The 142223-nt window shown below is 37.1% G+C and overlaps 16 protein-coding genes and 2 long non-coding RNA genes across 38 annotated transcripts; 7 read left to right on the top strand and 11 right to left on the bottom strand.

Annotated features, from left to right (window-relative positions):
* Positions 1–13945: 13945 nt before the first annotated feature.
* LOC110927228 (YTH domain-containing protein ECT4) lies at positions 13946–18605 on the top strand. The gene is made up of 9 exons (XM_022170879.2): positions 13946–14121; positions 14615–14691; positions 14805–14946; positions 15034–15107; positions 15191–15700; positions 16426–17004; positions 17081–17293; positions 17386–17529; positions 18101–18605. The coding sequence occupies exons 1-9, from the start codon at positions 14094–14096 to the stop codon at positions 18230–18232; spliced, it is 1899 nt and encodes a 632-aa protein (XP_022026571.1). The 5' UTR covers positions 13946–14093; the 3' UTR covers positions 18233–18605.
* Positions 18606–19987: 1382 nt separating this feature from the next.
* On the bottom strand, positions 19988–21271 carry LOC110927227 (E3 ubiquitin-protein ligase SIRP1). The gene has a single exon (XM_022170878.2). The coding sequence runs from the start codon at positions 21269–21271 to the stop codon at positions 20120–20122; it is 1152 nt and encodes a 383-aa protein (XP_022026570.1). The 3' UTR covers positions 19988–20119.
* A 4613-nt stretch (positions 21272–25884) lies between these two features.
* Positions 25885–32032, top strand: LOC110927226 (RGS1-HXK1-interacting protein 1-like). Its single transcript, XM_022170876.2, has 5 exons — positions 25885–26129; positions 28584–28650; positions 28811–28888; positions 29354–29406; positions 30298–32032. Exons 1-5 carry the CDS (start codon positions 25929–25931, stop codon positions 30487–30489), a joined length of 591 nt encoding a protein of 196 aa, XP_022026568.1. The 5' UTR covers positions 25885–25928; the 3' UTR covers positions 30490–32032.
* Positions 32033–33048: 1016 nt separating this feature from the next.
* On the top strand, positions 33049–49035 carry LOC110927224 (pentatricopeptide repeat-containing protein At5g56310). The gene is made up of 2 exons (XM_022170874.2): positions 33049–34461; positions 47955–49035. The coding sequence occupies exons 1-2, from the start codon at positions 33928–33930 to the stop codon at positions 49032–49034; spliced, it is 1614 nt and encodes a 537-aa protein (XP_022026566.1). The 5' UTR covers positions 33049–33927; the 3' UTR covers position 49035.
* Positions 36707–44821, bottom strand: LOC110927225 (RGS1-HXK1-interacting protein 1). The gene is made up of 8 exons (XM_022170875.2): positions 44576–44821; positions 42055–42121; positions 41817–41894; positions 41299–41351; positions 40273–40409; positions 38665–38729; positions 38046–38104; positions 36707–37059 (listed from the first exon to the last, which is right to left on the bottom strand). The coding sequence occupies exons 1-8, from the start codon at positions 44774–44776 to the stop codon at positions 36970–36972; spliced, it is 750 nt and encodes a 249-aa protein (XP_022026567.1). The 5' UTR covers positions 44777–44821; the 3' UTR covers positions 36707–36969.
* Positions 49036–50199: 1164 nt separating the features above from the next.
* On the bottom strand, positions 50200–52278 carry LOC118488375. Its single transcript, XR_004884431.1, has 3 exons — positions 52159–52278; positions 51539–51597; positions 50200–50552 (listed from the first exon to the last, which is right to left on the bottom strand). It is a non-coding gene; the product is annotated as an uncharacterized LOC118488375 (long non-coding RNA).
* Positions 52279–54111: 1833 nt separating this feature from the next.
* LOC110927223 (NAC domain-containing protein 67) lies at positions 54112–56894 on the top strand. The gene is made up of 3 exons (XM_022170873.2): positions 54112–54364; positions 55689–55963; positions 56415–56894. The coding sequence occupies exons 1-3, from the start codon at positions 54145–54147 to the stop codon at positions 56799–56801; spliced, it is 882 nt and encodes a 293-aa protein (XP_022026565.1). The 5' UTR covers positions 54112–54144; the 3' UTR covers positions 56802–56894.
* Positions 56895–59240: 2346 nt separating this feature from the next.
* Positions 59241–60791, bottom strand: LOC110900811 (receptor-like protein EIX2). Its single transcript, XM_022147675.1, has one exon. It carries the CDS (start codon positions 60789–60791, stop codon positions 59241–59243), a length of 1551 nt encoding a protein of 516 aa, XP_022003367.1.
* Positions 60792–60968: 177 nt separating this feature from the next.
* Positions 60969–62417, bottom strand: LOC110900804 (probable LRR receptor-like serine/threonine-protein kinase At3g47570). The gene has a single exon (XM_022147669.1). The coding sequence runs from the start codon at positions 62415–62417 to the stop codon at positions 60969–60971; it is 1449 nt and encodes a 482-aa protein (XP_022003361.1).
* Positions 62418–63669: 1252 nt separating this feature from the next.
* Positions 63670–73561, bottom strand: LOC110927222 (clathrin interactor EPSIN 2). Of its 6 annotated transcripts, none has more exons than XM_022170872.2 (11): positions 73317–73561; positions 71630–71706; positions 70686–70817; positions 70499–70577; positions 69436–69519; positions 69206–69351; positions 68284–68511; positions 67745–68037; positions 67475–67632; positions 65631–67395; positions 63670–64332 (listed from the first exon to the last, which is right to left on the bottom strand). In XM_022170872.2, the coding sequence occupies exons 2-11, from the start codon at positions 71650–71652 to the stop codon at positions 63833–63835; spliced, it is 3408 nt and encodes a 1135-aa protein (XP_022026564.1). In that variant the 5' UTR covers positions 71653–71706; positions 73317–73561; the 3' UTR covers positions 63670–63832. The 6 variants fall into 6 exon arrangements, with proteins under 6 accessions (XP_022026564.1, XP_022026560.1, XP_022026561.1 ...); XM_022170868.1 differs by having other exon boundaries at positions 67475–67638; positions 73317–73560; XM_022170869.1 differs by having other exon boundaries at positions 65631–67392; positions 67475–67638; positions 73317–73560.
* A 12780-nt stretch (positions 73562–86341) lies between these two features.
* LOC110927221 (mitochondrial import inner membrane translocase subunit PAM16 like 1) lies at positions 86342–91804 on the bottom strand. Its single transcript, XM_022170867.2, has 4 exons — positions 91607–91804; positions 89240–89327; positions 88904–89034; positions 86342–86674 (listed from the first exon to the last, which is right to left on the bottom strand). The coding sequence occupies exons 1-4, from the start codon at positions 91607–91609 to the stop codon at positions 86543–86545; spliced, it is 354 nt and encodes a 117-aa protein (XP_022026559.1). The 5' UTR covers positions 91610–91804; the 3' UTR covers positions 86342–86542.
* Positions 91805–92625: 821 nt separating this feature from the next.
* On the bottom strand, positions 92626–95846 carry LOC110900794 (NAC domain-containing protein 2). The gene is made up of 3 exons (XM_022147661.2): positions 95516–95846; positions 93156–93430; positions 92626–92703 (listed from the first exon to the last, which is right to left on the bottom strand). The coding sequence occupies exons 1-3, from the start codon at positions 95724–95726 to the stop codon at positions 92626–92628; spliced, it is 564 nt and encodes a 187-aa protein (XP_022003353.1). The 5' UTR covers positions 95727–95846.
* A 7949-nt stretch (positions 95847–103795) lies between these two features.
* Positions 103796–107509, bottom strand: LOC110900788. Of its 11 annotated transcripts, none has more exons than XR_004884365.1 (11): positions 107061–107509; positions 106729–106912; positions 106604–106661; positions 106479–106483; positions 106295–106372; positions 106084–106196; positions 105719–105841; positions 105485–105648; positions 104727–105348; positions 104112–104651; positions 103796–104035 (listed from the first exon to the last, which is right to left on the bottom strand). XR_004884365.1 is itself a non-coding variant. In XM_035985819.1 (6 exons), exons 4-6 carry the CDS (start codon positions 105331–105333, stop codon positions 104394–104396), a joined length of 804 nt encoding a protein of 267 aa, XP_035841712.1. In that variant the 5' UTR covers positions 105334–105348; positions 105485–105648; positions 105719–105841; positions 106084–106288; the 3' UTR covers positions 103796–104393. The 11 variants fall into 11 exon arrangements, 1 of the variants encoding a protein (XP_035841712.1); XR_004884366.1 differs by having other exon boundaries at positions 103796–104258; positions 104535–104651; positions 107061–107485; XR_004884382.1 differs by having other exon boundaries at positions 103796–104651; positions 106599–106661; positions 107061–107485.
* A 380-nt stretch (positions 107510–107889) lies between these two features.
* LOC110927219 (arginine--tRNA ligase, cytoplasmic) lies at positions 107890–111964 on the bottom strand. Of its 6 annotated transcripts, XM_022170866.2 has the most exons (15): positions 111661–111963; positions 111540–111570; positions 111205–111272; positions 110968–111122; positions 110799–110886; positions 110201–110723; positions 110041–110118; positions 109865–109948; positions 109635–109742; positions 109382–109566; positions 109236–109287; positions 108993–109090; positions 108832–108920; positions 108515–108611; positions 107890–108436 (listed from the first exon to the last, which is right to left on the bottom strand). In XM_022170866.2, the coding sequence occupies exons 6-13, from the start codon at positions 110261–110263 to the stop codon at positions 108863–108865; spliced, it is 726 nt and encodes a 241-aa protein (XP_022026558.1). In that variant the 5' UTR covers positions 110264–110723; positions 110799–110886; positions 110968–111122; positions 111205–111272; positions 111540–111570; positions 111661–111963; the 3' UTR covers positions 107890–108436; positions 108515–108611; positions 108832–108862. The 6 variants fall into 6 exon arrangements, with proteins under 6 accessions (XP_022026558.1, XP_022026551.1, XP_022026552.1 ...); XM_022170859.2 differs by lacking the exon at positions 108832–108920 and having other exon boundaries at positions 111661–111964; XM_022170860.2 differs by lacking the exon at positions 108832–108920 and having other exon boundaries at positions 111205–111268; positions 111661–111964.
* A 4046-nt stretch (positions 111965–116010) lies between these two features.
* On the bottom strand, positions 116011–117939 carry LOC110907843. Its single transcript, XR_002573992.2, has 3 exons — positions 117569–117939; positions 116484–116602; positions 116011–116267 (listed from the first exon to the last, which is right to left on the bottom strand). It is a non-coding gene; the product is annotated as an uncharacterized LOC110907843 (long non-coding RNA).
* Positions 117940–124168: 6229 nt separating this feature from the next.
* Positions 124169–129657, top strand: LOC110927217 (receptor-like protein EIX2). The gene is made up of 2 exons (XM_022170856.2): positions 124169–126027; positions 129383–129657. The coding sequence occupies exons 1-2, from the start codon at positions 124198–124200 to the stop codon at positions 129620–129622; spliced, it is 2070 nt and encodes a 689-aa protein (XP_022026548.1). The 5' UTR covers positions 124169–124197; the 3' UTR covers positions 129623–129657.
* Positions 129633–130370, top strand: LOC110927218 (receptor-like protein EIX2). Its single transcript, XM_022170858.2, has one exon. It carries the CDS (start codon positions 129633–129635, stop codon positions 130368–130370), a length of 738 nt encoding a protein of 245 aa, XP_022026550.1.
* A 2694-nt stretch (positions 130371–133064) lies between these two features.
* Positions 133065–133454, top strand: LOC118486522. The gene has a single exon (XM_035983019.1). The coding sequence runs from the start codon at positions 133065–133067 to the stop codon at positions 133452–133454; it is 390 nt and encodes a 129-aa protein (XP_035838912.1).
* The last annotated feature ends 8769 nt before the right edge of the window (positions 133455–142223 follow it).

Here is a 142223-nt window from a genome sequence, read left to right as displayed (position 1 = left end):
TAATCTGTAATGTACATATTAAGAAATCTGTTTTGACACTCATAAAATATGATATTAAGTATATAAACTTGTTTGCGCTCGTTTGAATCGACCATTTGCTATATTGAACCGGTTCGGAGCCGAATGTCGCAAAAGTTTGACTTTTGCTTTGACTTCAGTTCTGACCCGTTTTAGTGAGGTATAGATATACCTTAGGACCCTCTTAGGACCAGGTTACATGATGGTATAAACCTCTGTGATCGGTTCATGAGTTATCCGAGTCTTTTACGCATTTCCGTTAATCGCCTAAAAGTTGACCGTAACGCCATTTTGAAAATAAAACGAGTATTTCGGACACGTGAACGGACCAGAACCTTGCTTACTAAATTATAAGCATGTCCTTAAAGTTTCACGTCAATCCGAGGTCTAGAATGAGAGTTATGCTAAATGGCGCATTTAAAGTAAACTTTAGTAATTAACGGCGCAATTAGCATAACACCTATCTAAACCAAGATTTCGTCACCAAAACTTTTACCCACTGTATTGAAATAATATTTTGGGAATTTTAAAGATTTTTAAAAATTTTTACCTTGCTCATAACCTGCGGTTATGGCTACGGTTCGGTAAAATACCGAATATGCCCTTTTTGGCCAAAACATGAGTTCTACAAGGTCTTTTGACCCGATTCCAGTTGCTACTAATTTTAAATAATAAATAAAGTATTTTAAGTATTATAAGCTGTTCGGGAAACTCAGATTTCCTGTAGAACTCGAAAAGCTCTTTAAAAGTCTTTAAAATGACCGAAAAGCCCCTACGGGGCATAATATTAACTAAAACTCGTTACGGGCATCACGGAAGGTATCCTACTGATACCACAACCTCTTTAAGGCATATTGACTTAGGAAATAAGCGTACGACTCTCATGGTTAACCGTTTCGCCTATTGCGCGCACGGTTCGGCTTATGAAACTAGTTTTCATAAATTAGCCGATACGGGTCAAATAATATTATTTGAACCCCAAATTCCAGAGTGTGAACCATAAACCTATTTAAAACAAGTCTCTGAACTTGTTGGGTCAGAATCACACTCCATTCTCGGTTTTCGCCTTTTCGCGCGATTAAACCGTATCTACATACATATATATATATATATCGGAACCAACCGGTCTAGGCTACGGCCATTATAAAGACTCGTTAGGATTCTAAGAGGTTAATTAAAACCTTCGTTCCAGATTAGGAGCCCCAGTAAAAGCTATCGGTGATTTAAATCCAAATTAAGGAAATATACTTGCAAAGGTAAATACTTTTAACTTATTTCCCCTATATGGGCTTGGGTTACGGTATGTTAATACCGCTTGATTGAGCATTATATTTTTTCCATCGCTTAGGTGGTTAATTAAATAATATGATCGGCTCATTTAAACAGTTTTGTTTCTTAAAAGCCTTTGGGGGGTTTAATGACCGTTGTCCCGGATATCCTTGGCATCATTTTACGAAATGGCCACGACCATCGACATCCCGGTGTAGGCGTACACCCGGTATATATTGTCGACATTAAATTAAAAGACGTAGCCGTTGGTTTTTATACTGCGGTTTTACGCAATGTGGTGTGTCTATAAATCTTTAACCCGGCACGACCCGGGCTACTGAACGCATAAAAGAACATGTAAAACGTTCACAAGATTTTAATAATTTTCCCAAGTTATAAAAGAGTTTGTGCCTTGTGCATTCAAATCAATTTTAATAAACATTTTCAAATGTGTCAGTTGAATGTATTTACCAGTGTAAACTGACGTATTTTCCCCAAAAAGATTAAGTGCAGGTACTATACGAAATGGGCTGGTATAGGCGTCCTAAGCATCGTACATAGTCTCGCAAACTCGATGCTGCATCTGAATGAATAATATTTATTACTTTTTGATCCGCTGTGGATATATTCAACTTCTGTAATACATTTGATATTACAACCAGAGGTTGAAGTTTATATATTTATCTTAAGCTTCCGCTGTGCATTATATAATTGTGTGGTTTGACTATATTGTTGCCAACATCGTCACGGTAATCCCCCACCGGGCCCACCGGTGAGACACGTGGAAATCGGGGTGTGACACTCCGTTTGGCCCCTTTCCCCTTATCAGCGTATACCATATTTAGCTCTCGCAACCTCTTTCCCGCTGCTTTGTCGTTTTTTTCTTTGACAGGAGGCGGGCCCTGCTTGATGTCTCGCACCAGATGGGCTAATTAACCTACCTTTACGAAATACTCGATCTGTTTCTTTAATTGAAAACAGTCATTAGTATCATGGCCGCTCCCTTTGTGGTACTCACAGTATTTGTTTGTGTCTTTGTTGGGGTTGTCCTTCAGTGGCTTTGGAGGGTTGAACTTGAGGTTTTCAGAAGCTAAGATTTCTGTTGGCGTCTTACTCAAGTTGGGATAATCGGACCGCAACTTAGAGGAGGAGTCATTCCTTGAGTAGGTGTTTCTAGACCTATCATACCGCAAGTCCGTTCTGTCGCTTTTCTTGTAGCGGTCTCCTCTACCTTTACCTTTAGAGCTTCGTTGTTCTCTGTCCTCCTGGTTTTTCTGAGCCTCTTTCTTTCTGTTGGCCGCGTGACTAGCATCAACAGCTTTCTCTTGTGTGACGTATACCTTGGCTATCCTCAAGATTTCGTCTATAGCGGGAGGTACACCTAGGGCTGGCATATCGTGTATACCCGTACACAATAAGACACGATACATGAAATCCCATACACGAACACGACACGATATACACGAAAATTACCTGTTAATATCTGTTAACACGACTGTTCGACTGTTATACACGAAAATTACCTGTTAACACGAATAAAAACACGAACACGACATGCTATCTGGGAGTTACAGAGGGAGTTTAGGGTTTTTTTTTTTAATTGAATGAGGAATGAAAATAGAAAGGAATTAAGGAACCCACACGCACATGGTTGATGAGTTTTATTTAATTAAATTTCTCATCGTGTACTAACGGGTATTAACAGGTAAACAAGTATTTAACCTGTTTATACACGAAAATTAACAGGTAATCTCGTGTCTACCTGTTTGGTACACGATACCTGTTAAGGCCATACATGATACCTGTTAACTTCGTGTAGGATCGTGTCGTGTATTCGTGTAAAATTGCCAGCCCTAGGTACACCATCCCTCCTGTGGAGTGTTCTTAGTAACTCATCATCGTTTACCCCTTGCAGGAAGGCACCACATGCTAGGTCGTTCATGACACCCGGGATTGCCAGCCTTTCTTTATTAAACCTCACGATGAAACTTTCCACTGTCTCATTGTCTCGCCGACGAATGTGGAGGAGTTCGTTTCGATCCTTTATGTACCTTCTCTGTTGGCTGAAAATATGAACTTGGCCTCTAGGTCTTCAAAACTGTCAATTTCCCCGATGGGTAAACTATCCCACCAGAACCGGGCTGCGCCTACCAGTGTTTGGACAAACATCTTGCACCATAGGGGCATGGGCCAACAGGCTACTTCCCCAGTGCTTTTAAATAAGTTAAGATGGTCATCAAGGTCGCCTAGACCGTCGTACTTGCCCATAGTTTGAGGCATCTTGGGCCTCTCCTTAATAGGAGCTTCCGTTATCCTTCTGGTGAACTTGGACTTAAATGTTACGTCCACCGGTTTGTACGGTCTGGTAAGATCGTCTTCTTCTACATTGATGGGTTGTATTGGAGGAGTTGTTCCGCCCTGGCTAGTACCCTGGGTAACAGGGGGTTGAGCCGGGGTGATGTTCAGTGTAGGGCTAGGGCCTCCGCCTGGAGAGAAACGAGGTCTGGATGCGTTTCCTCTATCATATGCGGGTTCCGCTGTCGGCGGGGTCTGGCTGTAAACCGGCTGGGATGTTGGAAAAGTCCACCAAGGCGGCATATAAGCCGCGTATGGCGACTGCTAAACATAGCCTTGCGCCGCCCCCTGAGGAGTGTAAGTTGGAGTGTTGTATGGGGGTAAATACCTGTATGGGGGTGTATAATAGTACCCTGGGAAGTAAGCTTGATTCCCTGGCGTAATCGGGGCATTCATGACTCCTGCAGGCATAACTATTGGTTGATGTGGTGGGGTAGATAACGCCGCTGTTAGTGCTGTCGAGTATAGAGGTGGCATGGTGTATGTTACCGCTGGCTGGTAGTATTGAGGCATGCTCACTTGTGGTATGACAGTGCTTGGACTTGCGGATGTGATAACCGGCGCAGTGCTATGACGTATAGTTTGTGCACTCGTGGTTGACGCTGGAGTGGAGACATTGGCGTGTGTCACAGTTGGTTTCACCGACCGGAACTGTAATGAAGTATATGAGAAAAGGTCTGTGCCCGTCGTTCCAGAAGAGACGGCAGAAGTGCCTGTAAAACCTGGTGGTGGTCTTTCAGCTTCGAATTCCAAGTCAAGAGACCTAGTCACAGCAGGCGAAACTGGCATGGTGGTAACAGGGTACGTCTCCAGTTGCTAGTTATCATCGCCTGACTCGGTGTTACTGTTGTGTTCTGATCGCTTGCCGTCGGGTTCAGTCTTGTTGTTGTTACCAAAAGGTCCCACGGATGGCGCCAATGAAGAAACACTAACCTTTGTTGTAGTATCCGACTAAGACTTCAACTCTTGGCGATCCGAACTGCTAGCTGCAAAACAGAACACTGTTAGGACTCGTTACAGGAATGAGGTTATTCCTGTAACCACCTTCCGGCGTGAGAATAAGTCTCGATTTGGGAGAAAGTATAAGTGTATAGGGAAAGAGAGTAAACGAGAGCAAGACGGATCATACCTTAGATGTTTACCTCTATTTATAGTTTACCATTAGGGTTTCCCTTAACTTAGGATGGGCTCCGATAAGTTAGGGATTTGCATGATCTTCCCCAAAGAATGGGGATTCGGTTACGTGATTTATCCATGCAGAATAGAACATTCTAGAATAAATGTTTATAATTAATTATTTATAATAAAATAATAGGTAATGACCGGGTCGGGTTAGCCGATCCGGGTCATACCTCGTCAGGTTTATTATTGTTTTGGTTTTTAAGTCTAAGCTTCTAGTTCCTTCCACTAATAACACTACAAGAAAAGGCTACCTTTAGCGGCGACAACAATAGCGGCGACAAGCCAAACGTCGCCGCTATTGGTCGATCCGCGTCCCACCACCTAACATCAATCCCCAGCCATTGATCCTTAACCTGATCCAACGGTTGGGGACTTAAGAACAAATGGCGGCGACTAGAATTAGGGTATTAGCGGCGACCCTTTGTGTCCGCTAAAGATCTGTGGACCCTCATCAAACCCCAGCCACTGATATCTTATCTCGATCCAAACCACTGATATCTTGCCTTTACCGACCAACGCTAATTCCGACGACCCTTTAGCGACGTTTTGTCGTCTCTAAAAGTCTAAGACCAATTGCGGCGACAATGACTTTTAGCGACGACAACAGACCAATAGCGACCTATCAATACCGTCGATGCTTTAGCGGCGATATGTCGCCGCTAAAAGTCAATAGCGACGACATTTGATATCAATAGCGGCGACAGTTGTCGCCGCTAAAGGTAGCCTTTTCTTGTAGTGTAAGACTGCGGGAGAGTATTAGACTATGAGCCCACGGGCTTAGTTAGGTTTCTAAGGTTACTCGTAATCCCTATATATTGTAACCTATTCATTCAATAATAAGCATTCAGTCTTTCATAATAATTTTTTTTCCGAATTACAAACTGACGTATTAGGGCTTTTGATCAGGCCAAGGATATAATTTCTTTTTAAACCGAGTTGTAACTAGTAATGCACAAGTAATCCAAGCACAAACATACATATTCACGAAACAACCTTGCATTTCGTTATTACAATAATATAATGTATTAATCTATAAAATTCAAATATCCTATTGTAGAGTGTTTATTTTTATCTACGTTGAAATAAAAAAAGTATATTTTTCAAAATTGAAAGGGTCATATAATTGATTTTTCTGTTCTTTATGGTGACGAACGGGTACCGTTTAAACAACTTTGGTACCAAAACGAAATTGTATTCGTAATAGAGTTTTAAATTTTGTATGGTAAACTACAGTGAATGACGTCACAATATTGGTACTCTGACGGCAAAAACCTAAACCGTCTCAACAATATCGACACTAATACCGGTATTCATTTTTTACCTCTTTCGGTTACCATACTAAGTGTCGGTATCGTACTGATATTATAATATATTGAATCGATACTAGCCAATATTCCACCACAAAGCGCACGAAAATTCCACTAGTTTACGATAAACTAACAAAGTAATGGAAAAAAATACTTGTTAAATAAAGGCTAGTAATTTTGTTTTTAGCTCGGCTAATTAATCTAACGTGATTTGAAAATAAAGCATGTTGTTTAGAAAGTCAAACCATTAGAACAGTTTTGGTTTATCATTGTACCGTTTTATAATACCAAATAAATACTTTATTTTGAGTATAACTTAGTTTTTAACAAAACCTATAACGGAATATCGAGGGAAAAATTAAGAACAGCTACGTACTTAAGTTTTTAGAATAAAATATAAACGTAAATTATTAAAGAAATATCAAATTATTTGATAAAATAATATATATTCTAAAAAAGGAAAAGGAATTATTAAAAAATGGTGAAGGAAATATTTGGTTTTAAAAAAAGGAAAAAAGAAAAAAATATGTTATTAAAAATAAATATAATAATAAAATATTATAATATATTAAATAATAATAATAATAATAAACTATATATTATTTTAAAAATAAAGTTACTATTCATCATACTTCGAAAACTATATATACATATATATATATATATATAATATAATTGCACCTAAATACACTAGAAACTAATTATCTAGTACTTGTAAACATAATTATAGAGAAACGCTTTCAAAACGCATTGCCAAACACCCCTATAAGTAGAAGTAGGGATACTTTGATAACTTGAATAGTGGGGATACTTGTTATAAGAAAGTAGTTGTGGTGATATACCATAGAGAAGGTTGTTGCAACAATCTCTACACTTCAAAGAGAAAATCATTGAAGAACAACTCCACATGAAGTGAGCTATTAACATCCATCCAACTAGTATAAATCCATGCTTAAGTGGTAATATCTATCAATCCTTAAACTCTACATATTGTTGTTTAACTTACGGTGTAAACAAAATGTAGGCCGAGGGTTGAGCTTCTATTAGGGTTGTAAACGAACCGAACGAGAGCATGATAGTGTTTGTTCATTAAAGAAACGCAGATGTTTGTGAACTGTTCGCGAACACATGTCGAACAAAAGTTTATGTAAGTGTTCGTTTGTTATGGAATTTTAGTTGTTCGTGAAGACTAGTCACGGACGCAAACGAATGCATACCAACATTAAACTTGAAATTAATAAAAAAACACTATTAACCTTAAACATCCAACACAAGTAGTCAAATACAACTATTAATGATAAATCAAGAATTCAAGAGACAAGAAGTCAACCGCAAGCACCATACAATAAATCAAATTTAGCTATCTTAAGACATAATTATCTTAAGTTACTTAGAGTCGTAGAGATATCCCAAAAAAATGGATTTAGTCTCCAACTTCTTCATATATTTACTTATTTAGATTAGATAAGGGTTTACATTTTACTATTATGCTTAGACCATGCGTAGTGGTAAGGGAGAATAATGCCCCTACCCTTCGGCGTTTTCCGCCATGTGCCAGTACAATCAGCAAGGGGCATTATTGGACGTTTTTCTAAAATGGGTGTAGTGGGGTTGTGGGTATTATGTTAAAAGGGTGTAAACAATTAAATAACATAAAAAAACTAACAAAAAAAGGTATTGGTCAAACCCTAAAGAAGATAGCTCTGATTGGCCCAAACATTGCCCCCATAGCGTGATTTAAACAACGCCAAAACAACAAATTCATCCAAACACGCCCTGGGGGTGGTGGGGCGGCGTGTTTAGGCGTTTTCCGGCGAAAAAAAGCCCCCTTGGGCACGACTACGTGTGGCCTTTTGGGGGAAGTAAAACTTAAGAGGGGAAGTGAAATATTAAAAGCATTAAAAACTTTAACAAATTAACATAAACAAACGAATACGAACGGACGTAAACGAACGAATACGAATGAACGTAAACAAACTTATTGCCGAACGTTCATGAACGTAGTCTAACGAATGGGACCTCTGTTCGTGTTCGTTCATTTAGTTAATCGACCGGAATATCTTATTAATGTTCGTTCATTAACTAAACGGACGAACATAAACAAACTTCCTGTCAAACGGTTCATGAACTGTTCGATGGACGTTCGGTTCATTTACAGTCCTAGCTTCTATTACTTATTTGCCTTTAAGAATTGATTTCATTTTTTCTAACTACAAACTCACCTACGCCTAAATACTCTTATGTCATCACCTTATGAGAGATGAGAGACACCATACCACCACCCCATTTCATTTTCAACAAAAAATGATTTCATATAAATTCAACATTAGCGTAAATTATTCATTTTTCCAAATATAGTTGAATTCTTTTTCATTGGTTTTTCAAAACTAGAGTCAGGTTCAAAAGCAATAGGAACAACTCTAGGAAGATTTGTTATCTAATGATCCATTTTTATGTGTATGCTAGTTGTTTTAACTTTTAACATCTTACCAAGGCGTTTGGTGGTGGTGTTCTAATCAGAAAACATTGGTTTCTCTATGTTAGATTTTGTATACTTTTCAGGCTTTTAGTATTTTTCAAAAGTGATTCTGAATAGGTCTTGTTGGGCTCCTTTTAGCTTTTGAGCCAACTTTCTACTTGTTTTTCTTTAAAGTTTAACTTGTTTTTCTTTAAAGTTTAAGCTTTTGAGTAACTTATGTCATCTTTCAGTTGGCTATTCTTAATGTGGTCCAAAATATCAAATCTTTAATGCACCAGAAGGGATCTATTGGTTAAACATGTGTTCAACTTTAAAGCCTTTTAATAGTGGTTATTGCCTTTTGAATGGGATGAAACCACAAACCCAACCAACCAAAGTGAATTCGGGTAGTGAGGTAAATCAAACTCATTGAACGGTCGGATTAAATGATTAGATTTCGCTTGAGAGTGTTAAGGAAGAAATGGACAATGCCGCACATCAAGATCGCTCATCACTCAAGTTTATATGTTGATATTCAAGTGATTTTATCGTTAAATTAGTAACTCGTGTCATGTCATCTGAGCACAAGCTATGTGTTACGGTCCGTGAGGAAGGCGAGTGAGCGGTGACTGTGTCACGTCAGTCTTGGGAGCACACCGAGCTATAGACTAATTGATACTTACAATAAAAAGGATAAATAAACAACATATTGAAATAAAATTTCTAAGGAAAAACGTTACGAGTTATTATGTAGATGGAGATGCTATAGCCTCAACAAAAAACAAATAAAAAAAATACAAGTGTAAAAAAGATTTAGATTTGTTTCATTGAATTGTTAGTAAAAAAAGATTTAGATTTGTTTCATCGAGTTAAAAACAGATAAACAAAAAAAATACAACTGTAAAATTTAGATTTGTTTCATTGAGTTGTTGAAGTGCCCATAACTTTGTCAAATATCCGGGTGAATATGAGTTTTGATTTTTTTTTAATGACAGAACTATATAGAAAGGGTCAGTAAAAAGCTGTAAAACCTGAAAACAATCACACGATTATAATACGTACATTGAAATCACACCACTTTTCCAATCTAAGCTATGTAACTTCGACCTAGCCTTAATCCAAAGGAACGAGTTCATCTTTATATTTTCCACCATTTTGTTTGTTGGGACGAAAAAAAATTATTAAAAACTTTGTCGTTTCTAGCTTTTCAGATATGCCAAAAGTATGGATAAAAATATTGCCCCGATAGTCTATTTCCACATCTTTGAGCCCGGTAGTGAGGATGTTTCTCAATTCATATTGGTCGCACTAGCCTTGTTACCTTGTATTCAATAGATGAGATTAATACGAGCAAATGGTTTGAGCAAATGGTTTGAATAGTCTTTTTGGAGCCACATACCATTAATAAACGTTATGATTCTCACAAAAAAAAAAAAAAAAAAAAAGTCTAAAAGAAATAGCAATCCAAAACAAAGTGATTGCAACTATTTTAACTATTTTCCTCAAAACTATGGGACACTCATTTTAGAACAAAAATATATGTTAAAAATTACGAGAAATGCATAATACACTGTACATCTTACTTTAAATGTGATACATAAGACGGTTATGTGTACCCAGTACTCACCTATCCTATTATCTTATTAAATCATGAATGTACTATGTACAACCATACAAGTGCTTTACATTGAGAACTATGAAAGTGTTTATTTACTTGAATCCATGATTTTTATTGAAATTTTACTTTTTAAAATACTTGTTGACAACGTTCATCTTTATCCTTAGTCGAGCGATGTTGATACGATTTGGAATATCTTTATACAAATACCATTATATATATCTATATCTATATCTATATGATTTCTCAAGGCTAATTATCTATATGATTTCTCAAGGCTAATGACTAGTGTAGGTGACCAGGGGAAACTGACAAGCATTCACTCTCTTCTTTACTAAATCACTAGGTTATAACCTCGTGTATTACACGGGTTGAGTAAATAAATTTATATACTAAATAATAAAACATTATATCTTTAAAAACTTTAAAACCACATGTATTACACCGGTTGAATAAATGTAATATTGTTTACCAAATAATAAAATAATACATCTTTAAAAAACCTCATTTAATACACGAGTTAAATAAATGTAATTTTATATACCAAATAATAAAAAAGTTAGTAAATGTAATTTTGTATAGTGAAAATAAAAATATTAAAAATATTAATACAAAGTTTGGTTTTCGTGATAAATAATTTGCTTTATTTAAAATGTTTTAAATTAAGAATTTACAATTTCAGATAATAATTATTAGAAAAATAGAAGAATGGTATTCGAAATTTAAAGTAGGATAGAATTTAATATTAATTCATTTATTTATTTAATTAATATAAGATAAGTTTGGAACTGAGGCGATAAAATCATAAAATAAATACCTACAATGAACGACATGTGTCACATATTAATGTTTTATTATAATAGATTATTTTGTTGTAGCAAAATTTGTTAACGAAGTCTCAATAAATTTAACCTATTATTTAAAACTCTGTAAATGTATAAATGATAAATAATATTAGTTAGAGTAAATTATGATTTTGGCCCCTGTGATTATATCACTTTTACCCTTTTAGCCCAAAAAAGAATTTTTTAACATCTGAGCCCACCAACATCTTTTTTTTAACCCCATAACACTAACCCCATCCATTAAATGTTAGGGGCCAAAAAGCTTTAAAAAAAAGACGTTAGGGGCCAAAAAAATTAGAAAAAAAGACGGTGGCTCAGATGTTAAAATTTCTTTTTGGGCTAAAAGAGTAAAAGTGATATAACCACAAGGGCCAAAATCGTAGTTTACTCTATTAGTTAAATAAATAATATTAAATGAGAAGGAGATTAAACTAAATAATAGTTATCTATAAGAAATTATACTAAATAATATTTAGTAGGAGGATTATCTATAATTAATTAGAAAAGATTAAACTAAAATAATACTTATCTACATGACCTAATATGATGACAAGTGTCACCAAAATGGTTTCTTTTATTATATAGTATAGATTAATCGACTTAACGCAACAGTCGATCCTTATAAGCCCTTGTTTTTTAGACCACCCGTAGTGGGGCGGTTTTTTTTTTAAATTAAAAAAAAACGCTCAAAAACGCCCCCCCCCCCCCCACCCCCCCAATTACACTAGGCGTTGTTTGGCTTTTTTTTGAAAAAAAAATCAAGTTGGCGTTTTAAATAAAACGCTGGATTGTGCATGGGGGCGAGAGATATGACCGTTGCCAACAGTCAATTCTTTAATATTTTTATTTTTTTTTAATTCCAAATTTACCCACTATATAAATAATACCCACTTCTTCCTATTTCTTATAAAAAAATCACACTTTCTCTCCTACTTCTTCTATATTTTATACAAATATGCATCCATTCCGACCCCCCTTTGGTGTCCCCGCAAGACCCATGAACCCGAACACAACCCAACCGCAACACCCGTATAACCTTCAAGACATGAACCCGAGCGTGTTAACGTACGCGGCTTACTTGAGTAGCGCTACTCCGTTCGTGCCTCCCACCTTCGGCTATGGTCAAGCCGGCGGGTCGCAACCTTCACAACAACAACAACAAGCCGAACCCGATGTAGATGTCGTGCCGGTGACACAACCCGAACCGGTGCCAGACAAATCGAAACGCGGCAGAAGGTCGTATAAGAAGAAGGAAAAGGACGAACCTCGAGGTAAAAATACTCACCTTAAATGGACGAAGGACGAGGAATTCACGTTGACTCGGGCGTGGCTCGACGTTTCGGAGGACCACGAAATTGGTAACTTTTATATTTTTTTTTTACTTATTTTTTACTTATATTTTTACTTTTATTTTTAACATACAACTTATATTTTTACTTTTATTTTTTTCAATTTGTAGCAAACTTTCAAACGGGTCCCGTTTTTTGGGATAGGGTTCGTGCACTCTTTTATAGCACGTGGGGTCAAGGCGAACATCGGGACAAAGCTTCCATTTCTAGCAAATGGACCGACATCAACAACAAGTGTCATGCCACCCAAGAAGTGTACCAACGTAACTACGATAATCGCCCGAGCGGTGAAGGTGACGTCGGGGTTTTAACGAAGACTTTGGACAAGTTCGAGAAAACGAAATGCCCTTTTCCGTACTATAAGTGTTGGGATCTACTACGAAAAAGTCCAAAGTGGGCGCTAGTAGGTACCATGACGTCTAGTAGTAGACGTCGAGCTAAACGGACAAAAACATCATCCTCCGTTGACCCTGAAACACCGACATCGGATGCCCGCAATGTCGATCTAAATGAGGTGGTGGACGTTGACGAGGAACTTGAAGAAGAGTTGACCCGACCGCCCGGTAGAAAAAAGGATAAGCGAACCGGGAAAAAAACGGTGGAATCGTCTTCCAATCTCGATTGAAGGAAGATTTCGAGGAGATGAACCGTCGTCTCCAAGACATTCACGACCTCGGCCACCAACGTTATGAGATTATGAAAGAACGAGTGGCTGAAACCAAAAAGTTTAACGAGATGCAAGAGGCGAGACAAATGGAAAAGAACATTGAGCTTTTGTCCAAACCGATCGACCACCTCCAAGGCGACGCGTTGATCCTTGCGCAAATGCATCGCCAAAAAATTCGAGAAAAATATGGACTCTAGATCATCTTTTTTTTAACTTTATTTTTTTTCGGTTTTTTTATTTTCTGTTTTATTTTCTTTTTTTTATTTCAAGTAGTGTAATTTTTATTTTAAATTAATGAAGATTTTTATGTTTTAAATTAAAAAAAATTAATTGTGAAATGATTGCATGAGCGTTATTGGGCATTATTCCCACTACGCCACTTTTGCAATAATGCCCCATGCTGACTGGACTGCCACATGTCGTAAATCACTAAAACGCCCCGTTGTGAGGGCATTATTTGGCTTAACCACTACACATGGTCTTATCGTTAGAAACAAAAAGAGTAAATTACTTTTCTAGTCCCAGTGTTATAACCATCTTAGTCCAATATTGAAATGTTTCACTCTTAGTATCTAGTTGTTAATTCTTTAACCGTTTGAGTCCAAGTTTTTAACCCAGTTAAATTTTCTCAACAAAGTTAAAAAAAAAAACTTGGACTCAAACACTTATAGAATTACCAACTAGGTACTCAGGAGTCAGGACGTTAAACTTTTTAATATTAGACTCAAGTAGTTAAAACACTAAGTTTGAAAAGTAATTTACCTCTTTCAATCTTTCAAAATCTTAAGGAGACAAACCATACTTTTTTACTATTAAAAGGGTCAAAAGTGTACAAAAGTAGGCGTGGTGGTATTTGAATCACCAAAAACCCTTTGCTTAAAAACCCCAAACTTATTATAGCCGCCGAAACTCTCTCTATCTCTTTCACAACATTAGGGTTTCTCTTTACCCCTTTCAAAACCCCCTTATTTCTAGGGTTTATATCCATTCTTCTTCAAGATCCAATCATTCCACCGCCTCAGATCATGGCCGCCGTTGCTCCTCCTGCAGATCGTATCCTCTGTTCACTAATTTCATCTTATTATTGCTCTGTTTTTATCCAAATCTGCTGTTTTTGATCAGTTTTAATGTGATTTGTGTGTTATGTTTGATTCAGTTTGTGATTAGTGATCGTTGTGGCGTGGTTTTAGATTGATCTATGTTAGCGAGTGTTTGCTTTGTTGTTAATTTGTTTGTGTGTGTGTGTGTGTTGTTTGGTGTTTTGCGTTTTGAGATTTGAGATTTGATTTGATTGATATGGTTGATTGTTAGAGAATTAGTTAGTTGAATTTGAAAGTTTATTGTTGTGTTTGATCTTGATCTGGATAACTCTGCACTTGTTATGGATTTCTAGGGTTTATCACATGTGTATATATATGTGTGTGTATGTATATGTGTATGTGTGTATAGTTATTTATATATATATATGTATGTATATACTCAGATGTTTTTAGTGAACAATTATTTGAGAAAAAAACTGGAATTCCTTTACTTGTTTTTTCTACAGAAGCTACTGATTTGTTGAAAAATTTATCATTGGATTCTCAGTCCAAGACTTTGGAAGTTTCAGAGCCTGTTAAGAAGGTGAGAGGAGTGTGTTTTATTTGGTTTAATTTGCTAATTTTTCTTTTTAATCACTAATTAATTAATTATTAACTTTAAAGTATAATAATCATGTGGTTAATGTACTTTTGCAGCCATCTGTTGAGTCAGCTGACAATGGGAATGGTCAAAGTCAACCTGTTAATCGGTCACTTACTCCTGTGATTCCGGATGTTATGGATCCAACTGTCGCTTATTTTCCTAATGGTTATGCTTCTTCTGCGTATTACTACGGAGGTAATTGATGGAAATTGTTTCACTCAGTGTTTGAAATAATCAAAATAAAAGTTGTTACTAAAGTTCTTGATGAAAATTGTATGCTAGGTTATGATGGGGCTGCTAATGGCTGGGAGGATTACTCGAGATACGTAACCCCTGATGGAGTTGATGCGTCTCATGTAAGAACTTTTTTTATTTTGTATTATTATATTTTTTCATAATTTTATGATGTTTATACTGATTGTTATATGTAAATGACCAGGGTGTTTATGGAGACAACGGGTCAATTATGTATCCCGGTTACGGTTACGCTCCATACGGCCCATATTCTCCTGCCGGTTCACCTGTACCGACATCCACCCATGATGGTCAACTCTACGGAGCCCAACAGTACCAATACCCGAGCCCGTACTTCCAACCCATGACCCAACTCACAGTTCCTCCTAAAAGTGATATCGCGAAAGCCACACCCACTGGTCAACCACCACTGACTGTGGACAATGCCAAGAACGGGATTCCCAGTTCCACTGTAAAGGGAAATACCGGTCCCACTTCAGTCAGACCTGCAGCATATCAGAATCCGGTTTTTAACCCCAGCAGGGGTACACAAACCGGGTTTCAGGATCCAAGAGTCTACTCCTCGGTTCCGTGGTTAGACAGCCCCGATTATGCTAATGGACAACTTAGAAACAATAATAGTTCTGTTCCGTTGACAAATGTAAACGGTTTTTCGTCAAAGAATCAAAATGTTCGTCCTCATTCTCATCTTGCGGTATGTTTTTATAATTTTTGTTCATTTATATTGTCAAACTGCAGAAATTAAAAACATATTACTAGTTTTATTTGTAGTATAAGCACTCAAAACTTTCATTTAGGTAGGCCTGTAATGAACCGAACGAACACGAACAGAGGCATGTTTGTGCTCTTTCATTTAACTTTAATCGTTTTTGTTTGTGTTCATGTTTTTGATCTTTCATTTAACTTTAACCGAGCACTAACATATAATCAAACACTTTTTTTGTTTGTGTTCGTTTATTAAGAAAATGGGCATGAGTTCATGAGCGTAAACGAACATAAACAAACAAACAAATTTAAAAGATAAAACAAGACAAATGAACATAAATGACCAAACACTAGCAGATATAAATTAGTTTTTCATATAAATTATTGATTAATTCGGATTAGTTATAATGGAAAGCTTAGTTATCAATTAGTTATATGTATATAAATCCTAGCGAACATAAACGAGCATAAACAACAAACATAAACGAACATAAATGAACGAACAACACATGTGTTCATATTTGTTCGTTTATTTAATAAACGAACTTCTCGCCGAACAAGTTCACGAACAGTTCATGAACGTTCGGTTCGTTTACAGGGATACATTTAGGAGCAAAATAGAAACCAACTCAGGTTCTTTGATTTTGGTTTCCTTTTTTTGTTCTTATGCTCTATTTAATCGTTTGTTTAATGATTTTTTTCTTAATTTTCTAGAGTTCAAAACCGATGTCCGGCACAAATACAGCAAGCGGATATATGAACAGAATGTATCCAAACAAGTTATACGGGCAATACGGGGGTGCGTACGGGTCGGGTTTGGGTTTTGGAGCTAGTCCGTACTGGTCACCAAACGGGAACAGTTGGTTATCATTTAACAACAGTTACAAACCTCGGGGAAGAGGCAACGGTTTTTTCAATTACGGCAATGAAAACAGTGATGGACTGAACGAGCTAAACCGGGGCCCACGAGCCCGAGTCGTCAAAAACCAAAAAGACCCAATTCGAGTCACCGTGACCATCAAAGGGCAAGATGGTAATTTGTTAAATACCGATGTTGAGAAAGATAAGACGTGTATGGCTCCAGACAGAGACCAATACAATCTACAAGAGTTTCCCGAAACCTATACAGATGCTAAGTTTTTTATTATTAAATCGTATAGTGAAGATGATGTTCATAAAAGTATAAAGTATAACGTTTGGTCTAGTACACAAAACGGAAATAAGAAACTCGATGCTGCATACCAAGAGGCCCAACAGAAGCCTGAAAAATGCCCTGTCTTTCTTTTCTTTTCTGTAAGTTCGGCTTTTAACATCAAGAAAACACTTTTATGTTTCTTAGTTTTTGTTATGTAATGGCTTTTTTTAACAGGTCAATACAAGCGGTCAATTTGTTGGTGTTGCGGAAATGGTGGGCCCAGTTGATTTTAACAAAAGCCTGGAGTATTGGCAACAAGACAAGTGGGTCGGTTATTTTCCCGTTAAGTGGCATATCGTTAAAGATGTGCCGAACAGTTTGTTGAAGCATATTATACTTGAATACAATGAGAATAAGCCTGTAACCAATAGCAGGGACACCCAAGAGGTATATATATACATACATACATATACACACACCACTTTATTTTTTATATTCTGAAGTTTAATTAAATCATTTTTGTGTATTTTTGCTTATAGGTGAAACTAGAGCAGGGGCTGCAGGTGATCAAAATATTCAAAGATCATTCTAGCAAGCAATGCATATTGGATGATTTTGAGTTTTACGAAGAACGACAAAAGAGAATTCAAGAGAAGAAGGCAAAACAACAGTTTCAGAAACAAGTAAGTGACACTAAGACCGTGTGTAGGGGTGTAAACGAGCCGGGCCGAGCCCGAGCTCGACCAGGCTCGAGCTCGGCTCGTTAGGTTTATATGAAGCTCAAGCTCGAGCTCGGCTCGCCAATAAAACCCAAAGCTCGAGCTCGGCTCGACTCGGCTCGAACTATTTTAAGAACAACCTTAAACGAGCTAAACCCCCGGCTCGAGCTCACTTCAACATCACTTAAACGAGCCAAAGCTCGGCTCATCAATGTTATCATCATTATTAATATATTATATATAAAAAAATTAAAATTTTATATGGGCTCTTTTAGGCTCGCGAGCCTAAACAAGCTTTGTATTTCAGGCTCGAGCTCGGGCTCGATAACAAAACGAGCTCTATTTCAGGCTCGAGCTCGGACTCGGGCTCGTTAAGGCTTGGTTCGTTCGAGCTATTAACCGAGCCGATCACGAGTAGCTCTCGAGTCTCTGGGCTTGTTTACACCCCTAACCGTGTGACTGCTTCTATTTACAAAATTGTTATTTTATGTTATTTGCATAGTTAGTTACTAACAATAATCTTGCGTTTTTCAAGGCATGGGAAGAAAAGGCGAGCATGGTCGAGAAGAACAAAGCAGAGATAATCGCCACAGATTTGGTCAAAGAAGAGGTCAAACCTACTGAGAATGGGTCGGTCGTTGAAAACGGAGGGACAGTTGGCTGTTAAATGTGCGAAATACGGGTGGATCTATGATATTTTAGAAGTTTGGGTGGAGAAGGGGGTGTAAAATAGGAGGGCTCGCAATCCGGAGCTTCTCAGTATGTAGTCTTTTAGCTATTCTAAAGGGTTTTTCATACCTTTTCTGTTTTTGGTTTGATGTTCTTTTCGTTGCGTTTGTCGCGTTTTTGTCTTTTTGATGTTTAGTTATTTTTGCTTGTTTGATTAAGGATAAGGAGTAGGTTTAGTTTAATCCTGCCTTGTAAATCTGGTATGATAGGACAGTTAAGATTTTGTGGTTTGTTCTCTGGGACAATTAGCTAGAAGTGCAGGGTGGGATGTTGGACATTGCAATACAAATTTTCAGTTGAAGTTTTGCACTTTTTTCTCATATTAGTAATTGATTGAGTTAATTACTGTTTTCGTCCCTGTGGTTTGTCAAAAATCACTATTTCAGTCCACTAGTTTAAAAATTGCGATTTCAGTCCCTGTGGTTTCACTTTCGTAACCATTTCAGTCCCTTTGGTTTCACTTTCGTAACAATTTCAATCCATTTATTCTGTTAGTACAGGGACTGAAATGGTTACGAGGTGGACTGAAATGGTTACGAAAGTGAAACCACAGGGACTGAAATCGCAATTTTTAAATTAATGGACTGAAATAGTGATTTTTGACAAACCACAGGGACGAAAACAGTAATTAACTCTAATTGATTAGTGTTAAAGTTAATTACTGTTTTCGTCCCTGTGGTTTGTCAAAAATCACTACTTCAGTCCATTAGTTTAAAAATTACGATTTCAGTCCCTGTGGTTTTACTTTCGTAACCATTTTAGTCCACTTTGTAACCATTTCAGTCTCTGTACTTACAGAATAAATGGATTAAAATGGTTACGAAAGTGAACCACAAGGACTGAGATGGTTACGAAAGTGAAACCACCAGGACTGAATTCACACAATTTTTAAACTAACGAACTGAAATAGTGATTTTTAACAACCCACATGGACGAAAACGGTAATTAACTCTTAGTGTTATTTGCAACAAACTAATAGGACCATAAAAGAGTTAATTACTGTTTTCGTCCATGTGGTTTGTCAAAAATCACTATTTCAGTCCATTGGTTTAAAATTTGCGATTTCAGTCCTTGTAGTTTCACTTTCGTAACCATTTCAGTCCTTATGGTTTCACTTTCGTAACCATTTCAATCCATTTATTCTGTTAGTACAGGGACTGAAATGGTTATGAAAGTGAAACCACAGGGACTGAAATCGCAATTTTTAAACTAATGGACTGAAATAGTGGTTTTTGACAAACCACATGGACAAAAACAGTAATTAACTTGACCATAAAACTATTTACACAACTATTTTTTATTTTATATTTTTCTAGCTTTTATGCTTCCATTTCATGTTTTATACTTTCATTTTATGTATTTATACCTCTTTCATGTATTTTTAAGCAAAAATTTTAACACTTGTTTGATTTGGTTAATAGCTGAAATTAACCGAACCGAACCATGCACATCCTTAGTCTTGTGGTACATGTTCGAACTTACAAAACCAGTCTTACTAATTAGTAAGAAGCTACAGTTACTGTTTTATAAGAAAATATAGTTATAACTACATGGATTTTGACTCAACAAATCATATTGTAAATAAGTAATTGGGTTTAAACTATCACCTCTATTTTCTATCATCTTACAACAAGCAAAAACAAGAACAAAATGTATAAATCAGCCTCATAACATTAAGAAGCTCCAACAGGAATCTACAAGTATATTGGATATATGCAATCCTTCGTAATTAGGTACACACAAGCATCGATATCGTGGTTAACCGATCTATATACATGTTATCGTAACGGCGTATAAACACATGGAGAAAACTTACAACAGGAGTTCACTGATCATCTTCCCTCCCACCACCACCTTCTTGACCCGTTGGCCCGGACCCAGACCCCGAAGCGGGTGAAACCGACGGGTTTATGAACAAGCTGTTAAATGGCCAAGGAAATGTGACCGAAATCCGCCTTTCGTTCCGGCCCACCATGTCCCCATCTTGGCCCAATTCACCATTTTCACTCTCGGGCCCGGTGAGCCTGTTGACCGCGGTACCACGAGAAGATTCTTGTTCTCGTTCGCGTGCGCGTTCGCGATTAAGTTTTGTTTCATCAAAAGGCAATTGGTACCTACAAACAGGACATGTACTATGAAGGTCTAACCATGTGATAATACATTCACCATGAAACCTATGTTTACATGGCATCTCTTTAGCTTCATTCCCACCCTCAAAATCTTCCAAACAAACCGAACACCGAACCGAATTGTTCAAATCCACTTTGATTTTCACCGTCGGCATGGTCTCCACCGCCTTCTTTTGGGCCGGTGGTGTCCCGTATCGGGCCGGATTGTTCTCTGCTAAATGTTGCAAGAGTAACTCCATGTCCGGCCCAACAAAATAATCGCCAATAGACCCTATCGGTTGGTTCTGTGGTTGGCCACCCGAACTAAATGGATTGCGGCCCCCACCAGCGCCCTGAACGATAAGCCTTTGATTAAAAGGATTAATGACAATAACACGTTCATGCTCCCTTTCCCTCTCATTATTATTATTATTATCGTTATCACTATCATTGTTATTATCGGATTCTCTTATGAGTCCAGCGCGGGCCCCTTGAAGAAGTTGGAGGATGGTGGTGTTGCTCCGTCGTCTTCTTCTCATAACCGATTGCAATTCCCTGTTTAATTCAGAACCATTGGTATTTTCGGACTCAATTTGTCTAAATCTTCGAGCGCGATTGGTTCTACGAGGGTTACTCATCATTCCGAGCAAAATAGGGGCCCACAACGAGAGAGCATGGTCAGATTCAGCATCGTCGGCTTGATGGTGGTGGTGGTTGTTGTGGTGGTTATCACTCCTTGATATATCCAATTCCTCCACGAATCCGCCGTGACATAACGAACACTTAACCGTTTCAACCTCCATGATCGTTTCGACTGCCCTAGAGCATTCATAACACCAGTATCCTGTTGATTGACTCCCTTCTTCCATCTATAATCATATCAATATATTATTACACCATCAAATTTTACTTTTAAAACAAACTCTTTACAAAATAGATTTTTTTACCATTGATACGTGTCACATCCTTCTCGTCTGGTCCACTTCCATGTTACCATCCCATACAACTATGCAACGTGGATGTAGACCAAAAGGATGTGACATGTATCAGTTCCATCTATAATCATATCAATATATTATTACACCATCGAGTTTTACTTTTAAAACAAAATCTTTACAAAATACATTTTTTTACCATTGATACGTGTCACATCCTTCTGGTCTGGTCCACATCCACGTTGCCATCCCATACAACTATGCAACATGGATGTGGACCAAAAGGATGTGAAATGTATCGGTTCCATCTATAATCATATCAATATTATTACACCATCAAATTTATTTTTTTTAAAACAAACTCTTTACAAAATACATTTTTTACCGCTGATACATGTCGCATCCTTATGGTCTGGTAAACATCAACATTGCCATGTTGCATCCCATGCAACCATGCAACGTGGATGTGGACCAAAAGGGTGTGACACGTATCATTTCGTTAAGAACCGATTTAATGATGAAAAAAGTAACAAGGAATCATGAGAATCAACAAACAAACAAACCTTGTATGGTCCCAAGATTGATTTTGGTGAATGATTTTTTTTTTATTATTTGGGGGTTGTTCTTGGGATGTGTGTAGAATTCCCCCTCTTTTGGTTTATGAAATTGAGGGGTTTGTTTCTGGTTGAAGGTGGAAACAGGAATTTTGTAGCTCTCAGGGTTGATTACAAAATGTGTGGGGGAGAAATCTCACAATCAAATTTCAATTTTTAGCATCAAATGTGGGCCACGTGGCACCTAATTATAATTTAAACAATATCATTTAGTGAACTTTAATCGTTTATAAACTCGGAAATTCCTAAAATTGTGTAACACGAACACGATTTGTGTAACACATTTATCTAAACAGATTAACATGTCAAAAAAGGTTGCCGGGTATTTTGTAATAAAGGTTTTATCAAGTTGAAGGATTGTCGGATTAAAATTAGGAATTATATATATATAGATATTCGGTTGATCTGTTTAGTTTTTATTACGACATGAAACGACATGTTTACTAAACGAGTTTGACCGATCATATCAAAACCTGATCATTTTAATGTCGGGTACATGTTATATCTCAGATCGTGTCATCACATCTTTGTCAATTACATATAACTTAAGGGTGTTTATGATTCAATCACACTTGAATAAAATGAAATCATTCGAATAAATAAGTTGAATTCGAATTTCTGCTTATTCCAATTGAATAAGTATTCGATTAAAATAAATAAGTTGAATTCGAGTTATGAGTTTATGTTATTCATACCTATTGTATTATAAAACATTTGCCTATTTGAGCTTGTATAGATGTATATTTTTGTGCTTAACTAAATTTTTGTTGATTTAACGGCCCAAATTAGACTTAACTTATTAATATCAGTAAATCTTTTTTGTATGGTATTGGGGTAGATAAACAAGAGGTTATGGAGATGGCCAATGTTCTGGGATGCAGGACCGGTGAGTTTCCCTTTGTTTACCTGGGGGTTAAAGTGGGAGCTAATATGAATAAATGTTGTCACTGGGATTCGGTTATTGACACGGTTAATAGGCGTTTGGCTTCGTGGAAAGCCAAGACTTTATCAATGGGAGGGAGGTTAACTTTAGTTAAATCTGTCCTGACTAGCTTACCGGTATACTATTTGTCTCTTTTCAAAGCTCCTGTTAAAGTGTTGGATCAGATTGAGAGGTTGATGAGAAAGTTTTTATGGGCCGGATCTAGCGAAAGCAAGAAAATGAGTTGGGTTGCCTGGAAGTCGGTTACAAAGGCGAAGAAAAATGGCGGGTTGGGTATAACGAAGTTACGAGATGTTAATTTTGCTCTTTTGGCCAAATGGGCGTGGCGTTTTAAAATGCAACAGAAGAGTTTATGGCGCAAAGTGGTGGAGGTGGTTCATGGGGGGAGGGGTCGGTGGACGTTTTTACCAACTAATCGTAGGTTCAAAGGTTGTTGGATCTCGATGGTTAAGGAGGTGGAGGGTCGTATGATTAACGGAAAAAAAATTTTTGGGTTATTATCGGCTAAGGTGGGGAATGGGGAGACGGTGAAATTCTGGTCCGATCGGTGGGTGCCACCCACCGATCGGACCAGAATTTCACCGTCTCCCCATTCCCCACCTTAGCCGATAATAACCCAAAAATTTTTTTTCCGTTAATCATACGACCCTCCATGCCATGCTTTTGTAGGCCCTTCACAATTTTTTGTAGGCCCTTCACAATTTTTAGTGGAAAACTCTCCTATTTTCTCCTGCAGGTAAGGTAACGGGTTCAAGTCTGTTCCATGCCATGCTTTTGTAGGCCCTTCACAATTTTTAGTCTGGTTTGTTCATGGAAGTTTAATGAACTTTCTGCTTTAATTCTAGTTTGTTTTTGGAAGTTCATTGAACTTCCTATATATTTATTGAAATTGTGAATTGCAGGTTAGTGTGGGAAGTATCAAAACATTATATGTCAGTTTTAATTCTAACCACTTAATTTAACATAAGCTTACAAATTATACCTTTAAAATTAGTTGGAGTTTTAAACAACCCTACACTTTTGCATTTCATGTTACGAATTAATTGTAACTAATAAAATTAATTAAATAAATAATATGTTATGTTGTTGGATTAGTCGATTGATTTATCAATCCGTCACTGTATCTAACTAAAAAAGGCTATGTTGGCACCAACCATAGCTCAGCCGGTTGCTGACTCGCCTTCTAAAGTTCAGGTGTCGGGTCGAGTGTACATGCTTGGTTTTTTTTTTTTTTTTTAGCCGGCTTACTCTGTTTCTCGCTATGTCCTTATTTACCGTAAAAAGCTAGGCAGGGCCCGGTTTTTTTATCTCGCTCAGGGCCTAAATTTTTTTTAACATTTTCGGAGACGGCCCTGGTGGGTGGGGTTGTCTATTCTGAAGGAAAGGTGGCCGAAGCTTTATGCTTTGGATAGGAATAAGCAATGTTTAGTGGCGGATAGATTGGTCTTTATCGATGGTCAATGGCGTTTCAGTCCGGACTGGAAACAGCGATTGTCTTCGGTTGAGGAGCTCTCGGAGATGCAGGATGTTGATTATTTACTTAACAATTGTCAGTTATCAGGTGACATTGACAAATGGTTTTGGGGTGTAGAGGTAGCTTCGGTGAAGGATTGGATTAGAGAGGGTTCCGAAAGCAGGAGCGATCAGTCGATGAAATGGGAAACTTGGATTCCGATTAAAGTGAACCTGTTTATGTGGAGAGCGGAAAAGGATCGCATTCCGACTAGAGAGGCGTTGATCCGAAGGCAGGTGGATATTCAGGACGACTCGTGCCCGTTGTGTGGTACCGGAAGAGAAAATGTTATGCACTTGTTCACAGGATGTTATTTTGCGTGTGGTGTGTGGTTGGCGGTGGAGGATTGGTGCAGATCTGGCCCGATTATAGCTTTCAATTTCAAGGACCTCCTGGATATGCAACATCAGGTGCAGGGAAGTAAATGGAAGAACAAAATCATTAGAGGTATTATGTATATTTCCTGTTGGGTGATTTGGAACTTGAGGAATGAAAAAGTGTTTAAAAACTCTAATCCGACGGTAATAGAGGCGATAGCGCGGGTTAAATCTTGGTCCTTTATCTGGTTAAAATATAGGTCTAAGTTTGTTAGTATAGAGTGGAAAGATTGGGCTCGTAATCCTTTGTATATGTTGTAAGTGGTTTTTGTGGCGGTCCTCGCTTTGAGGGCTTGCCGGTGTTTTAATGAAATTTTCTGTTAAAAAAAAAGACTTAACTTATTAACCTAGTTTGTGTTACCATTTTAGATTCTTAAAGTTAATAAAAATTGTAATTTATCATCATTATTATTGTTAGTTTTAATTTTTCTGTATTTTTCCTAATTTGAATAAGTAATAATCCGGAATTCAGATAAGCTTATTCTAATCGAATCATTTTTACTTAAATTCAAATACATATTTTATAGGTTCAAATTTAAATAACCCAAAATTCAACACCCCTAATACAACTTGATGCATAAAAGCAATAATTTATATTACTTTGTTATGAAAAAAGAACACATATGGTGTATGTGATTAACCAAAATTTTAGATTTAGTCCATAGCTTTCCAAAACTACATAGATGGTCTCTATGGTTTGCATTTTATAACGTATTTAATCCTCAACTTTTGCCAAAAGTACACTGATGGTCCTTGTAGTTTGCACTTTGTAACGCATTTAGTCCCTAACTTTTTAGTGACTAAATACATTACAAAGTGCAAACATAGGGACCATCAATGTATTTTTGGCAAAAGTTGGGGACTAAATGCGTTATAAACTACAAACCATTTGACGATTCGTGTACTTTTGGAATGCTAATGACTATATTCAAAATTTTGGTTAACCACATGGACTATTTGTTTACTTTACTCCTTTGTTATTAATCAACAAATTTGGGCTAGATTAGCTCACTAGTGAAACCTTAGGGGCCTCTTGAGATACAAGCAAGCATTTGCTCCTCATCTAAAAATAATAAAAAAATAAAATAAAAATATAAAAGGCGAACTAAAAGTGCAAAAACCCGAAGACCTCGAAACGAAGAAGATGACCGGCGACGTTGCCGCTAATCCACCGCCTATCGCCGCCGATACGACACCGGAGAACCACCAGCAGCAGGTGGAAAAGCCATGGCTGGCCTACATTTCAGAAGATCTGCCTCGTACGGTCCAGGAATCCGCCGATTCCGCCCTTCGCTCCGCCCGATCGCTGCAGCACAACTCCTCCACGCAAGTTCGAACTCTTAAGGTACTCTATTCTTCCTGTATATGTATTATTATACGTTCATACGCATCAGTTTCATTGTCCGTACAGCTTTCGTTATATATGTGTTTTGAATCAGTAAAGAACTCAAGTGTGTTAATCAACAAATACCTAGGGTTAGGGTTAGGGGAACATAGAACTAATAACATGAAATTCAGATGTTTGATGAAATGATTTGAATTTGAATTTTTAGAAGAAAACACCACTAGGAGAACATTTTTATGCACACAGATTTGACCTAATGACAAATTACTGAGGCTTGATTTAGATTTTTGAAGGAACCGTTACGAGTCGGATATGACTGCTAGTAGAGGCTTATTGTACTGTCATTAAGGTTGATTCTGGTGTGGATACTATCTTTATCCTCTCTGCAGATGAAGGCTCATTATATACATATATTGAATCAGCAAAGGACTGTATTTAGTAAATAAGTAAGAATTCCATGGTTAAGGAGAATATGTACTCTATGCTGTTAATATCGGTGATATATCGGGTCATATCGGTCCCTTAGTAAAATATCGGTGTCAAATATCGGTCAAAATACCGGTACCGATATTATCGGCGATATTGACCGATATAACCGATATATCACTGATATATCACTGAATTATTGGTGTTAAATTGCTATATATATAAATTCTGCATTATATTAAAATGACCGATATCTCACCGAGATAACCTATGTTTCAAATATTGGTCCTTGACCGATATCCGATATTTTACCGCATTAACTGCATAGTATGTACTAGGGCTAGGGGAAAATGGCATTCAATTCACTGTTTCTGATCAAAATTTTATTGCACGAGCTATGTATTCAATGAAATGGCTTGAAGTTGAATCTAACGAAACACCTAGGTTAGAAGGAACATACGCAATACGTTAGGAGAACACCTTTATCTACAAAGTTTTGACCTAATGACGAACAACTGAGGCTTGATTCAGATTTTTGCCATAACCTTCATAAGTCGGATATAACAGCTAGTAGAGGTTTATAGCTCTTTTATGAAGATTGATTTCGGTGGAGGATACGATCTTTACCACCTCTCCAGATGAAGAATGTCACTTACATATGGACAAGTGAGTAATGGGTTCCATTTCGTTTTAAGAAATGATGACGGAAGGATTTTATCTTCAATTTCAGTTCCTGTTGACAGCATTATAAATTTATAGCACCATTTATCTTGCGGCTAACACGATTTGTTCAACTCGAGTTCATAAAGCCTGTGAAGTTTATCAGCAAATCTAATAAACAATTGTAAAATAAGATACAAAAATGACATCTCCAGTTTTCTACATCATATATCCGACCAGCTATCAATGAGCTACTGACTTGCACACCTTTTTTAAACATGCCTTTTGATCTTGCTTCAACCATAGCTACCTTTTAAGCTCAACGATCATTGTAAAAAGGAAGGGGGATAGATGAATCCCCTGCTGAAGCTTGACTTCATTAGTTGGAGGACCATTGATTAGAATTGTTGGTGTGGCTGAGTGTAGAATGTAGCCGCCATTTAATTCTTTTTCTTCCCATGACTCTGAATCCCATTTGCTCAAGTAAATTATCCCAAAAGTCATGTTTAAGAGAATCAAAGGCTTTTGTGATATCTGTTTTGAATATTAGCAGTTGTTTGTTCAATCTTTTAACATATACAATTAACTCATTCATTATAAGGGGATTAAGGGCCACTCATAGTTTGCCTATTTTTAACATATGTTGAGTCATGGGTGTGTGCAGCTAATTGTAGGATGTATAAATATGTAACTTTTCATCAAGTAAAATACTAAAATGTGAAGAAAAAGCTTTACAGGTGTATGCATCTATAACTTCCTTTATGTACAAGCCGAGTGTAATCACTTTTCATTTTAGCTTTTGTAGGTATTATGTTTTTTCAGCTTCTACATTCTTTTACATGCATGTTGTGCATTATTGTTGTAATTTCTTCTCTTTTTTAAAATGAGTTAATTGCCCGGATGGTCCCTGTGGTTTCACGTTTTTTCACGTCTAGTCCCCACCTTCTAAAAGTAGCAGGTATGCTCCCTATGGTTTGTTATTTTGTTACTCGGATAGTCCCCTGTGTAGATGTCAGTTAGTTTGGAAATAGCAGGTATGCTCCCTATGGTTTGTCATTTTGTTACTCGGATAGTCCCCTAATTAATGTCAGGGGACTATCCGAGTAACAAAATGACAAACCATAGGGAGCATATCTGCTATTTCCAAAAGGTGGGGACTAAACGTGAAAAAACGTGAAATCACGGGGACCATCCAGGCAATTAACTCTTTTAAAATTTTAAACATGCTGCTAAGTAAAATATGGTAACGATCAAGATATGTGTTAGTAGTTTACTTACACGTACAGCGATCCAACATGTGGGTTTTCTTTTATTCTTCTACTAGTACTAACATTTTTTATGTTTAATTATTCATGTTTATCTTTCCAGGATCATGTACTACAATACACATCACAGTATAAGAGTTATGAAGATTTGGTCTTCAGTAGAATCAAAGGTAGTAGACTCTGTTTTACCTAAGTTGTTTTTCATCATTAAAAACCAGTCACAGTCCTCTTACTTTCCATTATTTACCGTTGCAAATGTTTCTTGAACGTTCTTTCACTTGGCTTGTTTTGATCATCCATCATCCTTCTCTCATACTTTTGTGTTAACAGATCAAGTCAAAGTTGCAAGAGAGCACTCGGCATTGTCTGCTGGAGTTGCAATTACAGCCGCTCTTCTTCTAATGCGAGGCAAGCAAAAAGATCCTTTTTCCATGTTTTAATCTTTAACTTGTTACGCTATGCAGTTAATGCAGTAAAAAACTGTAGCAAGTAGGAACTGATTAAGACTTAAAACACTAACATTTAACACTAACAATTATTAATTAAGACTTAAAACACTAACATTTAACACTAACAATTAATAACTAAGACTTAAAACACTAATAGCAGCAATAAGAAGAAAGACGAATGGTATAACTAGAAGAAAGGTACTGATATCGGGACCATCGGTGATATATCGGTCAATATCACCGATAATATCGGTACCGATATTTGACACCGATAATATCGCTCAAAAAGATCGTTTTCCAGCTTTTAATCTTTAACTTGTTACGTAAGGGTAGCACTACCTTTTAAGGTGTTTGTTGAACGTGTCAGTTCAAATGTAAATGTCATTATTTTGTGTATTTATATCCCTTGATTTCTGGTATGCAGGCCCTAGAAGGTTCTTGTTTCGTCGTACATTGGGTCGATTTCAGACTGAGGAGGTACTTTGCCTAGGTTCATATACTTGCGTATTATTAAAGGTTGCATGATGGGTCAAATGGGTAGTTTTTTTTTTTTTTTTTTTTTTTCATAAAATGGTTTGGGCAGGTTGACCCACAAAGACTTTTGAAATTACGTGGAACGGATCATGTAACCTATAGGTTAGTGTTTAAATACGTTCAAGACAGAAGTTTAGATGTATAAAACTAATTCGGTAGAAATTTCGGAAGCATAACAATGTCATCACAGATTTCGTAAATACCGAAAGAGTTTACATCGTTTAGCACAGGGAGAGAACACGCAGTTCGATCTCCTCTCAAATCTAAAACTTATCTAGACTAACGCATGTCTCACTATATATAGACATACTCATGCGTTGGGAGCTACAAAGCATAACACATGCGTTTTTCATCTCTCAACGCATGTCACGTTCCATAACCATCAATGTCTGTGTACAAGTCAAGCGCAACACTTATGCGTTGACTAAACTCATGCGTTACATCTATTAAACATATACATATTCAATACACATCCTATCTAGCCTATTCGTACAGTAACGGACACACAATATGCATTAACAATTTTTTTTCTGCTTCTGATTTTTTCTTCAAAGTATTAATACTTTAGTTATGATTACAAAAACAATACTAATACACTAATAATCCAAATATTTGAATAAAAGGGTTCAGGAGGTTGTATGTGTTAGATATAGACATGTGTCGACTTTTAACCCATTCGACCCGTTTATCTTTCAAGTATTTTTTTTTTGTTTCACCCGTATGATCGAAATTGGTGCCACCACGTAAGATCTTTCAGCTTTTCAATCATGGGCATTTTAATGTTCTATCCTTCTTCTAAAGCATTTTTTTATTATTGTTATAATGTATATCCAGGCACGGATTGTGAAAGCTACAAACAGCGTACATGATCTAACCCTTTCGGTTCAGTTAATGAAGAAAGAGAGCGAAAAGCTACTTGAAATAGCTGCTTTTGCTGAGAAAGGGATGACTTATGGCTATGGTGAACTAAGGTACACTACTACACTCAATTTTGTCATGAAAAGGGTATTCATGACATTTGACTAATAGTCAAACACTTCACCGGTGTGTGTAGGATCAACTGTTGTAGCTTTCGTCAGACATAAGAACATTGTAAATAGAGGGGGCAATCTTGACCCAAAGCCTTCCAACTGGGTCAATTTGGGTTACTTTTAAAATTATATGGGTTGGTTTGGGTAAGATATTTTAACTAAATGGGTCACAATGGGTCACTTGAAATTCCATCTTGTTATTTTCGGGTCAAAGCGGGTCGACAACATTAAAGAAACGGGTCGATGTGGGTTAATGTCTTACAGAAACGGGGCAGGTTTCGGGTCGGGACGAGTTTCGTACCGTTTCGACCCGTACCGTTTCGACGCGTACCGTTTCGACGCGAACCGTTTCGAATTGAACCATTTCGACCTGTACCGTTTTGACGCGAATCGTTTCGAATCGAACCGTTTCGACGCGAACCGTTTCGACCCATACCGTTTCGACCAGTACCGTTTCGAATCCCGTTTCGACCAGTACCATTTCGACCAGTACCGTTTCGAATCGAACCGTTTCGACGCGAACCGTTTCGACCAGTCCCGTTTCGAATCGAACCATTTCGACCCGTACCGTTTCGAATCAACCGTTTCGAAATGTACCGTTTCGAATCGAACCGTTTCGTCGCGAACCGTTTCGACGCGAACCGCTTCGACCCGTACCATTTCGACCAGTACCGTTTCGACCCGTACCGTTTCGACGTGTACCGTTTCGACGCGAAGCGTTTCGAGCGTACCGCTTCGACGCGAATCGTTTCGACCAGTACCGTTTCGAATTGAACCGTTTCGACGCGAACCGTTTCGACGTGTACCGTTTCGACGTGTACTGTTTCGACGCGAAGCGTTTCGAGCGTACCGTTTCGACGCGAATCGTTTCGACCCGTACCGTTTCGACCAGTAGTTTCGAATTGAACCGTTTCGACGCGTACCGTTTCGACACGAACCGTTTCGACTCGAACAATTATGTTTTGCATATACATACATACACACACAGGATGCAATGCAACTGTACGCTTTCGTTTTCACCTTCTCTCAATTCATAATACAGAAACAAACACACTTAAGACATATGTCTGTATCTATAAAGAATCATATGTAATAATAAATGCAAAACTTGGTATTGTAATTGTAAAACGAGAACTATCAGATGACTGTAACATTTGGTATTTTGCACTTGAATAAATGCAAAACATAATTGTTGTGTTGTAAAAAAATAACATTTTTTTAACCGACCCGACCCGAAACCCGTTCTGACCCGAACCCGTTCCGACCCAAACCCGTTTCAACCCGAACCCGTTCCGACCCGAACCCGTTTTGACCCGAACCAAAACAACCCTTTTTTTAATTGACCCGTTTCGACCCGAACCCGTTTTGACCCGAACCCGTTTTGACCCATGACCCGACCCGACCCAACCCGACCCGTTTGCCAGGTCTAATTCCAATCATTTTTTCGGTGTTATACTTTAACTTTTAACATTAACACTTATAGTTCCTTCACTTTTCAAAAACTTTATAAAATATCATTTGTACTCCCTAGAGTTTAACGTACTTTCCTTTTTGTACGTGCCGGTTTGAATACAAATTGGTTCGCGTTTCGACGTAGATTTTTTCCAGATTCCGTCGGGTCAAATATACTATGTTTTCGTTCTTATTTTTATGTATGTTTTTAGTTGATTACTTGGTGTTATAAATTCGTGTATCTGTTGTATGTTTTCTCCGGTTTCGGTCATCGTTCAGCTAGCATGGTTTTACGTTCCCGACCCGCAATCCGGGGTCTTAAGACTAGTTTATCATAAGTTTCAAATAAAGTCTGCGTACACAAATCTATAAGTTTGTGATGCATAAAACGACAATTATAGTTGTCAAAGTGGTGTGATAAAATTTTTTGAAGTCGGTCACGCCCCACATTAGCAAATCTGCCTTCTAGTTCATTGTATATTATTCTAAGAATCTTTGACTTTAACTTTTTCAAGATCCCTTTCTAGTTACCATTTAATACTCCAATTTAGTGGTATGCAATCAACTACGTAAATGGGTTGAATAGTCATTAAATTAATTAAAAATTAAAATAATTTCATAATGGGTTGAATAGTCATTAAAATAAATTTATATTATAATATGAGATTTGTATAAGAGCATGCGTAATGATTAACGCCTCATAAGGAACATTTTCGACACATCAGGATGATAACACCCCTTAAGAAATGTGTAACGGTTAATGTCTTTTAATGCCTATTTCATTCAATATTTTCCATTTTTTCTCCCCTTTGGGCATTATTCTAGAAATATCATTACATCTTCATGTCCCTATAACGCCTAGAAGGATGGTAATGGAGCGTTATCAAACCCTTTCATACCCCTATAATGCCCATTACCCAAGGCTTAAGAATCAAAATGATTACCATTATAGTGTTAGGGGAGTAACAAAAATGAGCCCCTAAAAGCGCGCGCGCACACACACACATATATATAGAGAGAGAAACGGGAATAGGAGAAAACGATTTGAAGTGTGAAAACGGTGAGAACGGATCCTAGCCTAACACGTGGCAAGGGGGCGCTAAATGATATACGGGGTACGATTGTCATTCTACAGTTTCCGTCCAATAAAAGGCGTTTTCAATTCGTTTCAAACAAAATTCCAAAAAATTGTTGTTAGCTGTTACCTCCTCCCCAAGCTTTCGAGATATATATGGCGTTTAACATGGATTCTAATCTACAGAGTAGTATTTGAAAATGAGGTCTTATTTTTTTAATGTTGTTCCTCATAGCGTTTGTATTATTAATTTTGTAAACAATAGCTATTACTATTAATTTGGCGTTTTTATTAATATGTGTTTAGGATTACTGTATTTTCTGTACAATTTCATATTCAACTAATGACGTTTTCATTATTAATCTCAATTGTCGTTTGGGATCTAATATATGTTAATTTATTTCTACGATCATTATTAATCTATGTTCGGTCATGATGTTTTCAATCGAGTAGGTCTCCAGCTCCTCGTTGTTCCATACAACACTCACTAAGTCGGTGTTTTCATCACAACGCCAAGATTAAATGACTGGATTCATAATAGGATTTGCAGGGTACGGTCCGAATTTTCTTGTTAATTTTCTTATAGCCGTCTGTGTTTTCTCACAGAGGTTATCAAGAGGAATGACAAGTGCTAGGATCCCCCTTTGACATTTTGCTAAGGAAACTCACCGTTCAAAGGTTCATTATACATTATAGTAAAACTCTTGACCACGTATGACATTTATTGTCACGAACAAGACTTCAACCAGCAACTTCTCTAGAGAAAGTCACTAGAATACTGCTACACCTCCGCCCATTAACAACTTTGCGTATTTTAAAAACACAATAAGAAGTTCCTCATGCACCAAAAATCCAAAATGACATAAAAACATTTTACATTTACAAAATCTTCCCTCCATTCCTCAAATGCTCTCTAAAATCACACCCCTTTTAATCTCACAACCCATGAAGCACAACCACCTATACACAACACACATCATCTCTTCACTCTTACACCAATGCACCAACACAACTCACATACACCAAACACATGCCTTCATGTTAACTCGAGCTCTCGATCAAGACAATCTTCATCTCTCCCGCTTCATCGAAGCATGCTCCAACACTAACCTTATAAACCATGCACTTTCCGTCTTTTCCCACAAATCTTTCAAGAACATACACCTTTACAACACCATGATCAAGACCCTTTTGACCCATTCACGTGTTAAAGATGCAATCTTTGTGTATAAAGAAGCTAGATTGGTTGGATTGAGCCCTGATTGTTATACGATTCCGGTTTTGTTAAAGGGTGTGGTTCGGGCGGGTGATCGGGGTTTGATTATGGGAAGAATGGTTCATTGTGAAGCGATTTGTTATGGGTTTCGGTGGAATGTTTATGTAAGAGTGGAGTTGGTGAGGATGTATGTGAATTGTGGGTGTGTTTATGATGCACGTAAGGTGTTCGATGAAATGTTTGTGAGAGATGTCGTGGTTTGGAACGCGATGGTTTCTGGGTATTGTAAGGTTGGTGAGGTGGAGCGAGCTCGCGCGTTGTTTGATGTTATGCCTGAGCGAAATGTGGTTTCTTGGACGGCTTTGATCGCGGGTTATGCTCAAGCGAATCGACCGTCTGAAGCCGTTGATGTTTTTAGTAGAATGGAAATGGATGGTGTGATCCCCGATGAGGTTACGATGGTGGCTGTGTTATCGGCTTGTGCGCAGTTGGGTGCGTTAGAGCTCGGTGAACGAATTCATTCGTACATAAATAAGTATAGATTACACAAAAGTGTATCTCTGTATAACACACTTATTGACATGTATGCAAAATCAGGGAACATTAAGAAAGCGGTTGAGGTTTTCGAAACCATGGAAGATAGATGCGTTATAACATGGACAACTGTCATCGCCGGATTAGCGTTACACGGGTTGGGAAAACAAGCTCTTGATATGTTTACACGAATGGAAAAGGCGTGTGTGAAACCAAACGATGTAACGCTTATTGCGGTCCTGTCTGCTTGTAGTCACAGTGGGTTGGTTGAACCGGGGCGTTGGTATTTCTATAACTTGTTTAAAAAATACGGGATTGAACCGAGAATCGAACATTACGGTTGCATGATTGACCTGTTAGGTCGAGCGGGATGCTTATTAGAGGCGCAAGAGTTACTAAACCGAATGCCTTTTGAGCCAAATGCAGCGATTTGGGGTTCGCTTCTTGCAGCATCTAGACTTTATGGAAACGTCGAACTTGGTCAACTAGCGGTTCAACATTTGGTCAAACTCGAGCCGAACAACAGTGGGAACTTTTTGCTTCTTTCGAATATGTATGCTTCTGGGGGGCATTGGAACGAGTCTAGATTAACGAGGAAAGTGATGAGGGATAGTGGTGTGAAGAAGATTTCGGGTTCGAGTTGTGTTGAGTTAAATAGTAGAGTTCATGAGTTTGTTTCTGGTGATAGTTCACATCCTCAATTTGAGAGGATATATGAAGTTTTGTCCATGTTAAATAGACAAATGGAGGTGATAAACATTAATATCTAAACACTTCAGTGTACATTCTACCATTTATTTTCATAGACGTCGTCTCTAATCTTGAAGTTTCGGGAGGAAGGTTATGGTACAAACTGTAAAAACCAACTGAACCGTTAATGCAAAGCAAATCAACCTGTTTGAGATTCATACGGTTTTGTTTGCGCTTTGGAATTTGTGTAAACCGAACTTACAAGTCACCGGTATTATTTGATACTCTGGGACAATACAGTTGGTCATATGTTTGTTTTGACGGATGCAGGACCTAACCAACCTAGCTGGTTTTGTTTGTTATTTTTCCGATTTGACCCAAATTTTCAATAAAACTAGGGGTGCAAACGAGCCGAGCCCTATCAAGCCCTTGGTTTAAAAAAGCGCGCTTAAGCGCAAAGCGACCCTAGGCGCAAAGAGCTGCGCATTGTGTGACATAAGGCGAGCTCTGCACAAAAAGCGAGCTTTTTTTCGAAAAAATTCCCACTGAGGCACGCACTTTTTGTACAGAAGGTGTTTTTCTGCTACATGTAGCTAAAATGGTTGTACATTAAGTGATTTATACATTAAATCATATATAAACCTTATTTATCACTATATTTTGGGTAAAGGATGCTAAAAGCCTATAGAATATATATATATATATATATATATAAAAGCACCTTGCGCCTCACGTACGAAAAGCCCGCCGCTTTTGCGATTTGCGCTTTGATTTTGCCCGCCGCTTTTTTAAACCAAGATCAAGCCCGAGCCTGACATGTGAAGCACGTCAGGCTCGTTGAGCCTTATCGAGCCTCAATGTAATATTAGTTTCTATTAATATTTAATAGCATTTACGCCTTATTTAAAGTTGTTTAGTAAGCGAGCCGAGCCAAGCTTGTTTAAACTTGTTTACGAGTCGATCCCGAACCTAAAAATAAGCTAGTTTAGTAAACGAGCCTGAGCCTCGGCTTCACCTATTGAACTTGCGAGCCTAAATGAGCCAACTATATTAACTAAAATGTAATAAAGGAGTCGAGCCCGAGTAACTACCAACGAACCGAACTCGAGCTTTAATGACCAAGCTCGGAACGAGCCCTCTTATAAGTTAATTAAGCTCGAGCCTGATCAAGCTTGGGCTCGACTTGTTTGCACCCCTAATTAAAACCGGCCAGACCGAAGTGACTGAACCATCAACACCTCTAGAAGTAGTAAAGTTTTTAACTCTATAACAATAATAGCAAAAAGTAGCATCATATAATTGTTTTGGATTTGGCCATTAAGAAAGACTGATTGTATAATCAGCATGCCATTATTAACAGCACTAAATATCAATCAAAACAAACTCAAACCTTGCAAGCTATGAAGCATCATTTTCATTCTCCAAAACAGAGTGATGCAGAGTAACCATGAGAGAATCTCGGTGGGTCCAAACGTTGAGGTAATTTAGCAACACAGTGGCGATACGATTCATAGGCGAATACCTAATTCGGATATTTTCATTATCCTTTTGTTCATAGCAAACCTCTCGTCTTTTAGAGTTGACGCCATATTGGCAACCTGAACGTCAAAAGTGGAACGCAAGACTTAGAAGCAATTTCATACATATCCCTTCATAAAACATCCTTCTAAATTTCATAATATCGTATTTACCTTTTTAAAATAGTAAAACTATCATATTTACCAACTTTATAGTAATAAAATAAAGGCAAATTGGAAAATAATAATCCCATCTTTCTTAAATTGGCCGATAATAATCCCAAGTCAGTTATTAGCCAATAATAATCCGACCTCGTCCATTTTTTTTGTAAATAGTCCGCCGTTAAAATAGCTTAACGGAGTTAAGTTTTTTTCCGAATTACAAACCGATGTTTTAGGGATTTTGATCAGAACGAGGATACGAGTCGATTGATGTAAAACTTACCTCGAAATACTGCCCCCAACCCACGAAAACGGTGCTTCAATTCGGGTGTTTAACTTCCAATTAACAAAATTCAAGCCATTTCGAACACAATTTCGAGGTAAGTTTTACATCAATCGACTCGTATCCTCGTTCTGATCAAAAGCCCTAAAACATTGGTTTGTAACTCGGAAAAAAACTTAACTCCGTTAAGCTTATTTTAACGGCAGTCTATTTTACAAAAAAATTGGATGAGGTCGGATCATTATTGGCTAATAACTGACTTGGGATTATTATCGGCCAATTTCAGAAAGATGGGATTATTATTTTCCAATTTGCCTAAAATAAAACAAGCTACTTTTAAAATTGTACTGAGCAAAAAAAGTAAACATTGTGAACTGACATGCTTCGATCATAACGCTGTTTTCCTATTCGTCTGTATGGTTAAACAAATGTTACAAGTAACTGAATTTAAATATTTTTGTTATGAAATGGATACACATGATATATTTAGTGTTTTGAGATTAATCCTTTATTCAATATGTAAGAATATAATCATGAGAAAATATTTTTCAGATCGTTTTTTAACACACTAAAATTTCATTATAAATAAGAAATTCCGAAAAAAGTGTTTCTGACAAGTTACCTCTCCTCTCAGTCGCAAAGCTTCTCGACCGGGAATTTCTCGCAAATCCTCCACAAGATCTGTTTAAAGTGCAAAACATATCAAGTAAACTCATTTATTCTTGCAAGAAAACAATTTTATTCTACGGGGTGTTTGGATGTGCATTATAAAGTTGATTATTGCGGCTTTGATTCACAAAAAAAAAAAAAAAAAAAAAAAAAAAAAAAAAAACACACACACACACACAGTTTTCTGGATTTGGATACAGTGATTTTAATAATGATTATCTCACCAAATAATATCACTATCGAATAATGACATTCACATCCAAAAGTATCAGTGGCGGATCTAGGATTCACGCCAAGCCGTAACGTTTTATAAATAAGCCGTAACGAAATCAAAAAAACATCAAATTTTTCCAAAATTTACACTAAAAACGTCAAATTTTTCCGAGCCAAGCCGTAGCGGAGGTTACCCCCCGGTAACCTCTAGGTCCGCCCCTGAAAAGTATCATGTATCCTTTGCGGCATGTTTTGTTACAGACGGTTATTTGATTAGTAAATTAGCACCCACCGCTCTTTTCTTGAGGGTTTTTATTCCTTTTCTATGGGTGTGCGGGGGTGAGGATTGATAAGCTTACCGTTAGCTTGACATTCAACTTTGTGAGCCGATTTAGCAAGACTTTTAATCTGACCTCCAGTACTCCTACATAGTAAAATAGTTTACAAGATTATTGCTTAAGATAAACATATTTACAATTAGACCTGGCAAACGGGTCGGGTTGGGTCGGGTCGGGTCATGGGTCAAAACGGGTTCGGGTCAAAACGGGTTCGGGTCGAAACGGGTCAATTAAAAAAAGGGTTGTTTTGGTTCGGGTCAAAACGGGTTCGGGTCGGAACGGGTTCGGGTTGAAACGGGTTTGGGTCGGAACGGGTTCGGGTCAGAACGGGTTTCGGGTCGGGTCGGTTAAAAAAATGTTATTTTTTTACAACACAACAATTATGTTTTGCATTTATTCAAGTGCAAAATACCAAATGTTACAGTCATCTGATAGTTCTCGTTTTACAATTACAATACCAAGTTTTGCATTTATTATTACATATGATTCTTTATAGATACAGACATATGTCTTAAGTGTGTTTGTTTCTGTATTATGAATTGAGAGAAGGTGAAAACGAAAGCGTACAGTTGCATTGCATCCTGTGTGTGTATGTATGTATATGCAAAACATAATTGTTCGAGTCGAAACGGTTCGTGTCGAAACGGTACGCGTCGAAACGGTTCAATTCGAAACTACTGGTCGAAACGGTACGGGTCGAAACAATTCGCGTCGAAACGGTACGCTCGAAACGCTTCGCGTCGAAACAGTACACGTCGAAACGGTACACGTCGAAACGGTTCGCGTCGAAACGGTTCAATTCGAAACGGTACTGGTCGAAACGATTCGCGTCGAAGCGGTACGCTCGAAACGCTTCGCGTCGAAACGGTACACGTCGAAACGGTACGGGTCGAAACGGTACTGGTCGAAATGGTACGGGTCGAAGCGGTTCGCGTCGAAACGGTTCGCGACGAAACGGTTCGATTCGAAACGGTACATTTCGAAACGGTTGATTCGAAACGGTACGGGTCGAAATGGTTCGATTCGAAACGGGACTGGTCGAAACGGTTCGCGTCGAAACGGTTCGATTCGAAACGGTACTGGTCGAAATGGTACTGGTCGAAACGGGATTCGAAACGGTACTGGTCGAAACGGTATGGGTCGAAACGGTTCGCGTCGAAACGGTTCGATTCGAAACGATTCGCGTCAAAACGGTACAGGTCGAAATGGTTCAATTCGAAACGGTTCGCGTCGAAACGGTACGCGTCGAAACGGTACGGGTCGAAACGGTACGAAACTCGTCCCGACCCGAAACCTGCCCCGTTTCTGTAAGACATTAACCCACATCGACCCGTTTCTTTAATGTTGTCGACCCGCTTTGACCCGAAAATAACAAGATGGAATTTCAAGTGACCCATTGTGACCCATTTAGTTAAAATATCTTACCCAAACCAACCCATATAATTTTAAAAGTAACCCAAATTGACCCAGTTGGAAGGCTTTGGGTCAAGATTGCCCCCTCTATTTACAATGTTCTTATGTCTGACGAAAGCTACAACAGTTGATCCTACACACACCGGTGAAGTGTTTGACTATTAGTCAAATGTCATGAATACCCTTTTCATGACAAAATTGAGTGTAGTAGTGTACCTTAGTTCACCATAGCCATAAGTCATCCCTTTCTCAGCAAAAGCAGCTCTTTCAAGTAGCTTTTCGCTCTCTTTCTTCATTAACTGAACCGAAAGGGTTAGATCATGTACGCTGTTTGTAGCTTTCACAATCCGTGCCTGGATATACATTATAACAATAATAAAAAAATGCTTTAGAAGAAGGATAGAACATTAAAATGCCCATGATTGAAAAGCTGAAAGATCTTACGTGGTGGCACCAATTTCGATCATACGGGTGAAACAAAAAAAAAATACTTGAAAGATAAACGGGTCGAATGGGTTAAAAGTCGACACATGTCTATATCTAACACATACAACCTCCTGAACCCTTTTATTCAAATATTTGGATTATTAGTGTATTAGTATTGTTTTTGTAATCATAACTAAAGTATTAATACTTTGAAGAAAAAATCAGAAGCAGAAAAAAAATTGTTAATGCATATTGTGTGTCCGTTACTGTACGAATAGGCTAGATAGGATGTGTATTGAATATGTATATGTTTAATAGATGTAACGCATGAGTTTAGTCAACGCATAAGTGTTGCGCTTGACTTGTACACAGACATTGATGGTTATGGAACGTGACATGCGTTGAGAGATGAAAAACGCATGTGTTATGCTTTGTAGCTCCCAACGCATGAGTATGTCTATATATAGTGAGACATGCGTTAGTCTAGATAAGTTTTAGATTTGAGAGGAGATCGAACTGCGTGTTCTCTCCCTGTGCTAAACGATGTAAACTCTTTCGGTATTTACGAAATCTGTGATGACATTGTTATGCTTCCGAAATTTCTACCGAATTAGTTTTATACATCTAAACTTCTGTCTTGAACGTATTTAAACACTAACCTATAGGTTACATGATCCGTTCCACGTAATTTCAAAAGTCTTTGTGGGTCAACCTGCCCAAACCATTTTATGAAAAAAAAAAAAAAAAAAAAACTACCCATTTGACCCATCATGCAACCTTTAATAATACGCAAGTATATGAACCTAGGCAAAGTACCTCCTCAGTCTGAAATCGACCCAATGTACGACGAAACAAGAACCTTCTAGGGCCTGCATACCAGAAATCAAGGGATATAAATACACAAAATAATGACATTTACATTTGAACTGACACGTTCAACAAACACCTTAAAAGGTAGTGCTACCCTTACGTAACAAGTTAAAGATTAAAAGCTGGAAAACGATCTTTTTGAGCGATATTATCGGTGTCAAATATCGGTACCGATATTATCGGTGATATTGACCGATATATCACCGATGGTCCCGATATCAGTACCTTTCTTCTAGTTATACCATTCGTCTTTCTTCTTATTGCTGCTATTAGTGTTTTAAGTCTTAGTTATTAATTGTTAGTGTTAAATGTTAGTGTTTTAAGTCTTAATTAATAATTGTTAGTGTTAAATGTTAGTGTTTTAAGTCTTAATCAGTTCCTACTTGCTACAGTTTTTTACTGCATTAACTGCATAGCGTAACAAGTTAAAGATTAAAACATGGAAAAAGGATCTTTTTGCTTGCCTCGCATTAGAAGAAGAGCGGCTGTAATTGCAACTCCAGCAGACAATGCCGAGTGCTCTCTTGCAACTTTGACTTGATCTGTTAACACAAAAGTATGAGAGAAGGATGATGGATGATCAAAACAAGCCAAGTGAAAGAACGTTCAAGAAACATTTGCAACGGTAAATAATGGAAAGTAAGAGGACTGTGACTGGTTTTTAATGATGAAAAACAACTTAGGTAAAACAGAGTCTACTACCTTTGATTCTACTGAAGACCAAATCTTCATAACTCTTATACTGTGATGTGTATTGTAGTACATGATCCTGGAAAGATAAACATGAATAATTAAACATAAAAAATGTTAGTACTAGTAGAAGAATAAAAGAAAACCCACATGTTGGATCGCTGTACGTGTAAGTAAACTACTAACACATATCTTGATCGTTACCATATTTTACTTAGCAGCATGTTTAAAATTTTAAAAGAGTTAATTGCCTGGATGGTCCCCGTGATTTCACGTTTTTTCACGTTTAGTCCCCACCTTTTGGAAATAGCAGATATGCTCCCTATGGTTTGTCATTTTGTTACTCGGATAGTCCCCTGACATTAATTAGGGGACTATCCGAGTAACAAAATGACAAACCATAGGGAGCATACCTGCTATTTCCAAACTAACTGACATCTACACAGGGGACTATCCGAGTAACAAAATAACAAACCATAGGGAGCATACCTGCTACTTTTAGAAGGTGGGGACTAGACGTGAAAAAACGTGAAACCACAGGGACCATCCGGGCAATTAACTCATTTTAAAAAAGAGAAGAAATTACAACAATAATGCACAACATGCATGTAAAAGAATGTAGAAGCTGAAAAAACATAATACCTACAAAAGCTAAAATGAAAAGTGATTACACTCGGCTTGTACATAAAGGAAGTTATAGATGCATACACCTGTAAAGCTTTTTCTTCACATTTTAGTATTTTACTTGATGAAAAGTTACATATTTATACATCCTACAATTAGCTGCACACACCCATGACTCAACATATGTTAAAAATAGGCAAACTATGAGTGGCCCTTAATCCCCTTATAATGAATGAGTTAATTGTATATGTTAAAAGATTGAACAAACAACTGCTAATATTCAAAACAGATATCACAAAAGCCTTTGATTCTCTTAAACATGACTTTTGGGATAATTTACTTGAGCAAATGGGATTCAGAGTCATGGGAAGAAAAAGAATTAAATGGCGGCTACATTCTACACTCAGCCACACCAACAATTCTAATCAATGGTCCTCCAACTAATGAAGTCAAGCTTCAGCAGGGGATTCATCTATCCCCCTTCCTTTTTACAATGATCGTTGAGCTTAAAAGGTAGCTATGGTTGAAGCAAGATCAAAAGGCATGTTTAAAAAAGGTGTGCAAGTCAGTAGCTCATTGATAGCTGGTCGGATATATGATGTAGAAAACTGGAGATGTCATTTTTGTATCTTATTTTACAATTGTTTATTAGATTTGCTGATAAACTTCACAGGCTTTATGAACTCGAGTTGAACAAATCGTGTTAGCCGCAAGATAAATGGTGCTATAAATTTATAATGCTGTCAACAGGAACTGAAATTGAAGATAAAATCCTTCCGTCATCATTTCTTAAAACGAAATGGAACCCATTACTCACTTGTCCATATGTAAGTGACATTCTTCATCTGGAGAGGTGGTAAAGATCGTATCCTCCACCGAAATCAATCTTCATAAAAGAGCTATAAACCTCTACTAGCTGTTATATCCGACTTATGAAGGTTATGGCAAAAATCTGAATCAAGCCTCAGTTGTTCGTCATTAGGTCAAAACTTTGTAGATAAAGGTGTTCTCCTAACGTATTGCGTATGTTCCTTCTAACCTAGGTGTTTCGTTAGATTCAACTTCAAGCCATTTCATTGAATACATAGCTCGTGCAATAAAATTTTGATCAGAAACAGTGAATTGAATGCCATTTTCCCCTAGCCCTAGTACATACTATGCAGTTAATGCGGTAAAATATCGGATATCGGTCAAGGACCAATATTTGAAACATAGGTTATCTCGGTGAGATATCGGTCATTTTAATATAATGCAGAATTTATATATATAGCAATTTAACACCAATAATTCAGTGATATATCAGTGATATATCGGTTATATCGGTCAATATCGCCGATAATATCGGTACCGGTATTTTGACCGATATTTGACACCGATATTTTACTAAGGGACCGATATGACCCGATATATCACCGATATTAACAGCATAGAGTACATATTCTCCTTAACCATGGAATTCTTACTTATTTACTAAATACAGTCCTTTGCTGATTCAATATATGTATATAATGAGCCTTCATCTGCAGAGAGGATAAAGATAGTATCCACACCAGAATCAACCTTAATGACAGTACAATAAGCCTCTACTAGCAGTCATATCCGACTCGTAACGGTTCCTTCAAAAATCTAAATCAAGCCTCAGTAATTTGTCATTAGGTCAAATCTGTGTGCATAAAAATGTTCTCCTAGTGGTGTTTTCTTCTAAAAATTCAAATTCAAATCATTTCATCAAACATCTGAATTTCATGTTATTAGTTCTATGTTCCCCTAACCCTAACCCTAGGTATTTGTTGATTAACACACTTGAGTTCTTTACTGATTCAAAACACATATATAACGAAAGCTGTACGGACAATGAAACTGATGCGTATGAACGTATAATAATACATATACAGGAAGAATAGAGTACCTTAAGAGTTCGAACTTGCGTGGAGGAGTTGTGCTGCAGCGATCGGGCGGAGCGAAGGGCGGAATCGGCGGATTCCTGGACCGTACGAGGCAGATCTTCTGAAATGTAGGCCAGCCATGGCTTTTCCACCTGCTGCTGGTGGTTCTCCGGTGTCGTATCGGCGGCGATAGGCGGTGGATTAGCGGCAACGTCGCCGGTCATCTTCTTCGTTTCGAGGTCTTCGGGTTTTTGCACTTTTAGTTCGCCTTTTATATTTTTATTTTATTTTTTTATTATTTTTAGATGAGGAGCAAATGCTTGCTTGTATCTCAAGAGGCCCCTAAGGTTTCACTAGTGAGCTAATCTAGCCCAAATTTGTTGATTAATAACAAAGGAGTAAAGTAAACAAATAGTCCATGTGGTTAACCAAAATTTTGAATATAGTCATTAGCATTCCAAAAGTACACGAATCGTCAAATGGTTTGTAGTTTATAACGCATTTAGTCCCCAACTTTTGCCAAAAATACATTGATGGTCCCTATGTTTGCACTTTGTAATGTATTTAGTCACTAAAAAGTTAGGGACTAAATGCGTTACAAAGTGCAAACTACAAGGACCATCAGTGTACTTTTGGCAAAAGTTGAGGATTAAATACGTTATAAAATGCAAACCATAGAGACCATCTATGTAGTTTTGGAAAGCTATGGACTAAATCTAAAATTTTGGTTAATCACATACACCATATGTGTTCTTTTTTCATAACAAAGTAATATAAATTATTGCTTTTATGCATCAAGTTGTATTAGGGGTGTTGAATTTTGGGTTATTTAAATTTGAACCTATAAAATATGTATTTGAATTTAAGTAAAAATGATTCGATTAGAATAAGCTTATCTGAATTCCGGATTATTACTTATTCAAATTAGGAAAAATACAGAAAAATTAAAACTAACAATAATAATGATGATAAATTACAATTTTTATTAACTTTAAGAATCTAAAATGGTAACACAAACTAGGTTAATAAGTTAAGTCTTTTTTTTTAACAGAAAATTTCATTAAAACACCGGCAAGCCCTCAAAGCGAGGACCGCCACAAAAACCACTTACAACATATACAAAGGATTACGAGCCCAATCTTTCCACTCTATACTAACAAACTTAGACCTATATTTTAACCAGATAAAGGACCAAGATTTAACCCGCGCTATCGCCTCTATTACCGTCGGATTAGAGTTTTTAAACACTTTTTCATTCCTCAAGTTCCAAATCACCCAACAGGAAATATACATAATACCTCTAATGATTTTGTTCTTCCATTTACTTCCCTGCACCTGATGTTGCATATCCAGGAGGTCCTTGAAATTGAAAGCTATAATCGGGCCAGATCTGCACCAATCCTCCACCGCCAACCACACACCACACGCAAAATAACATCCTGTGAACAAGTGCATAACATTTTCTCTTCCGGTACCACACAACGGGCACGAGTCGTCCTGAATATCCACCTGCCTTCGGATCAACGCCTCTCTAGTCGGAATGCGATCCTTTTCCGCTCTCCACATAAACAGGTTCACTTTAATCGGAATCCAAGTTTCCCATTTCATCGACTGATCGCTCCTGCTTTCGGAACCCTCTCTAATCCAATCCTTCACCGAAGCTACCTCTACACCCCAAAACCATTTGTCAATGTCACCTGATAACTGACAATTGTTAAGTAAATAATCAACATCCTGCATCTCCGAGAGCTCCTCAACCGAAGACAATCGCTGTTTCCAGTCCGGACTGAAACGCCATTGACCATCGATAAAGACCAATCTATCCGCCACTAAACATTGCTTATTCCTATCCAAAGCATAAAGCTTCGGCCACCTTTCCTTCAGAATAGACAACCCCACCCACCAGGGCCGTCTCCGAAAATGTTAAAAAAAATTTAGGCCCTGAGCGAGATAAAAAAACCGGGCCCTGCCTAGCTTTTTACGGTAAATAAGGACATAGCGAGAAACAGAGTAAGCCGGCTAAAAAAAAAAAAAAAACCAAGCATGTACACTCGACCCGACACCTGAACTTTAGAAGGCGAGTCAGCAACCGGCTGAGCTATGGTTGGTGCCAACATAGCCTTTTTTAGTTAGATACAGTGACGGATTGATAAATCAATCGACTAATCCAACAACATAACATATTATTTATTTAATTAATTTTATTAGTTACAATTAATTCGTAACATGAAATGCAAAAGTGTAGGGTTGTTTAAAACTCCAACTAATTTTAAAGGTATAATTTGTAAGCTTATGTTAAATTAAGTGGTTAGAATTAAAACTGACATATAATGTTTTGATACTTCCCACACTAACCTGCAATTCACAATTTCAATAAATATATAGGAAGTTCAATGAACTTCCAAAAACAAACTAGAATTAAAGCAGAAAGTTCATTAAACTTCCATGAACAAACCAGACTAAAAATTGTGAAGGGCCTACAAAAGCATGGCATGGAACAGACTTGAACCCGTTACCTTACCTGCAGGAGAAAATAGGAGAGTTTTCCACTAAAAATTGTGAAGGGCCTACAAAAAATTGTGAAGGGCCTACAAAAGCATGGCATGGAGGGTCGTATGATTAACGGAAAAAAAATTTTTGGGTTATTATCGGCTAAGGTGGGGAATGGGGAGACGGTGAAATTCTGGTCCGATCGGTGGGTGGCACCCACCGATCGGACCAGAATTTCACCGTCTCCCCATTCCCCACCTTAGCCGATAATAACCCAAAAATTTTTTTTCCGTTAATCATACGACCCTCCACCTCCTTAACCATCGAGATCCAACAACCTTTGAACCTACGATTAGTTGGTAAAAACGTCCACCGACCCCTCCCCCCATGAACCACCTCCACCACTTTGCGCCATAAACTCTTCTGTTGCATTTTAAAACGCCACGCCCATTTGGCCAAAAGAGCAAAATTAACATCTCGTAACTTCGTTATACCCAACCCGCCATTTTTCTTCGCCTTTGTAACCGACTTCCAGGCAACCCAACTCATTTTCTTGCTTTCGCTAGATCCGGCCCATAAAAACTTTCTCATCAACCTCTCAATCTGATCCAACACTTTAACAGGAGCTTTGAAAAGAGACAAATAGTATACCGGTAAGCTAGTCAGGACAGATTTAACTAAAGTTAACCTCCCTCCCATTGATAAAGTCTTGGCTTTCCACGAAGCCAAACGCCTATTAACCGTGTCAATAACCGAATCCCAGTGACAACATTTATTCATATTAGCTCCCACTTTAACCCCCAGGTAAACAAAGGGAAACTCACCGGTCCTGCATCCCAGAACATTGGCCATCTCCATAACCTCTTGTTTATCTACCCCAATACCATACAAAAAAGATTTACTGATATTAAGGTGTTCGATGAAATGTTTGTGAGAGATGTCGTGGTTTGGAACGCGATGGTTTCTGGGTATTGTAAGGTTGGTGAGGTGGAGCGAGCTCGCGCGTTGTTTGATGTTATGCCTGAGCGAAATGTGGTTTCTTGGACGGCTTTGATCGCGGGTTATGCTCAAGCGAATCGACCGTCTGAAGCCGTTGATGTTTTTAGTAGAATGGAAATGGATGGTGTGATCCCCGATGAGGTTACGATGGTGGCTGTGTTATCGGCTTGTGCGCAGTTGGGTGCGTTAGAGCTCGGTGAACGAATTCATTCGTACATAAATAAGTATAGATTACACAAAAGTGTATCTCTGTATAACACACTTATTGACATGTATGCAAAATCAGGGAACATTAAGAAAGCGGTTGAGGTTTTCGAAACCATGGAAGATAGATGCGTTATAACATGGACAACTGTCATCGCCGGATTAGCGTTACACGGGTTGGGAAAACAAGCTCTTGATATGTTTACACGAATGGAAAAGGCGTGTGTGAAACCAAACGATGTAACGCTTATTGCGGTCCTGTCTGCTTGTAGTCACAGTGGGTTGGTTGAACCGGGGCGTTGGTATTTCTATAACTTGTTTAAAAAATACGGGATTGAACCGAGAATCGAACATTACGGTTGCATGATTGACCTGTTAGGTCGAGCGGGATGCTTATTAGAGGCGCAAGAGTTACTAAACCGAATGCCTTTTGAGCCAAATGCAGCGATTTGGGGTTCGCTTCTTGCAGCATCTAGACTTTATGGAAACGTCGAACTTGGTCAACTAGCGGTTCAACATTTGGTCAAACTCGAGCCGAACAACAGTGGGAACTTTTTGCTTCTTTCGAATATGTATGCTTCTGGGGGGCATTGGAACGAGTCTAGATTAACGAGGAAAGTGATGAGGGATAGTGGTGTGAAGAAGATTTCGGGTTCGAGTTGTGTTGAGTTAAATAGTAGAGTTCATGAGTTTGTTTCTGGTGATAGTTCACATCCTCAATTTGAGAGGATATATGAAGTTTTGTCCATGTTAAATAGACAAATGGAGGTGATAAACATTAATATCTAAACACTTCAGTGTACATTCTACCATTTATTTTCATAGACGTCGTCTCTAATCTTGAAGTTTCGGGAGGAAGGTTATGGTACAAACTGTAAAAACCAACTGAACCGTTAATGCAAAGCAAATCAACCTGTTTGAGATTCATACGGTTTTGTTTGCGCTTTGGAATTTGTGTAAACCGAACTTACAAGTCACCGGTATTATTTGATACTCTGGGACAATACAGTTGGTCATATGTTTGTTTTGACGGATGCAGGACCTAACCAACCTAGCTGGTTTTGTTTGTTATTTTTCCGATTTGACCCAAATTTTCAATAAAACTAGGGGTGCAAACGAGCCGAGCCCTATCAAGCCCTTGGTTTAAAAAAGCGCGCTTAAGCGCAAAGCGACCCTAGGCGCAAAGAGCTGCGCATTGTGTGACATAAGGCGAGCTCTGCACAAAAAGCGAGCTTTTTTTCGAAAAAATTCCCACTGAGGCACGCACTTTTTGTACAGAAGGTGTTTTTCTGCTACATGTAGCTAAAATGGTTGTACATTAAGTGATTTATACATTAAATCATATATAAACCTTATTTATCACTATATTTTGGGTAAAGGATGCTAAAAGCCTATAGAATATATATATATATATATATATATAAAAGCACCTTGCGCCTCACGTACGAAAAGCCCGCCGCTTTTGCGATTTGCGCTTTGATTTTGCCCGCCGCTTTTTTAAACCAAGATCAAGCCCGAGCCTGACATGTGAAGCACGTCAGGCTCGTTGAGCCTTATCGAGCCTCAATGTAATATTAGTTTCTATTAATATTTAATAGCATTTACGCCTTATTTAAAGTTGTTTAGTAAGCGAGCCGAGCCAAGCTTGTTTAAACTTGTTTACGAGTCGATCCCGAACCTAAAAATAAGCTAGTTTAGTAAACGAGCCTGAGCCTCGGCTTCACCTATTGAACTTGCGAGCCTAAATGAGCCAACTATATTAACTAAAATGTAATAAAGGAGTCGAGCCCGAGTAACTACCAACGAACCGAACTCGAGCTTTAATGACCAAGCTCGGAACGAGCCCTCTTATAAGTTAATTAAGCTCGAGCCTGATCAAGCTTGGGCTCGACTTGTTTGCACCCCTAATTAAAACCGGCCAGACCGAAGTGACTGAACCATCAACACCTCTAGAAGTAGTAAAGTTTTTAACTCTATAACAATAATAGCAAAAAGTAGCATCATATAATTGTTTTGGATTTGGCCATTAAGAAAGACTGATTGTATAATCAGCATGCCATTATTAACAGCACTAAATATCAATCAAAACAAACTCAAACCTTGCAAGCTATGAAGCATCATTTTCATTCTCCAAAACAGAGTGATGCAGAGTAACCATGAGAGAATCTCGGTGGGTCCAAACGTTGAGGTAATTTAGCAACACAGTGGCGATACGATTCATAGGCGAATACCTAATTCGGATATTTTCATTATCCTTTTGTTCATAGCAAACCTCTCGTCTTTTAGAGTTGACGCCATATTGGCAACCTGAACGTCAAAAGTGGAACGCAAGACTTAGAAGCAATTTCATACATATCCCTTCATAAAACATCCTTCTAAATTTCATAATATCGTATTTACCTTTTTAAAATAGTAAAACTATCATATTTACCAACTTTATAGTAATAAAATAAAGGCAAATTGGAAAATAATAATCCCATCTTTCTTAAATTGGCCGATAATAATCCCAAGTCAGTTATTAGCCAATAATAATCCGACCTCGTCCATTTTTTTTGTAAATAGTCCGCCGTTAAAATAGCTTAACGGAGTTAAGTTTTTTTCCGAATTACAAACCGATGTTTTAGGGATTTTGATCAGAACGAGGATACGAGTCGATTGATGTAAAACTTACCTCGAAATACTGCCCCCAACCCACGAAAACGGTGCTTCAATTCGGGTGTTTAACTTCCAATTAACAAAATTCAAGCCATTTCGAACACAATTTCGAGGTAAGTTTTACATCAATCGACTCGTATCCTCGTTCTGATCAAAAGCCCTAAAACATTGGTTTGTAACTCGGAAAAAAACTTAACTCCGTTAAGCTTATTTTAACGGCAGTCTATTTTACAAAAAAATTGGATGAGGTCGGATCATTATTGGCTAATAACTGACTTGGGATTATTATCGGCCAATTTCAGAAAGATGGGATTATTATTTTCCAATTTGCCTAAAATAAAACAAGCTACTTTTAAAATTGTACTGAGCAAAAAAAGTAAACATTGTGAACTGACATGCTTCGATCATAACGCTGTTTTCCTATTCGTCTGTATGGTTAAACAAATGTTACAAGTAACTGAATTTAAATATTTTTGTTATGAAATGGATACACATGATATATTTAGTGTTTTGAGATTAATCCTTTATTCAATATGTAAGAATATAATCATGAGAAAATATTTTTCAGATCGTTTTTTAACACACTAAAATTTCATTATAAATAAGAAATTCCGAAAAAAGTGTTTCTGACAAGTTACCTCTCCTCTCAGTCGCAAAGCTTCTCGACCGGGAATTTCTCGCAAATCCTCCACAAGATCTGTTTAAAGTGCAAAACATATCAAGTAAACTCATTTATTCTTGCAAGAAAACAATTTTATTCTACGGGGTGTTTGGATGTGCATTATAAAGTTGATTATTGCGGCTTTGATTCACAAAAAAAAAAAAAAAAAAAAAAAAAAAAAAAAAAAACACACACACACACACAGTTTTCTGGATTTGGATACAGTGATTTTAATAATGATTATCTCACCAAATAATATCACTATCGAATAATGACATTCACATCCAAAAGTATCAGTGGCGGATCTAGGATTCACGCCAAGCCGTAACGTTTTATAAATAAGCCGTAACGAAATCAAAAAAACATCAAATTTTTCCAAAATTTACACTAAAAACGTCAAATTTTTCCGAGCCAAGCCGTAGCGGAGGTTACCCCCCGGTAACCTCTAGGTCCGCCCCTGAAAAGTATCATGTATCCTTTGCGGCATGTTTTGTTACAGACGGTTATTTGATTAGTAAATTAGCACCCACCGCTCTTTTCTTGAGGGTTTTTATTCCTTTTCTATGGGTGTGCGGGGGTGAGGATTGATAAGCTTACCGTTAGCTTGACATTCAACTTTGTGAGCCGATTTAGCAAGACTTTTAATCTGACCTCCAGTACTCCTACATAGTAAAATAGTTTACAAGATTATTGCTTAAGATAAACATATTTACAATTAGACCTGGCAAACGGGTCGGGTTGGGTCGGGTCGGGTCATGGGTCAAAACGGGTTCGGGTCAAAACGGGTTCGGGTCGAAACGGGTCAATTAAAAAAAGGGTTGTTTTGGTTCGGGTCAAAACGGGTTCGGGTCGGAACGGGTTCGGGTTGAAACGGGTTTGGGTCGGAACGGGTTCGGGTCAGAACGGGTTTCGGGTCGGGTCGGTTAAAAAAATGTTATTTTTTTACAACACAACAATTATGTTTTGCATTTATTCAAGTGCAAAATACCAAATGTTACAGTCATCTGATAGTTCTCGTTTTACAATTACAATACCAAGTTTTGCATTTATTATTACATATGATTCTTTATAGATACAGACATATGTCTTAAGTGTGTTTGTTTCTGTATTATGAATTGAGAGAAGGTGAAAACGAAAGCGTACAGTTGCATTGCATCCTGTGTGTGTATGTATGTATATGCAAAACATAATTGTTCGAGTCGAAACGGTTCGTGTCGAAACGGTACGCGTCGAAACGGTTCAATTCGAAACTACTGGTCGAAACGGTACGGGTCGAAACAATTCGCGTCGAAACGGTACGCTCGAAACGCTTCGCGTCGAAACAGTACACGTCGAAACGGTACACGTCGAAACGGTTCGCGTCGAAACGGTTCAATTCGAAACGGTACTGGTCGAAACGATTCGCGTCGAAGCGGTACGCTCGAAACGCTTCGCGTCGAAACGGTACACGTCGAAACGGTTCGATTCGAAACGGTACGGGTCGAAACGGTACTGGTCGAAATGGTACGGGTCGAAGCGGTTCGCGTCGAAACGGTTCGCGACGAAACGGTTCGATTCGAAACGGTACATTTCGAAACGGTTGATTCGAAACGGTACGGGTCGAAATGGTTCGATTCGAAACGGGACTGGTCGAAACGGTTCGCGTCGAAACGGTGTTCAATTCCTATGTTTCACCCTATTTTCAACCAATAAAAACACACTCACCTTTATTTCCTCCACGACGATAGCCAGATGTTTTTGGCTTATCGTCAAACTCTTTATCTTTACGCGCCCACCACAAAAACCCAACCAAAACTAGAAAAATCGTTTTCCACAACATTTGGGAAGCTTCAAGTAAATACAACCAACTAATAACCGTCTAATCTAGAATTAGAATCTATATATTCAAGTAAAGTAAGAAAAAATCATGTCGATATTTCTAGGGACATAGTGCTCGTGTGGGACATAACAATTCTTGCCCTTTGTATGAACAGTCTTAAAATATCCTTCAAAATATATAGAGTAAATTGTCATTTTAGTCCATGAGGTTTTGTTCAAATTGTCATTTTAGTTCAAATAGTTGTTTTTTCTCCTCTAGGTCTCCGATTTTTCATTTTTCTTGCCATTTTGATCACATTGCCTAACTTAGTCTAAAAACCAGGTTATAATCAGGGGTATTTTTGGCATTAAATTATTATGAGGTTTATAAATTATGTTGTAAACTATCCCTGGTTATCACTACACAACAGTTATGCCAAAAATACCCCTGGTTATAACCAGATTTTTAGAGATAGGCAATATGATCAAAATGGCAAGAAAATGGAAAAGTCAGGGACCCAGAGGAGATAAAAAAAATGATTTGGACTAAAATGACAATTTGGACCAAACCTAAGGGACTAAAATGGCAATTTACTCAAATATATATTTGCATGAGATACTTCTGTCTTCTGTATCTCTACTGTCCACTAAACAAACCCCACTATTTCTAAAAAAAAATATCCACTTGTAAATTCCTATAAAACCCCTTAAATATTGGTTGCATTCTCCTCAACACCAAACTAACAAAATTTATCAATATATTTTTTGTACAAAAGCAACTAGAAGATGAGATCACCTTCAAAACATGTAACCAAAAGGGTTAGAGATGCTGAAGCTGAGTTAAACTTGCCTCCCGGATTCCGGTTTCACCCGACCGACGAGGAGCTCATCGTTCATTACCTTTGTCGTAAATCCCAATCGACGTTGGAGAGCGTTAGTGTCGCTCCACCATCGTGGATTATCGCGGATGTTGATCTATACAAACATGATCCCTGGCAGTTTCCTGGTAATAAGTTTTCTCAAACATGTACTTATAGGGCTGTAAGCCTCTATACGGACCGAACCAAGCGAGACTTGTTTGTGTTCATTCGTTAAACTTTTTTATTGGACGGATGGGCGGTTAGCGAATATATATTTGGACGAAATTCATGTCCTTGTTTTTTTTTAAGTGAATGAATTTGTTTGTTTGTGTTCATTCGTTAATTAGATAAACGAACAGAAACGAGCCTTTTACATATAATATTGTACATAGCGCTGTAAAAGGATCGAACAAAATGAGACTCAAATTTTTTTTTTTTTATAAAAATAGAGTAAATTACGTTTTTGGCCCCTGTGGTTATATCACTTTTACTATATTAGCCCAAAATAAGAATTTTTAACCTATCTGCCCCCATGGTCTTTATAACTAACCATTTTGGCCCCTAAGGCAAGGAGGGGCGGTTCCGTTATTTTTATCACGGAACATTCTATCACGCGTGAACTTCGATATTCCCACCCCCACCTAATAGTATAACGCGTTATATTTTCCACGAAATCCATTTTCGTTATTTTCTTCACGCGTGATGGTTTTTTTTAGTGTAAATGTTGGTTGGGGGGAAATTGTTGGGTGTGGTGGTGGTGAGTGATGATCACCCCCACTAAAAAAGGTTGTGAATGATGGAAAAATGGTTGATGACATGGCGGAACTTGATTGGTGCTTGTGAGTGATAGAATTCTATCACTAGTGACCACCCCCCTCTCCTAAGTCTAGAGATCATGGGGGCCAAAATGTTAGTTATAGAGACCATGGGGGCCAAAATGGTTAGACTTAGGGGGCAAAATTGTTAGTTATAGAGACCATGGGGGCAGATGTGTTAAAAATTCTTATTTTGGGCTAATATAGTAAAAGTGATATAACCACAGGGGCCAAAAACGTAATTTACTCATAAAAAATCGATTAAGTTCCAAGCCAAACCGCCAATTACAATAAAGTGGCAGTAACGTGCAACAAGGTAAATGAGACCTTGTTCGTGTTTTTTCGTTAAGCTTTTATTGGGCAAACATATGCTTCGCGAATATATAACTTGAAAAGAATTTGTTGTCTGTGTTCAGTTCGTTTGTTATGCAAAAGGGGGGTTGCGGGGCAGCTTGTTGCCCGTTTACCTGTCGTTTTTTGGTAAAAAAAAACAAATGAATTTGCTTGTGTTCGTTCGTTACTTCGTTAACTATATATAAATGAACCCAAACAAATGTAAACAAACAAAAACGAGCTTTCTACATTTAAACTTGTATATCGGTTTATAAACGGACCGGACCGAACTGAACCTAATTTTTTCCTTAAATTTGTTCAGAAATGGCTTTGTTTGGAACAAAGGAATGGTATTTTTTCACACCAAGAGACCGGAAATACCCTAACGGGTCGAGACCAAACCGGGCCACAGGAAACGGGTACTGGAAAGCAACCGGGGCAGATAAACCCATTAAGTTAAAATCCGACCCGAATACAACAATTGGGATAAAAAAGGCCTTGGTTTTTTATGCAGGAAAAGGGGTCAAAGGAATCAAAACTAATTGGATCATGCATGAGTATAGACTTGTTATGTCAAATCCTACCACAGTTTCCAGGGTGAGTTTTTACACTTTTTATTTCATTGATTTCATTTAAGGTGTGGGTTGGACAGGTTCGGGTGCCGGGTTTAGACGGGTTCAGGTCAATACGTGTTCAGAGTAAAATGAGTTTAGGTCAAAACGGGTGTTTTAAAAAAGTATTAATTTGGTTCGGGTCAAAACGGTCCATGTCAAAATGACTCGGTCGGTTAAGAATGGACGTTCACCAACTATGTTTTCTAACGATGGTTAGTGATGATGGTGGTGAGTCCAATGGCGTACCCAGGAACTCTTTTCTGGGAGTGCGAACCAGGGGTTTAACCAAATTCACCCGTTCTCTAAATTTAGTTGACTACCAATTTTTATTCTTCCCAAGTCAACACATTCTTTGAAAAAACGATCATGATTGCCACTTGTAATTTTTTTTTGCGTTCAAAACGAAGCCTAATTAGTTAAAATTCTATTTGTAGCTCGACGATTGGGTTCTCTGCCGTCTGTACAACAAGAAAAACAATCCAAACGAGATGATCGTGTTAGAAGACGATAACATTATTCATAACCAAGATCTTCATCTTGCATCTCCATTAGGTGAGTTACAAAAAGAGAACAGTTGCAATAACAACAATAACAGTTTTGATTCATTTGAATATTCGGATGGTGAATCTTTGACTAAAGTCAAAGGTACAAGTGAGCAAGTCAACATAGGATTAATGGAGAGTTTGATGAAAATAGAGGATGCTGATGATGGGAATGATTGGCTTGAGTGTTTGAGTTTGGAAGATTTGCACCATTGTTTGGTAGCAATGCCTCCTAATGATGACATTATTTTATCACCCAAACCAACAACATTTTTCTAGTTGGGTTTGATTATTATATACTAGGATGGAAATTATGAATGTATGATAATAGATTAATAGGTGTTTGGGGATATTTTGATTAGTATTATTAGAGATGATGCAAAATTTGATTCATGTAAATAGTTGTGGAAGGGGTTTTCTTCTAATATTCTATTTTTTCTTGGTAAGGGTACTAAATTTACTTAAGGGAATATTATTAGATATTTGAATAAGGTCTAGTTGTTTTTTTTTTTAATAATTTTTAAGCAACCGTTTTTTACACCTGAATACTTATTAGAGTTTATTATTTTAAGAACTTAAAAAAAAACCTTAAGAACTTTGATAACTTTGAACAATCTTATGACGTGGCATTTTATGTGGCAATTGATTAGTGACGTGGCATTTAGTCGGCTAACTGGGTTAGGGTTCTGTTAATTTGGGAGTGTCAAAGGAAAATAAGTTGAAAGTTGGGAGTGTTGTGGTACAAGTCGAAAGTTGGAAGTGCTTGTTACGTACAAATAATAAAAGGGTCGTTTATGTCATTTTTTAGAAATAAGTAGAAGGACTTAATATGTCATAGTGATTGTTGAGGGTTAGTTAGAGTTAGTTACCAGTATTGTTAGTTAAATAGACAGTTGTAACAGTTTGTTCATCATCTCGATAATGAATTGAAGTTTTCCCTCTCTTACGATTCTCTCTCAATTTCTTATGTAACAGTGGTATCAGAGCTACCGATCCTCATCGGAGCTCCTTTCCGCATTAGTCCGGCTGTAAGCGGTCATTCAAACCTTGAATTTGATCATCGATTCGATCAAATTCCTTCTTTTCTTCGTGCGTTTTTTTTTTTTTCTAAATTCATTGAAATTGATTGTTCCAATTTCAAATCTGTAACAAAATTCAGTCGGATTGATTGATTTCGTTGACCTAATTCGGTAAATTGTCCCACATTTTTGTTCGATTAACAATGGCGACCAGACAACAAGAAATGGAACGAATTGAAAAATTAGGGCAAGATAACAAGATTATGATTGAAGCTCAACAATTGGTGTTAGATCAAAATTCAGAGGCAATTCAAGTGCTCCAATTAAGCATGACAAAATTAGTTTCACAAATGACAGAAATCAATGAGAAATTAAGCCATGGGAGGCATGGTCATCATCACACTGATCAAAGATTGGTTCGTACAGGGAGATTAGATTTTCCAAAGTTTAATGGGACAGAAGTTGAAGGATGGGTCATCAAATGTAATCATTTCTTTGCTGTGGACAGAACACCAGAAGATTCAAAGGTGTACTACGCTGTAATCAATTTACAGCGTAGTACACCTTTGAATCTTCTGGTGTTCTGTCCACAGCAAAGAAATGATTACATTTGATGACCCATCCTTCAACTTCTGTCCCATTAAACTTTGGAAAATCTAATCTCCCTGTACGAACCAATCTTTGATCAGTGTGATGATGACCATGCCTCCCATGGCTTAATTTCTCATTGATTTCTGTCATTTGTGAAACTAATTTTGTCATGCTTAATTGGAGCATTTGAATTGCCTCTGAATTTTGATCTAACACCAATTGTTGAGCTTCAATCATAATCTTGTTATCTTGCCCTAATTTTTCAATTCGTTCCATTTCTTGTTGTCTGGTCGCCATTGTTAATCGAACAAAAATGTGGGACAATTTACCGAATTAGGTCAACGAAATCAATCAATCCGACTGAATTTTGTTACAGATTTGAAATTGGAACAATCAATTTCAATGAATTTAGAAAAAAAAAAAAACGCACGAAGAAAAGAAGGAATTTGATCGAATCGATGATCAAATTCAAGGTTTGAATGACCGCTTACAGCCGGACTAATGCGGAACGGAGCTCCGATGAGGATCGGTAGCTCTGATACCACTGTTACATAAGAAATTGAGAGAGAATCGTAAGAGAGGGAAAACTTCAATTCATTATCGAGATGATGAACAAACTGTTACAACTGTCTATTTAACTAACAACACTGGTAACTAACTCTAACTAACCCTCAACAATCACTATGACATATTAAGTCCTTCTACTTATTTCTAAAAAATGACATAAACGACCCTTTTATTATTTGTACGTAACAATAATTGATCGTTAAACAGGATACATACAATACAATACTTTCACATTTAACCTTCTACTTCTAATATTTACATATTAGGCACTAACTCTACTCACATAACTTTCTAACTTAACTAACAAGATTTACCAACTTATTTATTTATACACAATATAGCATTATGTCCTATTTAATTTGACACGGCAAAGCGAAATGGCCACCCATTGTGTTGGTGGCAATTTTATTCATCAAACAGACTTAAAACTTAATAGTGCATTACATTTTACAATACCATACTTGTATCCCTAAATGAGAACAAGAAGAAATAAATACAACACACGAAAACAAAAATGAAATCCAACTTACAACTATGGTTGTCAAACCCTACGCACTTTTGCAATGAACACCATCACTTTCACATAAACCCAATTTTCAAGGCTATTCATGACGTGAAAAAAAGCATGTCTCCCACGGCGATTAACAATTAAAGCAATACACACCATCCAAAATCCTGTAACAAAACCACATGCCCCTCCGATATAAAACCATCTTTGAAGATCATCTATGTGTTCCCCTCCTTCCATACTTTCACGACTGACGGGTGGACCTTCTAATACTTTATCTCCTGGACAATATTTGGGCAAGGGAAGTCCGCACAATCCTGCATTTCCGGTGTACCATGAAGGTTCAAAGGACTGGAGTTGAGTGCTAGATGGAATTTTTCCTGGCAAATTGTTATACGACACGTCTAGATAGTTTAGCAAGGTCATTTGAGACATGCTTGATGGTAGTCCTCCTCTAAGATTGTTTCTGGATAGATCCAAAATTTGAAGTTCTTTCATCTGACCAATGTTGGATGGAATCTCTCCAACTAGAGCATTCATTGACAAGTCGAGTGCAATCAATTTATGAAGATCGGTTAGTTTATCCGGGATTTTTCCAGTTAAATTGTTGCTTGATAAATTGATGATCTTTACCAATTCTAGAGTGCTGCCAAATTCACGCTCATTTCCTTGCCACTTGATCATTGAACGGTCAATATACACGCCCCCACTAAGGTTAGCAGGATGCATATTTTTTTGGCTGAATGAGAATCCATCTTGAGCGATGGAAGTGAGATTACCCAAACAAGAGGGGATGGCTCCCTGGAGTTTATTCATGGACAAGTCTAGAATTTGTAGATATACTAATTGACATAAATCTGAAGGGATGGTCCCAACGAAATTATTTGTTGTTAAGATAAGAGCATACAACATCGATAACTTTTCTCCGATCCAACTAGGCACGTAACCTGAAAACTTGTTGGCCCCCAAATTCAAAAAGGTTAACTTGGTTAAATTCTTTAAAGATAAGGGCAATTTTCCTGAGAAGTTGTTATTGTATAAATACAAGACCTCAAGCTTTATCAAAAACTTGATAGAAATAGGAAGCCTTCCAGATAGATTGTTATATTCTAGACTAAGAGTTCTTAGGCTTGTAAAATGCCACAAACAGTCTGGAATGGGCCCAGTGAACGCGTTGTGTGAAAGATCAAGAAAGGACAAAGACCCATCCTTAATTTGGCACAAAAAGAAGATTTGTCCAGATAAATTATTTTTTGAGAGGTCTAACACTTCCAAACTGGAAGGAACATTTCGTATATGACCATAAAAGTTGTTGGAACTCAAATCTATGGTAGAAGAAATTACAGGGTCAAAATTTGATAACATATCTGTTACTATCCCGGTAATATTGTTGAAAGAGATATTCAAATATCTTAAACGAGAAGGCCACGATTTCCAAAAGTCCTCTAGAAGGTTATCTGAAATTCTGGTTTTGGCAAGATCAATACTGGAAAGATTTTTCATTGTTTGAATCCATTTGGGAAAATGAGGTCCTAACTTGCAAGAACTCAAGTCAATATCTTCAATGCTGGAAATGTTTGACATGTTAGCCTCTAAAGGAACTCCTTCCAGTGAATTGTTTGAAAGATAAACATATAAAATATTTGACTTTTCAATATTTTCGGAGATGGCACATTTAAGTAAATTGGAAGAAATGTCTAGTCTTTCAAGCTTGGGTAGTTGCCACACTTTTTCACTTATAGTTCCATCTAACTGATTATTTTAAAGATATAGATCTTGTAGGGATGAAAAATTTCGGATATCATCTGACACCGACCCTGTGAATTGGCTAGATGTGGCATCTAAATGTTGTAAAGTAACTGATGTGCATCCAGACAAGTTACTCAGAAAATCAGGTAACTTGACAGGCATTAAGTTACTATAGAAATACAAAGATGTCAAACCACACAGATTTCCAAGATATTTGGGAATCCCATCTAACATGTTCCTAGAGAGATCAAGCTCTACAAGTGCATTGCTAGTTAAAGGGAACAACCAGTGATACATGGATGAGTTGAGATTGTTTTCTTGGAGATAAAGGGAAACAATAGATGAAGAAAAAGAAGAGTTGACATATGAATATGGGTACACGACAAGGGAGAGGTCACATCCATTTAAATATAAAGCTGATAGTTTTTTAAGACTTAAAATCACATTTACCCAGTGGTCTACTTTGCCAAGAGAAGTACCTGACATGAAAAGTTTATCCAAGTGAGACAGATGAGACAACCAATCTAGGTTTTCAACAGTGCAACTACTTAGAAAATCAAGTGAAAGCTCTTGCAAGTTTGTGAGGTTTCCAAGTTCTGAAGGAATGGTTCCACTAAAATGATTCCAACCAAGGTTAAGATACCTTAATTGGGTCATGGAGCCAATGAACATGGGAATCGTTCCATTAAATTCATTTGAACCAAGGTTAAGATATCTTAATTGGGTCATGGAACCAATGAACATGGGAATCGTTCCATTAAACCTATTCCCACCAAGGTCAAGATACCTTAATTGGGTCATGGAACCAATGAACATGGGAATCGTTCCATTAAACCTATTCCCACCAAGGTCAAGATACCTTAGTTGAGTCATGGAACCAATGAACATGGGAATCTTTCCATTAAACCTATTCCCACTAAGGTCAAGATACCTTAATTGGGTCATGGAACCAATGAACATGGGAATGGTTCCATTAAAATCATTCCAACCAAGGTCAAGATACCTTAATTGGGTCATGGAACTAATGAACATGGGAATCATTCCATTAAACGAATTGTCATAAAGATCAAGATAATTCAAGTAGCTTAAGTTAAGCAATGAAGGACTAATCTTGCCTGCAAGAAATCCATCGCGCAAGTCAAGACTTGTGACACGGGATTGGTTGTTGCACATGACTCCGCTCCAGTAACAACAATCATTGGATGCTACTTTTTCTTCTTCTCCAGGTGTCCATGTATCGAGAAGGCCTTGAGGGTCGTAATAAATGTTTGATTTGAAATGAAGAAGAGCTTGTCTCTCCTTTTTGGTACACTTACCAGTACGATGGCCAGGGGAAGTCGGAGGTGGTGTTAGAGACCAGTCAAGGGCAATTGTAGTGGTAAATGATTCCAACACAAAGAGTGTAAGAATAAAGAAGAAAATAGGAAGGGTAAAATGTTTATGGTAAATCTTATTTGCCATTTTTGTTGCATCAAATCTTAAATGTTTGATATGTCACCAAATATGCCCAGCTTATATACACTCCCAAGTTCGAAATAGCGTGGAAAATTTGTGTTGATTTTCTTTCTACTTTCGTTTCAACATATGCGTGGAAAATTTGTGCGCATTGTCGAAAGACTCAAGTCTTCACACATAAAAGTCGGGTCATGTCAAAAGACTCGCAAGTCTTCACACATTTATTTCAGACCCAAATGATACGTTCCACTCAATTTCTTTCCACTAACAAGTGCAAATTCTGTGTATGAAATACAGAGTTAAATTCGATTATATTCTATAACGTTCGACAAAAATAACCATTTTCCCCTTAAAAACTAATTAACGGATAGAGAAATTGGTCTTAAATTAACCGTCAAAGGCTCGTAAGTCTTTACGTATTTATTTTAGTAAATTACACGAAATGTCATGTTATTGTTTGAGTCACTTCTTTAAAAAAAATACAGGAAAGCCGCATTGTTTAACAGGAGTGGGATCAAATACAAACACTTAAATTTGTAAGAACTGTAAGAACCAACACAAAATTGACAAGTGTCCATCAATAAAAAAATAGTTTAGGGGTAATTTAGACCTTTTGACCATATATATTTATAACTAATTAAAAATAATTACAAAAAATATAATCAGCACAACACTATATAATTAGCATAACATCCTTAATTGTTCTTCATTATCAGCACATCGTGCTCAATCGTTCTCCATTATCAACATAAACGAAATTAGCACAACATCCTCAATCGTTCTCCATTATCAGCACACCAGATGTGCTGATTATATCTACTTTTGGTGTTTGTTTGTATTATTTTGTAATTAACACATAATCAGCACGTTATCAGCACAATCATAAAACATCTTTTGTTAACTTTTTTTAAAAATCACTTTTATAAATACAAAAAAAGTATAGCAATATGGTACTCATATTAAAGATAAAAAAATACTTGATTTTATGATATATATATTTTTTTAAAATAATGAAGCATATAAAAGTTATTTTAGTTTAAAAAACCTTGGTGAAATTTGTATTTAATGGAAAATGGTCAAATGACTAGCAATTTTACAAAATTACCCCTAATTTGTTAGTAGTAATTTTTAATTATAAGAGTTTTATTTATAATTAATATCAACCCTTGATTTAAATTATTAATGGTTCAAATCTGTTCTTACGGTTCTTATAATTAGCATTGTTTGTACAGGATCTCAATGCTTTGGTCATTACATGTTTCAAAATCAAGACACAAAAATGTTTTGAATATATAGAAATTAAGGATCTTGATGTTGGTTATACAGAATAATAATGCTATACGGAATCAAAAAGAATTACAAAATTATCAGGAAAAAGAATAGCTTTTTATATCACAATAACTATGCTTACCGCTGCAACTCTATCTGTAGCCACCATAAGGTTGCTGACCATAACCGCCACCTCTACCCATCATCGGATTATAATTTCCAGGCGGCATAAATCCGGTGGCAGGTGGCGCTTGCATCTGAAACCCTTGGCCATTGTTCATTCCCATACCCATATTTTGTGGCATATTGTTCATTCCCATACCCATACCCATATTCTGAGGCATACTGTTCATTCCCATGCCCATATTTTGCGGCATATGGTTCATTCCCATGGGCTGGTTTAGACCTCGGTAACCACCTCCAAACCCTGGCCCTGCACCCATTCCCATTCCCATTGCTGAACCCGCCATGGGGTTGGATGCGGGTCTTAGAGCACTTGCACCAGCACGTCCAATTCCAGAACCCGAGCCCATGGCTTTACCCATGGTTACATTTGAAGTTGCCGGGGTTTTGCTAGGTTTTTCCATTCTCTTTTCTTTACGGTTTATCGCCTCAAAATCGATTCCAATGTCAGATAGCGGGTTTGTTTTAGCTGCACATCCGAAAATAGTGTCATAACTCAAATAATATATATACACACACACACATGCACACATATTCAGGGTGCAGATCATGAGAGAACTAAGCTTCTTACTTGAGAACTTGAGAGAACCACTATCAAACAAGCAATTTTTTTTATTTTTTTTTTCAACTTTTTTTATATTTAAAGGTTCTTATTAAAATGGATTTTAAAAAATATATGTATATATGTATGTGGTTCGCGAGCTACATATAGGTCGATCTACATATATATTTTTATTTTTATAATTTCCGTAACAGTTGGTAACATAAAAAAAAATCAAAATTGCTTGGTTGATGGTGGTTATCTCGGTTCCCAAGTAACTTTACCTTACTCGCATGATCCCTTCCTCTCTCTCTCTATATATATATATATATATATATATATATATAGGGGAAGGTTCAAATGAAAACCACTAGTTATTGTGAAAACTAGAAAACTAACTAAAACCCACTAAAAAGGAGGGGGGGAAGACTTTTAATGAAGGAGGGGTAAAATTGGAACAAAAAATATATAACTTTTCAAACATTTCCCATTTCTCCATACGTTATCATTTTAAAACAAAAATGGTACCATAAGATCACAAATTTTCTTATCTTTCATTCAAGTATATTCGAGCATATTTTTTATGACATAAAAAAAGATTTATGGTGTCGTCTTGTTTTCAATACTATTATTATAGTAGTGCACATGTGCAATATAACATGTACTACAATGTGCATTACATGCTTAAAATTAGCTTTTTGATTCTAGTTTAGCTTTTAGGGTTAGTTTTTTTTGGAGGTTTAGGATTAGGATTAGGTTTTTGGGTGTGGGGGAGAGGGAGGTTTAGGTTTTTGGGGGGTGGGGGGTTAGGTTTTTTTCGGGTTTATGTTTAGGGTTTAGTTTTAGGTTTTTTTTTTTTGGGGGGGGGGGGGTTAGGTTTTTGGGGGGTGTCGGTGGGGGGTGGGTTAAGTGGTTTAGGCTTTCCGTATTAGTGCACATGTGCAGTACAACCAATTTTTTTTTTTTTTTTGAAATTTTTTTCCATATATAAAAAGTAGCGATTTTTCTAAAAAAAATTGTAAAAAAAAAAAAAAAAAATTTGTATGTTTTTAGGTTTTTTTAGGTTTTTTTAGGCTTTTTTAGTTAGTTTTCGAGTTTTCACAATAAAAGTGGTTTTCATTTGAACCCCTATATATATATATATATATATATATATATATATATATATGTATGTGTGTGCGCGTGCTATAAAAAAAGTTTATTATCTGTATAAGAAAATAACTTACATCCATCGATGTTCAAATTAACGAGCCCACGGTTCAACGTATCAGTCCAAACAGTGGATTTGGTCTCGAATTTTTCTTTTGCAGGTTGTTGAGGAACTATAGCAAGTGCACTTGTTGATGCAGTGACAGATGGTGGTTGGGTGGCCTTGGAGGTATTTGACTGTAACTGTGGTTGTTGATAGAAACTTGAAACCGAGGCAGCTGGCGGTGTTGGGGCTGATGTAGGTTGACCCTGAGGCGGGATACCGCCGTAAAGGTTATTATTAGGTTGACTGGATTGACCATTGGAATTGGGAAACCCTAACTGTGAGATGGTACCCGACTGAGAAGAAATACCACCAAGAGATGCATTTTGAGTAGACGGGAAACCAGACGACACATATTGACCACCCTGAGTCGACGGGAAACCAGGTGGTAACACAGATTGACTGCCTTGAGGTGGAAAACTAGACAGCAGCTCAGATTGACTGCCCTGAGCCGCCAGGAGACTAGTCGGCAGCATAGATTGACTGCCATGAGCCACCGGGAGACTGGGCGGCAACATGGATTGGCTGCCCTGAGTCGCCGGGAGACTGGGCGGCAGCATAGATTGACTACCCTGAGCCGCCGGGAGGCTGGGTGGTAGCATGGGTTGAATGCCCTGAGCCGCCGGAAGACTGGGCGGCAACATGGAGAGACTACCCTGAGACGCCGAGAGGCTGGGCGGAAACATGGATTGACTTACCTGAGCTGCCGGGAGACTGGGCGGCAATAAAGATTGAGTGCCCTGAGCCGCCGGGAGACTGGGCGACAACATAGACTGACTGCCCTGAGCCGTCGATAGACCGGGCGCCACCATAGATTGACTGCCCGGAGCCGCTGGGAGACTGGGCGGCATCATAGATTGACTGCCCTGAGTCGGGATACCAGATGGCAACACAGATTGGCCGCTCTGAGCTGGAAAAGCAGACGACAACTCAAATTGGCCACCCTGTGACGACGGGTGACCTGAGGGCAGCATAGATTGAGATTGAATGCCCTGAGCTGGAAAATCATGTGGCAACTCAGATTGGCCACCATGAGCCGAAAACGTCGACGGTGGAATAGACTGGTAGCCACCTTGAACTGGAAAAGCTGACTGTGGCTTTTGTTGACCAAATTGACCTGGATAACTAGTCTGGGACGTAGGTTGGTCAAATGGGGTCTGGTTAGGTTGATCAAATGGGGTCTGGTTTGGTTGACCAAATGGGGTCTGGTTTGGTTGACCAAATGGGGTCTGGTTAGGTTTATCAAAGGGGGTCTGGTTTGGTTGACCAAACGGGGTTTGGTTTGATTGACCGAAGGGGGCATCGTTAGGTTGACCAAACGTGGTCTGGTTAGGTTGACCAAACGGGGTCTGGTTAGGTTGACCAAACGGGGTCTGGCTTGGTTGATCAAACGGGGTCTGGTTTGGTTGATCAAACGGGGTCTGGTTTGATTGACCAAACGGGGTCTGGGCGGGTTGACCAGTTTGAGAAGGAAAACCATTCTGCGTGGGTGGTCCAGTTGGGGGAAGTATACCTGCTAGAATGTCAACGGTTTGGTCAAACCCGTCACCAAATCCCATGTCATTCACCGTCGTTTGAGCAACTGTCTGAGGTGGTTCAGTAAACGGTGATTTCGACTGTTGAGCCGAGAATACATCAGTCGCAGCGACAGTGAATGGCGATGTTGACTGTTGAGCCGAGAATCCATCATTAGAAGGGACCGCTCTAAAAGGACCATCACCAAATGGATCATCAAACTGCTGCATAAAAAGTACAAGTATCAAACCATGCGCGTGTGAGTGTGCACACGTGTGCGCGTGTGAGTCATCAAAGACGCACCTGAGTTGTCGGTGATGCAGCCACAAAGGTCCGACTAGGATTAGAGCTAGTAGGAGCAGGCGGTTCAGATGGCACAAGGGCCAATACATCTGAAGAGAAAGAGTCTGATAGAGAACCAAATAAGTCCACCTCAGCATTGCTTGACGCTGACGGGGCAGCTACAGCTATATCCACAACAAACTTTTATTAAGTATATATTCAACAAGTATAATAATTAACTAGCAATAAATTGTCAGGTACAATTGTACAGATAAACAAAGAGCGGTTTACCTGGGGGTGGACCACGAGGGTCAAAAAAGTCAAACCCGTCTGGTTCCTTGTCGGAGATCACTGAAGGTGTGGCGGCTGCCGGAGGCGGTGGCGTGGCAGTGACCGGAGGTTCAGAGTTGCTAGCAAGAACAGCGCCTAGAGTATTAGCGGCGGGAGGCGGAGGTGGTGCCTCACCCTCGGTTACAGCGTTTTCATAACTAGGGGGCGCCCCGAGATTTTGTCCAGATAATTTTGGTTCAAGCCGGCTGCCGGCCCCATCAGGAGAAGCATCTTCAACTCTAGCATTGCTATCTCTGCAAACAAAAATATTTATTTTTTTTTAATTTAACAAATAAACTAATGTGTAAAATACAATTACAAATACTATATCGTTACTTCAAATGGATTTACCCGTTTAACCATTTATCTTAACCCATCTGACCCATTAGAGATAAAGCATAAACCAAACTGACATGTATATGTAAACGGGTCAAAAGTGCCACATATACACAATCATTCAAAAACGGACAATTGAGCGAGAACAAACGAGGGTTAAATACCTAGAAGAATGATGACCATCATCTCTATCAGAGCTTTGACTTTTTGCACCATAATCACCATCGATACTTTGACTTTTTCTGCGATATTCATCATCGCCATAACTATAGCGGTCTTCACCATCACGTCCATATGAATCCCTACCGTAACCGTTACGATCTTCATCTCTACTTCCATATTGCCCGTCATATCGATCATCTCCAGAACCTCCGGATGTCTGACGGAACCTACTTTGAAATATTATAAATGTCAATCCAGTAGAAATATTAGTGTCAAATTGTAAAAACTATATTATTTAAATAATAATCTAAATTTTTTTGAATAAAACTATTTAGGAGGTTTTATACTTTTATACAGCAAAAACACATTGAGCAACTTTCGACCTGTTTCCTATAGAACTATTTTTACAGTTACCTGTGAGAGATAAAAACCTAACCCGAATTGACATGCTTAAGAGTAAGAGTAAAATGCCATTTTCGTCCTTGAGGTTTGGCCAGTTTTGCGACTTTCGTCCAAAGGTTTGTTTTTTCGCATTTGGATCCAAAAGGTTTCAAATCTTGCCATTTTCATCCGGCTCGTTAACTTCATTCATTTTTCTCCGTTAAGTCATGGGTATTTTTGTCTTTTTGTTAACTTAAAGGCAATTCGGTCTTTTGAATACTTGTACATTATGCTAAATGTTTGTACATAAAGTGAAAAAGACATAAATACCCCTGACTTAACAAACTAAAATGGATGGAGTTAACGAGCCGGATGAAAATGGCAAGATTTTAAATCTTTTTGGATCCGGATGCGAAAAACCAACCTTTGGACGAAAGTCGCAAAACTGGCCAAAACTCAGGGACGAAAATGGCATATTACATTTATGTCAAAATTTCCACCTTATGCATCAAAACAATGTTAATAATCGTTAGAAAAACTCACTTGTCCCTGCTGGCAGCAGCTTTCTCTCTTGCTTCTTGTATTTTTTCTTTATCGTTGACAAGAGCAACAAGACTTTGCGATTTCTTCCTTACGTTGCTCCCTTGATCCCTCCCAGTAGAATCGATATATTGAAAAGATGCCAAATTCTATCAAAATTAAAATATAAATTAATTATAACCTTCAAATATGAAAACTTAGATACAAAAGTTTCAATGAAAAAAAAAACGGACCGATATTTGGTATCCATGTTCTCTAATATCTTCGATTACACGTTCTGACCCATTTGCTACCAAATATTCAAGAACGGTCAAAGCCTGGTGCAGAAGTCAAAGTCTGTTGATTAGAACTGGTAGCCCAGTTGGCCACCGACACCCACCTCTTCCCAGAGGTACCAGGTTCGAGTCTTGGGAGTGACATATGTCGCCCAGGGTAAGAACTTGGCATGGGGAAGTCACCGCGGAGCTAGCTTGGTCGGGTAGCGGCTCCCGGAGTGAGATCACTCCGGCGGTTGGGAGGACCGTGCACTATCCCCCCCCCCCCCCAACATTATATTCAACATTGGGTATGAAAAACTACCCAAAAGCTTAAATCTTGAGAATATGCAAGTGCGAAACAGTTAATTTGAAAAGAACCAAAATCTTGAAATTATACATCTCTGAAAGCATTAATTTGGATATAAACCAAAATCTTGGAAATCTTGCGACTTTCGTCCAAATGTTTGTTTTTTCCGCATTTGGATTCAAAAAGTTTGAAATCTTGCCACTTTCGTCAGAGGGGTATTACCGTCTTTTTAGACCGTTTTTTATTAACCTAAAAACAATATAAGAAATAAAAATCCACCTCTAATGACTTTATTTCTTATAGTGTTTTTAGTTTAACAAAAAAAAATGTCTAAAAAGACGGTAATACCCTTGACTTAAACGGTGAAAAACGGACGGAGTTAACCAGTCAAGTGAAAATGGTACGATTTCAAACCTTTTGGATCCAAATGTGAAGAAAAAAACATTCGGACATTAGTCGCAAAACTGGTTAAACCTAAGGGACGAAATACATTTTACTCTAAAATATTTACCAAACAATTACGATTGTACGAAAACCTACCAAAAAGAATTAATCTTGAAAATATGCTAGAATAAAAGAACGCAAAGACGCCAAAAAGAATCATTTTCTTGAAGAAAAAATGACTCCATGGGTAAGTTTTGGCTCACTCTCTTTTCCATGACAAAACTACCCTTGACAAAAAACCGTGAGATATTTTAAGTATTTACAGAAAAAGGGTATAAATGTAAAAACCTTGTACACGTGGCGCCAGTTCTTCCCAGTATCGCTGAGACGCTTCCAAACAACTGACATGATTATTTGGTATTCATGGCTAAACATCAAGATTCAAGACGTAAAATTAATATATTTTGGCATTAAAAAATCATATAGTTATTCATTTAAAAAAAAAAAAAAAAATTAACTAGTTAGTGTTGCATACTAGTTTCTTGATGCCTGTGCAATATCGGCAAGATGTGTTCCGTGTGGACCCCATGACTCATTGCTTGTAGCATCTAGAACCTTCTGTTCTATTGAAGGAACTTTAAGAACCTTCTTATTAACTCCTCTTTTACTGCATAAAAAAATAAAAACATTAGCACGCATGACATATGAGCTAGTACCGTAGTTATGGCAGTAAACGAACCGAACAAACACGAACAAGACCATGTTCGTGTTTGTTCGCTAAGGAAACTAACATGTTCGCCAACTGTTCGCAAACGCATACCGAACATAAGTTTATGTTCGTGTTCGTTCGTTAAGGAAATTCAGCTGTTCATGAACGGTTCGTGAACACTGGTCTCGAACACAAACGAATGCAAGCAAATAAAAACGAACGCAAACGAACATTTAAATTGAAATAAAAAAAACATTGTTATCCTAAAACATTGGGTATAAAGTAGTTAAATACAATCATCAAATGATAAATCAAAGCACAAGAAGGCTACTACACCACCAAACGATGAATCAAGTTTAACTAACTTAGACATAATTATCCCCAAAAATGTCTTAGAATGTCCAAATTTTAGCTAACTTACAAAAAAAAAAAAATACGGTTTCAAGTTTTCAAAATGTTTAGATAAAACTATAAAAGGTTTATTATTTATTATTTTTTTTAATATAATCAAACGAACATGAACAAATGTAAACGAACGAACGTAACTGAACGTTCACGAACGCAGTCGAACGAACGAGACATGTGTTCATGTTCGTTCGCTAAGCTAACCGAACGAAATTTTTTGTTCATGTTCGTTCGTTAAGCTAATCGAACGAACATAAACGAACTTCCCGCCGAACGGTTCACAAACTGTTCGCAGAACGTTCGGTTCGTTTACAGCCCTAACCGTAGTAATGCTTTACATGAAAAATAATAATATTGTTACTTACATGTCCCTGAATGCCTTCTTCATTTTCACTTAGTGTCCACACACTGAGGCACACCGTCCAACGTTATTCAGGTTCAGCTGGAAACGGAATATGAGTAATGATTTAAATAAACACGGGTATATATAGCAGCTGAGTTATCACTTTCAAAACGCATTGCCAAACACGCCTAATAGATTAAATTCTGCATCACCAGAACTCGAATCCGCAAACGGATTCCAAATACTTTATTAACAGTTTCATAATTTCAATACCAAAACTGAATCCAAATGCAAAAAATAAAAACAGCCATTAAATGCAACAATTACATAACTTAAAACATGTAGTAAATCCACAACTCAAGATCAACAAGATTGAATCTTTTAACAAAGGGATCAAAACCCTAATTCATCACATTACCCTCTTAGACTCTCAGCTAACAGAACAAATCATATGAACAAATTTGAATAAGAAATTCACAAAACATAACAAGATTTTAATCATCCAAGAAAACTGAAACTAACCCATATCAAAAAATTGAATCTTTTCAAAAAAAAAAAAAAAAAAAAAAAAAAAAAAAAAAAAAACTGAATCTTTAAATAACAACAATTACATAACTTAAAGCATTTAGTTAATAGGCAGCTATAGATCAACAAAACTGAATCTTTAAACAATAGAAAAAATCAAAACCCTAATTCAACAAATTACCCTCTTAGATTCTGAGCTAACAGAACAAAACATATGAACAAATTTGAATAAAAATTTACAAAACATATCAAGATTTTAATCATCCAAGAAAACTGTTAACCCAGATCAAAAAATTGAATCTTTTCCAGAAATACAAAAAAAAAAAAAAAAAAAAAAAAAAAAAAAAAAAAAACCTGAATCTTTAAATAACAACAATTACATAACTTAAAGCATTTAGTTAATAGACAACTATAGATCAACAAAACTGAATCTTTAAACAATAGAAAAAATCAAAACCCTAATTCAAAAAATTACCCTCTTAGATTCTGAGCTGACAGAACAAAACATATGAACAAATTTGAATAAAAATTTACAAAACATATCAAGATTTAATCATCCAAGAAAACTGTTAACCCAGATCAAAAAATTGAATCTTTTCCAGAAATACAAAAAAAAAAAAAAAAAAAAAAAACTGAATCTTTAAATAACAACGATTACATAACTTAAAGCATTTAGTTAATAGACAACTATAGATCAACAAAACTGAATCTTTAAACAATAGAAAAATCAAAACCCTAATTCAAAAAATTACCCTCTTAGATTCTGAGCTGACAGAACAAAACATATGAACAAATTTGAATAAAAATTTACAAAACATATCAAGATTTAATCATCCAAGAAAACTGGAACTAACCCAGATCAGAAAATTGAATCTTTTCACCAAAAAAAAAAAAAAAAAAAAAAAAAAAAAAAAAAAAAAACTGAATCTTTAAATAACAACAATTACATAACTTAAAGCATTTAGTTAATAGACAACTATAGATCAACAAAACTGAATCTTTAAACAATAGAAAAATCAAAACCCTAATTCAAAAAATTACCCTCTTAGATTCTGAGCTAACAGAACAAAACATATGAACAAATTTGAATAAAAATTTACAAAACATATCAAGATTTAATCATCCAAGAAAATTGGAACTAACCCAGATCAGAAACAGATCTTTTTCAAGAAAAGAAATCAAACCTGATTAAACTGAATGAAGCCAGATCTGATAAACTTGAATCTTGGTGTAGTAAAGGTTGAATCTTGAAATGAGAAATATATAATCTTGAATTGTAAAAAGAATAGGCAAGATTTGTTCTTTTTTGTGTGAAATTTGAATGAAAAAGAGAGGGTTTGGTAATTGTGTTTTTGTTTGTCTGTCAACAACAATTTGGGGAAGGTTGTGTGAGTTTAAAGATGAGAGCAGACAGCGCACAATTGCTCGGAGAATTTCTGGATACGTGTATTTATCTTTTTTTTTTTTTTTTAATATTTTACCAAAATAATTATTATTTTTTTATTTATTCAATTTTCACCAATTGACCAATAACACTCCTAATTTTCAGTGTGTACAATATGACTCCCAACTTTCAACTTATTTTTCGATATCACTCTCAAACTAACTCAGATTGCTTGCTGACATCATATGCCACGTCAGCTGTCATTTCATCAAAAAGCCAAGTCAGATGTCACGTCAACAAAAAAAATCATGGCACGTTAACTCCCACATCATCAAAAAATGACGCGTCAGATGCCATGTCATCACACAAGTGTCACATCAGCAAAAAAAAAAAAAAAAACTAACTGGGTTAGGGTTTAGTTAGTTTGGGAGTGATATCGGATAATAAGTTGAAAGTTGGGAATGGTGTTGTATAAATCGAAGTTGGAAGTGCTATCAGGCAATTGGTAAAAGTTAGGGTTATTTAAATCTAATATCCCTTATTTATATGATATTATAATACATATCTGACAAACAACAAAAAAAATTATATAACTATAAGAGTTTAAGTAATTAAAATTTAAAGAAAAAATGCCAATGAGTTATAACTCAGCTGCCATTGAAGACGAAGTGAAGATTTGAGGTTGAAGGTCGCAGACTTGTAGGTCTCAAAAATCGAATTCAATCATAATCGGGTTTTATCGCAGTGGGTCTTCGTACAACGGATTTTCCCTGAAACTACAGATGATGGGCTTGGGCTACGCAGCGCTGTCTACGACTTTTATTTATTGGTTGTTAAAAAAAATACAACTTTTAAAACATTTTAAACTAACTTCATTATGATTTTTTAAAGTGCTATAAGTTTTTAATACATTAAACTTTTCAATATATTAATATTTAAAAAAAATACACCATGACACCGAACATTTTGTTCTGATTTGAGTATAGTATTATTATATTTTTTTATTTATCAAAATAAACAACTTATGTAACTAACAGTGTCTATGTACCTGTGTATTACACGAGCATGCGCTAGCGTAAAAAAATATATACAAACAAAAAAGATATTTGTATGTTTAATATTCTAAATAGTTTTTAAGATTATAATTATAATATACTAATAATAATAATATATCTATGTTCTAGCTGTCATGCGACTATGTGAATAAGTCTTAGGTAGAATATTATTCCACTACACATGCTGGTCAATAGGCAAAAGAAGCTTCACCGTGACAATGATTAGTAATTAATAAGGACTAATAGTGTCATTGTCAACAAGTATAAGGTTTTAGCGGAAATGTTTGTAGTGTCGGTGTGAGTAGGGAACTAGGGATGATAAAAAGAACATGAATTCAACGAAAAATAATTAAAATGGAAAATATTTTGGATGGGTAATTCGACTATTTGGGTGTGTGATTAGTTTTAAAAAATTAACATAGGGGCAGTGGTGGATCTTGTCCGTTGAACGTGGCAGGGCCGAAAGACACGGGCACTAAAAAAAGCCCGGGCCAAACATAGTATATATAATAGAATTTAGATCGAAATGCGGAAAATTAGCACTACGGCCGAAAAACTTGCCCGGACCATGGCCCTGCCAATGGACTTCTAAGAAGTAAGAACCGCCCATGGTAGGGGTATGTACGGTATTAGGTGACATTCGTCTCATTATCTGAACCATATATCCACATCCAGGGGTGTTCAAACTATTCGAAAATATCCGAAAAATATTTGAAAATATCCGAAAATTAAAAATTGGATATTTAGATATCCGGTTTCGAATAAATAAAAAATTGGGTATTCGGATGTCTGATTCACTATCCGACCGGATATCCGAAATTTTGGATACAGATTTGGATAGTGAAACCAGGTATCTGAAAATTTCGGATATCCGTTTTTGAACATCCCTCACATCAAGAATTAATATATTATATGCACCTCTAAAAAATAAGACAAATAATGTGTTGGAGTTGTTATAAAGTTGTATTATTAGAATTGTAAAAACGTTAGAAATGTTTCAGTTGTTGAATTGAACTTAAGATTGAGTTCCGAGGGTAATAAATAAAGGGTATCCGATAGGTATTAGATCGGATATGTAACGCAGTTTTAAAATTAGGGACCGGACTATTATTAATAGATGTCTCCTTGTTATCACGGGAATTAGTTAAGATTGTAGTTTTCTTACGCATTGATGCCTTTAAATGCATATGTGGGTAATGAAATTAGACGTCCATGTTGATTCTTTTTGTATGTATTTAAACCAAGGGAAAGATCAAATAAGAAGTTAATTTTGGCTAGGAAGGCATAGAATTATGACATGTGGCAACATTTAAAATAAAGAAAAAGAGTATTTTAGTCAATCCAACTCCTTCTTCTTCCTTTTTCAAAACCCAGTAACTTCAAAACCCACCATTTTCAAAACTCACAATCTTCAACCATTTCTTCACTTTCTATCTCAATAATCACTACATTATAGTGCGATTTTCATCACCAATCAATGATTCAAAACCCGATCAACGTGTTCTTCAGCTTTTTTCGAAGAAAACCCAGTTTAATTTCATTCAAAATCTCGTTTTTTCTGGTGATTTTGAAGATAATCACTCGATTTGTTCGATTCAATCGCTGATAAGTGTTTCTATCATTCAAATTTCGTCAATTGATGAAGAAACCGGCTTCGATCCATGTAAGAAATTCTTTAATTTCATTTTCACGATCTGGGTTTTTATTTAGTCGTTGCGTTTTACGATCTTGGCGGGGGTCCGGGGGCGGCAGCCCCTGGCGGGGTCCAAGGGGCAGAGCCCCTGGCTGGGGTTGAGCTCGGAAAAAAAAATTTCGATTAAATTGCTGTACTAAAAACGCATCAGAAAAATTAATTTTCCAGAAATTGGCTCATTTCGAATACAGTAATTCGTAGACAATTCAGACAGTTCACAGACAATTCACAAACAGTTGACAAACAGTTTTATGTTGTAACGCCCTGCGTTTTCAAACTTCCTACATTTAGAAACCTTACGTGAAATTCTAAATTTGGAAATCTTGTGTTCTTATAACCATTCTTTCATTGTAATCGTTGTAAAATACGGAACTTGCTTCGTAAATAAAACTTGTACATTACACTTTTTACCTAGTTAAATCATGTTTTATTTCATATTTCACCTTGTTACAAGTTAGGGGAAACATTGTTGCACATTATTACACAACTTAACTAACAAAATTACTCATTATAATGTTTTAAAAAAATAAAAAAATAAAGAAATATGGCAGCCCCAATTCAGCAAAATTCAGCCCATATAGTTGGGTTTTGTGGGCTAGTTTCAAGGTGTAACCCCTTCTAAACACTTCCAAAGCCCAACCCATTGAAACCCTAATCCTTCCCCCTATAAATACCACTTATAACCAGCCTCCCTACCACTTTTGCAACCCTAAAAACTCACAAAACATCCACCAAACCGTAGCTGAAAGCAAGGGTTCGAGTAGATTGACACCCCTTCACGAAAATGAGCATAACTCACTCAATTCTTATCCGATTCACTCGATTCTTTTTCCTACTTGCTTGTATAATCATGGGGTTCGATTCCTAGACTTCTCCTTGGAGAAATCAGACCTGGAAATGCCCCGAAATAGTCCATAAACTTTCTGTTTGTTTTTATGTTCATCAAAAACTTGTTTAAACCTATGCAACTTGTGTCCAACACATCTCATACCTATGTCCTAATGCTTACAACTTATCCCATGGTTGGTTAAGCTTAAAAACAAGGTTGAGACATTTAAAATCAGAGGATTAAACCTCATAAACTTGGTGTTTTGTTTAGGGTTTTTAACCCACAAGTCATGTCAAACTTTGTCTTTGATACATGAGTGATTATGGAACAACTTGGGTTGTCCAAACATACAATCCTCACATGATTTGATGATTTCTCTTAGTTAGTGTGTATATTTCTTATTCTTTATTGTATGTTCATGACCCTCCTTGGTTGTTTTTTTACATCAAGTGTAGTGGTGAACACATAGAGGTGCCTAAATGGAAGACTTGATCTTCCTACCTCCTACATGACTTCTATGACATTTAGAGGTACCAAAATGAAGATTTTAATCTTCTACCTCATGCTTGAACTATTGGACATATATTATATAACCTAAATATATTATTCGAATAATCGAATCTTTGATGATGAACTAGTGTTCATATGTCGGGGTACTAGATTACATCATCCTAGACTATGATAACTTGTCACGATTCTAATGGAACCTTGTTCCATGAAAACATCTAAACTCCTTCGAGTTTCCTAGTGTCAAGAACAAGCATCATATGTACTAAATGATTATTTTCCATGTTATTCTCATATCTTATTTTTATGTTGTTTTAAACACCGAATCTCGACTCTAAACATACTTGAACTTTAACCCTTATACATTCGGACTCTAAATCTCTACTCGTCAACAATTGGATAATCGGAAAACGTATGCAAACTTTGTGAGTATACTCGTATTTCCCCTTTTTACTTTTACCACTTTTGGGGTGTAACATGTTTACTTATTGAAAACTTACACATGAACACTTTGTTAAACACATGAACGTTCCTATAACATGCTTGTATACGTGATGGCTTGATACTTTAAACTTGGGTTATTCTTATGTGTTGAACTTATCATTAACTTCGTACGAGCCAAACCTTGACATATGTAGCGCTATAGGATTAACGACCCGCCCGTAAACTTGAGGTTATGTCTTGAGCATATTGCGTTTTCTTGGTTTGATATGTTAGACACATGCCATATTTAATGTTATCTTGAATCATATGCTTGCCATGAGGAATTGTTCACACTTTTTATCTTATGCTATGTACGTACCAAACTTGTATACTCGCCTTTGCTTTTGCATTGAATTGTATTTTTAAACATGTTACAGGTTGATGATGATGAAATGAAAACGGATAGCAAAGATGCCTAGATACTCACTTAGACGTTTAGGTTTAAAGTGTTGTATCAATTTTGTTTATGTTATGTTGAACAATGTTGTTATTTGCTTTCTTGTAATGTTTTGACAATTTATTTTGGAAATGAAATTTGGATTATTAAATTATTGTCACAAATAGCGTTATGATGTCTCGAGCAATCTTCACACTTCGTCTCATCCCGATGTTTCCGCCATTGGTTGGGGTGTGACAGATTGGTATCAGAGCCATAACTATAGGGAATTAGGAAAAGTAGGAATGCTTTAGCCTAGTCTATAGTTTTAGAGCCTTATTCTTATGTTTTACTTGAAACTACTTGCATGCTACCTTATTTGCTCTTATTTATTCTCTTTTGATCTTTTAAGCATATATGTCGCTTATGTGTTAACACTTGACATGCTATACTTGCTTTATTATGTGCTAATACATGTTTTATTGTCCCACTCATTATGTGCTATTCTTAATATGCTTCATTGTGAGTTTATATTTGTTGTTTATTCCTTTAATATACTCTTTCCCTCATGCATTTTACTCGACTATTCTAAATCCGTAAACACTCGAGACGAATTCACCAAAATAGGCGTGAAACCCACAATTTGGTGAACGACTCTCAATCTACATATTATTTTTTTACACGAGATATCGCCATTAAGCTAGGAGTGAAATCCACATCTTAATGGTAAAACTCAAATTTCAAATTCTAGTGGACCCTCGTCAACATGTCGAAATTAAATTTTGACCCGACGAGTACCAACCACACTTAGGATACGAAATCGTCAAGTTAGGGGTGAAACCCGCACCTTGTCGACTAGTTCCACTCCTTGGTATTTTTTTTTTTTATAAATCCCGCCAAGTCTCGAAACTTCGATTGATTTGGGACATGTAGTAACCGGAAGGGTAAATACCGTTAACCGACTTGTCGGCGAGAGTATTTTACCTATTAGGCCAAAGCATGCTTCTCAAATTCAAAAGACTTTTCGACCACTTTGGTTAGTCAAAGTTCCATTTGGAACACTCCAAACTTTGGTCAAACATGTGTTTCTATTGTTCATTTTATACGATGCAATCTTTCAACCTCGAGTTTACCTTTGATTTCTCTTTTCACACGCACAACATATCGAACCTTTTCGATACATTTATATATGCATGATTTTCATATAATTTAAATTCATATTCCTTGTAACAACTAGTGGAGAGGTATCATCGAGATTGGAGTGACTTCCTTACCTTGACGATTGACTCCACCCCTCTTCCCTTAAAACGACCTCACCAACGAGTTAGGGGTGATTCCCTTACCTAGGTGATCGTTACCAAAACATCTCTTCAAAAATATCTTATTATGCAAACTCGATCATATTTTATACCCAAATTGTTTATGATTATTCAAAATACCCACTCATACCGATTTCAAAATGCATTGTTTTATCAAACGTACTTCTTATTCTACAATCTATTTTCACTCAACTCATATACGCGAAATTCATAATCATGTCTTAAAACGTTTTATTGCTCGAACTTCAAAACCTTACGAAATGCTACCTATCAATTTAATCGGCTCAATGAAACTCTTGCCCATGAACTTCATATTCGACTTAATCACTAAAACATGCTCACCTTCTACTTTTAATCAAAATCCAACCAACCTTTCTCAAATACTTATAAGATCTTATAGAAGTTATATGATTGTTTTACCAAATACCCTTTTCAACATCAACAAATCATTTGTTAATTTTTTTAATCACTAAGTCCTTTTGCTAAATTTCTCTTCTAAGGATCCTAGTTTTCACAAGAACCTCCTAAATTCATAATTTCTTCTTTGATGAAACGAACTTACTTTTTAACGAAAACCTTTTTCCTACACCAATTTACAAAACACGTGCGCAAGAAGACTTCATAGGGACCGACCATTTTTTTTCGGATTACGTAAACCCTTTTAAACAAAATTAGCATTTCTATTTGTTACAAAATACGTTTTGCATAACCAACGAGTACTTTATGTTCCTTTACATATACAAACTATATTCTACCTTTCAAACCAGGCTCAATCTAATTTTGATTCGATAAACTCAACGTTTTGTTGGAACAACTATACATGCACATCGTCATACACGTTTTAGTCGATATCTCGCGATAACACCATTTATATCGTTCGTATCTACATACTTAGCCTTTCTAATCCGCAATGCCTCAACGTACACTATATACGCAATATTTATTTTTTTATAACTACACCTATGTTCATACGTTTTATGCTTGTACTTATACGCATACTACTTATACGTTTTACGCTTCTGCTTATACACATACTACTTACACGTTTTATGTTTATGCTCATACATACATGCGTATTCATACTTAAACTTATGCTCATACTTTCATCCTTACTCATGGTTCATACATTCGTACCTATACGCGAGCGTAACCTGAGGGATTCGCTTGCGTGGGTCCCACACATACTTAAACATGGACTTGCTTATATACTATATTCTTGTACGTACACATTCTAAACTTTTTATGTATACCCTGATTCATACACAACTAGTACAAGCTATGCGGACCATGCGACGATCAAAATAATCACGGGTGCACACGGGATTATAGTGATAGGCGTATGAGAACCATAGAGTGTGCTACTGCGTATGGTAATACACGAAACGTAACATGACACCGAAGACAAAACGGACGTAACGTGGTCAAAACATGGTGGATACGCCGCTGGTACTTCCTATATATAAGGGTTTTCACCATGTTACCAAACTTTCGTAAAACGTGCCATGAGAAATTCAGTGTGTTGCAGACCTTTTGGACCTAATACAACTTCACGCAACTCACAAACGCATTATATCCGATTATTCATGACGAGACTTCATCCTTAACACACTACGTTCATCTATCCAACACTTATGCTATTCACATACTTGTACTCTTTAAGAGCCATTCGTTCATTCTATACTCGTATTATTTTATACAAAACTCGTTCGCAATCCAGCTTGTTTAAACATTTGAGTCCTAACTTACCTCATTACCTATAAAATAGCCTCCCTATTCTTGATTCTTGTGTAACTATACTTAGTATCTCTCTATTGCTTTATTTAAAGTAACAAACCTTTTCGTTCCTCTCAATAAACAGGTTTTACGAAAGTATGATTTTTTATACTATCCTTAAAAACTTCCCCTTGCAAATCTACCTTGATGTTCTCCAAAATTTGGTACTTTTCAAAACTTTCAAACTTCCCAAGTTTCAATTCTTAATGATCACCTTTATGCCAAAAACTCTTTCAAGCCTTCCTCTTAAATAAATTTCGGGACGAAATTTCCTAAAGGAGGGGAGACTGTAACGCCCTGCGTTTTCAAACTTCCTACATTTAGAAACCTTACGTGAAATTCTAAATTTGGAAATCTTGTGTTCTTATAACCATTCTTTCATTGTAATCGTTGTAAAATACGGAACTTGCTTCGTAAATAAAACTTGTACATTACACTTTTTACCTAGTTAAATCATGTTTTATTTCATATTTCACCTTGTTACAAGTTAGGGGAAACATTGTTGCACATTATTACACAACTTAACTAACAAAATTACTCATTATAATGTTTTAAAAAAATAAAAAAATAAAGAAATATGGCAGCCCCAATTCAGCAAAATTCAGCCCATATAGTTGGGTTTTGTGGGCTAGTTTCAAGGTGTAACCCCTTCTAAACACTTCCAAAGCCCAACCCATTGAAACCCTAATCCTTCCCCCTATAAATACCACTTATAACCAGCCTCCCTACCACTTTTGCAACCCTAAAAACTCACAAAACATCCACCAAACCGTAGCTGAAAGCAAGGGTTCGAGTAGATTGACACCCCTTCACGAAAATGAGCATAACTCACTCAATTCTTATCCGATTCACTCGATTCTTTTTCCTACTTGCTTGTATAATCATGGGGTTCGATTCCTAGACTTCTCCTTGGAGAAATCAGACCTGGAAATGCCCCGAAATAGTCCATAAACTTTCTGTTTGTTTTTATGTTCATCAAAAACTTGTTTAAACCTATGCAACTTGTGTCCAACACATCTCATACCTATGTCCTAATGCTTACAACTTATCCCATGGTTGGTTAAGCTTAAAAACAAGGTTGAGACATTTAAAATCAGAGGATTAAACCTCATAAACTTGGTGTTTTGTTTAGGGTTTTTAACCCACAAGTCATGTCAAACTTTGTCTTTGATACATGAGTGATTATGGAACAACTTGGGTTGTCCAAACATACAATCCTCACATGATTTGATGATTTCTCTTAGTTAGTGTGTATATTTCTTATTCTTTATTGTATGTTCATGACCCTCCTTGGTTGTTTTTTTACATCAAGTGTAGTGGTGAACACATAGAGGTGCCTAAATGGAAGACTTGATCTTCCTACCTCCTACATGACTTCTATGACATTTAGAGGTACCAAAATGAAGATTTTAATCTTCTACCTCATGCTTGAACTATTGGACATATATTATATAACCTAAATATATTATTCGAATAATCGAATCTTTGATGATGAACTAGTGTTCATATGTCGGGGTACTAGATTACATCATCCTAGACTATGATAACTTGTCACGATTCTAATGGAACCTTGTTCCATGAAAACATCTAAACTCCTTCGAGTTTCCTAGTGTCAAGAACAAGCATCATATGTACTAAATGATTATTTTCCATGTTATTCTCATATCTTATTTTTATGTTGTTTTAAACACCGAATCTCGACTCTAAACATACTTGAACTTTAACCCTTATACATTCGGACTCTAAATCTCTACTCGTCAACAATTGGATAATCGGAAAACGTATGCAAACTTTGTGAGTATACTCGTATTTCCCCTTTTTACTTTTACCACTTTTGGGGTGTAACATGTTTACTTATTGAAAACTTACACATGAACACTTTGTTAAACACATGAACGTTCCTATAACATGCTTGTATACGTGATGGCTTGATACTTTAAACTTGGGTTATTCTTATGTGTTGAACTTATCATTAACTTCGTACGAGCCAAACCTTGACATATGTAGCGCTATAGGATTAACGACCCGCCCGTAAACTTGAGGTTATGTCTTGAGCATATTGCGTTTTCTTGGTTTGATATGTTAGACACATGCCATATTTAATGTTATCTTGAATCATATGCTTGCCATGAGGAATTGTTCACACTTTTTATCTTATGCTATGTACGTACCAAACTTGTATACTCGCCTTTGCTTTTGCATTGAATTGTATTTTTAAACATGTTACAGGTTGATGATGATGAAATGAAAACGGATAGCAAAGATGCCTAGATACTCACTTAGACGTTTAGGTTTAAAGTGTTGTATCAATTTTGTTTATGTTATGTTGAACAATGTTGTTATTTGCTTTCTTGTAATGTTTTGACAATTTATTTTGGAAATGAAATTTGGATTATTAAATTATTGTCACAAATAGCGTTATGATGTCTCGAGCAATCTTCACACTTCGTCTCATCCCGATGTTTCCGCCATTGGTTGGGGTGTGACATATGTGTCCATTGCGTTTTAGAAATAAGAGAGTTTTATTTATTTTCTGGCTATTGCGTTTTAGAAAAAAACACATTTTTAAGTATCTTTAGTCATTGCGTTTTAGGTAAAACACATTTTTAGGTGTTTTCGGTCCATTGCGTTTTACAGAGAACACTTTCTTTTGTTTTTTTAGGTCATTGCGTTTTAGAAATGAGACATTTTTAAGTGTTTTCTGGCATTGCGTTTTACAAATAAAGCATTTCTTTGTGTTTTCTGGCAATTGCGTTTTAGGTAAAACACCTTTTTATGTGTTTTTTGTGCATTGCGTTTTAGGTAAAACACTTTTTTATGTGTTTTCTGGCCATTGCGTTTTACAAATAAGACATTTCTTTGTGTTTTCTGACCATTGCGTTTTACAAATAAGTCATTTCTTTGTGTTTTTTGGTGCATTGCGTTTTAGAAAAATGTCATTTTTTAGGTTTTTTTTTTTCATTGCGTTTTACGTAACTGGTGGTTTTTCTATTGCGTTTTACGCAACCGTGTTTTAATTTTTTTTTTTAAATATAGCAATAGTATACTCGTTTTAAAAATAAAAAACGCTCGTTTTTTTGGTGCAATTTTTATAAAAAAATAATGTCGTATGAAAGAGTTATTAACGTTTAAAAAATGGGGGGGATTGGAGGAGAGAGAAACTATTGGCTTGGATTGACTAGAATGCCCTTGAACAAACCCACGCGCCTCTTTTCTTCCTTTCAATTTCCCTGATTTAATCTTAGCCCTTGATTAACTTAATGGATGGTCAAGATCACTTCCTAGTCTTCCTAGCCAAATAAACTTTCTATTGTATCTCCACCCTTTAAACCAAACTCAAACAACCTATTTTGTATAACTGTTTTTTGAGAAGATAAAAACTGTTAAATTCATCGATATAATGTTTTTAAAAAAAATTTTTATTATAATATAAATATATTGAAGTTTCTAAACGTGGTTAAAATATACAATTCTATTCTATATAATGATTTAAAATCAATAAACTTTAGTTGGTAGTACATCTATAACATATGTTGATGTTTAAGTGTTTATCAAGCTACTCTCATAATTGGAATTAAAAATTGACTTGAGTTAACCAGTGTAGAATATACACTCAGTCAAGATTATTCTTGATTTCTAGCGGGGTCTTAGGGCAGGCCACTAGTGGGGTCCAAGGGGCAACACCCAGCGAAGAAATGTTATTTTCCTTATTAGCTATATACTGGAAAATCATTCGGACTTCCATGATTAGAGAACATATACATGAAAAATGATAGTCATTGAGAGCTAAGGATCAGTTGGAAGTGTTAACGAAGATCATCGGCAAACTTGATCATCGGTAGTGTTGAACCCACAAGTTATAACCGAAGTCTATTGTGTTGTCTCACGAAGAGTTGCAACTTTTCAATCACAAATAATGTGACGGTTCAACCCCTATGTAAGGAAAATCATCTAGTCTATTCAATACGAAATTTAATACTTCATTTTCCACATAAAAAGCTCATTCTTTGCAATATACGTGTTTGTTGAATCCTATTGATTTCACGTGCCCACAAAATACTTTAATCTAAAAATAATTCACACAATTCAAAAAGTTATCCGGGTCCGTTTAAATACAAAATCTACAATAGACTCTCGTCAGTTTTTACCGCATAAAATACATATTGCCTTACACAATTAAAAATATGTTTACACACTTCAGAACACTGTTTCATCAAGTTTTTGACCAAATTGCAGTATTACAGGGGCCTGTTTGGCACTTTTGAATGGTTAAGTGTTAAACCAGTAAAAGATCTGAACCATTAAGTGTTGAACCAATAAGAGATCTGAAGCATTAAGAGCCAGTATAATGCTTAACCGTCCAGAGGCAAATGTCTAACCAGTTCAGATTAGAGATCTTAACCATTCAGACATTTGCTTGTGAAACAAACAATCTGAACCATTAAGGGTGTGTTCCCGAGTTAAAAATCCCTCCCCATCCCTCCCCTCCCCTCCATGTCTTTCCAAATTGGAAAGACTATTATCAGGCAAAAAAAACTCCATTTTCCCTCCCCTCCCCTCCTCTCCCCCTGTTAAGTGGATCTCTGGAACACAGCATAAGTGTTGAACCAGTAAGATGTCTGAACCATTAAGAGCTAAACAAACGGCCCCTAACTAAAAAAAGTTCATAACTTCTTTCTTTTTTCAGTTTATGATGTATTTATTTGTTTCACTTCTTTTGTTAACTCTTTTGTGTATCGGATTTCAATCGCCCATGATTGCGAATTGATGATTATCTTTGTCTACAAGAATTTTGGAAAACATAAATAGTCGCTATTTTGAAGTCACTAGCTGCTCGTCGTAGTCATACTCATACGACATGAGAAGATGGCCAATAACGCGCTTTTATAAAGAGCACGATCCGTTAATACAAAAACTCATTCCCTGAGCATCTATCAAACTACAAATGTTTTGATAAAAAGTCTTTATGTCAAAGAAAGTCAAAGTCAAAGTCAACCCACAGGACCACCTGGCTGATCTTTCACTTGATGAACAGTCTCCAGGCATTCCTTAGCCCTGTGAACCTTTGACTGCAGATAAAAACTCCCGTTCGTCGCATTCCGTTCAAACAAATTATCATATTTCTGTAAAAAAAATATCAGAAAGACATGTGAGCTCAACGCTATTAAAACATTCGAATAATGCAACTTAAATATATAATCATTACTTGGATAAAGTATCCGTCCCCTTGCATTACATATTAATACTTTTAAGGTGGCAGTTTCAAACGGGTCAATTCACGTTCATACATATGTTTCATCTCTGATGGGTCAAATGGGTAAAGCTGAAAAAGATACTCGAAGAAAAATGGTCAAATGGGTAAGGTATTACGGTCAATGCATTGAGCCTTCTCATTTTAGGGTTATCTTCAAAAGATCGTACATACTTCACAAAAAGCGCAATGACGTCCCAAAACTCCTTTTTGTTTTAGTTGAGTTGAACATAAATATAAAAGAACGATATTCAAAGACGTAATCGTTAAGTCAAACAAAGTTTGAGGAGTCCTGCTTAACGTTTTTTTTTTTTTTTTTTTTTTTTTTTTTGTGTATATATGTTTGAGTGTTTGACCCAAGAAGGCAAAAACAAATTGCAAGGACTTAATCAATCACAGAAAAAAAAGTTAAGGGACTAAACCGCAATCTTTGTAAAAGAATATAAGGTTTTTTTTTATGAGAGTGATAGTCCAATAATATATCACAAAAGTAGATTGCATTATATAACTTTTCTAATCTTATTTGGCATACTACATAATACATATCAAATAGAAACAAAATATATATATAAACCAGACAAAAGGTGTTCTTGACTTCTAGGCTTGGTTTTAAACTGTTTGATGCGATCCGATGCGTTTGGTCCAAAAATCTTATGCGCATGCGAGCGCGTCACGTATGCGATGCGCTCTATATAAAATATACTAAAATATTATTTATACATAACAACTTATAAAAACATGAGTAAATTACTTTCTGAGTCCTTGTATTTTAGTGGTTTTAACCATTTGAGTCCAAAATCAAAATGTTTAACGCTCTGAGTCCCTAGACACTTTTTTTATAACCATTTGAGTCCAAATTTTAACTTTTTGAGTCCAATTTTTTTTAACAAAATTGGACTCAAATCGTTATAAAATGAACAAAATTGGACTCAAAACGTTGTAAAATAAATGGCTAGGGACTCAGGGCGTTAAACTTTTTGGTTTTGGACTCAGGTGGTTAAAACCACTAAAACACAGGGACTCAAAAAGTAATTTACTCTAAAAACATACTTAAACTAAAACAATTGACGTAATAAGAAGATAAGCGTTGTGCTTTTTGGTTCAAATCAAGCATACTAAAATGTTTCTAGAATCACAAAAAGTGTTTAGGTACCATAATGGTCCAAATCAAGCATACGCACATATTAATTAGTGAAAAAGCCCAACCCATTTCATAAAATCTGAAAAAAAAACATAACAAACAATGTTGCGTGCATCGGTGCGCATTATGCGACGATCGCATACGAAATCGACGCAATATTCTCGCATCACGTAAATGCAACGCATCAGCTGTGGCAATGCGCTCTCACTAGCGCATCGGGCGCATCACACATTATGCGCGGATTTAAGCATTTTCTATGTTGTCAAAAGCGCAAAAAGCGCGCGCCTAGGCGCCCGGGCGCAGCGAGGCGCACCTATAGCGCCTGGTGGTAGCCTAGGCGCAAAAATGGGATTTTTTTGAAAAAACGGTGCTGAGGCGCAAAAAGCGCGCGCCTAGGCGCAAAAAACGTTGTTGAGGCGCAGGGAAAAAGGTAAAACAGCACAAATGACCATTAAAAACGAAACCGAGTGCGTGCAAAACTGCCTCACGCATGCAAAACTATTAGCTACATGATCTTAAATGGCATATATAATAGTTTTTTTAATTTTATATGTGGAATCTTATTTATTATCAAAGCATAACATATTTTTTATATTTTTTCTCTATGTGCGCTTTTCTTAAAAAAACCCACGCTTTTTTTGCGCCTTGCACCTAGGCTCCGGGCGAGACCGATGCGCCTCGCCTGCGCCTTGCGTCTTTGACAACATAGAGCATTTTAAAACCAAGCTTCTAGGGCAACCAAATTTGATCAAACCATTCCAACCCGTACAAAATGTTTACCCGTTTTGACTCATTACCCAACCAGCTCATTGTGCCACCGCTTTACTTAAGTTGTAATATGCACCGAGTACAGCATTGTAACACAAGATGAAGACTCGACTAGGAAATAAGTAGCAGTTAAAAAAAAGTAAAAGAATAGATATTAATTAAAATAAAATTAATATATTAAAAAAAACTAGCCTGTGCAATTTCTTCCCAAGATGACTGCTCGGTGACACCAAGAATTTGTCGGGCCTCTTGTTGGGTCATAACTTTGCTTCCTCTACGCACGGTTTCTAATGTTTCTTGAGCAACGCCTGTCTTTGAGGCATCTGCAAATTTTATTTTTTACAACAAAAATTAAATAAAAATATATACATTATGTTGAATACAAAACCGCAAAAAATATCCATAAGTCAATGTCCATAAAAGTATAAAACAATTATTTTTCTATTTTTGTTTTGAGTATTTAATCTAAACAAAAAAAAAATACAAAAAGATTGGCCAACAACTAAGAGATGGTATCGGAAAATTTACTCTGAAGAGCCTGACGATATGCTTGAACCATTCCCCTGACCAATATTCCAGAGCCCATTACAATCAAATTTGCAAGGATTTTAGCAGCCTGAAAGAAAGAAAGAAAAAAAAATAAATAAATAAAAAATAAAAAAATAATGGGAAATTGGCCTGTAATAATCCCACCTAGACCTTATTGGCCATTAATAATCCCACCTCAGAATATTCCCTCCACCAGTCCCACCTTTCACCTATTTTTCCTACAATGGTCCCCCGTTAAAAAAACTTAACGGAGTTAAGCTTTTTTCCAAATTACAATCAGATTTTTTAGGGCTTTTGATTAGAACGACGATACGAGTCCATTGATGTAAAACTTGCCTCAAAACGGTGCTCCAAACGATGAAAACGGCGCTTCAATTCGGGTGTTTAAATTTCCAATTAACCAAAATCAAGTCACTTGGAGCACCATTTCGAAGTAAGTTTTACATCAATGGACTCGTATCATTGTTCTGATCAAAAGCCCTAAAAAATATGTTTGCAATTTGGAAAAAAGCTTAACTCCGTTAAGTTTTTTTAACGGGGGACCATTGTAGGAAAAATAGGTGAAAGGTGGGACTAGTGGGGGGAATATTCCGAGGTGGGATTATTAATGGCCAATAAGGTCTAGGTGGGATTATTACAGGCCAATTTATATCATCATTCAAGATATAACATTCCAGAGCGCACTAAAAATTTTTAAGTTAACTTCCTATCAACAGTAAACCCAACTTTTACTGATGGATCGCTGTAATGAAAAAGAACAAGGATCATATTTATTAAAGGCGCGAGGCGCACTCAGGGCGATTTGTCGGGCCCGGGGCCTTATTTGCGCCTAGGCGCGCCTGGGCACTCGCTTTAATAACTATGACATGAACATAGTTATTAAAGGCGCGAGGCGCACTCAGGGCGATTTGTCGGGCCCGGGGCCTTATTTGCGCCTGGGCGCTCGCTTTAATAACTATGACGAGGATGACAGAAAGAATCACGAGACCACCTAGAAAGTAACTAGCGCCAGGAAATCCTAACCTTCATTCAATATTTATGTACAAACCGGGTTCTTTTTTCCCAAACCGATTCCAGGTCAACAAAAGTCAAAACCGGTTTTTGCCCAAACAGGTTCCGGTTCCAAACCAGTTTCCAAGTGGAAAAAAATCGGCTGGTTTGGTTCGGTGCTAACACCGTCGGTTTTCCTAATCTTTTCTTGCCAAACCGGTTTCAATACCAGTTCCGAGGTTTTCTGCACCTCTAATGTGTATATAACCCCCCCCCCCAAAAGAACCCTAACTATCGCCGCGAAACACTTAGAAAACAACTACCGGCAAAGGTAAGACAAATGCATACACCCCTAAAAATCTCCTCATTCCTAAACCCTTATCAATGATTGTTTATTTTCCTAATTCACATCTTAAGAAAAAAATAAATAATAAAAAAAACAAATAAAAAGTTCCTTCTGAGTTCAGTACCATTGTACCATCTTTTAAAACTGTTAATTATATTAGAGGGTCAAGTTATTCTACAAAGGCTTATAATTGTAAGAAGTGTAAGAAGGATTTATAGAGTGACAAGTGTCCAATAACCTAAAACTAAACCCACTACATCACCACCAAAAACCTAAACAACCACCCCACCCCACCCCACCACCACCCAAAAACCTAAACCCCCCCCCCCAACCAAAAAACCTAAACCCACCCCCCCCCCCCCCCTGGCAAAAAAAAAACTATACCTCACCAAAAAACCCCCAAAAAACCTAACCCTCCCCCCCACCCCCCAAAAACCTAAAAAAAAACCTAACCCCCCCCCCCCCCTCCACCCCACCCCACCCCCCAAAAACCTAACACCCCCCCCCCCACACCCCCCAAAAACCTAAAAAAAATCTAAAAAAAACTAAATACCCACCCCCACCCAAAAACCTAAACCCCCACCCCCTTGGCCCAAAAAAAAAAAAAAAAAAAATTATTTTTTTTTAGGGTGGGTGATGGGGGGGGTGGGGGTTTAGGTTTTTGGTGGTGGTGGATGTTTAAGGTTTTTTTTTTTTTTTGTAGTGGGTTTTTTTTGTGTAGTGAGTTTTTTTAGGTTATTGGACACTTGTCACTCTATAAATCCTTCTTACACTTCTTACAATTAGGATCCTTTGTATTTGATCCTAATCCTTATATTAGAATAAGAATACAAGTTAAAATGCAGGTAACAATTCGTTGATTAATGAGTGAAAACCTAATACCAAAATCTTTAAATCAATCTATTGAATAGCATCTGGAATTAAAAATTAAACCTTGATCATCTATTAATCAAGAAATTTATGAATATAAGTATATAAAAGTGAAAAAAAGATGGAGAATTGAAACATACCATGGTTATAAATTAGAATTTAGAATACGGGTGAAGGTTTTGTGGAATTGAAGGAGAATTTGAGTTTGGTGAGAAGTAGGTTTTCAGGGTTTTGTTCGTAATATAAATCCAAAGAATGTTAATGAAGAAGAAATAATTGCAGGAATGATGGCGGTTTTCAGAGAGGAACAGCTAGGGTTAAAGACATTCAAACCATGCTATTTATCTGAATTTTTGCGAGCAGATGTTTGAATAATTCGGACATTTGCCTCGGTTAAGCATTATATTGAGTCTGAATGGTTAAGACTTTTTATCTGAATTTGTCAGACATTTGCCTCTGGACGGTTAAGCATTATACTGCCTCTTAATGGTTCAGACCTCTTACTTGTTCAACACTTAATAGTTCAGATTTCTTATTGGTTCAACACTTATCCATTAAGAAGTTGACAAACAACCCCTAAAAGATATATGTAAAAGAAAAAGAGATATTGGATTTAAAAAGGTTCCAATAACGTTCTACGATCCGTATAGAATAATCTAACATGACAAATATTAGTCTGTATGATATTATACGGCTCGTATAGATGAATATTATGTTGTATAACATTCTATACGGGCCGTATAACATTATACGACCCGTATACATGGAGACAAAAAAAAACATTCTCTGTTATTTTTTTGTGGAACAATCAGTTATACGGCCCGTATAACTCTATATGGGCCGTGTACATATAGGGGTGTGAAAAATAAGATTTTAAGGGTGTGGGAATAGTGAGAGCCTTTAAAAAACCATGACTATTAACAACTGGCTGATAGGACTTCCAACCTTCGACTTGTACCACAACACTTCCAACTTTCAATTTATTTTCCTCAGATACTCCCAGACTAACTGCATCCTAAACCAGTTAGCTGACTAAATGCCACATCACTAATCAAATGCCACATAAGATGACAGCAAAAGTGACGTCATAAGATTGTTCAAAGTTATCAAAATTCTTAAGTTTTTTTTAGTTCTTAAAAGAATAAACTCTAAACAGTATTCAGGTGCAACTTGTTGCCCGACTACCGTTTGGATTGTTTTTCTTGTTGTACAGACGGCAGAGAACCCAATCGTCGAGCTACAAACAGAATTTTAACTAATTAGACTTCGTTTTGAATCGCTATTAAAAAATTTACAAGTGGTGCCCTTTATCGGTTTTTCAAAGAATGTGTTGATTTGGGAAAAATAAAAATTGGTAGTCAACTAAATTTAGAGAACGGGTGAATTTGGTTAAACCCTTCGTTCGCACTCCCAGAAAAGAGTTTTTGGGTCCGCCACTGGTCACCACCATCATCACTAACCATCATTAGAAAACATAGTTGGTGAACTTCCTTTCTTAACCGACCGAGTCATTTTGACCTGGACCGTTTTGACCCGAACCAAACTAATACTTTTTTAAAACACCCGTTTTGACCTAAACTCATTTTACTCGGAACACGTATTGACCTGAACCCGTCTAAACCCGGCACCCGAACCTGTCCAACCCACACCTTAAATGAAATCAATGAAATAAAAAGTGTAAAAACTCACCCTGGAAACTGTGGTAGGATTTGGCATAACAAGTCTATACTCATGCATGATCCAATTAGTTTTGATTCCTTTGACCCCTTTACCTGCATAAAAAACCAAGGCCTTTTTTATCCCAATTGTTGTATTCGGGTCGGATTTTATCTTAATGGGTTTATCCGACCCGGTTGCTTTCCAGTACCCGTTTCCTGTGGCCCGGTTTGGTCTTGACCCGTTAGGGTATTTCCGGTCTCTTGGTGTGAAAAAGTACCATTCCTTTGTTCCAAACAAAGCCATTTCTGAACAAATTTAAGGAAAAAAATTAGGGATAATCAGGCTTGTTTGAGGCGGAAATTATGCGGTTAATTAATGTACAGAGCTCGTTTGTGGTCATTTACGTTCGTTTGTGTTCATTTATATAGTTAAAAAAACAAACACGAACCAATTCCTTTGCTTAACAAACGAATTGTTCGTTTGTCCGACAAAAGCTTGGTATAGGAACATGAACGTCGAACAACGTCTTGTTCGGTTCAGTTCGGTCCGGTCCATTTGTAAACCAATATACAAGTTTAAATGTAGAAAGCTCGTTTTTGTTTGTTTACATTTGTTTGGGTTCATTTATATAGTTAACGAAGTAACGAACGAACACAAGCAAATTCATTTGTTTTTCTTTTACCAAAAAACGACAGGTAAACGGGCAACAAGCTGCCCCACAACCCCCTTTTGCATAACAAACGAACTGAACACAGACAACAAATTCGGTCCAATTATATATTCGCGAAGCATATGTTTGCCCAATAAAAGCTTAACGAAAAAACACGAACAAGGTCTCATTTACCTTGTTGCACGTTACTGCCACTTTATTGTAATTGGCGGTTTTGGTTGGAACTTAATCGATTTTTTATGAGTAAATTACGTTTTTGGCCCCTGTGGTTATATCACTTTTACTATATTAGCCCAAAATAAGAATTTTTAACACATCTGCCCCCATGGTCTCTATAACTAACAATTTTGCCCCCTAAGTCTAACCATTTTGGCCCCCATGGTCTCTATAACTAACATTTTGGCCCCCATGATCTCTAGACTTAGGGGAGGGGGGTGGTCACTAGTGATAGAATTCTATCACTCACAAGCACCAATCAAGTTCCGCCATGTCATCAACCATTTTTCCATCATTCACAACCTTTTTTAGTGGGGGTGATCATCACTCACCACCACCACACCCAACAATTTCCCCCCCAACCAACATTTACACTAAAAAAAAACCATCACGCGTGAAGAAAATAACGAAAATGGATTTCGTGGAAAATATAACGCGTTATACTATTAGGTGGGGGTGGGAATATCGAAGTTCACGCATGATAGAATGTTCCGTGATAAAAATAACGAAACCGCCCCTCCTTGCCTTAGGGGCCAAAATGGTTAGTTATAGAGACCATGGGGGCAGATATGTTAAAAATTCTTATTTTGGGCTAATATAGTAAAAGTGATATAACCACAGGGGCCAAAAACGTAATTTACTCTATTTTTATAAAAAAAAAAAAATTGAGTCTCATTTTGTTCGATCCTTTTACAGCGCTATGTACAATATTATATGTAAAAGGCTCGTTTCTGTTCCTTTTACAGGTGCGCTGGTATTTCTGCTAAGAAAGAGGCACCCGTTAATTTCTTAACAGACCCGTTGGAAGGGAGATCTACCCTTCGACCAGCCGACATTCTTGTCTTTGGATGGGTAGGAGGAAAACACGCCTGTGTGGATCTAACAGGGGTTTCCCCGCTAGTGGGCTTAGGGAGTAGTGCTTTCACAGTGGGTCAGGCTGCTTTAAAAGCTGCTTCGGGTAAAGTGATCAAGCATGAGAAAGCGTGCCTTGACAACCAGCACGTGTTTATCCCATTTGCTTTTGATACTTTTGGTTTTCTGGCGCCAGAGGCTGTGGACCTACTTAGTCGAGTTCAAAGGGTCATGCATAGTAATGTTATGACCCCGAGATCTATGGACGTAGTTTTTAAAAGGCTTAGTTTTGCTATTCAAAAAGGGGTAGCGGCGCAGCTTGTTGCCCGTTTACCAACTATCTCGATGTAAATTATCTGTTTATTAGTACACCACTTAGAATGTTTATTTAGAATAAGCTATTCTAAATCTACACTAAGTCAAGCCTAATTTGAAATTCAAACTAACATGTATTATTTTCTTCTCTAATTAACGAATGAACACAAACAAACAAATTCATTCACTTAAAAAACAAACAAGGACATGAATTTCGTCCAAATATATATTCGCTAACCGCCCATCCGTCCAATAAAAAAAGTTTAACGAATGAACACAAACAAGTCTCGCTTGAGGCTTACAGCCGTATAAGTACATGTTTGAGAAAACTTATTACCAGGAAGCTGCCAGGGATCATGTTTGTATAGATCAACATCCACGATAATCCACGATGGTGGAGCGACACTAACGCTTGATTGGGATTTACGACAAAGGTAATGAACGATGAGCTCCTCGTCCGTCGGGTGAAACCGGAATCCGGGAGGCAAGTTTAACTCAGCTTCAGCATCTCTAACCCTTTTGGTTACATGTTTTGAGGGTGATCTCATCTTCTAGTTGCTTTTGTACAGAAAATATATTGATATTTTGTTAGTTTGGTGTTGAGGAGAATGCAACCAATATTTAAGGGGTTTTATAGGAATTTATAAGTGGATATTTTTTTTTTTTTAGAAATAGTGGGGTTTGTTTAGTGGACAGTAGAGATACAGAAGACAGAAGTATCTCGTGCAAATATATATATTTTGAAGGATATTTTATGTCCCACACGAGCACTATGTCCCTTGAAATATCGACATGATTTTTTCTTACTTTACTTGAATATATAGATTCTAATTCTAGATTAGACGGTTATTAGTTGGTTGTATTTGTTGGTCAGTTCTGTTTAGACATAATGGAAAACATGAAAACATACCTGATTGCAGCAGTACAGGCCAATAGAGAATCCAGATGGAGACACAGCGATAAGGTTTGACATGATTGTCATCTTGGTCTGGTTCCTCCTTAGGGTGCAATCTAATGATGGTGATGATAAGAAACCGACAAGGGAATCGGTTATGGAGAGGGAGGCGAGATTGATGTTATGTGCTATTAGGGTTTGTGAAATTGTCTAACCCTTTAACCTTCACATTATTCTCTTTATATATGCACCCAGGAGGAAACCCTAATTAGTTAATAAGGGTAATTAGGCCCATCAACAATTACCAACTAATTATTTAATAGGATTGTTATATATTTTGATCCATATAATGTAAATGATTATAATGGCTACTAGATTAAATATAAAATAAATATATTTAATCTTACATTCTCCCACTTAGCCGAGTAATCATTTACTATGAATGTTAGATAAGCCTGATCAGGAGTTAACACTCATTTTAGCCTTAAACAAGTACTATAGCAGAGAAATACAGCCGTTGAATCATTATGCGACTCAGGACCCCCATTAATCATACTATAGCCTTAATTTAAAACCTAATCGTTATGATCAAAATACGCATAAGCCCTTTGTTTGATTTGTAACTATATTTGTCTATATGCCATTATGCCGGCTTGACATATTCTTAGAGACATACAAAATCAAACTGATGAGGAAAATTAACTAATACTTAGTCATTCATAGTACGATATGCAGTTGCGCACGACCATCAATTAATACCCGTCTATGAGCTCTCCTAATAAGACTTATGGGTAATAGCCCTTCAGTTATAGGATCCTTAAGCATATCATGAATGTATTCGATACAAAACTTAGTTTCCTCAATTCGTTCATAAACGAATAATTAATTGCGTATCGAAATTTAATGCAGCACCTCTTGAACTGTTACTGTTCAAGGAGTCATGGTAGCTGACTTTATCACACTAATTCTTCAAAACATTAATTATATGGAGTTAATAAACTTATGAGTCCACTGATAAATTTCCAACAACATTTAGTGATTATATTATGTCGTTATAACTTAGGTTGTTGATATCAGTCCATTATGACTCCTCCATGAGATAGGTTTTGTCTGCTGACATAAAGATATACCCGAAATTACATTTTGTAATCTTTGAATATCACAAAATTAGAGTAATAAACTCTCTCGTTTCTTTTAAAGATATTGTAATACTCCATTAGATGCTACACATTAATCTAGACATATCTAGTGTGTTGCAATGTGAGTAATATCTAAACGAGTATAGACTTAAACTTACATAAGGCTTCCAATTAATGAAGCATAAGGAAATAATTTCATTTATCCTATTATCCTCTAAAGGAGAGCAGTATTTTGTTACATATGTAAGGACCCATTTAATGTTAAACTTATGGAACGAAACTAATGTCCCATTGGGTCTATCTCGGTACGTTATGATATCTATTACATAAGAGACATCTCTGAGATCTATTATATCAAAGTTTGTGTTAACAATGCTTTGACTTATGTAACATATACTTGTCAAAAGAATATCATCTATATAGGCAAGTTTATCTTAGTTGCTCCCACTCATTTTGAGGTAGGTTCATTAATCCACTTGATTCTTGATGAAAATAATTACGTTAAGATTTCATCATATTATGATGTTTGTATTAACCCATACATGGATTTTATTGGCTTACAAATAAAGTGTTCTTTAACCTTCAGTTTGGAACTTTCAAGTTGTTTTATGAACATGTAAATATGTCAGCCATTTGTTAAGGAAAATTGTTTTTAATGTCCATCTAATGTAGCTTTAAACCATTATAAGCTACTAGAACAGTGATGATCCTCAAAGAAATCTTTGATAATTTATCTCTTCCTAAGTATAACCTTTGACAATCAATCATGCTTCTTAGTGTCTTAACGCTTATATTAGGATTTGGTTTAGTTATGAGCACTCTTAGGTAATTCAATCAAATCCCAAACGTTACACGAACACATAAAATCAGATTTACTAGAAAACTGTTTTATTCCATTCAGATGATTGATTTACGCTAATGGCTTGATTTTAAGAGATAGGATCATTAAACATTTCCAAAAATCCATTTCAACTTCATTAGGGAGGTTATGTAATCATCAAAGTTAGTAGGCTTTTAAACCTAGATGACCTCCTGAGTTGATTATTGGGTTCATTAGAAGTTTCAGTTTTATGGATTAGCTCTTGGTTAGGTTGCTATCATTTTCATTCTAAGTTTGTAAGAGTTGGTGCAGTATGGTGTACAAGAGGTGTAATCGGAGTTAAATTCGGAGTGAAATTTAATGACACTCTTCCCCCCGCCTCTTGTATTCCTTGCAAGTGATAAGGACTTTGACTGCTCCCACCGACCTTAGAAATCTTTAGGAACTCAGCATGCTTAGGGTCAATATTTAACAACCAACAAATTCTAATAGAGAAAACAAATTAATGACGTTAGTCGTTGTGATTTCTCTTGTTGAGGATTATGTTAGTTTAGGTAAGAAATCTAAGTGTGCCCACAATTAAGCAACAATGAACCTTTTGTAAGAGTAGCATTAGATTTTAAGGAGACAAGTATTGATGGAACAGTGTCATGATGGAGCGGTGTCTTGTACAAGAGGTACAAATTTAGGTAATGTAAAATTTTCACTCCCCCACCTCTTGCAACTATTGCAAGTTATTATTAAGACACTTAATGCTCCCACTGATCTTTAATATCTCTAGAATGCTACAAGATAAGTTTTAATGAGCTACGTGACGTGGGAACCTATCACATATACGTTAGACTTTATTTGATTTCTTTAATGTCCAGATATCATAAGAAACTTGAGGGACATATTTAATAGAAATCTTATTAAGTATATATATATGAATAGATTTCTTCTAAGACCGTGGGCCATATGTGACAAAATTTAGATACAAGTTGATAGTCTGTTAAATGATAAATGAATTATGTCTGAATATTCCATTTGGAATAAGTTCCACGACTGTCAATGAATGACTTATGATGGACCCATGCTTATTCCTTAAGCCAAAGTCATATTTTAGGGCTTTAACGTCATGATTTAAAATCACTTAAAATGAGATTAGATGAAAAAATCATCCTGATTAACCATGTTATGATTTCTCATGAATTTTGGTTATAATGGATGAAATTTATAAGTCTCTTTTCCTTTTGTCAAATTATCATTTGCATGATGACAAAAGTTGTGAAAAAGTAAGGTATCATCTAGTTTCATCTTAGTAATGTTTCTATCCAGATATTTAGAACAAATAAGAGGAGAGTTTAAGATAAGTGTGACTTTATGTTGACTATGCAAACCTCACAACCTTCATAACATTGCTTAATCATGATACTATATTCTGATTAATCTTCAGAATATATAAGGTATCGAAAGGCGTTGTTAGAAGACTGCTTATTATGGTTCTTATAGCCTTAACAATTAATTTTGTCACTAACTCTCATGTTAGTTATTTGTTGACTTCTGGTAAGGAAACGTTTAAAACTAGAGTCAACTAATCATGTGTTAATAGGAATATCAAAGAATTATCAGACTTAAATATCATTAGTAAGTTACTATCTAATTAATTTATCCAACTGTTCTTTAGAATAATGGATAGTCTCGTTGCTTATGCCTAGTCTAATGACATAATTATGCAGTGAGATTTTCCCTTGAAGAACCTTAACGTTGGGATTAGCACTTGTAATTTATCTATGGACCTTAGAACAATCCTCTCTTAAGGTTTTAGTGGTTGTAAGGTGAATAACATCTTATTTTCCAGTTTCAAACATTTATTTCTATGTACATATGTTGCTTATCAACACACTTGTTATACTTTGTTATTTTTGAGTGTTATAGTTGATTTATAAGGCATCAAATTGTACAAGTGAAAATCTTAGTATGTAATGTACTGGAAAAATATACTTATTTCCATGTGTAAGCCCTTAACTTTATGGGTCATGGTATTGTACATTGTTATGTATTCACATATACCACTTAGCTTTATAATTTATAATTTTAAATGAAGGCATGCATCTTAGGAGTTCTAATGATTATTCCACAATTATAGATTAGTCTTAGGAAAGACCTAATCTGTAATAACCTTTTAGTGAGAGCACTTATGTTACAGAGTTCTTGATTATCATAAGAGACATCATGTTTGATTTGCCCTATTCATCATGCTCTACTTTTCTTCTGTAGTGCTTTATCAGAAGAGGGCAATAGGATAATCGTGTCTTAAGAGATAATCAAGGATTTAATTTAAGAGCTAATTCTTATAGAAACTTTAAGCAAAACATATTAGATTTAGGAATAAGAGTGGATGAGATATAGATTTATAGAAGAAAATTATAGTGAGTAAAATTATGGGTACTAAGAATAAGGCAGACAAAATGATCACAAAAATTAATTGAGGATCATTAATATAAGGATCATTATGTGAAGAGGTTGTGATATGTCTATTACTAACATCAAAATAATAGACTACTTAAAGTTCTACTTAAACGAAGACAAAACAGCTTTGGCCAGAAGTGTAATCATTTAAGCATGTGTGCAAAGTGGTTGTAACAAATCAGCTTTGGCCAGAAATTGAGACAATCACTTTAGTTATGCACTTGTTAAGTATGCCATCTATGAAGGAATTAAATCAGCTTTGGCCAGATATTAAGACATTCATGTTTATGATGCACACTTAACATAGCTTTCGTAATACTTGAATGATAAGTAGATGCATCAAATCAGCTTTGGCCAGAAGTGATACTTCAGAAGCTCATTCAAGTAAGCCATTTTCGTTTTGTAAAACATTATTTGATCCTCATTAATTAACTAAGTAATTACAAAAACCAATCATTTAATAGCAAACCACCTGTTAGGATCGAACTCCACGGTGAGTTCGCTGGGGGGTGCAGGGGAACAGCGTGCCCCCGCACGGGGTTCGGGGCGGAGCCCCGAGCTAAATCTTAGTTCACATTAAACAGCCTAAAATAATGAGGTTTTGAGTGAGATCTCGACTGAGTTATGAGATCTTGAGTCAGTTATGAGGTCTCGAGTTAAGTCTCGACTCAGCTTATAACATTATGAGGTCTCGACTCATTAATGGTCTCGAGTCGCAACCTCAGTGTCTCGAGTCGTAATCATGGTCTCGACTGCTGTGAATTATGAGATCTCGACTCCTTATGAGGTCTCGAGTCGTAACCATGGTCTCGAGTTGTGACCTTTATGGTCTCGAGTCGAGACCTTTGTCTCGAGTTGTACAGATTTAAGCCCTTAGTCGAAACCTCAGTGGTCTCGAGTCGAGACCTTATGATCTCGAGTCAAAATCGTTGTCTCGAGTTGTAAACATTTGAGAACACTTATGATTTCGAGTCGAGTTCTTGTGGTCTCGAGTCGAGACCTTTGTCTCGGGTGGTTAAAACTTATCTCGAAACTTCTGTTACAGCTATTAATGTGAAAACATAACCGAAAATTCGAATTGTTAGGGATTTTGAGATATGGTTTCCTGTTTTAGTGATGATCTAATTTTATAATAATATTTCGAAAATTCATCTGATTATCAATTAACAGATTTCGAAAATCTTTAGAATGCAAAACAGATCAAAACAGGAAATAACACTCAAAATCCAAATTATATTCCAAAACATAAAGGAATTTCGAATTTTTATAAGAACACATGATGAACCCTAAAAAATAAAATAATAATTCTGGAACCTGAAACCTGAAAATTAAGGATTCTAAAGCAGATTTCGGACATTAATATTAACCATATGATTTCGAGGTATATAAAATACATTCTTTTCCTTTCTTTTTCCCGAAACAGAGGACTCGGGACATGTAACTCGAAACTGGCCATGAGTTTTATTATGTTTTCAAAAGTTTCTATTTTCCAGATTTCTATCCCAGAATAATGGAAACAGAACTGATTAATCAACATATGCTCTGATACCACATGTTGGTCAGTTCTGTTTAGACATAATGGAAAACATGAAAACATACCTGATTGCAGCAGTACAGGCCAACAGAGAATCCAGATGGAGACACAGCGATAAGGTTTGACATGATTGTCATCTTGGTCTGGTTCCTCCTTAGGGTGCAATCTAATGATGGTGATGGTAAGAAACCGACAAGGGAATCGGTTATGGAGAGGGAGGCGAGATTGATGTTATGTGCTATTAGGGTTTGTGAAATTGTCTAACCCTTTAACCTCCACATTATTCTCCTTATATATGCACCCAAGAGGAAACCCTAATTAGTTAATAAGGGTAATTAGGCCCATCAACAATTACCAACTAATTATTTAATAGGATTGTTATATATTTTGATCCATATAATGTAAATGATTATAATGGCTACTAGATTAAATATAAAATAAATATATTTAATCTTACAGTATTTACTTGAAGCTTCCCAAATGTTGTGGCAAACGATTTTTCTAGTTTCGGTTGGGTTTTTGTGATGGGCGCATAAAGATAAAGAGTTTGACGATAAGCCAAAAACATCTGGCTATCGTCGTGGAGGAAATAAAGGTGAGTGTGTTTTTATCGGTTGAAAACAGGGTGAAACATAGGAATTGGACATCCAGTGGCGGACTCACCTTATGGGGTGAGTGGGCGGCCGCACCCCTTGAAAAAAAAAATTAGTGGTATTTTTCGCAAAAAATCCCGACCGCACCCCTTGGAAATTTTTGTCCGCGCCCCTTGAAAAATTCCGACTGCACCCCTTGGAAATTTTCGTCCGCACCCCTTAGAAAAAAATGTTAGGAATTTATATAAAAAAATTGTGAACACGGATTGAAACCCGATCAAATTATGTAAACAGGTTAGCCCACTAACCCCTTTAATAAAACTTAAATTCAATCCATCAAGCCCAATAACGTAATACCCATTCAAGCCCAACCCAAGTACTAGTTTTGTTAAACAAAATCAATCCACATAATAAAAAAATTCAAATCGCTGCCACTTGCCAGCGACTTCCGCCCTCCGTCTGCCTCACTTCAGCGGCCAGCGACAGCATAATTCCGACCGGCGACTATAAAAAATCCTGGGTCCACCATTGTGGACATCCAATTGCTTCGATTTGAATTATCCAGAGAATGTCTTATATAGATATCCAATATATCAAAAAAAATGGATAATCAAACCTATTTCTCGATTCAATAGAAGTCTAAAGAGGTGGATAGGGTACCAAATAACGAGAGATATGTAAAAAGTAGGTCCGATTACGCCTATTCATAATCCTAAATGGAATGTAACGACGTACACGGACTCAAGAACTTTTCAAAGAAGCGATTGGGGGACTTAACCAAAAATTTATGGGGTGATCAGGAATTTTTTTTTCTTAATATGGAAGGCGGTTAACCCCATCGTTATATAGTCATTATGATTTTGTTAATGCTAAATGCGATTCTGAAAAGGTTTTATGATGCCAGGGCCTAAACTAGTGAAACCTCTATTTATTAGGACTAGTGGGAATGCCCGCGCGTTGCAGCGGGTGTCCCGAATGATTTCATATTTAATTTGTTTTTTCGATTATATACGTATAACTGAAAATGAGCCACTATGAATTATATATTAAAGATTAAGAGATGCAACCGGTAGCTAGACGGTTCAGTGTTCCGAATAGATCTTGTAAACATTGCTTAAAACACAGTAAGAACAAACTTGTTTTGTATATTCGTTATCAAAATATCAATTAGAAGACACGACTTGCAAAAGTAAAAAGAGGAGCTTATTGAATCATAGAAAGGTAAACTAACCAATTCTATCTGTGTTTACAACCAAAGAGAAGGTTATTGGATCAAAGATAGGTAAACTAATAAAGATCTAGTATTATATTATCAATAATGAAATTCTTGAAAAATATCTAGTTTGCAACTCCCAATAGTCTTTAGTTTGCTTTGTAACTTCACCATGTTCTTTAACAAGTCTTTCTTTCCATTGTTCTTTGAACCTGCAAATCCCATGTAGTATTCCTTGTTGATCAATGTTCACTCACAAGATTTTATAAACTTAATATTACTACTTACCTTCACTTTAAAAGTAAATTGAGTCCGACATGCTCACTGAATTATAATAGGACGTACCAAACAAATCGGACAAGTGATACTGTATTCCAAATTTGCATAACATGGAAGCACTTTATATTCGTCAAAGATCATTACCATAAGGTAGACCTGGCAAACGGGTCGGGTCGGGTCATGGGTCAAACGGGTTCGGGTCAATTATAAAAAAGGGTTGTTTTGGTTCGGGTCGAAACGGGTCTGGGTCAGAACGGGTCCAGGTCAGAACGGGTGCAATCTATTGTTTTCTTAAGCATATATTATAGAAATATAATATAGTTTATGTGGCATGCCACATGCACACAAGTACTTTTGATATTCGAGTATCAAAGTCAAAATTAGTAAACACCACATTCTTACATCAGATGTAATCTTTAACTTAAACAATACCTTCATATAATGCTTTGTGATAGCAAAAGTCTCAAGCAAAGGAACATATTGTGAAAGATCAACTAATGTAAAATTATTTCCTCCTGGTATAGACTCAATGCCTTTTTCTAGTTCTATCTGCATTAAAACATATTTAAAATAACATCATCAATTGAAGAAGCTTTAATTCATAAATGGTTATATAGAACTAACCAAAAAGAAAGACTGGAGCAGCGTGCACTTGGAAATGAAACGTTGAAGCATTTGAGCAGAAACCTCAACATTCCGAAAAGTCATGCTCGTCAACAAACTAACCCCGTTAAACGTCAATGGTGGTTCCAAAGTACAATTGTGGAGATGTACAACCTCTAATCCTTGCAATGAAAAGAACAAAACCGGTAACTTGAAAGATCTATTATCACTAAAAATAAAGAGTTGTTTCACTGTACTTCCCCTTGCAAGATAACTTATTATTTGGGCAAACTCAGACTCCATATGAAGATGAACAAACGAGCAGTCGAACTCTACTATTGTCGGACCATTGTGTAATAATAGATAACGGAAGATGGCACTGACAAGCTTATACTTGTTCAACTGTCTGTAAGAACAATTAGATGGCAACGTAACCATATTATCTGTAAATACAAGTTTAGGCATACCCCGCCAAGTATACCGCCATCTCTTTGACAAAACACTCGTTCTCACCCAGTGTACTTCGGAGTGGCATACGAGTTAGAATATCTTTAATAATGTTTTGGGGAAGGGTGCTGATGAAATCCGAATTTAGGCTTTGAGTTCTTGTTGGGGTTTGATGCTCCATATTATAATAGTGCTGCTGCATGGTAGAATGTAAAAACACAATCAAACAACTTAATCCTAAATTCCTTACTCGACAACAATAGTTAGGAGTTGACAACTAATTTTGACTTTGGGACTGGGTACACTATATGCTTATAAAAACGGAATCATACCTATCAGTCACATACAGTGACATCTAGAGCATTAAAAATGGACATCTAGAGTGTAAATTCAGCAGCATATAAGCTGCACATCCGAGGATCATTGTGCTTAGAATCGATGTCAATAAGAGTTAGATCATTTCCATCTTCCACTTTGTTGAGAATCTCGGTTTCTCCTACAGAATTCAATTTAGATGACCAGTTCCTTTCAACTATTATTGTCGAAACTTAAAAAGCAACCATTACCTTCAATCAGGAACCATGAGCCGATTAAGCTACCGCATCCCATCATTGGTCGGCGCTGTAACCATCGGGTAACCGCCATCGCCACTTTGAATCCCAAAATAATCTAACTTTTATATCAAATAACTATCAAAGTAACAAACGAATATTAAGAAAAATTACTAATTCTTCGATCATAATGTATACGAAACGAATAATAAGAAAAATTACCAATTCTTCGATCAAATAACTATCAAAATAATCAAACTTTTATATCAAACAACTATCAAAGTAATAAACGAATAATAAGAAAAATTACTAATTCTTCGACCGTAATGTATACGAAACGAATAATAAGAAATTAAGAGTATATAGATTGACGAATTTACCTTGAGATAGGAACTTGGAGAACGATAAAGGGGCAGCAGTTGAGCTCCAGAACAACGGATTTGTGTCGATTAACACCATTAGCAGGCTTACATCATCAGTGATTAAGTTGAAACTTGAATGTTAAAATTAAAACAAAAAAAAAAAGAAACCTATTGATGAATGAAGATAATAGTAATGACTAATTAAGTGTATATAGATTGACGAATTTACCTGCATACTGCTTTGATGTAACAGGGTTCATACTTGGTTTGTTTGTTTGTTTAAGGACAGATTACCTGGTTGATCCAACTGAAAACCAGAATCACAAAGTTAGTCTACGGAGTATTGCAACCAACAAGAAACATCACTTTCATCAGTTTATCAAGCCAGTCCTGAAACCTCTATTAATTCATACCAGTCCTGCAACACATTTAATTAAACTCTTTAGGAAAACCTCCTTTTACAGTAAATCAGTAACACATGCTATTTAAATATGCGATTCTAACTCTTTTTAGGCAGGACAGAAGAGACAAACCTTACCCTTGTTTTCTCATGTATGAAAGTTGTTTTTATGTATGCCGCCCAACTGCAACATAACCTGAAACCACAATCCATAAGTTCAATGGGCCATGAGAGTTTAATAAAAACAGATACATTTAACGTACCTGAAATCAACCCCTAATCATCATCGGACTCTTCTACGGTGTCGGCACTGCCTGGGTTCGTGACAGAGCCCTAGCAACCCAAAACCGCTTCCATCTAGTATTGATTCCGACTGCCACCATAGCTTCTTCATCACCGTTGCCACCAAGGGTCACCGATCTTCAGGCTCTTTGTGTTTGGATCAGACTGCAAATATAGCACATTATGCAACCAAAATCAAGAATATTTATAATAGAACCATCATGAAGCCTCATAGAAAAACAAACTATATCTCATCAGAGAAGATGAAACCCTAGATCTCAAAAAATCATATGTAGTTACAAGAAACCAATACCTCTCAAAAAATCCCATGATCGGAAACCTTGCCAATGATCACATCGCCGTCTAAACTTGCCAAAAACCTTTCCCTTTGTTCGAACCCTAGATCACTGGTCCGACATCATCTTCGTGCTTGTGCCAAATCCCAATGATCGGAAAAACGTTAGTAAACCCCAAAAACGTTACCTGAGTGCACATCGTCATCCCCGTGTCTTTTTCTTCTCGGCTTCAAACATCATCAGGAGTTTTAAATTGGAATGGAAGGAGGAGATGGCGATGAAAGCCTTAATTAGTGAAGCAGATATACTACTGTAGGGTTTCAAGAGATAAATGGTGAAGCGACGACGAATCACCAATTCAGGGGAAATCAAGAGACGCCAGTTTGATCCTCAAATTATTACACGCTTTTATTAGGGTTGTTTTAGAATTCCATGTGAAATCCCAAGATTAACCCTGCAGCGTCTTAAAACTTTGGAGAACAATGGCTTTAAGCACCTTGTACATGTTGCTTTAAAATTGATACTTTTGGCAAAATTACCATCTTGTACATCACTTCTCCTTTTTAATATACTAGTGGGGAACCCGCGCGTTGCGGCAGAATCGACAATTTACATCGATAAAAATGGAGCCAGTGTTATAAATATTGCTTGGTATACGTAAAGATTTATAAGATACAATTCAAAGTGCATATACACATTAATGACTCCATTGTTTATAAGATACAATTTGAAGTGCATATATATATATTCATTGCTAAATTTGTGTAAGATGGGGTGTCCGCCTCTGTATTGTTGTTGGCTTGCTGCAACTGAAATATTGAAAAAAAGTTAAAAGTTAAAGCAACATTGCTTAATAATGACACAAGTAAACTGTTGATTTAGACCTAAGAATACATAAATGGATTCAATGCTTCTTAGTCAACATAATCAACTACTGTATATTAATATAAATCATGTCTTAAAATGAAACTTATATTGGAGTATTGGAATTCCCAGCCTCGGTCTCAATCTGCATTCCTAATGTTATCGTATTAATTAAACTGCAACAAGACCCCCCTGGATTCTTATTTTCATCGTTGTCAAATTCGCCTTTTGATTAACAGCTGACGGTGGTCTCATTTGCTTCGTCGACTTTTGATCATTTCTTTGGGGAAATGCTGCTATTGATTTGTATAAAGCAGCTCGTCTTTTGGAAGCATTGTTTGAATCTGAGTTATTCGTATTATCATGCAAGGCTTGTGGATGGTTTTCCGATGAGATTTGAACCGTTGCAGCCTTGATTGATGTCATTTCAGCTACTGGTTGAACAATTTGACTATGGAAGTCAAGAAACTGGTCAAAACAGTCTGCTGGATTTTCAGGGTTGGCTGATTTGCTCAAACTGGATATATTCCTATAGTGATTAAATGTTAGATTTAACAAAGTGAACCAGTGCCGACATAAAAAAACGTAAACTAAAAGTTATTCATACTTGAGGGAACAAACAACTGTTTCAGTGGCTTGGCTGAGGCATCTCTAAGTGCTTGAAGGGCAATCTTCTGAGCTGTTTCGCGTTGCTGAATGGCTTCCTGAAATGATAATGATATAGTTTTATTTATATTTTTCTCATAAATTCAATAACACAAATCCAAATCGCTTTCTTGAATTCGAATTCAGTTTCAAAACTTTCAAATTCAAATAATCAAACAACCCGTAAAACAAGTTGTAACTTTTGAAGTATGTTTATAAAGCCAAAAACTCAAGACACTCGGCATGGGTTTATAAAAAGATTGCAGTTTTTGAATTTACCTTTCCCAGAAGGCCAAGTTTTCCTGGTAAATTAAACGATAAGCCGGTGTCCCCATATGGAGAATGTAGGTATTATTAAGGCTTTCACCCTGAAAGCAACAAAATTAAACTCACAACACATAAACTCCTACTTTATATCAAGAGAAAGAAAAAGAATATACCAAGTGAACCCCCTGACGCTGGTAACTATCTTTGAACCCTTTCGATTTATTTCACAGATTTGTGCCCATGCCTTCTGGTACTTTTCTTCCGTGCCACTCTAAATTATTATTCATTATTTTACATATAAGAAAAAGATGACCAGACAATTCAGTTATATATAAGTAGTGGATTTTCATTCATAGACTGAATAATGTGGATGTTGATTGCGATGGTTTTGTGGGCCATAAGACTGTAAAAATCACCTGAAGAGTGACGAATATTATCCACTTGACTTCTTCCTCAGGAAGCCGAGACCTTCATATAATTGACAAAAAAAATTAACAAATAAGTAAATCATTCAAACAAATCTACCCTGGCAAGTAAAGATATAAGTATTTACAAAACTAACCACAGAGCTGCAAGATCTATTGAAGCATAGCTGTAACGACCATCTTTCTCCGTAGCTACAAGAGGAAGTGCCTTTTTTCCTTCAATAATTTTTATCACCTTAGCGCCTTCGTCATCTTTAATCAAACCCTTATCATTGAGCTCCTTTAGAGCCAGAGGAATGTAGGGATTATAAAAGCTTTCACCCTGAAAGCAACATAATTAAAATCTAACACATAAACTCCATCAAGAGAAAGAAAAAAAAAAGAATATACCATTTCTTCCAGGTGAACCCCCAAACGCTGATACACTTTCTCGAAACCCCTTCGACTTATTTCACAGATTTGTGCCCATGCCTTCGGGTACTTTTCTTCCTTGCCACTCTAATTTGATATTCATTATTTACAGATAAGAAAAAAATGACCAGACAATATTATATATATATATACATATATATATATATATAGACTGAATAATGTGGGCCATATAACCATTTAAAATTCACCTGGAGAGCAACAACTGCCTTTCGGGCTCTCTCTTTGAATTCATCATCACCATCAAATCTCTGTTTTGATGCCTTATAGAACAACTACCAATTGAGAAGGTATGTAATTAGAAGCATTCACATGACAATGAGATTCCACAAGTGGTGTATATGAAATTAAGAGTAACTATGCTCACCTCTAGTTCTCCAATATCCTGATCAGTAACCTCCCCATCTGGGAACTTCTCAAAGAGAAACTCAATCAACATTCCAAACTGCATTATTTATTTACACATGCTTCTTAATTAGTTCCCAAAATTTATAATAATAAAAAAAATTCACTAAAGAAGCATGTACCTGAGTGCCCCAATCCCCAACATGGTTTCTGCGAAGCACATCAACTTTAGAATACTCAAGCATACGGGCTATCGTGTCTCCAATAAAAACCGTATTTTCCAAACATCATGCCCGCACAGCTGGTGGGCCTTCAACATCAGCTTACTACCTGGGTCCAACCCACTGAGAAGATTCGAAGAAATAAGCATGATACCCCTGTGATGGGACTTCATTACCACCGTAAAAATCCAACCATGGGCCTTAATAAACAGCGAAAACCCAGGGCCCACATCACTGTTCCATTTACACCAGTTCCAGGACCTGTTCAGCAACAGAAAATTGTTCCCCAGTAGTAGTAACTTTCCAATTTTCATGTAGTTTTCCATAATACCCCTAGTGTAACGACATAAGGGCTCCTTAACATCATCAGGCCTGCAGCTAATTCTACCATTTTTTATACGAAACATATGCAGCATGTCCTTCAACAGCAGCAAAATACCCCAAACCAGGGCCTTCACAACTTGCAGCAGACACACGGGTAAACCTTAAAAGTCAACAAATTCATCAACCCCCTTTTCATTTAGAACCTAAACGAAGAAAAGACAAAAGGTTAACAAACCTTTAATTTCAACCCGTCAACGATTCCAGAACCTGAAATAATGTAAAAGTTCACTATATCTGCCCACTCCAATATACGGAAAATACCTCTGCAAGTTAAGTTATACGAGACGATTAGTTTTGGGCTTTTTGGTCATTTAACATGTCCATGATGAATACTGAATACTCACCCTTCATACTGCATTGTTACTGTGTTGCCAATGTCGGCAAATTTACGGTCTTCAAAAATAAGGAAATTATGTTTGTCTTTTTCATCATTATTCTCTCCAAGAGTAGTGCGCCATCGGTTTTACCTTAAAGCCCATCGTCACCAACCTTGGTAGTTCTGAAATCAGGAGCCACCGACTCAGTCACGCCTCATGGCAAGTCACAGAATAATATAGAAAACAAACCATTTTAGCACTCACTGGTGTCTGGTCTACATGGCAAATCGAGCAGCAGTTTTATCACTTGAATGGATCAAAGTCTACTCTGACTACAGCAAGTCAAATCAATGCGATTCCAAATCTTTATAAAAAATGATATACCAAATGGCCCGAACTTTCAACATCAAGATCGGTAACAATTCATAAATTTAACTAACTTTAAACAAAATTTCATCCAGCTTCACTTGGATGCAACAAACAGCATTGTCAACAATCGTTATACCAGGGGAACAAATTAACAAATAACAAACCCTACACATATAATCATATGAAAAAAGGGAAACACAAGAGACACAAAAGAATCAGAATTCACATACCTTGAACGATTTTAGGGTCTTGTAATGAAATCTACAAAATCCAATAAACACTCCAAACAATCAAAATCAAATTAATAGAAAAACAAAAAAACAAATCAAAGCACCTAGGGTTAGGGGTTACCTATTCCTGAATCTTCGTGGGAGGATCTCAAATCAACGGTAATCTTCGTTTTCACCTTGCAGTTCTGACATTGAACCCTAGATTTTTGAACAATCTATCCATCTCACAAGATCTGGTTGATTGAGGTAAGAAATGAAAAACAAGCCAGAGGGGAGATGGGATTCATCACCATTGATGGAAGGTTTAAGAATCGAACATTAGGTTATAGGGGAGATGGGAACTGACGAGCACCGAAAGGTCGCATTGAACCATGGCGATTGATGTTCAAGAACGACAATGAGTTAAAGCAGGGGTGAAATCCCTAAATTGCCACCACGGTGTCTTAAAATTATGTGCTATTTTCTAATATAATGGCTTGTATTGTGTTGTACATAATGCTATAAAATTTATACTTATGGTAAAATTACATATGTGTACATCACTTCTCCTTTTTATAATAGTATAGATTATAGATATTATAGATATAGATAGAAATAGGAGTGTCACATCTCACCCTCTCTAACTACTATTAAATTATTAATGACAATTGGAATTTTAATAGCCACATTTGTTATCTTTTTGTGATGTTTTATCTCTAACTTTATAAAATGTCATTTGTACTGCCTAGAGTTTAACATACTTTCTTTTTTGTACGTGTCGGTTTAAATACAAATTGGTTCGCGTTTTGACGTAGATTTTTTTTTCAGATTTCGTCAGGTCAAATATACTATATTTTCGTTCTTATTTTTATGTATGTTTTTAGTTGATTACTTGGTGTTATAAATTCGTGTATTTGTTGTTTGTTTTCTCCGGTTTCGGTCATCGTTCAGTTAGCACAGTTTTACACTCCCGACCCGCAATCCGGGGTCTTAAGACTAGTTTATTATAAGTTTCTAACAAAGTCTCCGTACACAAATCTATAAGTTGGTGATGAATAAAACGACAATTATAGTTGTTAAAGTGGTGTGTTATAAAAATTTTTGAAGTCGGTCACGCCCCACATTAGATAATCTGCCTTCTAGTTCATTGTATATTATTCTAAGAATCTTTGACTTTAACCTTTTTCAATATCCCTTTCTAGTTACCATTTAATACTCCTATTTAGTGGTATGCAATCAACTATGTAGTGGGTTGAATGGTCATTAAATTGAACTAATTTCATTTACCATTTAACAACATGTGTAGTGATTTGAGCGAATAAAGTCTCTATTCTTGAGCGTTTTCCGTCATGTGGCAGTACAGTCAGCAAGGAACATTATTGGGCGTTTTTCTAAAATGGATGTAGTGGGGATGTGGGCATTATATTAAAAGGGGTGTTAAACAATTAAATAAAAAAAAAACATCTAAAAAATTGTATTGAGCAAGCATAGGAAAGAATGAATGTGATTGGCCAAACCATTTGATGTTTGGCGTGATTTAAAATACGCCGAAGGGGTTTTTTTGAAAAAAAAAACACACCAAAGAACGCCCATAGGGGTGAGGATGGGATATGATTGGGCATGATTGGGGACAAATTTTGAAAAAATCACACCCACTGCACATGGTCTAATACTCAAATTTAGTGGTATGCAATCAACTACGTAATGGGTTGAACAGTCATTAAATTAAATTAATTAATTTTATATATATATATATATACATATATATATATATATATATATATATATAGGGCAAGGATAAATCGAAAACCCACTCCAGTTGACTAAACCCTGAAAACCCAAGATCTACCATTGATTAAAAAAGATCAACAGCTGTGATCATTTTTGGTGTGAGTCTGATGTTACTTTGTCCTTTTTAGTAAGAGAAAGTACATGCAAGGGCATTATTGGCATCAAGTAAAAATTAGTGTCTTGGGATAAATGTAGTTGCATGTACATTACGGTCATATCCATCAGAAAATAAAAAAGGTCCATGCACCCTACCCTACAACATTCAAAATTCAAACCCCCAGTACAAAACTAAAATATTCCTCTTCTTTCCATTTTTTATCAAAAAATACACACAAAATTTCCCTCTCCCCTTCAACTGATCTTCGAGAGGAAGTTCGAAGAATTTATCTGCATGTTCCTCCACAAGAAAAACACACAAGCTTTAGCAACAACCTTCGTGGGGATTAATCTACAATTTCCGGTACGTCGACTTAAGTAGTTAATTTTTTCTTTCTTTTTGTTGTTTTTGGAGATCTGTTGGGATTTATTTCTACCATATGCAAAATCCGTTTTTGATTGTTTATTTTACACCATTCAGTGACGATATCGCATTTGATAGTATCTCACAACTGAAAAGATGTATCAGCCTTTTTTGGTATCATTTTTATTTGTTGTTGTTTTAAAGGTGCTAAAAAGAAAGAGTTTTATGTGGTTTTGACAATGCTACAAGAAAGTTTTTAGGGTTTTAACATTTCTACAAGATATTTTGTTAAAAATTTGGGTTGGAAATTACAAAATTGTAGTTTTTGACCCAAAAAAAAAGAATAGGGTATGGAAATTACAAAAAAAATGTAGTTTTTACTAAGTTGTTGATGTGTGGATTAACAAAAAGTTTAAAATAAAAAAAAAGTGTGATATGGTTCTAACCTTGTTTACATTTTTTGGGTATGTATTTTAAGTGTAACGCCCATGTGTATAATGGAAAAAATGTAAAATGAAACTTTTGTTATAACCTATTTCTTGTTATAAACCATGTCAATGTAGGAGATTGAAGATAGGCAAGAGAACAACAGGGATGAACTACAAAAGGAAAAAGGCAAAAATCCAACAAAATCACAAAAAGTGTCATCTTTATCAACTAACTATTTTTTGTACATTTTTTCATTTCTTTAAAAACAAAAAATGTGTTGTTACATTTTTTGCTATGTACTGTAACATGTATTCGCTTAAGAAAAAAACAATGTAACAACTGTCATTCGGATAAATTTGTAACTTTTTAGCGCAAATTTTGTTACACCAAAAAAACGTACCGTGACATGCTTTATTTATTTATTTATTTTTTGCACAAGACTTGTTACAAAAAAATGAAGATATATTATGCTACAAGTAAACGAATGGAAAAACATAGCAACTCAAGGGGAGTAGTCGGATAAAATTCTTACTATTTTGAGTGATCATAGTAATGTCATTATTTCTTGTTTTAGTTTTTATTATGATATACATATGTAATGTATCATAATTATGGGGGGCATGATATATGTAAAATTAATGCTCATAAACTATTGTCTTGTTAAATTTGTTACTTTTTGATAAATAGCTAATGCAACAATTGGCAAGTGGCGGGGTTTATATAACATATGAAAAAATAATTTGTTTTGTAATTAACACTTTTTATTTATTATATACTGGGTAAATGGTTGTATGATGTTTAAAAAGTCTTTGTGTACTTTAACAAGAAACAAAAGATACACATTTTTCTATTAAAAATGTGATTGAAAAAGATAAACTAATAAAGACTGATGTGACTATATGGAAGTACACTGTACTAGTCAACTTTTACTAATTTCTCTCTCTTACTCATTTTCCCATACTCTCTCTCTCTCGTTTTAAACTTTTTTTCAAAGATAAATGTACCAGCATAAAATAATACATAGAAATGTTATACACAAAAACATAACATAAAACATGTAAACGTTACATAAACATGTGGTTTTGATAAATGCGACAAGAAAGTTTTTAGGGTTTTAAAATTTCTACAAAATATTTTGTTGAAAAAAATGATGTGACTTTTGTTCATAAGGGTTTTGATTTGATAAAACAAAAAATAAATTAAACTTTTTAATTAAGATGTGGATTTCTCAATACACCGACCAATGTAAAAACAAAGGGGCGTTTATTTAGGCTTTGATTCCCCACCACGTACACATTTGGGCTTTGAATAAACAAAAAACTTTCAATACACCGACCAATGTAAAAACAAAATCGTGTCGTTATTATATGATTTAAAAAAAAAGATGATATCTTAAAAAAAAGCTTACATGAGTTACACACTTTAGGAAAAAATAATAAATAAAAAAGAGTCACGTGATCAAATCTAAAAAAACATACAACGTTGTCGGGGAAAAAAAGATATTCAAGCAACCTTCAACAAAAGCACATGATCAAACACACATAGAGCAAAAATGTACAAAAATCTCAGTGAAAAAAAATGTAACTCGGATACAAGAAAAATGTACAAAAATCAGAGGCAAAAAAATGTAACATGGTAAAAACAAAACCAAAAAATCAATAACATATAAAATTCTCAGATTCAACACAGCAAAAGTCTACATAAATCTGAGGGGGAAAAATTGTAACATGGTAAAAACAAAACCAAAAAATCCATAACATAGAAAATTCTCAGATTCAACCAAACATCAACAAGTACATACTACAAATGTCATTAACATACTAAGAAGGATAATCCAACTAAGTACCACCTATTTCTTAATCACAACAAACAATGCTAACAAGTAAGCTGCCAATCACTAACGCTAATATCAGTAACCATATAACCCTCTTCTTCTTCCGAATTTCTTGCTCACGGGTAAACAGTTCAGCTTGCAGGTTGTTGATGTTCCTCAAAAGACCTGGTATGATCCTAGTTGACCGTAAGCACATCGGTGGGTCGACCCAACCAATGAAAGGGCAGTTGCTAGGCTACATTAAAATAATGGGGATAAAACACGATTAGAACATACATTTACTTATTAAAATCAGGGTTCAATCATCATAACAATAAACAAGAAAGTAACTTAGATTTTAATCCAATACATAAGAACTTAAATCAAATTGTTTCTATTTGTTCATATCTGAAAACGAATTTTACACAAAAAAAAAAAATAAAGAAATCAGTAATAAAAAACAACATCGAACCGTTATATGGAATTTCATCTTCAACATCGAACATCTTCAACTGGATCTGGAGCATCTTTTGGATCTGGTAACATCTTGGAATTGGATCCTCTTTTTGGATTTCAGATCATCTTTTAGATCTGGAACAATAAGACCCACTTTTTACATGAGCAAAAAATGCAACATGCAATTACAAAAATGCTTCAGATCTTAACCAGTTGTTCAACATCGACCCTGTAATCTGAAACATCGAACCGTCATATGAACCTCACCATGCTTCACGTCACTCTACAAAAATCAACAGTGGCGGACCCAAGAAGTTTTTCTAGGCTGCGGAAAATTATTAAGAGTTTTAGACCCCTAACGATATATAATATTTTTTCGGTTCGTAGCGAATCGGATCGGGTCGGGTCGGGTCAAATTCAAAAAAGATAATAAAACTAAAATTCATATAATTTGGACAATCCATAGTTCCTTTCGTTCTCACAACTCATATTCATTTTATCTAATCCTTATATATATAAACGCATATTGCTAAGCTAGCCTAATAAAAATTTAAATAATTGTAAAATAATAAGTGTGGTAAAACAAAAAAAAATTATTTTATTATTATTAAGTATTTCATATTAACTGATTAAAAAACCGAATACAGATACGGATTCATCCAGAATTGCATATTAAGTATTTCATATGAACCCGTATCGGTTCAGATGAAAATAAAAAACAATGTAACACAATTAATAAATATGTTTCAGTGTTATAAAGAAAAACAAAAATAAAAATTGAAGATGGTGCAACTAGTTTTTGAAGATAAAGAGGTGCACGTCTCACCAATTATTTGGAACAACACTTTTAGTGGACCTGTTAAATTACAGAAATGCCCCTATTTAACTAAAAAGATCATCTTCTCCAAAATATTGTTCCATGTCTCACAGCAATCGGAAAACTTTTCCGGTGAACACATTTTTGACCAACTTTCTTTATTTCTGTTAAAAATACTAGATCTAAGGCCAATTTAAGAAAGGAAAAAAACTAGGATAAAAAAACATCATCTCCAAAAATAAATCGAGACCTGAAAAATGGAAACGAGAATTCAAGTAACTAACCATGGACCACCACCGCCAAGTAGCTACTAAGTGGTTTTCCGGCAGGAGGAACCACCGTCACCTCCACCACTTGAACCAGATCTGAATCTGATGTTGTATGGAACACCCGTTCGATCTTCTGATCTTTCTCCTATCTTCACTGCCTCTCTCACCGATCCTCATTGACTCTCTCTCTCCGATCTTCTCTCTCTTACCATCTATCTCTCTGGATTTTTGGGAGGTAAAATATGTTCTTTATTTGAGAAATGCTTCAAAAAAGTAAAACATGGATCTGTTCTTCATTTGAGAAATGTAATAAGAAGGAGAGAAGGTAAAACATGTAATAAGAAGGAAAGAAGGTAAAACATGGATCTGTTCTTCATTTTAAGAAATGCTTTCAAAAAAGAAAAAATAGGAGAGAGAAAGTGATATGTTCTTCATTTGAGAAATGGTTCAAAATGTCAAAACAATAGTGACAGAAAGTGAATTGAAAGTGATGTCTGCCATGTCTTAACACTTCTCTACCCTCTAATGTAAAAAGACTCATTTACCCTTCTTATCATTTGGTGTGCATATGACGTGGTTCGATCCTAACCACACATATAGGTTTCCAGGGTTTAGTCAACTGGAGTGGGTTTTCTCCTTATAATTAGCCTATATATATATATATATATATATATATATATATATATAGGACAAAGATCCGTTAAGAACCACCCTTTATTGCGAGAACCGCGAGAACCAGTGTGAACACAAACAGTAATTCCTAAAAAAATCTAAAAAACACCCAATTTTTTTTTATTTTTTTACTATTTTTTTTGAAAAAATCGCTATATTTTGTCAATAAAAAAAATAAAAAAATTTTGAGTAACAGTTATCCATGTGCATATGTATCATTTCATTGTCAAATTCCGTAATTCATTACAAATAATAGTCAATTACACTTTCATTTACACTACCACGTGTAATACACTACTTTTTACGTTAATAATGTTAGAAATGCACATGTACATCTATATGTATTAACATGAAATAAGGTGTTTTGGTACACTACTTTCTCTTTCATCTATCATCCCATCCATAATACACAAGCATGCACATGTGCATTTTTGTCATTTCTTTGACAAATTCCGTAATTCATTACATATATTAGACAATTGCACTTTCATTTACATTACCATATGTAATACACTACATTTTACATTACCAATATTAGAAATGCACATGTGCATTTATATGTATCAACATGAAATAAGGTGTTTTGGTATACTACTTTGAATACACTTTCCCTTTCATCTATCATACCATCCATAATACACTACAATTACCTCCTACCATCCATAATACAATACCATTACCTCCTACCATCCATAATACAATACCATTAACAATATTTTCACTTTATTACATGTATGTAAACACTATTTATACCATCCAATCAACATATTACATCAAAAATTGACAACTATAACCAAACCATCAACCACTAGATATAACTAACCAAAAAACATGTATATGGACCTACTTCTCCATTCAAAATCACAAACTTTTTGTACCAAAACACGTTATATCATGGTTATACATAATGATGCACATGTGCATTTTGAATATTGGTAATGTAAAAAAGTATTGTATTACTAATGGTATTGTAAATTAAAGTGCAATTGTCTATTCCTGATAACGTATTACCGAATTTGTTGAAGTAATGATACATATGCACATGTGCATGGATAACTGTTACTTTTTTTATGGCAACGAAATATAGCGACTTTTTTTTAAATATTAAAAAAAATAAAAAAAAAATTTGAGTGCTTTTTTGATTTTTTTTTAGATTTTATTTTGTGTTCACATTGGTTCTCGCGGTTCTTGCAATAAGGGTGGTTCTTGCATGAACCCTACCCTATATATATATATATATATATATATATATATATATATATATATATATATATATATATATATATATATATATATATATATATATAGGGGGCCGCTAAAATGAAAACCACCCACAGTTGCGAGAACCGCGAGGACCACTCTCCACCAATTAGATAATGACAACCAAAAGGATAATATAGTCATTTAATCAAAACCATCAAATCATCTATCTCATTTTTTTAAAATGACTTTTTAAAGTCATTTCAATTTCTCTATCTTCAAAACCATCAAATCATTTCTCTCTCCTCTTTAAATTTCCTTTTTAATCAAAACAAGCAAATCATCTATCTCCTCTTTAAAGTCTCTTTGTAAAAAGAAATTTATAAAAAAATATTTGTAAATGATTTTTGGTAAAAAAGTTTTTGTAAAAAAATTTAAAACCGTAAAAAAAGTTTTCCTAAAAAAACGTAAAAAGGTTAAAAAAACGTGTGTGTAAAAAAATTTTTTGTAAAAAAAAGTTTAAAACCGTAAAAAAGTTTTCGTATAAATTTTTGTTCTTTGTTAAAAAGCTTTTGTAAAAAAAATTGTAAAAAAGTTTTTGTAAAAAAAAAAAGTTAAAAACCGTAAATTTTTTTTAAAAACGTGTGTGTAAAAAAACGGCGCGTAAATACGGGGCAAAAAAAAAGGGCGCAAAAAACGGCCCGTAAAAAAAACAGCTCGTAAAAACTGGGCGTAAAAAATGGCTCGTAAAAAGACCAGGTGATAAAACGGCGCGTAAATACAGAGCGTAAAAACGGCGCATTAAAACGGGGCGTAAAAAACGGTGCGTAACACCGGGTGTAAAAAAACGGCGCGTAAAAAACCGGCGCGCAAAAAACGGAGCGTAAAAAAACGTCGCATAAATACAATCTTAAAAAACGGTGCCTAAACAAGGGGCGTGAATACGGGGAATAAAAACGCCGCGTAAAAAACGGGACATAAAAAACGGTGTGTTAAAAAGGGGCGTAAAGAACGGCCCGTTAAAAAAACGACGCGTGAAAAAGACGGGCGTAAAAACGACGCGTTAGAAAACGACGCGTGAAAAAGTCGGGCGTAAAAACGGTTTGCAAAAACCAGCGCGCAAAAAATAAATTGTTTTGTTAAAAAATCTGAATTTAAAATTGTTTTTAATAAAAAAAAATCTATTTAAAAAAAAGTAATATAATAATACCAAAAAAGTAATAAAAAACAATAAAGATAAAAAGACAAAAATGAGTAAATTTACTAAACTAACCTTTTGGATTAAAATAATAAAAACATAATAAGACAAAAAGTATTTAATAGTAGTTTTAATTACTTTTAATCTCATCCATCCATTTTGAAGATCTAATAGTTGAAAAGTGGTTCTCTTGGTTCTTACAACTGGGGGTGGTTTTCATTTTAGCGGTCCTCTATATATATATTTACTATATATACATTTTGAAGTTGAGAGAATAGTGTCAGACAGCTTGCCTGGCACTTCCCTATTGGACCAACCCATTTTTAATTTAATTTTATTCCTAGCTTAAAATTATGGTTTCGTCCTTTGTCTAAAATTACGTTTTTGTCCCTAATTCAAAATAAAATTATATTTTTACCCTGGCTCAAAATTTACACTTTTGCCCTCAGTTCAAAAACCCATTCCTAATTCTATTTCCAGTTTAAATTTACGCTTTCGCCCCCCGTCTAAAATTACGCTTTTGCCCCCCCCCCCCTTCAAAATAAAAATATGTTTTTGCCCCTAGCTCAAAATTATGATTTTGCCCCCAACTCAAATGTACGTTTTTGCTCACAGTTCAAAATAAAATTATGTTTTTCCCCATAGCTCAAAATTATGATTTTGCCATCAGTTTAAAATTATGATTTCGTCCCAGTTCAAAATATTTTTACGATTTTGCCCTCTGTTCAAAATTATGATTTTGCTCCCTTTTCAAAAATTACGATTTCTCCCCCAGTTACTACATATACATTTTGAAAGTTGAGGGAATAGTGCCAGGCAGCTTGCCTGACACTTCCCTATTGGACCAACCCATTTTTAATTTAATTTTATTCCTAGCTTAAAATTACGGTTTCGTCCTTTGTTTAAAATTACGTTTTTGTCCCTAATTCAAAATAAAATTATATTTTTACCCTGGCTCGAAATTTACACTTTTGCCCTCAGTTCAAAACCCCATTTCTAATTCTATTCCCAGCTTACATTTACGGTTTCGCCCTCCGTCTAAAATTACGCTTTTGCCCCCCGTTCAAAATAAAAATATGTTTTTGCCCCTAGCTCAAAATTACGATTTTGCCCCCAACTCAAATTTACATTTTTGCTCACAGTTCAAAATAAAATTATGTTTTCCCCATAGCTCAAAATTATGATTTTGCTCTCAGTTTAAAATTATGATTTCGCCCCCAGTTCAAAATATTTTTACGATTTTGCCATCTGTTCAAAATTATGATTTTGCTCCCTTTTCAAAAATTATGATTTCTCCCCCAGTTAAAAATTATGATATTGCCATCGTTTTACCCTTTTTTTTTTTTGCAAAACTATAGTACTGTTTTATTTTGCTTCGTTGACTCAATGTAACTTTTATTGTGTCAAGCAGTTGTCTAACACTCGCTCATTGGTTCTGACAAATTAGTATTTTACCCCCAACTCAAAATTATAGACCTGTTATTGTTTTATATTTTTTTAGCAAAACTATGGTAGTGTTTTCGTTTAATTGGTTGTCTCGATGTATTTTTTTTATCGTGTTATAAGTAGTATGTACAAGTAACCTAAATACATGCATACATGTTATGAAACTAAGAAATACTTGATTTAACGCCCCGCAACACATGCGGGCATAGGTTTAATTTTTATTCGTCTAGGCATGCCGGGTACATGCTCATTTGTCCTGAAAAATTACAGTTTTGCTCGCAGTTTAAAATTATAGTCTTTCCATCGTTTTAGTTTTTTTAGTAAAAGTATGGTAGTGTTTTTGTTTTAATTGGTTGACTCAATGTAATTTTTTTTTTGAGATCGTGTTATGAGTAGTATGTACAAGTAACCGAAACACAGACATACATGTTATGAGAGAGAAATATTCGGCTTATTGCCATGCAACGCGGGCGGGACAAAAACTAGTTATATATTAAAAATAAAAGCTAATGAAAAATTATACATATATTCAATTTCGAAGGGAATGAACAGTGTTTGGTTAGGGCATTTTAGGTATTCAACACAAGACACGTGGGGGGTCTTCTCAGCCTCCACCGCTTCTCATCTTATTTTCTACTCCCATATTAATACCCAGATGGGAGACAGAGAGGGAGAGGAGTAAGGGGGTGTTTGGGATTCCTTTTGATATAAAAGTCCTTTTCAAAAGTAATAAGTAAGAATTTCTTAATTATCAACTTCTCCTTTTTTAAGGCTTTTTAAGGCATAAAAGGACTTTTTAAGGGGTGTTTGGAATTCCTTTTAATCAAAAAAGTTCTTTTTCAGAGGGTGTTTGGTATTCCTTCTAACTTTTTAGAAGTTAATAAGTCAAAAAAAACCACTTTTTGATATGCTATCTACACACCAAGTGTGTAGATAGTTTGAGCTTATATATATTCAAAACATTTTTGTCTATTAATTTTGAGTCATGTAATGAGTAGTAGCAAACAATAAACATTAGAATTTTAATCATCTTACTTTCACGTACATTAACAGATGACATTTCGTGAATGACCAAAGCATGTTAAACAATGCCACTTTCATGTATTTTTATAAAAAGAAGTGACTAAAACAATAACATGACAGGACAACATGACAGTTCGTGTTATTTACCAAACTAAATACGTAAAGACTTGCAAGCATTTCACGATTAATTTAAGATCAATTTCTTTATTCTTAATTAGTTTTTTTATGTTTGGAGGAAAATTGTTATTTTTGTATGCACATATTTTGCACTTGTAAGTGGAAAGAAATTGATCGGCTAAGAAAGAGGCTCCTGTGAATTTCCTTACGGACCCTACGGAAGGGAGAGCTACTCTGCGACCAGGGGATCTGCTCGTCTTTGGTTGGGCTAGGGGGAAACATGCTTGTGTTGACCTCACGGGGGTTTCCCCTCTGGTTGGTTAAAGGGAAAACGGGTTTGTAGCTGGACAAGCAGCAAGAAAGGCAGAATCGAAGAAAGTTGATAAGCACGCTAAAGCTTGTGCAGAGAACGAGCATGTTTTTGTCCCTTTTGCCTTTGACACATTTGGCTCTATAGCGCCAGAAGCTATCCAATTCCTGACCAGGGTCCAACGGGTCATCCACAACAATTGCTCAGCATCAGGGGGACGAGGTTTTGTCTTTGGCAGATTAGGGTTTGCAATTCAAAAGGGGGTGGCGGCGCAGCTTGTTGCCCGTCTACCTTTTGTTTTAATGTAACTTGGCAAGTATGAATGAAATTTAGTATCTATTGGATCACAAGAAAAAAAAAGTGTGAAGACTTTTGAGTCTTTGACATGACCCACTTTTATGATCATTAACTAGAGACAAATTTTCAAGACTTAGTCTTTAAACGTATAATTTGGGACAAATATATAACATATATATGTCGTCATTGGTCTTGAAAGTCTTGCATGCCTCACAATCAACACAAATTTTCCACACATATGGACATGAAAGTAGAAAGAAAATCAACACAAGTTTGTTTTAAAAACATCCAATATGAGGTAGGCTATTTTAAACTTGGAGTGTATATAAAGCTGGGCATATTTGTGCAGATATCAAACATTTGAGATATGATACAACAAAAATGATAAGTAAGATTTACCATAAACATTTTACCCATCCTATTTTTTTCTTTATTACTTTAGTCTTTTTGTTGGAATCATTTACCACTACAACTGCCCTTTTCGGGTCTCTAACACAACCTCCCACTTCCCTTGGCCACCGTACCGGTAAGTGTACCAAACAGGAGAGACAAGCCCTGCTTCATTTCAAATCATACATTCATTATGACCCTTATGGCTTTCTCGATACATGGACACCCGAAGAAAAAGAAAAAGCAGCAACCAGTGATTGTTGTTACTGGAGTGGAGTCACATGCAACAAGCATTCTCGTGTCACAAGCCTTGACTTGTACTCTGGAAATCTTGAAGGCAAGCTTAGTCCTTTGTTGCTTAACTTAAGCCACTTGAATTATCTTGATATTTCTTCCAATTCGTTTAACGGAACGATTCCAATGTTCATTGGTTCCATGACCCAATTAAGGTATCTTAACCTTGGTTGGAATCATTTTAGTGGAACCATTCCTTCAGAACTTGGAAACCTCACAAACTTGCAAGAGCTTTCACTTGATTTTCTAAGTAGTTGCACTGTTGAAAACCTAGATTGGTTGTCTCATCTGTCTCACTTGGATAAACTTTTCATGTCAGGTACTTCTCTTGGCAAAGTAGACCACTGGGTAAATGTGATTTTAAGTCTTAAAAAACTATCAGCTTTATATTTAAATGGATGTGACCTCTCCCTTGTCGTGCACCCATATGTCAACTCTTCTTTTTCTTCATCTATTGTTACCCTTTCTCTCCAAGAAAACAATCTCAACTCATCAATGTATCACTGGTTGTTGCCGTTAACTAGCAATGCACTTGTAGAGCTTGATCTCTCTAGGAACATGTTAGATGGGATTCCCAAATATCTTGGAAATCTGTGTGGTTTGACATCTTTGTATTTCTATAGTAACTTAATGCCTGTCAAGTTACCTGATTTTCTGAGAAACTTGTCTGGATGCACATCAGTTACTTTACAACATTTAGATGCCACATCTAGCCAATTCACAGGGTCGGTGTCAGATGATATCCAAAATTTTTCATCCCTACAAGATCTATATCTTTATAATAATCAGTTAGATGGAACTATAAGTGAAAAAGTGTGGCAACTACCCAAGCTTCAAACACTATACGCTTCTTCCAATTTACTTAAAGGTGTCATCTCCGAAAATATAGAAAAGTCAAATATTTTATATGTTTATCTTTCAAACAATTCACTGGAAGGAGTTCCTTTAGAAGCTAACATGTCAAACATTTCCAACATTGAAGATATTGACTTGAGTTCTTGCAAGTTAGGACCTCGTTTCCCCAAATGGATTCAAACAATGAAAAATCTTTCCAGAATTAATCTTGCCAAAACTAGAATTTCAGATAACATTCCAGAGGACTTTTGGAAATCGTGGCCTGCTCGTTTAAGATATTTGAATATCTCTTTCAACAATATTACCGGGATAGTAACAGATATGTTATCAAATTTTGACCCTGTAGTTTCTTCTACCATAGATTTGAGTTCCAACAACTTTTATGGTCATATACTAAATGTTCCTTTCAGTTTGGAAGTGTTAGACCTCTCAAAAAATAATTTATCTGGACAAATCTTCTTTTTGTGCCAAATTTTTGATGGGCCTTTGACCTTTCTTGATCTCTCACACAACTCATTCACTGGACTAATTCCAGACTGTTTGTGGCATTTTACAGAACTTAAAGTTCTTAGCCTAGGGTATAACAATCTATCTGGAAGGCTTCCTACTTCTATTAAGTTTTTGATCAATCTTGAGGTCTTGTATTTATACAATAACAGCTTCTCAGGAAATGTCACACCTCGATTTCCACGTGTATCACCGGTGGGCCCGGTGGGGGATTACCGTGACGTAGTTGGCAACAATATAGTCAAACCACAATATATAAATGCACAGCGGAAGCATAAAGATAAATATAATTCAACCATTTACTGTAATATCCAAATGTATCACAAGTAGTTGAATAGTATCCACAGGATGGATCAAATAAATAAAAATTTTGTTCAACAGATAGACATCAAGCTTGCGAGACTTCCTTAGATGCTAGGGAGCTACTACCAGCCAATTACGTGTAGTACCTGCACTTAATCTTTTTGGGAAAATACATCAGTTTACACTGGTAAATACAATCAACTGACTCATTTTGTAAAATGATTGAAGATTGGTTTGGATGCACGAGGCATAACACGTTTGTTTAACTTGGGAGAATTATTTAAAATTTATAATCTTGTGAACGAATTACATGTTCCTTCTTTGCGTTCAGTAGCCCGGATCCTGTCCGGGTTAAAGATCAATAGACACACCACATTTGCGTAAAACCGAGGTGGGTAAACCATCGGCTACGTCTTTTAATAATATAGACATAATACCGGGTGTACGCCTACACCCGACTGTCAAGGTCGTGGCCATTTCTTCGAATGATGCCAAGAATATCCGGGACATGGTCATTAACCCCCCAAAGGCTTTTAAGTAACAAGACTGTTTAAATGAGCCGATCAAACTATTCAATTAACCACCTAAACGATGGAATTATTTGATGCTCAATCAAGCGGTATTTTATATACCGTAACCCAAGCCCGTATAAGGGAAAATAAGTTAAAAGTATTTACCTTTGCAATGTATATTCCTTAATCAATTAAATCACCGATATCTTTTACTGGGGCTCCTTATTCTGGAACGAAGGTTTTAAATAACCTATTAGAATCCTAACGGGTCTTTATATTAGCCGTGGCCTAGACCGGTTAGTTTCGAGGGATAGATATGGTTTAATCGCGTGAAAGGCGAAAACCGAGAATGGTGTGTGATTCTGACCCAACAAGTTCGAAGACTTGTTTTATGTGGGTTTATTATTCACACTCTGGAATTTAGGGTCAAAATGATATGGTTTGACCCATATCGGCTAATTTATGTAAACTAGTTACATAAGCCGAACCGTGCGCGCAATAGGCGCAACAGGTAACCGTAGGAGTCCTACACTGTTTTCCTAAGTCAATATACTTTAAAGAGGTTGTGGTATCAGTAGGATACCTTCCATAATGCCCGTAACGAGTTTTAGTTCATTATACGCCCCGTAGGGGTTTTCCGGTCATTTTAAAGACTTTTGAAGGGATTTCTGAGTTCTACAGGATACCTGAGTTTCCCGATCAGTTTAATAAGTTTAAAATATCTTATTTATTATTTAAAATCAGTAGCAACTGGAATCGGGTCAAACGACCTTGTAGAACTCAAGTTTTGGCCGAAAAGGGCGTATTCGGTATTTACCGAACCGTAGCCATAACCGCAGGTTATGAGCATGTTAAAATTTATTAAAAATCTTTAAAAATCCCAAAATATTATTTTACTACAGTGGGTAAAAGTTTTGGTGACGAAATCTTGGTTTAGGTAGGCGTTATGCTAATTGCGCCGTTTATTACAAAAGTTTCTTATAAATGCGCTATTTAGCATAACTCCCATTCTAGACCTCGGATTGGCGTGAAACTTTCGGGACATGCTTAGAATTTAGTAAGCAAGGTTAAGGTCCCTTCACGTGTCCGAAATACTCGTTTTATTTTAAAAAGGGCGTTACGGTCAACTTTTAAGTAATTAACGGAAATGCGTAAAAGACTCGGACAAGCAACGAACCGGTCACAGAGGGTGATACCAACACGTGACCTGGTCCTAATAGAGTCCTAAAGCATATCTACATTGTACTAAAACAGGTCAGAACTGAAGTCAAAGCAAAAGTCAAACTTTTGCGACATTCGGTTCCGAACCGGGTCAATATAGCAAATGGCCGAATCAAATGAGCGTAGACAAGTTTATATACTTATTATCATGTTTTATGAGTGTCTAAACAGGTTGCATATCGTTTACATTACCGATTATGCAAGAATCGCAAAAATAGCTTTCTGTTGACTTTTTAAGTACGCGTTTGACTCGACATTTGAACTAGTTGGAGTGGTGATCATGGGGAACCCTTTCAGAGGTTTATTACCCACATAAATACCAACACATAACCACTTTTGATTCGACAATTCACTGAACCATTCGTGAGTTATCGCAAAGTCAATCGTTAGTTACGACGGATTGACTTTTAGGCTAAACTAAGCAAAAACAAAACCATAAAAGGTTTGGCATACTTACAGAGATTTGTTGAAAGATTTAGAACAAGAGAAGAACACTTGAGAGCTTTAGGAATGACCAGAGAAGTGTGTTTGAGGTGTGTGTTAGTTATGAACCTTGGATGTCTATTTATAGTGAAATGTATGCACTTAGATCATCACAACACACCCTACAACTGAGTATGGATGATGGGCAGGTGTCCCAAGGTGTCATAGGTCGAGTAGGGGGCGCCCATGACTCTGGAAAACCCATCCATAATTGTCTTGCCGCTTAAAAGAGCCAACAGCCATATTTCTGTCGCTGGGCGTCGCTTACGGACCGTATGGCTTAGGCCTTGCGGTCCGTAAGCCTGTGGCGGATCTAAATCAATCATGCGCTCCCTTGCGGTCCGTAAGGCATGATCTTTACGGTTCGTAAGGGGTTAAGAAACAATCTTTTTAAATCCTTTTACAATGATTACCAAAATCTTGGTAATTAATAACCTGACCTTTCGGGTTTGAAGGGGTAACTTTGCGATATGGCCCTCAGTTAATTACAATTAAGGACCTCGCGTTATTTACCCGTGTTGTTAAGCCCCCGGATGGTTTACTTATTATCCGAGAAGCCTTAATTTATATAGTTGACACTTTTAACCCCTCTCGTACGAATTTGGTCATAAGTTTCTTGTTTTAAAACAGAACTTCGCGGAATTTATATATTATATTCTAGTGAGCGTATTATACTGTTACAAGGCTTCGGGTACGTCAAAGGGTCACTCAGAGGTATAATTAAACATGTTGACACAGTTAACCCCCGCAGCTTGTAATCTCTCACTTTCTTCCGCGTTTCGCTTCCGTACGATCCATGATTTATTCGTTTTAAGGTACGAGTATCTTTTAGGGTTACTATACAGTATACTTACCCTTGTTTGACATTTATAACCCTCGAATTTACATACTTTCAAGGTTTGTCAATATTAGTCCTTTATTAAATATTAAATGCCACGTGTAAACTCAAGACACGTGTCAATACATTATTGGACTCAAAATTTCGAGGTGTTACAGGAAAGTTGCCCTTATCTTTAAAGAATTTAACCCATTTAACCTTTTTGAATTTGGGGGCCAACAAGTTTTCTGGTTACGTGCCTGGTTGGATCGGGGAAAGGTTATCGGGGTTGTATGCTCTTATCTTAACATCATATAAATTCATTGGAACCATCCCTTCACATTTATGTGAGTTAGAATATCTACAAATTCTAGACTTGTCAATGAATAAACTCCAGGGAGCAATCCCCCTCATGTCTCGGTAATCTCACTTCCATGGTTCAAGATGGATTAGGAGGCAACCAAAATGTGCATTCTGTTAACGTTAGTGGGGGCCAGTATGTTGACCGTTCCATGATCAAGTGGCAAGGAAGTTTGCGTGAATTTAGCAGCACTATAGAATTGGTAAAGATCATCAATTTATCAAGCAACAATTTAACTGGAAAAATCCCGGATAAACTAACCGATCTTCATAAATTGATTGCACTCGACTTGTCAATGAATGCTCTAGTTGGAGAGATTCCATCCAACATTGGTCAGATGAAAGAACTTCAAATTTTGGATCTATCCAGAAACAATCTAAGAGGAGGACTACCATCAAGCATGTCTCAAATGCCCTTGCTAAACTATCTAGATGTGTCGTATAACAACTTGTCAGGAAAAATTCCATCTAGCACTCAACTCCAGTCCTTTGAACCTTCAAGGTACACCGGAAATGCAGGATTGTGCGGACTTCCCTTGACCAAATATTGTCCAGTAGATAAAGTATTAGAAGGTCCACCCGTTAGCCGTGAAAGTATGGAAGGCGGAGAAGGCATAGATGATCTTCAAAGATGGTATTACATTGGAGGGGCCACAGGTTTTGCTAGCGGATTTTGGATGGTGTGTATTGCTTTAATTGTTAATCGCCGTGGCAGACATGCCTTTTTTCACGTCATGAATAGCCTTGAGAATTGGGTTTATGTGAAAGTGATGGTGTTCACTGCAAAAGTGCAAAGGGTTTCACATCCATAGTTGTATTGTAAGTTGGATTTCATTCTTCTTTTTGTGTGTTTATTTATTTCTTCTTGTTCTCATTTAGGGATACACGTATAGTATTGTAAAATTAACGTATGATTAAGTTTTAAGTCTCTTTGATGAATAAAATTTCCACCAACACCATGGGTGGCCATTTCGCTTTGCTGTGTCAAATTAAATAGGACATTATGCTATATTGTGTATAAAATAAATAAGTTGGTAAACCTTGTTAGTTAAGTTAGAAAGTTCTGTTAGTAGAGTTAGTGCCTAATTTGTAAATATTAGAAGTAGAAGGTTAAATGTGAAAGTATTGTATGTATCCTGTTTAACGATCAATTCTGAATTCAGTCTGTTCAACTGAAGGAATCATTCGTTGTTCATAAGATTATTATGTTTCACAGAATGAATCCAAAGAAGATGGTGATTAATCTCGCAAAGGTTGAAGAATTAAGAAGATCAGATACTTACAAGACTCTGTTTTAAAGGATGAATCGCAGGAAGAAGAAGAAGAGTACGAGCGATTTTGCTAACCCCAATCAGCATATCTCTGTAATCTTTCATCAACTGAATCTTGTATGTGTTTCGATTGTTTTTGTCATGCTTACAAGGTGTTCGATGAAATGCCAGTGCTTTATTTTGATGTTATTTTGCTACTTCCTTTGTACTAAATCAGGTATATGATACAAATGAAAGCTTTAGGTTATAATATATATGTAATCTTTCTTAGTATACGTTAATTTATGAAGTAACAGTCCTTTTCTAATACAATTTCAAAACAAATGTGGCTGCAGAATTATACAAGCGGCAACATTGATTGTTCTCTGTCGGTTGTCTGTTTTTGAAGGACTGAGTATACATGGGTGAATTTGGATGATGCTTTATCTCTAATGGGTCAGATGGGTTAAGATAAATGGTTAAACGGGTTAAGACATTTGAACCTCCGGCAGCCACCATACCTTCAGTGATCTACGACAAGGAACCACCGAACTAGAAGGGTTTACCTTTTTTGACCCTGTGCTGCATAGATCTTTAAATGCAGTCACTTGGTTTCCCAATTCCAATGGTCAATCTAGTCGACCTAATAACAACACTTAAGGTTGTATCTAGCCTCAGGGTCAACTTAGGTCAGCCTTAACAGCGTTAGCTTCTCGATTTCAAGTTTCTATCAACAGCCACAGCTAGAGTCAAATACTTCCATGGCCACCCGACCACCATCTATCATTGCTTCTACAGGCGCACATGCTATAGTTCCTTAACAAACTCCAAAAGAAAAATTCGATAGCAAATCCACTGTTTGGACTGATATGTTGAACCGTGAACTCGTTAATCTGAAAATCTATGTGACGACGGGCCAATGGAAAAGCCCATTTTCCCGTTTTGGGTTATCCTTATGCGGGCCCGATTATGAGTAAGCCCAAGTGATGGAGTTATCTTGCCCATTAAGGTTTCTTTCCTTTGGAAAAGGCGGGAAAACCACGAGCAGGGAAGACAGGCCTCAATTAATGTTTTAACAAGAAAAGGATCTCGGCTGAAAGAGTGTACTTCTCCGGCTGGAGCATTAAATAAGATGGTCATCTTACCGTTGGGGGTCAGACACGTGTCTGCACCCCCCAAGAACCCACAGAATCCGTTAGATCACATATGTAAAGTATCTAGTACACAAGATAAGGACCGGCTGTTATATAAGAGCAATGGAAAAGGCAGGAGAGGTATGTTCTCTAAAGCAACCATCTCATTTATTTCATCCTCATTTACTACTCCTATATTTATTTCTGACCAACATTCCTATTTATTACACACATGCATTCCATTCGTTTGATTCACACCTACGAGGAAACATTTCGGTGATACATTCATCGGAATAAACTCCTCTATCTTTCCGGCAAGTTTACTTACTCTCACGCCGGAGCTTAGTCGCGGATCCCCCATCTGGGGTCCTCCGTGGCGAGGCTAACGGTTTATTCTTTTGTAGTAGCTAAGGTGAAGACTCTTGACGTCAACGAAGATCCATCTAACGTCAGCCGGGATTTGGGTATTCGACATTGGCGCCATCCATGGGACATCAGCCTGTCCGGTGTTCCCACATCAAACTCCGACATTAAGAGTAGCTTATCTCACCAAAAGCAACATGGCGACCCCACCCAACTCACGTGTCATCCAGACAGCACAGAATGATCTGGATAGGGTAACTGTAGAAGACATAACCCACGAAGAAGGCAACGAGAACCAGGTGGAAAACCCAGAAAGAACGGAACATATCACCCCAGATTTTGTGGCCATGCACAGAGAAAAGCTAACGAAGTGTCTTGAAGATTTAAAGAGACAGGAAAAGCTTGACAACCTCAGGGCTAGGCTTTCTTTTGACACGCCTTCAAACCAAGAAGGGACAGACCTTCAGAACAAGAGCAACAGCGGTGACCCACTGGAAACATTCATGACTGCCCTCAGACATACAGGAAAGAAGTTGAAGGAGAAAGGGAAGGAAAAGGATAGCCAAAGTGACGATGGCCTGGATCAACCCTATCTACCACGGGACATAGCTGAAGTCTCAAAGTTCACACGAAGGATTGCAGAAGCACCGATGCCCCCAAAACGAAGTTGCCCCCAAACTTTGACCGTTATGACGGGACAAGAGACCCTGAGGATCATCTGCATGCCTTGAGGGGAGCGGGGCAACTTGGTCGATGGTCCATGCCTGTATGGTGCCATATGTTTGTACAAACTCTGACGGAGGGAGCCCGGCTTTGGTTTGACAGCCTCCCTCCGGGGGGAATCGATAGTTATGAAGAGTTAAGCGAGAAGTTCCTCAGGAACTTTGGTCAGCAGAGGAAAGTGGTCAAGAATCCAAATGAGATCCTCCACATAAGGCTGAGGGACAATGAGCGAATAGATCAGTATATGGAGAGGTTCGTCAAGGAGAGCATGAACATCAAAGATGTCCCGGAGGTCATGAAAATCAGCAGTTTCATAAATGGGCTAAAGCATGCACAGCTGTGTGAGAAACTGGGGGAGGAGTTCCCCCACTCATTTGACAACCTCATGGACAGGTCAGAGCCTTCGTCAGGGGGAAAGACACAGTAAGCAAAGCCAAGGAGACGGACGTCACACCTCGGAGGATCGCCCCAGCCGCAAAGCCTCCTGACAAAGGTACACCTTACTCCAGAAAACCTACTTTTGATAGAATGTTGCACGACAGAGCAAGGCCCTCATATTCCCCATATAGACCTCGGGGGAGAGGCCCTCCTCCTTACCCTGATCATTTCACCCCTCTCACCAAGACCCCAAGTGAGATACTGGCCATCGAGAGGGTAAAGAGCTCCTTCCCAGGCCACTACCCATAAAACCCGGGCCAAAGGCACAACCAAACGAGTATTGCGACTTCCACAAGGGTTTTGGGCATAAGACCGATGACTGCATGTATTTAAAAAGAGAAATAGAGGCTGTAGTGAAGACAGGAAGGCTGGCCCACTTGGTTAAGGAAATTAAGGAGGGGGGAGGGGACCGTAAGGGAAGAGATGTAAGGAAGCCTGGGAGGGCAGATGTTGATATGATTAGAAGGAGGAATGAATTCGATACCACCCGGAGTGTAAAAGCCAGGATCCTGGGCTCCCCGGACTGCATGAAAGCTCCCATCCTTATGCCACACTTGGAAGAAAATGAAGTGCAACGACTTCCCCTAAACATCTCGGCCATAATAGCTGGCCACAAGGTATCTCAAATACATGTGGACGGAGGGTCCGATGTCGAAGTGATATACGAGCATTGTTTCCTTAGATTCGACAGAGATGTAAGAGATCGGCTTGAAGAAGACTCCATCCCCTTGGTGGGATTCAACAACAGTGTATCATACCCCCTGGGAAAGATCAGGCTCCCATTCACAGTTGGGGTAGGGGATCGGGTCCGGACGATAAACCTGACCTTCACAGTGGTCCGGGCACCCTCAAAGTACAACGCAATCTTAGGAAGACCTGGAATTGGGGACTTACAAGCACAGGCATCCACCCCCCATGGAGCTTTAGTGTTTCAAACACCGAAGGGTTTAGCCTGGGTTAAGTCCGCTTATGAAGTAATTTCTTCCGTATCCGAAGGAGAAACATCTGAGAAGCCCCAGAAAGAGGGAGTAGAAGAGTGGGTCCTTTGCGACAGGTTCCCAAAACAAACGATCAAAGTAGGAAGTCACTTAAGTGACAAATGCAAGAGTGCCCTGAAGGAGCTGCTCCTCCACAACATAGATGTATCTGCATTTCAACATGGAGACATGACAGGAATCCCCAGGAGCTTAACTGAACACCGGCTCAACACTTACACATGGGCGAAACCGGTAAGACAGAAAAAGCGAAGCATGGGACCCAACAAAAGAAGGGCTGCTTGTGAGGAAACCAGAAAACTGCTCAGGGCAGGAATAGTCAGAGAAGTGAAGTATCCGTCCTGGATCGCCAATCCAGTCATGGTTCAAAAGAAAGACGGGGGATGGAGGATGTGCATCGACTTCCAAGATCTAAACAAAGCATGTCCTAAGGACTGTTATCCCCTCCCAGAAATAGACGTCCAGGTAGACTCTTTGTCTCAGTACCCCCTGAAGTGCTTCCTGGATGCCTACAAGGGATACCATCAGATCCAGATGTCAATAGAGGACGAAGAGAAAACCGCCTTCATCACAGACGAAGGGACATTCTGCTATACCAAGATGCCCTTCGGTCTTAAAAATGCTGGGGCCACATATCAGAGATTCATGAACACCCTGTTCAGGGAACAACGGGGAAAGAACCTGGAAGTATACGTTGATGACATTGTTATCAAAAGCCTGACGGAGACGGCCATGATAGATGATATAGCTGAGACTCTCAACACTATGCAAGATGTGAATATGAAGTTAAACCCTGGAAAGTGCTGTTTTGGGGTAGAGGAGGGGAGTTTCCTAGGGGTAGTAGTCACTAAAGGAGGAATCAAAGCTAACCCGGAGAAAACTCAAGTTGTGGCCGAAATGCGATCTCCCCGGTCCCTGAAGGATATTCAACAACTGAACGGAAGGTTAATAGCACTAAACCGCTTCTTATCAAAGGTAGCTGACAGGACTCTCCCCTTCATGAAGATGTTGAAGGACTGCCTCCAGACGAACAAGTTCAAATGGACCCCAGAAGCGGAGGCTGCCTTCCAAGAAATGAAAGCTTACATCTGCAAGCTCCCAACATTGGCCACCCCAGTACCCGGGGAGCTCCTGCTCCTATATTTGTCCGCCTCGAAAACGACCATAAGTGCGGTCATGATGGTAGAACAGGAAGGGAAGCAGATCCCCATATATTTCATCAGCAGAACACTTAAAGGCCCCGAGGAACGCTGCATGCCTCTGGAGAAGCTGACATTAGCTCTTGTTTTCGCATCCCACAGACTCAGGAGGTATTTCCAAGGGCACAAGATTACCCTGATGACCGATCAACCCCTCCAAAAGGTACTCAGGAGGCCGGAGCTGTCGGGACGGTTGGCCAAATGGGCTGTGGAACTGGGGGAACACTCCTTAGAATTTAAGCCCAGGACAGCCATGAAGGGGCAGATACTGGCCGATTTTTTAGCAGAAGTCCCCGAGGATGAAGAGAGAGAACTTTTAAAATGGGAAGCCTTGGAAAAGGAAGAAAGAGAGAAGGAGGACAAGGTTGTGTGGAAATTACTCACCGACGAGGCCTCTAGCGAAGAAGGGAGTGGAGCAGGCATCACACTGATAAGCCCCGAGGGGGTCGAACTGACCTACGCCATAAGACTGGACTTCGAGAACACCAACAACACCGCGGAGTATGAGGCCCTCTTAGCGGGGATGAGGCTGGCACAAAAGATGAAAGCAGGGCATGTGGAAGCCAGCACCGATTCACAACTAGTGGTTAAACAGTATCAAGGAGAGTATGAGGCTAAAGACAACACCATGGCTCAGTACGTGGCAAAAGTAAAAGAAACAGCTAAGGCATTCAAAACTTTCAAATTGGAATACATCCCCCGAGGAAGAAACAGAAAATCTGATGCCCTAGTAAGCTGGCCTCGGTGGCGTTCGACCACCTCGCAAGAGAAGTTAAAGTGGAAGTCCTGACATCTCCTTCCCTTAACACGAAGGAGGTAGCTGCAGTTGAGAGTGCCCAGGAAACATGGATGACACCAATTATCAAGTTCCTCAGAGATGGAATCTTGCCCGAAGGGGAATGGGCAGCCAGGAAGGTGAGGGTCAAGGCCTTGCAGTATGAGCTGATTGATGGGGAGTTGTATCGAAGATCATATCTGGGTCCATCCCTGAAATGTGTTGATATGGAAGAAGCTGAGTATGTGATTAGGGAGATGCACGAAGGGATTTGTGGAATGCATTCAGGCCCAAGGACGATAGTAACAAAGGCAATGAATGCAGGGTTCTATTGGCCACGAATGTATGAAACAGCATCCGAGGAAATCAAGAAGTGTGATAACTGCCAGGTGCATGCACCAATGACCCGCCGACACAAACACCCCATGATACCAGTTTCAACGTCCTGGCCATTCCAAAAATAGGCTATCGACATAATTGGGCCATTCCCGGAAGGTCCAGGAGGGGTCAAGTATGTGGTAGTGGCCATCGATTATTTCACCAAGTGGATCAAAGCGAAGCCCTTGGCAAAAATCACTGGGAACAGATGAGGCGGTTCGTATTAGACAACATCATCTGCAGGTATGGGGTCCCAAAAGAGCTGGTGAGCGACAATGGCGTCCAATTTGCTGGAAAACCTTTCAAGCCATGGTGAGAGCAGATGCACATTCAACAAGTGTTCACCTCCGTCACCCACGCCCAGAGTAATGGATTGGCAGAGAGAGCTAACCAAAGCGTCATCAAGGGAATGAAAGGAAGACTCGGGAGAAAGCAAAAAGGCTGGCTGGAAGAACTGCCATTCGTGTTATGGGTATACAGGACCACTCCTAAAGGTTGCAATGGGGAAACTCCCTTCAGCTTAACCTACGGGACAGAAGCTGTTATCCCCGCTGAGATAGGATCCCCAACTGCCCGAATGAGGCTCCGGGAGGAGGAAAATGAGCAAGACCTCAGGACGAACTTGAATCTCTTGGAAGAAATAAGAGAAATAGCAGCAGTCAGGGAGGCCAAATACAAGAAACAGCTGGAAAGTTATTACAACGCTAGGATGAAGAAGCTCAACCTCGTCCCAGGGGATCTTGTCCTCAGAGCAAACGAAGCCAGCCTGCAAGAAAGAACCAGAAAGCTAGGCCCCAACTGGGAGGGACCTTACCGAGTCATATGGACAAACGGCAAAGGAAGTTGCAAGTTGGAAACACTCGAGGGCAAGGAGGTCCCCAGGACCTGGAATCTCATGCAGCTTAGGAAATATCATATGTAAGGGGCCTGCCCCCAGGGAAAATGGCCAAGAGCCACTTTTGTAACATTTAACTATTAATCTGGGGTTCCCCAAGGAAAGATCTTTTGTAACAATTTACGCTGGGAAGAATAATCCCAAAGAAGTGAATGAAAAACGGACAGTCAACATGTCCTCTTTTGACAAAATAACGGGTATTATACCTAGGCAGACGTGCCTAGAAACACCATAAGGCCTACTTAACAGGCAAACACACGTGTACAGAGCATATCAAACATGCCAAAAGCCCGGCTGTGGGGCAAAAAGGGTTTAGCTAACCCAAAGAAAACGGACAAAAATGTAAACTATAAACATAATCTCACATTATAAACTTGTCTAGTGATTGGCCTCGAACAGACAATCCATGTTTACTAAATAAACCACAAACACAATATATCTTTGTAAACTAAGCTACTAAAAGAAATCGTGTTTCATTCATTTACAAAACAAATGTACAAAGAAAAGCCTCAAAAAACTTTGGCCAATATGCAAAACAACAAAGCACAACAAGCTCAAGAACTAAAGCTCAACTCTTCGTAAGATGGTCCAAGGGTCCTCAGGAAAAACATCGCCTTGACCCTAAGCAAAAGCCCCTGCAAAAGCAACAAACACAGCAAAAAGCATGCAAACAACAGGGCAACAACACAGGATCACAAGTTGCATAAGTAACTGCTAAGGGGGACCCCCACACAAAGGTCCCAAAATCATCCAAACACAAAAAAGTTCAAAAGTATCCCAAGAAAGATAGTTAGTTAGGTTACAACCATATCGAAGAAAAGCAAATGTTCAGGAATTACTGGGGTGCACCCCCGGACAAGGATGGCGGAGAAGAGGGACCTGTAGAGGAAAACAGGGCTTTCAGTTCGTCTATTGATATAAGGGGATGTTCCAGGATTTGCCTCAGGATAACGGGGGTCTTGCTTCCAAACTCCTCATCTAACTTGGCTAATTTCTTCTTAGCGTTGGAGTTGTACAGCGGAGTCTCTTTCCTGCCTAAACCCTGGGCAGAATAAGCATAACCATCCTTCAGACCGGCCTGGTAGCCGACATCCCGGTAAGCCCTGTATATCTCCTCCAAACCCCTCTTAAAGTCCTCCGACTGGGCAACCGCGGCAAGGAAGGCTCCAAAACCTTCAGTAATTAGCCAATGCTTTTCCCTCGCCAATCGCTGATTGTCATCGGAGGTTATCCCGTAGTTCGCGTACATGGTGTTGAGCTGCTCCTGGGAAACGGAGCCAACCTCCTTCAAATACTTCAACTCAGCAACCAACTCTTCTTTCTCTCCCATCAGCACCGCCATCTCCTGCTCCCAGGCTCGCTCCTTCTTCTCCAACATGGCTCCAGCCCCCTGGACAAAAGGTCAGTTTATATAAAAAAAAGGGAGGGGGGAGGGAAGGACTATATACCTTCTCCTCCTTCAACTTCCTCTCAGCTTCAACCACTTGGCACCTAAGTCCAGCAGCAACAGATTGGGAAGCCTTAAGCTCAGCCTTGAGCCCTTCATTTGCCCTCCTCAGATCATCAATCCTCTGCAACATACCAGCCCCCCTAAAAAAGCTCTCATAAAGGGACATGCTGTACTGATCCTCGAAAAGATCATCCCTCAAAGCGGAGTTCACAAACTTATGGGAAGGAGGAACAGCATGACTCAAGAAATCTCTAGCAGATTCAGGAGTCCCTATCACCGAGGAACTGGTCACCTTCCATTTGGGGACATAGGTAAGTGGGATAGCATCAGCAAACAGAGGAGCGAGAGGGGATCGATGAGTAGGACCCTCAAGGAGAGTGGGTTTGCTAGTCCCAGTAGCATGAGAAGCCGAAAGCTCAAAAGCTGAGGAAAAACGCTATGCCCACCTCAGAAGCCTTATCCCGAACACGAGAAGAAGAGGGACCAGTAAGAATCTCTATGGGATCCCGAGAACTCCCCTGCAAAATAAGAAAGAGGATATCAAAGACAAGACAAGAGCATGAAAAATGGAACGAAAGGAAGACAAGACCCACCAGCAAAGGAGCACTCACTAGGCTCGAAGACCTCAGATGTTTAGATAGAGAACCTTTGATCCCAACAGGGGGAAGATCAGAGACAACTTTCGATGAAGGAGGGGGTTTTTGACCACTGGCACTCCGAAGTCTTTGACGGATATTGCGGGGAGCAGGGGCTGGCTGAGGACTGGCAGATCTTCTCTTACGAACTAAACGAATTTCCACGTCTTCATCATCACTTTGGCCAGAATGTTGGACAGGAGGAAGGTCAGGAGAACTTTCCTCCTCATTAGAAGGGTTCCCCTCATCATCACCCGCGGCAGTGGAACCCCCAGCCCGGGCGGATCCCCCAGAAACCTGCATCTCCGCATTTAATCCGGGATCGATCTCGTTGTCAACCACAAACTTGACATCCTTGGAATTACCCTGAAGTAGCCTCCACATGGTTATCTCTGCACGAAAAAAAAAAATACTAAAGATGACTGCACAATCATTAAAACGCAAAAAGAGACAACCACAAGTAACAGATCAAGAATAAAGAAATACCCTTTTTGCCAAAAAAAAAGGCCCTGGGGCGAACCGGATAGGAGGGGCTCAATCCTCCCATGCCAAAAGTGAACGCCCTCATCGGATTCTCGCACATCCGCTTCCACTGAACGGTTTCGGTAGCAGACAGGGTAGGAACAACATCTTCGATCGCAGCACCAAGATCCTTTGGCAATGAGGACTCCGGCAGCATAGCAGCAGAGACAAAGATTGTAGGTCCGGCTAGGGGAGGATCTAGTCGCCTAATCCTTGTGTACAAACCAACCCGGTTGTACGGAATCCAACTGAGATAGCAAACCGAGATCGAACACAACAATGATAAACACGAGATACAAGACACGAAGATTCAATGATTAACACCCTTGTATTAATACTTGAAAATCAGTTACATCTCAATGTTTACAAATGGTCTCTGTAAACTCTCTCTAGTTCTCTCGTGTGTGTGTTCTGTGTGCTCTCTATGTTCTCTCACTGTCTTCAGTCTATATACAGTCACAGAACACATCAGCATCGACGAAACCAAATGAGCATCGACGAAACGAAAAACAGGCGATGAATCAGGATCATTGTCGACGAAACAAAGTCTGTTTCGTCGACTTCCAGGCCGTTTCGTCAATGTGGGCTTTGGCCCAAACAGTTGAGGCCTAAATGTGTTTCGCCGATTTGCTTTCAGCCCAAGGACAAGTTCAATGTCCTTTGTTCTTTTGGCCCACTTTTGTTGTTCTTGCGCACGACGGAGGAATGTCGTGGCACAAACCGAATCATGTCGAGTCGAGTCGCGTCCACAAATATGTATCAACAAACTCCCCCTTGGACGCTACTCGTGAGATTCGTCTTCCAAGTCTTCTATGTCGGAGGATCTTCAAAGTCTTCACGTGTTGAAAGCAGAAAGTGTATCAACAAACTCCCCTTGTCATGTAGGAAGTGTGTTGACAAACTCCCCCTTAACATAAGCTCCCCCTTGAGTTATGCTCGTGAATGACTTGATCATTAGTACTTGAGATCCTTGTGGTGTTGATGATGGTCAACAGCAACTCGATCATCTTTATCTTTTGAGTGCCTTCACGTCGTGTCTTCATTCCGAAGCTTGTCATCGACCATGTTCTCCTTGCCTTTAGCATCTGCACATGAAAGAAATCTAAACGCGTAATGAGAACAACTTCTTGGAATATAATTAGTATAAACAAACGACACATGTATGACCATATCTCAATCAACTACCGTCCGACAGTTTGAAAGTTTAACAAATTTGTCAATTTTAGTTTTTTTTTTACTTTCAAAACTTGCAAATTTTGACCGTTTATGAAGATTTAGTCAATTTGGTTTTCGTTCAGGTTTCAGGTAACGAAGACTCGAGATCCAACATCGTACAATCGAGAATAAGATAGAAGAAAAATATTTTTGGCTTTTATAAAGTTTATATTAAAACACACCTAAAATCTTTTTGAAATTTTTGAATACTTCAAATGTAAGGACAGAAAGCAGTAAATAAATATATACAGAGATGCAGAAACTGAAAGCATTAAATAAATATTTACAGACATTCTTTTTGTGAGTTTCGAGGGTAAGAGAATCATATCAGTGTACGGTCATGTCAAAACGCTTTTGTTGTTCAATTAGTTAATATTAAGATAAGCATCCTATAACGATTATCGGTATTGTTATCCACATAAGCTCAACTTATCAGATGTAATCATGGCGAGGGGATACGTTAAGGTATGATTTATACTTACCGACCGGTGTTCATCCACATCACGACACATTCCCGTATCAAGGTATGCACGAGGGTTCATCTTACCGGTGAGTATACCGATTATCATCTGTTTGACCGTATATGATGTGAGATTCTCACTTATTTTGATTGAAAACAAGCCCTATGTGATAGAATCACTTATTGATGAGGAACTTGATTTTCATATGCATGAGGGCACAGGAGCAAGTCCGT

Source organism: Helianthus annuus, chromosome 2, assembly GCF_002127325.2.
Source record: "Helianthus annuus cultivar XRQ/B chromosome 2, HanXRQr2.0-SUNRISE, whole genome shotgun sequence".
NCBI classification, from domain to species: domain Eukaryota; kingdom Viridiplantae; phylum Streptophyta; class Magnoliopsida; order Asterales; family Asteraceae; genus Helianthus; species Helianthus annuus.
The sequence above is the reverse complement of the archived record's forward strand: the minus strand, read 5'-3'. Positions and strand labels throughout refer to the sequence as shown.

Bases quoted from the DNA above. Each gene is read 5' to 3' on its own strand.
- LOC110927224 (XM_022170874.2), top strand. From the start codon at position 33,928: ATGCTCTCTAAAATCACACCCCTTTTAATCTCACAACCCATGAAGCAC. The intron at 34,462-47,954 runs GTGTTCGATGAA...ACTGATATTAAG, and splicing joins GTGTTTATGATGCACGTAAG to GTGTTCGATGAAATGTTTGT.
- LOC118486522 (XM_035983019.1), top strand. From the start codon at position 133,065: ATGCCTGTATGGTGCCATATGTTTGTACAAACTCTGACGGAGGGAGCC.
- LOC110927223 (XM_022170873.2), top strand. From the start codon at position 54,145: ATGAGATCACCTTCAAAACATGTAACCAAAAGGGTTAGAGATGCTGAA. The intron at 54,365-55,688 runs GTAATAAGTTTT...AAATTTGTTCAG, and splicing joins TGATCCCTGGCAGTTTCCTG to AAATGGCTTTGTTTGGAACA. The intron at 55,964-56,414 runs GTGAGTTTTTAC...TTCTATTTGTAG, and splicing joins ATCCTACCACAGTTTCCAGG to CTCGACGATTGGGTTCTCTG.
- LOC110927222 (XM_022170868.1), bottom strand. From the start codon at position 71,652: ATGAAGAAGGCATTCAGGGACAT. The intron at 70,818-71,629 runs GTAAGTAACAAT...TTTTTTATGCAG, and splicing joins AAGAAGGCATTCAGGGACAT to TAAAAGAGGAGTTAATAAGA. The intron at 67,639-67,744 runs GTAAACCGCTCT...TTGTGGATATAG, and splicing joins CCCTCGTGGTCCACCCCCAG to CTGTAGCTGCCCCGTCAGCG.
- LOC110927221 (XM_022170867.2), bottom strand. The intron at 89,035-89,239 runs GTAAATTTTCCG...TAAAATTTGCAG, and splicing joins ATATCGTCAGGCTCTTCAGA to ATGCCTCAAAGACAGGCGTT. The intron at 86,675-88,903 runs GCTAGTTTTTTT...TTTTTTTTACAG, and splicing joins CTTGGGAAGAAATTGCACAG to AAATATGATAATTTGTTTGA.
- LOC110927226 (XM_022170876.2), top strand. From the start codon at position 25,929: ATGACCGGCGACGTTGCCGCTAATCCACCGCCTATCGCCGCCGATACG. The intron at 26,130-28,583 runs GTACTCTATTCT...TTATCTTTCCAG, and splicing joins CGCAAGTTCGAACTCTTAAG to GATCATGTACTACAATACAC. The intron at 29,407-30,297 runs GTACTTTGCCTA...ATGTATATCCAG, and splicing joins GTCGATTTCAGACTGAGGAG to GCACGGATTGTGAAAGCTAC.
- LOC110900811 (XM_022147675.1), bottom strand. From the start codon at position 60,791: ATGTCAAACATTTCCAGCATTGAAGATATTGACTTGAGTTCTTGCAAG.
- LOC110927228 (XM_022170879.2), top strand. From the start codon at position 14,094: ATGGCCGCCGTTGCTCCTCCTGCAGATC. The intron at 17,294-17,385 runs GTATATATATAC...TTTTGCTTATAG, and splicing joins ATAGCAGGGACACCCAAGAG to GTGAAACTAGAGCAGGGGCT. The intron at 17,530-18,100 runs GTAAGTGACACT...GCGTTTTTCAAG, and splicing joins AACAACAGTTTCAGAAACAA to GCATGGGAAGAAAAGGCGAG.
- LOC110927218 (XM_022170858.2), top strand. From the start codon at position 129,633: ATGGTTCAAGATGGATTAGGAGGCAACCAAAATGTGCATTCTGTTAAC.
- LOC110927219 (XM_022170859.2), bottom strand. From the start codon at position 110,263: ATGCTTGAGTATTCTAAAGTTGATGTGCTTCGCAGAAACCATGTTGGG. The intron at 109,743-109,864 runs GTGAATTTTAAA...ATATCAAATTAG, and splicing joins AGGCAGTTGTTGCTCTCCAG to AGTGGCAAGGAAGAAAAGTA. The intron at 109,567-109,634 runs GTATATTCTTTT...TGTTGCTTTCAG, and splicing joins GGGTTCACCTGGAAGAAATG to GGTGAAAGCTTTTATAATCC.
- LOC110927217 (XM_022170856.2), top strand. From the start codon at position 124,198: ATGATAAGTAAGATTTACCATAAACATTTTACCCATCCTATTTTTTTC. The intron at 126,028-129,382 runs GTCACACCTCGA...GTTACAGGAAAG, and splicing joins ATAACAGCTTCTCAGGAAAT to TTGCCCTTATCTTTAAAGAA.
- LOC110900804 (XM_022147669.1), bottom strand. From the start codon at position 62,417: ATGGCAAATAAGATTTACCATAAACATTTTACCCTTCCTATTTTCTTC.
- LOC110900794 (XM_022147661.2), bottom strand. From the start codon at position 95,726: ATGAGATCACCCTCAAAACATGTAACCAAAAGGGTTAGAGATGCTGAA. The intron at 93,431-95,515 runs GTAATAAGTTTT...AAATTTGTTCAG, and splicing joins TGATCCCTGGCAGCTTCCTG to AAATGGCTTTGTTTGGAACA. The intron at 92,704-93,155 runs GTGAGTTTTTAC...TTCTGTTTGTAG, and splicing joins ATCCTACCACAGTTTCCAGG to CTCGACGATTGGGTTCTCTG.
- LOC110900788 (XM_035985819.1), bottom strand. From the start codon at position 105,333: ATGGAGCATCAAACCCCAACAAGAACTCAAAGCCTAAATTCGGATTTC. The intron at 105,112-105,172 runs GTATGCCTAAAC...TTGTTCTTACAG, and splicing joins ATGGCGGTATACTTGGCGGG to ACAGTTGAACAAGTATAAGC. The intron at 104,652-104,726 runs GTTAGTTCTATA...GTTTTAATGCAG, and splicing joins TGCTCCAGTCTTTCTTTTTG to ATAGAACTAGAAAAAGGCAT.
- LOC110927225 (XM_022170875.2), bottom strand. From the start codon at position 44,776: ATGACCGGCGACGTTGCCGCTAATCCACCGCCTATCGCCGCCGATACG. The intron at 40,410-41,298 runs GTACTTTGCCTA...ATGTATATCCAG, and splicing joins GTCGATTTCAGACTGAGGAG to GCACGGATTGTGAAAGCTAC. The intron at 38,105-38,664 runs GTAAGCTTATCA...CACTTTAAACAG, and splicing joins AGTTGAATGTCAAGCTAACG to ATCTTGTGGAGGATTTGCGA.
- LOC110927227 (XM_022170878.2), bottom strand. From the start codon at position 21,271: ATGGAAGAAGGGAGTCAATCAACAGGATACTGGTGTTATGAATGCTCT.